Here is a 144,179-nt window from a genome sequence, read left to right on the forward strand (position 1 = left end):
CAAAACCTCGCCTGCTGGAGGGCACTCGGGTCACTGGACTGTTCCTCCACCACAGATACTTTTCTTTCCTTCGTGTACCTTTTTCTCTTTCTTCCCATTTTCTTCCTCCATAGCCACAGCCCCACAAAAGCAACTGCAGAATAAAGAGGCTGCCCGACCCCAGTCCCATGGAGAAGACTTGAGCTTGCTGAATTATGGACAGCAGGTGTCACTTTCACTCCAAGACTGGGCTCCCACCACCACTGAGAAATCCTCCCCAGAGACAGAAGAAAATACAAACCTCAAATACTGATATCTCTTTTATTTTCTTTCATCATTCAAGTTTGTTCAGAACATTACAAGAGGCATGAAAGAAAAAATAATTCCATTTTTAAAACTCTGTCTGTCCAAAGTATAACATATGAAACCATGCCATCCTCTTAGGAAACAAAAGCATTCAAAATTAACTTGGTATTAAAGTTCAAGATTCAGACTAACCTCAAAGTATGGCATGTGCAGTGTTTAAGTGCAAGAAGTATTTTCATTCCAATTATTTTACAGAGATGCTGGAGTGACGTGTGCAATTTGAAATATTCAAATCCTTTAAGGTTTCTGAACTAAGTGTTTAAACGAAAACTGAAATGCTGCATAGTTTCAGTGGCTTTCAATTTCCTGTTTGATCTCAGAAATATATGGATGATCTTTGCCGTGAGCTACTTCCATGATTGCAATGGCCTAGGAAAAAGCAAGACAAACAATGAGAGCCTAGAAGCCAATCTCCTCACACCTCCACCTGGGGTAACTTTAAGTTGGATCTCTCTGCTTTAAGGCACAGGATGCAAACTGGCCATTAGAGCCTATGTTCTCCACCAGGACCTGTTTTTTTTTTTATTTTATTTTTATTTTTTTAATTAATTTATTTATTTTGAGACGGAGTCTCGCTCTATCGCCCAGGCTGGAGTGCAGTGGTGCGATCTCCGCTCACTGCAAGCTCCAGATCCCGGGTTCACGCCATTCTCCTGCCTCAGCCTCCCGAGTAGCTGGCACCACAGGCGCCCACCACCATGCCTGGCTAATTTTTTGTATTTTTAATAGACACGGGGTTTCACTGTGTTGGCCAGGATGGTCTCGATCTCCTGACCTCGTGATCCGCCCGCCTTGGCCTCTCAAAGTGCTGGGATTACAGGCGTGAGCCACCGTGCCTGGCCTTGGTTTTTTTTTTAAAAAAGGAGACAAGACTATCTGGTAGCTAACTCATCCAGTGTCTACTGCTAGGTAAAACATTCTGCAAAAATATCCAGCTGGAGAAATGATGTCATGAAACTGATTTCATGACATTCTCTTGCCCCAAGATTCTAGATCTTTCAGTAAAACATGCTTTAAGGACTAATTTTTTTGATTATGTTCAACGCAGAAAATATAGGTGATGCTGGTAAAGTCCATAGTCAATTTTATATCAAAGCTATTTTGATTTTTAGTTGACATTACTAACCTGCAAGACGTAGTTAAACTATTTTTCCCTTTCGAAAAGCATACTCTTTCCTTTTAATACATATTCTAAAAACTTAAAAGAAAGGTAGCAGGTTTCATTGAGGGATGCTAGAGAATGTACTTAAGGTTTCTTTATAGTGAGGCAATGTAAAATGGTCAAGTTTCCAGTGGTTTAATCATTTCCTAGCTGTGTGGCCTTCGGTAATTTACTTAACCACTCTGTGCCTCATTTTCCTGAACTGTAAAACTGGAATAATACCTACCTCTCAGGGTTGTTAATTCGGATACAGTGTTTCGAACAGCGCCTGGCATACAGGAAGTTTATATCAAATGTCATCTCTAAGAATGTATTTGCTCTTTTGTATTCAGCCAAATTACTCAGAGAAAAAAGTACTCCCCCAGAGAATTTTTAATGGCCTGTGACTATGACAGCCATTACTATCTTTTATATATTCTCCTCCTAGATCTCAAGCCAAGAGGAGGCAGGCCAAGTAACAGTGCAAGCCTTCGGAAATCACCTGTTCCAGGTGCCGACTCTGCCCAGGCATTCATTTCAAGACTCATGTTCCTTGCTCAGATCTGCTCCAGACTTCATTGATCTATTACTTAATCACCTGACACACTTTGCAGTTGTGACCTAAATGGCTAATTCTCAGAAGACAAATTCCATGGTTTAAAACAGAAAATTTTGTTTTGTGCTCCCTTCCAGCCTGGCTGTGCCCTGACCCTTCTATTTGGGATGTGGGCCTTATTCCATCTTCGCAAATAGTCTATTGGGAAACTTTGGAGAAGGTGAAAGATTAGGCCTGCAGGCCCTGTCCATGGCCCCAGCATTTTATAAAGTTTCTTACAGGAGTAAATGGACTATCCCCTAAATTACACTGTATTGACTGTGAATTCCACATCACAAACAATGAGAATCAATACTCAGGATGATGACTCTGACCTCCCGTGATGTGAGGGTCGGGGCCTGGCTCCTGGGCAGCACAGGGCCGCCATCAAACCGAAGGCGAATGCTGCCCAGGGTTCTGGCTCCCCACCAGTTTCATCACAGCTTGAGTGGGAGGAGCTGAAGCTTTCAATTTAGACCCTCATTTGAATGAAGGCCCCACCATGCACCCTAGGCTACTACTCACTTAACCTGCTTGAACCTCACTTTCTTCATCAGGAAAGCCTCTCGTTTTTGTGAGAATTCAAAGGAAAAGCACACGAGGGTCTTGGTATGTAACTGGTCCTCAATGAACTGAGAGGATGATTAAGTGCATTTTAGAAACAGCAAATGCGCAATTCTAACATCCTAACCCTAACTCTCCATATCCTACCTCCTTGAATTCACCACAACTGGGGATCATCATTCTGAAAATCCCAAAGGTCAAACAAATGGAGAATTCCTCCAGGCACAGGCTGGGCCTGTGATCACGGCCAGCCCTCTGGATGTGGGCACCCATTCCCTTTGAGGGAGGCCTGGACACAAACACAGCAGAGGTGCACTCTCTCACTCCCCCATCACCTGCAGGACCCACCCCCGCTGCTCCCACAGCAAGAGGGTGGGTGAGAGCTGCTCACCCTCCACTGCTTCAGCCATTCAGCCTGGTGAGGCATGAAGGAGATGTGCTAAGGAGGCCGTCTGGCCACTGGGAATCCTAAGGCCGAGGTACAGACATACCTTCTTCAGGGCTTTCTCCCCTGCGGCTTTGTGTTCCAGGCCCATGTAGAGTCTCCCTAGCTTCAACCACATGGAGGCCACGTTGAGGGAGTACAAAGGATAGTGCTTACTAGAACAAGAGAAGAGACAACAGGCCACCATGTCAGCGGCTACTGAGCCGCCCCACAGGCTGGGTGCAGTAAGCCGGAGGCTGCCATGCTTAGGGCCAAACTCTGCCCACCAGTGGCCTCTCCAAATCCCACCAGGGTTTGGGTGGAGAGTGTGGATGCTGCCACCCTGCCGAATCATTGCAGATGTTGTTCATTATTTGTAGTTTGTGTGTTTCTGAAAAGCTACATAACAACTGCAGGAGAAATCCTATTCAAAAGCATTTGTAAACACAATCTTCAATCCCAGTCCAGATTTTTATATTTCAGACATACCCAGAGGAAGACCCTGGGAAAACAGCTTGTGAAGTAAATGTCCCATTTATGAAGGCAGCAATTAGGCCTATCACCTTAGGTACTCAGACATACAGCCACCCACCCAACCCCCACCCACCCCAATGTGTCTTAAGACCCCAGCTTTCTGTCACACTATGATATGGGTTGGTTTAGCAAAACAGTAAGTGCTCTGAAGTCAGAACACTTCCTGTGTCTTCTGGATGTTCTTTCCCCATTGTCCAGCAGGGGCTTTAGATACAGCAAGTGTTCTCTCCGGCTGTACCTGAAGACTGACTGATGGGGTCGGCCTGGGAAACAGCCATTTCCCTAAGAACAGGGCCCAGAGGCAGCTGGTGGGTGAGCCAGTGTGTGTGTTTACATGTGTGTAAGAGGTGTTTATTTAAAGGCTAGGCTGTTCCACCCTGTGTCTCCTGAAAGTCAGTCCAAAAAGACATGTTCTAGCTGTATTCCTGGGCAGGAGGTAGCCCTGGGACCCACGGCCCCACAGAACACCAGAGCTGGGCTTCCGGGAGGGGCTCACGCAGATAAAGATGGGTCTAGCAGAGCAAGGCCCTGCTGGGAGAACCACAGGGCTGGGATGCTGTCTGTCTGCTCCTCTCTCCCTACAGATCTCACACAGAGAACTGTACATGAGGCCAGTGCACTTCCTCACACACTCCAGGAGAAAAGGAAGGTTTGAGTTTATCCCCAATTTAACAAATTCTGTTTCCAAGAGCAGATTTTAAGAGCTGGCTTCCTTTGGGCTCCCCCTGCTGGCTAATCAGGGCACAGTGGGGTAAGTAGAGGGTGGAGTGGGCAGTGGACATTCAGACCAGACACAACCTTCACAGACCCTAATCTCAGAAGTGGAAGGAGACTGAGGGCTTCTCAAACTCCTGAGAAACACCTGGGATGCTTCCAGAACACAGATTTCTGGGTCTAATGCCCAGCGACCCTGATTCACTTGGCCCACTTGGTGTTGGACGTACCCTGTAAATGCATAATATCAGTGCCTTTAAAAAGAGCTCCAGTGATCCCATCTAGGCCACCTCAGCCCTGAAGTGTCTAGTCCGAGTCAGAGGACAAAGCCACAACTTCCGTCTGTCACCCACTTTTAGGTTTAGTAACCCTCTCAGGCAGGAAATCTCTCCAGGGCTAATATTCATTATTACTACAAATTAAAAAGCAATTTTTTTTTCTTTTTTCCAAACCTGGGGTGGGGAGATTAGATAACCACGGTCAACCCACTGGTCCCAGAGCTTCCCCATTTGCAAACTGGGGCTGTAACTTGAAAAAGCAAAAGAAGGGGATGGTGTGAGTAATGATGAAAAGCAGGGTTTCTGAGACCACCACTTAGTAATTAAACTTGGAAGCAGTGGGTGGGAAAAGAAGCAAACTAGTGGCTTCTCAAAACTAGCCTGAGTTAACTACTATGGATATGGCCCTGGATGGACCTGGGAGGGATCTTGCCCCAGTATCCGCTGCATAACCTCAACCTGTCTCCTTGGGATGGTGGTGAGAACAGGCCTGACTCGGGAGCAGTGCCCTGTACCAGCACCTCCAGATGTGGGTGCAGAGAAGAGGCAGCTGCGCTAGGCAAGTCTCAGCAATGGGCAGGAAGACGACACTATCGTATACATTCTAAACAACCAAATTCCACTCCGTGGATGATTAGAACAGCCTCTGCAATCACCTGTAGGGCTTAATGATTTTCTGTCCATATTGCAGGGCTCCTTCCCAGTCCTGCATGTACAAGCAGACACCCATGGCCTGGTACATCATGTGCAACATGTACACGTTACTGTCCTCAAACACAGAGCTCATCTTCTCCTGGCTGAGCTCGCAGATCTCCAGCAGCTCACTAGGGGGTGCTGTGGAGTCAAGGAAACGGCCACCGGGCCCAAGCTGCCTGGAGGCTTCCCCAGGCTGGGTTCAAGGAGTTCTTTCGTCCACTCCACTCTCACCCTTACCCCATGAAAAAGTAACTTACAGAAAGCCAAGCAAAAGTGAAAGGAATTACATTTCTGCAGAAAAAACAAATGAAGAAAACCTGAAGATCGGAACCGCTCAACTCAAGAATTTTAGCCGCAGGGTCCAGACCCCTAGTTCTGATGTAAACAATGTTGATTAAAATCATGATTCTAATCAAATTCAAATCCTCACCCAAGTTGGAACCCTGAGCACGACTCCCACTGTGGCAAAGTTCTTTCTTATGCTGAGAAACAATGTGCCTTTCTCTCATTTCCTCTCACTGGTTTTAAATTCTACCCTTTAGAGTACAAATCGAATCCCTTTTCAACTCCCAAGAAAATGCTACAATACAATGGTTAAGAATATGGATTCTGATAGAGCTGGGACAAAATCCTAGATCTATCACCATCAGCTGTGTCCTTTGGGCAAATTACTTAATATGCATCAGGCTGTTTCCTCATCTGCTGCATGGGAATGAGCAGAGTCCCTGCTCAGAGTGTGCCAGTGAGGAGAGCTGAAATAAGCAAGGCCCTTGGCACTGTGCCCTGCCCAAAGTAAAATACCCAAAGCACAAGGCCATCAAGGCTCTGTCCTTCACGGTCCTCCACCACATGGGGCTCCGAGCCAAACTAGCCAAAATAAGGGGAAATAAGATCATACAACTCCAACAGGATGGACACCACATTGTGGGTGGTCAGTACGCCTTTACACATTTACTAGGAGACATTCCTCCTTTGGTTTTCAGAATCTTAAATCCATCCTTCTCCTGCTCCCTCTTTCCAACTTCCCACCTTGCCTTGTTGGCGAGGGATAAGCTATCAGGGCAGTTGTAAAGGATATATTTATAGTGCTTGGCCCTCCGGAACTCTTCAATGACGTTGCGTGCATATCTGACCATGTCTCGGATGGCTTCTGCCTTTGGGGGATCGCTGAGCTTCCGGATTTCCACCTTGGCCTTATCCTGAAGGAAACGTCCACAAGGGCAAGGCGTTACCGCCCATGGAAACCACACTGATAGGGAAACCTCTCATATAATACACATTCCCACACAGCGGTCGACACTGGCCCATTCCAAGATTACAGAAGAATGAAAGGAAATCAGGCAATGCATCTGAAGAAATTCAGTACTCCATTACCTTTTTACAGAAACAAAACAAAAAGATTAATTTTCTAGATACTCCTTATCTAAAATGTGTTGGCTATGGGCAGATACATGTGTTTACACATCTACGAATCAAGAGACTAGAATAAGGAAGGATGGCATTGACGGAACAATTTGGAAAATGCCAGGGAAACTTCCACATATTCTGGTGAACAGGTTGGAAAGCCTAAAGATTATACTCATGTGCTTTTCCCCCCTCCTCCTTTGAGCAGTTGTTTCTTTTCAAGAAAGAGCAGTTCGGCAGACCTTTCTCCTGTTTGTACAGTGTAATGGAAATGTTTTCTTTAGCTACTAGGAGCAGGTCTGAACAGAGACCTGGTCTAACTAGATTCCCTTTGGCTGTCTTTGTAAGGAGGGTTTAAAGGGTCAAAAAGATCCTAGAGGAGATCCGCCAAGTCAGACAAGCTCTTCGGCAGAGACGTCCTGAGATCAGAGTGCAGTCAGCGCTCTTGCCCAATGAACAACCTTACCTTGTCCTTGGTGGTGCACTCCTGGCACTCACAGGTGAAGAAATAAGAATCTCTTAACCGGTCATTTCTATCTTCCGTTGGGTACAGGAGATCAATATAGCTGGTAAAAACCTACGGGGTCCAAAAAGATAAAGCTTCAGTCTGCTAAAGGTAAACTCAATCCTCGTCATTCCTGTGCCTTTGCAGTCACCTGCGGGGCCCATGCAGAGGATAAGGCAGGCTGCAGCGGAGGAATGCGCTGTTTACTTTAAGGCACCGAATTCCTGAACTGAGCAGCCACCTGACGTTGGCTTTCTCTGGAAGGTGTTCACTAATCCACAGCTGAACTGGGAGCTGAAGCCAAGGTGCAGGTTAGTGGAAAGAGTCTGTAGAATCAAGGAGTCCTTAAAACAGTGTCCTGGAGGGTTCAGAGGATCCCTGCCTCCCTCAGCTGCCTCTGCCTGGCCTTCATGTAGTTTCATGTTTCACCACCTGAGACGGCGCAAATGCTTCGTTGCCGTCATCACTGGATGCTGCGTGCAGGGGAGGGCATGAACACGCACACGCCACACACATGCAGCTAAGCTCCCCTTCTCCTCACATCAACTGGCAAGGGAGCAAGAGGCTCCACTCAGTGGGCTGGGACCCACAGCTCTGGGTGGCCAGCGGAGGGTGAACACATCTTCTAGGACACCAGAATGCTGCGGCCTGGCCCAGCGGGCAGCTCCTGATCCTGCAGGGCAGGGAGCTTGGAAAGTCCTCACCTTTGGTTCATGGGGCTCCACCGTCCTTGCCTTTTCCTAATGGGGTCTGTAACTAAGACTTGGAGCATATGGAGGAGACCAGCATTTAGATGTCCATTATCTACTCACTGGGACAGCACTGGCTACTCATCCCACACAATCAGGCAAATGTCTGACTGAACAGATGGATCTCATGAAGCCGCTAGCGTGCCAGTGACCGCGGGCACCACCAGGCAGGCAGGAGAGGACGCGCACAGGGCTGGGTGCTGCAGGGGCAGCTAAGCTCTCCCCAGCCCATGGGGAGGTACTGGACACGTTGCAGCTCACCCCGAAACCCTGGGGAATGGGGTTTCTCCTTCTCTGAAGGGTAAGTAATCCCCAAAGCACTGACTTCCCAAAAATGAGGTTACTGCAAAGGTTACAGATCCAGGAGAACATGAGGGCAAAAGGAAACCGCAGCCACCCCTGCCCTGCCTCACACCGCAAGAGCCTGCCAACAATCTCTGTAATGACTGACAGTGCAACGTACGGAAGCTTCCAGAAGATGGCGACAAAGGCCACTCCAGTACCACTGCTCACAGCCAGACTGAGCCAGCCTAGGTGACAACCTGCTCATCTCTGCAGTCAGCCCACAGGTGCACTGGAGCCTGGGTGACTGCACTCTGACTGGCTGCAATTATCTGTTTCAAGAAAGGCTTCAGAGCAGTCTCCATAAGACCTTTGGAAACTCAGACACCCCAGCCGAAAGGGGACACACCCTCATCGTAATGGATTTAGCTGAAGGTAGAAGGGCCAACCTGCCTGCATCTTGGGCTTCAGCTCCCAGTGCAGCTGTGGATTAGTGAGTGCCTTCCAGAGAAAGCAAAGCACTTCTCATTCAGCACACTGACAGTTACACTTTACACTTCAAATACCCAGGCATGCACCGCAAAATAGCATTACAAATTGCTAAACTGAAATTTAACCTAAGTGTGTGATTACAAGTTCCTAAAAACTCAAGTGTCTTGCTGGGAATTTACTTAAGAACACAGAGCATACTACAGCAATCCACCAGGCCAGCCCCTCCCCGGTGAGACATCTCATGAGGTAGTCAGGAATCACACATGGGAAGGGAACAGGGAATCGCTGAGCAGGTGATGGGAAGGCTGGTTCTCTCCACGTCCTGAAGCTGAGGAGGGAAACTAAGGTGCCCCTTGGCCACAGACTGCCTTGACTTCTCCTATTACTGCATATACCTGGACCTTTGATTTAGATTCCTAAAAAGTGAACTGCGACCTGAAGTTCGGATGTGGAATTGATAGAACACGAAATTCTGATGTGTCCCTTGGAGTGCCAGCTCTTTAGCTACTGCTGCGTCACTTGCTTTCTTTTGCTTTGGACCTTTGAGGGATGGTGGGGAACAAGCAAGAATTCACCAAATAAAATAAAATAAAATAAAGCTCAAGCTCAGTTGTTTGGCAATAGGGATACAGAGACTCTAAAGATAATCAAAAGTTTGACTGTGGTCATTTTGGTAGTAAATGTCTTCTTTCTCTGTAAATCTCTATAAAGCTTTGGGACAAATTTGACTCAAATTTATTACTTCCTGTTTTTCTTGACTAGAGATGGAAATGTATGTACCAAACAGAAGCCCCAAAGTGTGGGAATCTAAACTACAGGTTACAAATCTGATCACTGACTCCTGGAGAGCCTGAGGGCAGACTCAGCTAAAGTGCTGGAGGCAGTCACAGCTCATACTGTCAAGTGACACTGCACAGATCTGTCCACATTGCCTTTTAAAGAGCAGTCTCAAGCCCCCTGCTGCAGCCACCCATAGCCATGAACTCACCTCCTCTCCTGGCTTGATTTCCTGTACAGCTCTGACTTCTGCCAGGGTCCCTTTGTAGGTCACAATGACATTGGGGCAACAGCTATGATTCATCAATGCAACACTGTCAGTCAGAAGAGAAAACCCAGTTTTTAAAATGAGATAGGCAGACTGTTTAGCCTCCTTCACTACTTACTTGCTAAGTCAGAGGAACTGAATCTTTGCAAGACATTTTTTAAAAATCTAATAGTTGGCTATCACATTCTAAGAGGTTGTTCTGCATGCACTGATAATCCTATCTACCATCTCACACTTTCACCATATTAAAAACTGAAATCCACAATTCAAGTACTATCTAAGCCAAAACCAAAAAACACACAACAGCAAAAACAACAAATGCCACAAATATTCCTTCCTGATAGAATGCAGCTCTCAGAACCCAATACCCACAGCTAATTGCTACTTCACTATACACTGTCAAACACAGGTGCGTTGTCGCTTTCAAGCAGCTTTTTGTATTAGTGGATTATTTCTCACGTTTTTTTCAGATGTTGAGAAATGCCAGCTTCCTAAGGGAGGAAGGGTGTGTGATCCCCTGAGAGACCCGGAGACACCCGTCTGAGTTTCTCTGCACCTCAATTTCCTCATCTGGAAAATTGGGACATTATTGCTCCTGCTGCTCACTGTCTGCTTTTCAGGGACAGCGAGAAGGAGAGAGAGAGATTCGCCTATGCGAGGTGCTTTGAGCTTTCTGATTATATGAAGGTCAAAGTTCTGAGAACAGAAATTTCTAAACTACAGGGAAAAAGTGCTTGATCTCTGAAAATGCTGCCTTTGAAATCACAATGCCTATATGATTTCAGCCCAAAGGGATTTTTTCCCCCAATTAAAACTGCCCAGAAACTGGGGCTCATGCTCCTACGGGCACTCACAGCCATGTGTGTCATTGCTCTGGTGGCCAATGTCACCTCCCTGACCCTCCAGAGACCACAGCCCCTCTCCTGCTTGCTCCGAGAATACAAAAAGGGAAAGGGGTTTCGAAGCCTGATGAGGATGAACTGCCCCAGGCTGGCTATGGCCTATGGCCAAGTGCACTCCCCCACCTCCTGATTGCTAAAGGCCTGAGCAAAGTATGTGGTTGGCCTGGTGCCTGAGATAAACAGGTAGCAGCTTCCTGTCTTGACCTTGGGGAGGGCCACCTCTGCACTGCACCAAGGCCCACTTGGCTTCCTGGAAAGTGATGCCCAAGGAATCAGGTCCTAGGAAATCAAATAAACAAATGCATCGAAGGGTAGTTGTATTAAAATAAAAGCACATTTCTAAAACCATCTTGTGGAAGTATTAAATAGCTGAAGGCAGACTCGGGTATCTCTTTAATGAAGGTGGGGGAAATGCACTAAGTCAAAGACCCTAAAACAATGCATGTTCTTGGTGTCATAATTCTGTTGGCAACCACCGACAGGTGAGAATCCTCAAAGCACCTCACTCTTTTTTTTTTTTTTTTTTGAGATGGAGTCTCGGTTTGTTGTCCAGGCTGGAGTGCAGTGGCGCGATCTCAGCTCACTGCAAACCTCCACCTCCCGGGTTCAAGTGATTCTGCTGCCTCAGCCTCCTGAGTAGCTGGGATTACAGGTGTGCGCCACCATGCCCAGCTAATTTTTGTACTTTTAGTAGAGACGGGGTTTCACCATGTTGGTCAGGCTGGTCTCCAACTCCTGACCTCGTGATCTGCCCGCTTCGGCCTCCCAAAGTGCTGGGATTATAGGTGTGAGCCACCACGCCCGGCAGCACCTTACTCTTAATCTTTTAGTCTTTTAAGATATTAAGAACAGAGACATTCCATAGTTCATTTCAGTTATAAAGGTGTCAATACATGCCTTCTTCAGTGGGTCCAATGCCCTCTTTTTCTCCTGCCTTTTCCCAGGGGCCAAAGTTAAAAAAAAAAAAAAAAAGCTTCTTTCCTCACTTCCAGAATTCCAACTGCAGATGATGCCATTTTGGCCCCAAGGACAAATATTACATGAACAAACTTTTTAGTCTCTCTGGTTCAAGTAAACCTGTGACAGCTGCTCACGAGACACAGACTGTACGGATTCTTCTCTTTCTGACCTACACAACGCACAGCGTCTGGCAGAGACGCACATAGCTAAGGGCAGGCACATCACTCAGGGCAAATGCATGAGTATTAAGGGTTTCCTACCTATGTGGCAACCTACAGGCAAAGGCCCCTGCAGTATATGTTAAGCAACCTCCCTCTGGATAGAACTTATCTACAATGTGGATTAATTTGGAGGCTGGGGGGATGCATGATGAATTCCTTGGCTCTATCTGTGAAGCAAGGGTTTGATTTCAGGGACTGAAGCATTTTGGAAATACTCATTCCATGAGACAGACAAAGGCAAAATCATTCTTGGCAATCCATTAAAGTCAGATCTATAAACATCTCCATTTGTCAACTGGCTAGCCTTTGCTGAATTACTCAAGTATTCTTCAAATCCAGAGAAAATCCTATAGTTCTTTGAAATTTTTATCCGGCCCACTACTTCAGCATATTCTCCCTCCAAATTGTGCTGTTTCTGTACTGGTATTTATCAAAAAGGACAGATGGAGAAGAAGCTTATATAGTCTGTACTCAAGCTTGTGGCCAATTCTTGGTTGGCAATTAATGTTTCACTTTGAGCATAAGAAATGGAAAGATTTCCAGAACCACAGATAGGCAGAAAGCAAATTTCTCAGCAGGGCATGAGCTGTTCCTTCTATGCACGCTATAAAATATTCTTTAATAACAGCTCTCTGCCTAGCAGGACTTAACAAGCAACTGTTCTCTTAACTACTACCTTTGGATCCTTAAGTGTAGGGGAAATATTTTGAAATCTGGCAGATTAAAAAGCTGTTTTAATTCACTTTGAGTTTCATGTCTGCCACATGCAGTTAGGTGGGTTATTTAAAAATGAAAAAAAAATCAAATTAGTGTTAAGTAAGTAAAAAGGAAAGAAATGAAGTCAAACACAGCCTACTCAGGAAATATCGCTGATCCCAAATGAGAAAGTTCTTCATCTTCAATTGTGAAGCCATTACAGTTAACCTGCAGCAAGAAAAAGGGAGAAAGGAAAAAAATGAGCTGGAGCTTCTTTCTGGGTAGAGATCATTTTTTTAAATTTTGACTTTTAACAAATTAGGAAGATGTTTTGGTGTAGTGGTTTTAAAACCTTTCTTTTGCCCATGTTATCATTCAAACAAAATTTACTTATCAGTTCCATGCATAAACAAACAAGCAGAATTGTGATGCATCCCTTAGTGTAGCCTACCTACCATCTAAATACAGTGGTCCAGGCACGCCAAAGACCCCCAAGACTCTGAGGACTGACGTTTGCACACTTGCATGGGAGTTAAGATACCTGGAGTCTAATCTCAATTCTGCTACAGCTTTGTTGTATGATCTTAAGCCTATCACTGAATCACTGTGTCTTTAAAGAAAAGAATCAATTCGGCTGGGCGTGGTAGCTCACGCCTGTAATCTCAGCACTTTGGGAAGCTGAGGCGGGCGGATCACCTGAGGTCGGGAGTTCAAAACCAGCCTGACCAACATGGAGAAACCCCATCTCTACTAAAAAAAAATACAAATACAAAATTATCCAGGCGTGGTGGCGCATGCCTGTAATCCCAGCTACTTGGGAGGCTGAGGCAGGAGAATCATTTGAACCCAGGAGGCGGAGGCTGCAGTAAGCCGAGATTGTGCCATTGCACTCCAGCCTGGGCAACAACAGCGAAACTCTGTCTCAAAAAAAAGGAATCAATCCAATGCTCATCTCATAAGGTGAGGTGGTAAATATGAAGCCCTTATTCATCTAATCTAACTGCTATCCCTCTCTCTGTTAGGGAGGCAGAGGGATTGAGGGCTTAAAGCTAAGGCACTGAGACCTTGCCTTTCAAGTCTCAGCCAAATCACCTACAGGCCACCTTCTCACCCTTTAAAAGAAACGTTGTACGGGCCTGCTGGCTCACGCCTGTAATCCCAGCACTTTGGGAGTCCAAGGTGGGCAGATCACCTGAGGTCAGGAGTTCAAGACCAGTCTGGCCAACATGGTGAAACCCTGTCTCTACTAAAAATACAAAAATTAGCTGGATCTGGTGGCATGCACCTGTAATCCCAGCTGCTCCAACTACTCGGGAGGCTGAGGCAGGAAGATCACTTGAACCTGGGAGGTGGAGGTTGCAGTAAGCCGAGATTACACCACTGCACTCCAGCCTGGACGACAGTGTGAGACTCCATCTCAAAAAAAAAAAAAAAAAAAAAAAAGAAATGTTGCATAGAAAAATACCAAGGGCAACTTTCACCATTCTGGAAGCCTAACTTAGAACAAGCAGGCTGAAAATGAGGACTATACATGCCTAACTTATGTACTGTTCTATAAACTCATTCTTTCCACAGATATGTACTGGGAGCCCTTACATGCTGGGCACCGTGCACAGAAAAACAAACAGAAAGACAAACAGGCTGAAAATTTGTGGCCTCAAAGAAAATCAGACTATTAGGAGACAATTCGGTAGGTGATCTTCATGTCTCTAAAATTTCAGCACTGGAAGAAAACTAAGACTCTACTTTTTAGAGGACGAAACTGAAGTCAGAGAGGAACAATGATTTGTCCACAGTCACAAAGATACTTGGTGACAAAGGCTGAGACCCCTGCTTGTCCCACGCTGCTATGAAGTCTCTGTCCGTGAGGCACTCACACTGAACGATTCCACCCCACTCTCTTCTGCACTTGGAGACACAGCACTGTTACAATTCAGGCCAACAGATGGGCTTTGTAAAACTAGCATCCTCTGAGCACTCACTCTGGGCCAGGCACTGTGCTAGGTACTTCAGATTTACCATCCCATAAATCTGCAATATCACTATAGCATTACTACAGCAACTCATTTTACAGATGTGAAAATTGAGGCTCAGGAAGGTTCAATGATTAAGTGACTTGCTCAAGGATATGTAAATGATAAGTGGCAGAACAGGAGCCAGAATTCAGACTAGGCATTCTGAACAGCAACTCTGGTTTCTTCACACTATACCATGTTCCTTCTAAAATTGGTCAGATCTACTAAATGCTAATGTGGTTATTTTGCTTAACATTAAAGGGCCAAACGCAGGGGCTTGAAAATCTTGGTATACAAAGCAATAAGAGGTATATGATGGGTTTGACTTGCAGTATTTACAATTCAACACAAAAAGCAGAAAATGGGAGGGTACTGTGGATTAGTAAAATAATACACAGGCTTTGAAATCCTGAGGGGTTGGGCATGTGTAAGTAGAAGACTTGGCATATTATTTTTTGTGCCAACTCTAAGTACCCTGACCAATTCTGTCACACAGACATTGACTAACAACCATTAACCAATGACCATCAACCAACATTAGGTAAGAGTAAATTAAAGTTTTCATTCATTCAACAAAATTACCGGAGCATGACCTGTATCCGGTATTATACTGGGTTCTAAATGATCTATGTATCATCTCAGACTGAGTACTACCACGCCTCAGCAGTTTCTGGTACAAATGTTTTCAGAATGAAACAATGAATCAGAAAAATTTGCAACACTTTTCAAAACTGATCTAGGGACAGACAGCTTCTGACTACTTTGGGGATGAGATTCTTGTTTCTCTGCTTTTTCAGTCCCTCCTCTGCAGCAAGCCCACTTAGACCAGTCGATGACTCCAGATTCCTTCAGACTCGATCACTTTATGACCATCAGTCCCTTTATTCCCTTCCCGGCTCCTCTTACTGTGGAAGACTGCGTGTGTTTCTTCATGAGCTAAGGCTCCCATGAGCCTAAGAGTCATTACTGTTCCTTTTGTGATGGTGTTTAAGCCTACTTACATAGCAATTTTCCTGCCAGCTTTCCTTCCCTTCTGAAATATCCCTAGAGAAGAAAAGTGAACTTGCATGTTAAGAAACATGCATGGTCCATAGTCTTTTTTCTGAAGTCAAATCAGGCGTAAGAACCTTGCAAAAGCTATTCTCATAATTAGCATTTAGACTAGATGTAGGCTGCACACCAAAAATACACTTCCCAATCATGCATATGTTCCCAGTGATTAGAACACACCTCGATGCTGTCAAAGATGTGTGGTCACCTTCTGCTGCCAGCTGCTGCCAGGTCTCGAGGTAACCCACAACAGCCTCCCATGGACCAGACGGTGGAAAGGGCTCAGGGGCTGGAACAGCAGACACGTAGCTGCTGGCTGAGAGGTGGGACCGGTGGCATGTGGCTGCAGCAGCACTTTGCATTTCTGCTTTGGAGTTTTCTTTGGGGATAGTAAATGTCCCCTTTCAAATTTACATATGAAAAAATTATGTGTGTGTGTATTTGTGTGAACACAAATAATCTCAAAATGTATACTTATTTGTATTCACATGTAATCTCAAAATGTATACTTATTTGATAAAGTCAATAAAGGAATTAATTCTCTATAGTTACGTGTATGTGTGTATGCATATGTGTGTGTATATATATACATTTTTTAAGGTATATAAATGTTCTGAATTTTCTGAGTCAGTCCATATTTCAAAGAGTCAGTCACTTTCACCACAAATATACTTCTACTTGTGAGATGGAGTCACTTGATTTTTGGTTATGAAAATATGGTCCTGTAACTACGGCATCAACATTGAGAAATCCTATAAGCATGCATCACTGTGTTAGAGGAAAAGCTATCTTTTTCCATAGCCAGAAAAGTAGATACTTTATGTTTATTTCATCTCTCTGCTTTCTCATATATAAACTAATCCAGAAAAAATTATGTATTCATTTTTTCAGAAAATGTAAGAGAAGTCGATTCCTCACTTCCCATTGTCAGCCAAATCTATTGTCTCAGGATACTTAGGAAAGTACAATTTAAACCCAGGATAATATGAAAATTAGAAAGGTCTTTTATTCCTTCTACCTTAACACTCAAAACTTGAAGCCACCTTTTCACCTACAAGGAATCGCATATTTTTCTGATTATGACAGTCACATAACTGAAATATATCTAAATAAAGTTTATAAAAGAATTCAATAAATTGTTAATAGTTGTTCACAGTTGGGGAGAAGCTGAAGTGGGCAGAAGTGATGAATGACTCACTTTTTTTTTTCTTTATAGACAGGGTCTCTCTCTGTTGCCCAGGCTGAAGTGCAGTGGTGTGATCACAGCTCACTGCAGCCTCGAACTCTTGGGCTCAAGTGATCCTCCTACCTCAGCCTCCTGAGTAGCTGGGACTACAGACACACGCCATGGTGCCTGGCCACTTTCTTTATGTGTGTAATTTTTAAAGTGTGTGCTTTTTGCCTTTTTCTCCTTCTTAGCATGCTTTTTGTAAGTTATACATGCTCACTGTAGAAAATCCAGAAAGTCACCCAGTAAAAAGCCTAAATTTTTCCACAACTCGGAAGACAACTGTGAACTTCCACTTAATCTTTACGTTATGTATGTGTGTTTTCGTATTATACCCTTTTTTCATACTTTTCATACTGCTTTGATACTTAATGTTATGTCATCAGCATTTCCCAAGTTTAGACAGTCTGTGAAACATAACTTATAAAGGTTATGTAACCTTCCATCACATGGAGATGCCATAATTTATGTAACCAAACTCCCACTACTGGCCATTTATAGTATTTCCTTTTCCTCTTTCCTTTTCTTCTTCCCTTCCTCCCCTCCTTTCCTCCTTCCTTCTTTCTTTTCTGCCTTTGGCTTTTAAAAGAATCCTACAATAAACAATTTATACGTAAATCTCTGTCCATGATTTCTGATTATATCCTTAGGACAGATTCCTGCAAATAGAGTTACTGGGCAAAGGGTACATTAGGTAATGCTTATTCTATTCTAAGACAAAACCATGGAGGTGTCCACTTCATCTCTTTTACACATCCGGAGACTGATGTAGCTTCTTGCTCCCATGGAGCAGAATTCTAGTATTTCTCTATCTGGGAAGGTCACTTTCAACTAGATGCCCAGTTTGTAGAGGGCATCGCAAAGGCACATGAGAGAGAAATCCAATCTAGTAAGTCAGGCCAGGAAGAGCCACCCTCACGATAACAGGAAGGTTGTGTGTTCCCCGAGGCATGGCCGCTGCACCCTTTGTTCTCTCGTCCTAACAATGCCCAAGGCTTGCCTTGCCAGTGGCCTAGTTTCCAAAGCTGTAATCACTTTCAAATTGCTCTTGCTTAGAAGCCTAAGATTTCCTTAGATCTGATTTTGGTAAACCTAGACTTCTCTAAACAAGAGTTCTTAGCCACCGTCAGGAAAGACTTCCACATCTAGACCCACTTGGGCTCCTCTCGGCAGTGACTGTCCTTCCTTGGGCCATCACAAAGGGCCCTCCTATCAGTGCAGCCTTGGTTAGAGTGAAAAAACACTACAGATAGAACAGAAGGTTTAAGAGAGTAAAAGTAAAATTTAATGTAGGAACTTCAAATGGTCTTTTCTTTGCAAAGAGCTTAAAGTATGCCAGAGTACCAGGGCACTGACAACTCCTTTGTTTTCATGAACTCTTTGTGAGGCAGAGGCAGAGGCGAATTTCCTACACTCCACCCATCAATGAGGGCCAGCAGAGGGGACCTTGATCTGCTCAAGGTCACTGAGCAAGGCTATGGCAACACACGGTCCAATTGGCTCAGAGCTTCGTTGTCAGGAAGATGCCATCATTCTATTTGCATTCATCTTCACTGAGTGCTTGCTGGGGAGAGGGCCTTGGAGAGGGAAAGGCCAGACTGAGTGTTACCTGCTGCCAGCGTCCTTACCTGTGCAAAGACTACTACGAGGCTATCATTGTCAAGGAATTCGAGATGCTTGGAGTAAAAGTGATGGAGAGCAGCTATGTCACTCTGAATCAAATCCTTCTTCTCATTATCTAACTTATCCAGATCTGTGGATAAATAATCCATTATTCACCCAGTAGAAAGCGTGGGATTTCTAGCTACATCCTATTTTTGCTGTAAATGATACAGAGGAAAGGAATGGGCGGAAAAAAAAAACCCAAAACTAACATGTTGAACCCCCAGAGAACATTCTTCCCCATTACTTGCTTTAACTGACAAACCCTAAGGAAAGAAAGCAAGCCATTTCTTCCTTCTCTCCCTCTGATGACTAGAAGTCACTTGGGACATGAGATTTCGACTGACTGTTAGCAATGAGGTCAGGGATGGGTAGCAATGACTCATAACCAGCCTCAGCCTAGTCAAGGGCCCCCCAATTGGCCCGGGAATCTGGGCCGTGGTCAAACAACTGGACAATCCCTGATTTCACGGCTTTCAGTAAGAACATCAGCTATTTAGAGGACTGCAATTCAGCAAAGATCCAAAAATATTCAGCATGCCAAGAGGGCCAGCAGGAGGTAGCTCAGGGTGCAATAATTCATCTTGGGAGCTCCTACCTCCTTTAATTATTTCCTAACAATCCTGTCAACTCAGAAGAAAAAAGCTAAAAGTGCTTTTCGAAACAGCACAAGAGTCAAAATAAAAACTAGTAATCAAAGAAATCACTACTCCTCTGAGCACAAACTAGCCCGTCCTCGCTTCAATCCTGCCCAACCCATGTGAAATCTGTGGCTGAGAGAACTGCGCGGCTGGTCACAGAAAGACTTACGTGATTCAAACTCCTTCACAGCTAACAATTTTTCCGAAGGTGTTCTCTCTGGGTGGATTTTCTAGCAATTGGGGAAGAAATCACACAGATACAGATTTTTTAACAACCAGTGTAATAAAGTGGCACTTTCACTTTTACATCAACATAAAGAAAAAGTAACAATTCTTAAGGAAGTAAATAAAACAAGCTACTCAAGGACTCCACCACTAGGGCTCTCCACCAGCCAAATCCAAAGACTCTTCTAAAGCGCTTTTTAAAATGTCTACCGTGTACCTAACACCCTGATAATACTATGCACACAGTAGGCTCAGAAATGCCTGTTACAGGAAAGAACAGGGCCGGAAAACAACTTTTTAGGGTCCTTACTTAAAAGGACTGGGTCTACAGACAAACCATCCTATTTATTATTTCTCCTTCTAAAAAGGAACAAAATCAAACCCCCCATCCATTTTACACTTTCTTTAAGCATAGGCTAAAATGATCTCAAATTCTGTGTTTCAAAAAGAACACTTTTGGTTGTATCTGTGAGCCCAGATTCACTTTAAACGCGTTGCTGGCTTTGTTCTAGACACCCCAAGAGGAGCTAACAATAGTAAACCCGCTAGGCTTTGAGAACATGAATAAACTTGGTGTTGACAAGAGTTCAAAGGCAGAGCTCAGGAGCTGGCCCAAGGCCGTGTCTTTGTAATCTGGCTATTCAATTTGGGGATACAGGTGGTCTAGCAGGGCACGCTCACCTCCCTAGTTAACATGTTAAGCCTCCCCTTGGTAGTTTGGTAGCCTGTCTCCCCTAATCCTTTGCAAGCTACTAGAATACAAATGGTCTGTTTTTTTAATCATCAAGTCCTATAGAGATGAAAAGATGGGCAGGTAACTTTCATTTAATACACTATTAGTAGTAGTAGTAATTATAATAAAACTTGAATGAAGCTTGTATAAACTCATCTTTGCATTCAGACTACCCTCCTGGTGCCAAAATATTTCAATAGTTCTTTTTTGGAGCAGAAATCTTCCATTCACGGGATGCATTTTTATAAGATTTATAAGTCATCTCGCTTGGGAAAGCTTTTCATTCAGGAAAGTCTACCAGCCTCTTCTGAATTCTTAACATATCACTATAAATATCATCAATAATTCAGGGGAACAAAATAATAAAACACCAGCTTGGCCACCCAATCCTCCCAAGATGTGCGGAGATCCCATCTGATGACTTACTGACTCTGATACCTCATACCCAGTCATCCTATTCCCTCTGACTCATTCAGCCCAAATACTCTGCATAAATTTAAAAATAAGTGTTATTAAGGATCCGAAAGTTAACCTCCTGCAGGGGAACAATTCTGATGTTTTGGTCTCACTCTACAGGCAACCCATGAATGGCTTTTGTTACTCTCGGCTGGCGAGGTAGCATTTCAGCAAGCACCTGACCCAAGCTGAACATAGCTGAAGGATGACCTCAGAGTTTTGAAATGTTCTACTTCTGTTTACACAGCCCAGGATCCTAACTTGGTCTGGGGACAGATACATGCTAATCATTTCCATCACATTTGGCTTAGATTAAAAAATAGAAAAATTTTAAGGGTGGAGGAGGGCTGGTAGGTATACAGGAGAAGTGGATGAAATTTCAGTTTGTTTGTTTTTTTTTTTCATTTTTAGAGACAGAGTCTCATTTACTTTGTTGCTCAGGCTGGAGTATGGTGGCACAATCACAGCTCACTGCAGCCTTGAAGTTCCGGGTTCAAGTAATTCTCCTGCCTCAGCCTCCAGAATAGCTGGGACCACAGGTGTATACCACCACACCTGGGAAATTTTTTTAAATTTTTAAAATTTATTATACAGAATGGGTCTCACTTTGTTGCCAAGGCTGGTCTCGAACTCCTGGATTCAAACAATCCTTCTGCCTTGGCCTCCCAAAGTGCTAAGATTACAGGTACGAGCCACTATGCCCAGCCAAAATTTCAGCTTTAAAAGATTTATAGTCCAGAGGCCCTGCCACCAACTTCTCTGACAGCACTGAGGAGCAAGACCTCCACAGCCTGGACATATGCCGTCTAAGCCCCACACTGCCTATTTCATTGGATCACAAGGACAAGTTCTATGGCATTTTCCTGTCCTCTTTTTAGTTTGGCCCTTCGAAGATTAGGTGTCTAATTATTATGCAATCAGCAAGAATGAACCAGACCAGGCGGAGAACAGTCAGTACGGTGGCTAAAGCAATTTCATCTTGGATGCTGATATACCATGTTGATTTCTGGTTAACTCCTGCTCTGGGAATGCTTCTAAGATTTCTACTTTGTCTATGGCTACCTTAAATCCTGCCTTAGGTCAATACAATCTTGAGCACAAATCTTGCTCTCAGGCAGATTTGCATAGCATCCTTGCCTTTCCTTGTAACTGCTGTACAAATTTCTTCCCTATGGTATATAAGCCCTGGGTCTGGTGGGTAATGGTGCAGGGATCCACCATCTTGTCGTGCTGCCGCCCAAGACATAGACATGGCTTCAGTTCATAAGTCCTAGTAAATGTTTCTAATAAACTGGATTTGTCAGCTTCTTTCTTCTGTCTCTCAGCTTCCTCACTCTTTGAGCGTAAGTTTGCATAGTCCTGCCCACCACGGAATAGTCAGAGTTGGCATCACTTCTGGAGAAAGCCATTGATGACTATCATCTGTTTCCATCAAGGGCACCTCTTTCTTTCCTTCTTCTTCACTTTTTTTTTTTTTAACTCTCTTCCCCTCTCCCTTGCCTCTATTTCTACTTTTCCACTCTTTCTCTTCTTTGCACATGTCATAGTCAAGGCTGTTCCATCCAATTCTTTGCCTGCCTATGCACAGGCAAGAAAGGAGCCAAGAAAGAGCAGAATATTACACAGGAAAGGGGAACAGAGTACACTCTTTATGTCAGAATGGAAAGAGAGGAAAATCTCAAAGCTGCTCAGACCAATCTGGTTCCCTAGGAAGCTCTAATTATTTGAGGTCAGGCTTTTCATGTCATGTATTTCCACGTAAACCTGTCATGAAAACAGCTCAGAATTTCAGAGCTGTGGCTATGCTCCCGGTCTAGGGTAAGCAACATCCTAATTGCACAGGGCACACAACTAACTAGATTATGCCTGGAGTATTTTCCCCACCCTTGTCCATATGGATATGATAGGAAATGTAGTCTAAGGATGTTTAACGAGAGATGGTTACCAAAGGTCAGTTACTCATCTTTCTGACCTTTAAAAGAAAAACAAAATAAAATGCACTTGAACATTGTCCCATTTCCTCACCTGTTTGGCCAGAATCCTTGCTGTTAGTCTTACAGTCTCCGAGGGATTCCAGTTTTCCCCAAAAACAACCATGGGAGAACATTCCAGCTTGTGCATGGGCCAATCTTCTTTCTGGGAAGATTGAAAAAAACATTATTAAAAAATAGCACATACACTGGAATAAAGTGTGAGAGGAGAGGATGCAGTGAGTCCCCCTAGTTAAGGTCAAGTAAAATATGTTTCCTTTTGGAAAACACGAGGGTGCTCACAAAAGCTAGAGATAAAAACATCCTTTAAGATAGGCACGATTGTATGACCTTCACTCAGGCCTGGGTCAAGCTTGTTGGGATGAGAAGATCTACTTTGTGTTTTTTCCTCAAGCACCTCATGGCTTTCTGCAGCCCCTCAATATTCTAAACAACACATACATCTTTCCATCATCTGTGCAAGCTGTCAAATTGCAGAGGGAGCAATTTGAGTATCAGCCATTGATTTGGCTTTGTTGCCTCACAGTTCCGCTCTGGCTTTGTTCTCACGTCAGGGCAAATAATGGAGAGTTGACTTACACAGCAATGAGTCCCTTTTACAGGCGACTTTTTAAAAAGCACAAATGAGGGTTTCATGAAGGGCAACCACTGGAAAGATTTAGGAATAGTTAGGATTTCCCAAAGATGCACTGGATAAAACAGTAGTATTCTTTCTTTCCTTTTTTTTTTGAGACAGTGTCTCGCTCTGTTGCCAGGCTGCAGTGCAGTGGCGCGATCTCGACTCACTGCAACCTCTGCCTCCCGGGTTCAAGTGATTCTCCTGCCTCAGCCTCCTGAGTAGCTGAGATTACAGGTGTGTGCCACTACGCCGGCTAATTTTTGTATTTTTAGTAGAGATGGGGTTTCACGATGTCGGCCAGGATAGTCTTGATCTCTTAACCTCATGATCCACCTGCTTCGGCCTCCCAAAGTGCAGGGATTACAGGCGTGAGCCACCATGCCTGGCCTAACAGTAGTATTCTTTCTATCATACGCCCTGAAGTTTCCCTGCCCCGGGTAGAGGGATGAAGGATATTTGCTGCTGGAAGGGTGGAGGTGCCATCACTTGAGATGGGGAAGGCATTGAGAGAAGGACACCATGGTCTTTTGGAGGCTGAGGGAAGCAAGTACTTTGAGGACTAGCGAGTAAATGATGATGCCAGTGCTGGAGATAGGCTTAGTGTGAGAGGACGGAGAATGTGATTTGGAATCATGGAAGCTTGATGATTTTCATAAAAACCAGTTTTGGTGGGATGATGGGGTAAGAAATGACTGGGAGCAGATTCAAGAAAGAATGAAAGGAGACACAGCTTAGAGTAGTGAAAAGTTGTGGGGGATTTTTTTTTTTTTTAGATGGGAAATATCAGAGCACGTTGTATACTGATGGAAGCCCTTACACACTGTCTCCTTCACGATGGAATTGGGTACTGTCCTGCTCTGTCCTTGGCCTTTCCTAGCCAGAAAATGGCCATAAATGCTCAGGGCAGGGAGGCTGACGTGGGCGGATCACCCGAGGTCAGGAGTTTATGACTGGCCTGGCCAACGTGATAAAACCCCATCTCTACTAAAAATAAAAAAATTAGCCAAGTGTGGTGGCGTGTGCCTGCAGTCCCAGCTACTCAGGAGGCTGAGGCAGGAGAATCGCTTGAACCCAGGAGGCAGAGGTTGCAGTGAGCCGAGAGTGCACCGCTACACTCCAGCCTGGGCAACAGTGTGAGATTCTGTCTCAAAAATAAAAATAAATGCTCAGGCCAGAAAGCTAGAGTCATCCTTGACGCTGCTCTCTCATTCACACTCCACATTCAGTCAGTTCTGGCAAATCCTCTGTCTCTGCCTGGAATCTGATCACTTCTTAGCTCCCCAACCTTTCTACACGGCTGCAGCCCCAACATCTCTCATGACTAATGTCCTGCCACTGCCTTCTAACTGGATGCCCGCTTCTGTCCTTGCTCCCATGGACTAGGTTCCAGAGAGCAGCCTGAGGGATTCTGTTGACAAAATTCGGATCAGGCCAGTCCTCAGCTCAAAACCTAATGGCTTTTCTCATCCAGGCAAAAGGCCAAGCGCTAAAGGTGACCTAGGAGGCCACACGTGATGGGAGCGCCCCTGCACCACCCCAGCCCATCATCTCCCACCGTACTCTCGCCTGCCTCACTGCACTTAGCCACAGCAGTGTCCTGGCTGCGCCTGGAGCCATGTACCTGCCTCAAGGCCCTTCGCACTTGCTCTGTTTTGTGGCTAGCACTCTCCTCCCCTGGATATCCATGTGACTCCCTCCCTCCTCTCCAGCCGCTGCTGGAATGTCACCTTCTCAAGATACCTGCCACAATCACCCTGTCAGAAAGAGCACTTCCCCATCATTCTCCCTTTCCTTGCTTTCTGCTGCTTCTTAGTACTTCTCACCACCTGAGCATATTACATATTTATTAGTTGTTTGGTTTAGTATCTGTCTTTTACCCAGGAAAATAAAGAAACTTTGTTTTGTTCGTAGCTGTAACCCCAGAACTGACAACAGTGCCTGGCATTTACTAGGCACTCAATATAGTTGTTGAAGGAATGAAGATATCTCCCTACCCCCTTCCCTCCACACTGATCCCCCAAGAAGGAAGCACATAATGTCACTTAATGATTTAATGCAGTCTATGGTGCAGCCCCTTAGCTCAAGTTCTGGGCCAAGATGTTCTGCAGAGTTAAATAATGCCGCGCCAAATATAACTAAGAGCAGGGAGGAAAAGAAATGACAAGATATGCACAAGGGAGAAGAGAATCTGTTTTTAGCCAAAGCCTAAAATGAGAGCATGGTGATGAGGCGAAGAGGTGGGAACAGGTGGGTCTGGCTCCCTGCAGACTAATCGGCTCCCTCCTCAGCTGCAGGGCAAAGAGGAAAAGACAGAGATGACCCTCGGGATACCTGAGAGGATATGGGGACCTACCAGCTGGGGACAGATGGATCATTAACAACTATAGACAAATGCCCACTCTGACTCCAGTAACTCCAAGAAAACTCCAAGACATAATCTCTGTCCCTAATGGGCCTGCAAGCTGTTGTTTTCTGAACTGCAGGTGGTGCTTTGGTGTTTAGCAACTACACTGAATTCCTGGGAAGTTAAATATGAACATTTATTAATGTAATTGTTATTTATAAAATATAATCAATTTATTAATGTAGTTGATTTAAAATTAATGTTACTGTAAATATTACATAATGGTGACATTTATTGATATGAATGTCCTCAAAAGGAAGGGAATCAAACACAAGGAAAGCTCTGGGAGGAAAGCAGAGTGCTGTCAAGCAGGAGGGCTGCTGACCTGGGACTCAAGAAACCTGCATTTTATCCCCACTCGCAGCGAAGCAGCTGTGTGACAACGCAGATCTCTTAATCCCTTTGCGCCTGTCTCCCTGGCTGTAAATAACATGATCCCTAAGTTACTTAGCAAGTCCAGAATTCTGAGTCTGTGAGTTTACACCTTCCAACAGCGATAATCAGATATCAAGCTTGAAGACTACCAACAAAAGTGGACCAAATAGGGATCATCAGGCATTCATCAGGCACAAAGGATCCCATCAGCAGATCCACAAGAAGCACTCAGAACAGTGCCTGGCACAGGCTGCGCTCTGAAACATTGGTAATTGTTCATTCATTCATTCATTCATTCATTCAACAAGTGCTGCAACTGACCCTAGAGGCAGGGATGGGAGACGAAGTCTTTGACTTCAAGCAGTTTATGGCAATGTCAGAACCAAGATAAAAGTAAGAGCACCTACAGTTAGATACAGTCCCGCTCATAGCAGTTAAAATCAGGTAGCTGGATAAATTCAAGAAAATGCAGAATCAGGTTAAATTTCATCAAAGGAAATTTACCATAGTAATAACGTTTCACTTTCTTTTTTGAAGGTGGATTAACGGAGGAAGGGCAGAGATATAACACGATGGCACTGCACAGCTTTAATTCTTAAAAAAGGAAGATGTGATAGTATCTAGTAAAAATGTCAGGTTTTAAGCATATTTTGATACATTCTCTTCTATCATAGAGATGGTCCACATATTTTAAAGAACCTGACAGCAGCAACTACCCTAGTTTTGCCCATAAGAAATTACAAGCAACCAGACTGGACAAAATTGAAAAAAAAATTAGGCTAACCTGATGAATAGGAATGAATGTTATAAATTACCATATTTTTGAATACTGGCAGTACTGCTGTATACAGAGTGATTTTGCAACTCTTTATGCTTTTTAAAATGTTATCAATTTTTCTAAAACTTTTCCTACTATTCTTCAAAATTCGAGTTAGTGCTCCCGCCCTGACTGCAATACTTATAAAATTTTCTGTAAACTAGGATCTCATTTTCCAAAAAAAAAAAAAAATTAATAAAATACACATATAAGCACAGAAGGGATTCAGGAAGATATATACCAAAGTATTCTCTCAAGGAACAAGATTATGAATACTTGTTCTGTTCTTTTAGTCTGCACTTTCTGATTTTCCCATAATGAGGACAGACTGTATAACTTAAATCCATAAAAAAGGTGAGATATGGAATTTTTCATACGGATGGTCCTCTTTTAAAACTTCTAATTCATTTTCAACTAAGATAATAACTACTGTGCATGACTTTCACTTTCGTGCACAGTCAAAAATGCTTAAAGATGCATAAAGAGTTGCGAAATTGTCTCATGGTGCACCAGCATTTCCAGCACTGGAAGAAAAGAGTGATTATTATGGCATCCAGTTTTCTGCTGAGCAAATATGTTGCCTTCCTCGATAAGGAGACTGGATTTTCATCATGAAGTCCCTTTTCTGCCTCTAGCATTTGGTGTTTCTATTCTTCTAACAACAAACACAGCCTACCTGTACACATCCACATCTTATTTCTTAAAATGTGGAACAGGGAGAAAATGTCACAGGATTTCTGCTTTCCACTAGCATGATCCTTGAGAAGAAGTGTGCAAAAGCAATCAGGTGGACACCTGACCACCTTATACAAAGATGGCCCGTGCTGCTGAGCTACCATCACTAGGACATATGCTTTGCGTTTTCCCAATACAAGCGATGAGACATACTCAGTCATTCACACACATTTCTTCCTACTGGTGATGTTAAAGATTTAGAAAAAAAGAGTGGCCCAAATTTAAGATGCTTCCTATGGCTGACAGGAGTGAACTGAACCAGGATTGAACCTACGACTCTGGCCCCATTACACTAATCACCCATAACAGCAGCATTTATTAGACATGTTCTATACTTCAGTTATTTTCTAGTCAATGATAAGGGCCTACTATTTTCTCACATGCTCCTCATACACACTTTAAAAAATCCCTTCCTACTTTCAAAGCTTACTCATAACCCCCTCAGCAGCAAAACACAAAGGTTTTCTTCTTTACATTCATTAGAGTTAAGAAATATACCCTAGAAAGTCCTACTGCACAATGATTATTCTATATAACAACTTTCTAAAACTCTTCTCTTGAAAATATCCTGGTACAATTTATGGGTGAGTGGGTGAATGAGTAACATACTTTGCTTCCCAGGCGTATTTAGAAAAATAAATACAGTTCATTAAAACACACAGGTTACAAAATAACGCACCCAACTAAAAAGGAATTTCTGTTTCTTTTGTATTTCCTCCCATTACCCTTTCATGCATTAGCAATTAAAATCTTTCCTCTGGCACCATCACACTGAGTCAAGGGAACTAAGAGGAAAGTAACGGGACAAGATAGAACCAAATTGTATCAAATAAAGCAAAATCCGAAAGCACTGCAGACAGAAGAGGGCTTGGGGAGAACATACACCATGGCTAGGATCCCCTAAGAAGCCTTACTCCATGTAAAGAGGAAATCCCCAGGAAGCAATGTGAGCCTTTAGCACTCTTGGAGAGGTGTCTGGCCAAGGCAACAATGGACGCAGCTCTCCCCTTTCACATCCACTGAAGGCCACTTCTCTTTCTCTGACATTCCCACAGAACCTCCTTTCCTAGAGGGCCCTCACTTCTCCCAAGCACACTACTGTAAAGGGGTGAAAGCCCTCCCCAAGTAGTGTGTAAAGTCTCATCTCTGTTCTGCCACTGTTTGACCTTGGGTGATCTTGGGTCACCCAACCACTTGGGACTACGCTTTCTTATCTACTGACATATTGAACTCGATAACCTCCATCCCAACTCCACCATCTGCTGTGTGGCACTGACCACCTGATGACTCCAGGGGGGTAGGGCCTACCTTTGAGGAAGGACCAGTTAATTACTAGCAGCTGAAGGCCATGCTTTCTTAGGTGGAGAATCACTCAATTACCTTCCTCATCGCTGCTCTTGTTTTGTGCCACGTTTTATCCTTTAAGCAGAGCCTCTACTTTGATCCCATGCAAGCACTCCCTTAAGCCGAACCCTGAACACATTTATATCTGGAGCAAATGCCCCAGATTCCTCCCTAATGATTTCCTTTACGAAGCCCTTGTGCTACCCTTTATTTCTAGGCACTTACTTTTATTAAACCTTTATGCCTGCTCTATCTCTTTATAATACACTGCCCACACTTATTTAGTTCTTCAGTACTAAAGGATGAAAAACCTTAATGGTCATTAGCCTCTTCCTTCAGCAGTGGGAGACAGATGAAACAAAAATGAAACTTACAGGTCAGATCCAGCCTGCCACCTCTAGAAACAAGAGGCTTCAGGAGCTGCGGTACCACTCACCTCCTAGGAGGGTACTTTGGTCACCAGATACTTAACAGAAGCACAGGAAAGCAGAATTACAGAAGTAATCCCCAGTGCTCAGGGTGCCCCTGTCCGGGAACTGAGTGAGCAGCAGGGGAAACTCCATCATGAGGCTGGACACAGCAGGCTCTCTTGGCCTGCAACCTTGCAACAGTAGAATCCCGTAACTGTTTCCTCCATCCTGGGGTTCCTTGCTCCCCAAGTAATTGTCTCATTATGAAGCGGCCACCTGTACAGTTTTGTCTTCAAGGGCAGGAAATCTAGACTGTTCAACTTCTTGTTGTAGAGTAATAAACTGGCATTGTGGCACATACAGGTTGGGATATTGGTTAATGTGAGCCTCCCCCAAGGGAGGACACCCCTCATTGCACGCTTACAAATGAGGTCTCTGGGTCTGCGAATCTGGGATTCTAGGTCCTGGGGGCAGGGAAACCATAAAGGGCATCTCAAATCCCAATGTGGGCCATGACGATTCATCAAAATACTGCCACCTCATGAGGCCTAACAAGTTAGTTTAGCAGCGTGCTCAGAAGACTCAGACTCGGAGCTAACTCCACATGCCACACACTCTGATGGTACTCATTAATACACTGTTCACAGCTACTTAAAGGAGTTAAGACTCATTTTGTAATAAGCCTTATTCACACAATGTACACCATCAGCACCCTCAAGTTCTAAGAATCCAGTCATTCTCTCAGGCTGAAAAACCAAGCCCCTTAAATCAAAACTATGCTGTTTATTTCTTTGCATAAAGCTAAGCTTTAGTCTAGCCTGAATTACACAAATTCGATTTTCCTGTGGACTGTAATATGTTTATACTAACTCCTCACACCTGTATATAGGGTTACAGCTTATATAAAACTTTAATATCTATCACATCATGTAGTCCCTAACTCATCAAGGTGGGCACCATTGTGCTCAGTTCAGATTTAAAGAAACTGAGCCTCAGGGATGTTTTGTAACTTGCCAATTTCTTTCTTTCTTTTGAGACAGAATTTCACTCTTGTCGCCCAGGCTGGAGTGCAAAGGCACGATCTCGGCTCACTGCAACCTCCGCCTCCCAGGTTCAAGCGATTCTCCAGCCTCAGCCTCCAGAGTAGCTGGGATTACAGGCACCCGCCACCACGCCTGGCTAATTTTTTTCTATTTTTAGTAGAGACGGGGTTTCACCATGTTAGTTAGGCTGGTCTCAAACTCCTGACCTCAGGTGATCTGTCTGCCTTGGCCCCCCAAAGTACTGGGATTACAGGCATGAGCCACCGCGCCTGGCCATAACTTGCCAGTTTCATAGAGCTAGTAAGTAGCAGAGCCAGGACCTGCTCCTGGGACCATGGCCTCCTGCTACTCCATGCTGTATGATCTGAACTACATGTGACTCCCTATGCTTGCTTTGCTACAGAACGGAATGAGTTAATTTTTCTAGAAGTGTTTAACTTACATATAGAAACAGCTAACTCATCTGGCAGGCCTAGAATCAAACCATATATGTCGCAGGGCCTGCTGATCTCTACAATGCCGTTGCACTACTCTATCTACAATTGGTAGGAGCAAAGTATGATCTTTCCTCTTCAAAAGAAGGCACCCTCCCCGAAAACTCAACTACAAGCTCCATTTATATTCTCACTGCCACACAGGCTGACAGCCTCCGGGAGCCTGCTGTGGGAAACACAGGGAAGGGGACGGTGCATACGGTCTTCAGAGCTAAGGCAGAGTCTGAGCTTCCCAAGCCAAGGTCTCAGCCTGTGCTTCATTCTGGGGAGGGGCCGCTGTCCCTGGGGCGCTACAGTCAGATGAGACACCAGGGCTTAGCAATCTCTCCCACTGCTAAATAATGCTCTTTGAGGCCTTTCAGAAGCCAACAGTGTAGGGAGGTGAGAAAGAAAAAAAAATGAAATAGTGGGTAATCCAAAGTAGACCGGGGATGGGGCTGGAGGGTGGGGATGGGGGAAGGACAACACCAGGTATGGAACAACAAAAAGAGATGCAGCTATAGAGAAAATCTTCCCTGTCCCGTAGAGCCACCCTTTAACAGCATCACCATTTCCCAAGGTGTATTAATAGGTTCCCTTTAAAAATAAATGCCACGGGGTGTCCAGAGAGATCAAACAAGAAGGCTTAGAAATTCACAATGCCATACTAGTATATTAAAGACTATAACAGGTTCTGAAGTAAAGAGACTACATTCCCCTAAATTGTTTGAACATGAAATGCATTTTCTGTGGAATACCTACGAACATTTTGTGGAACAAGTGTTTACTATAACAGTTTGGGAAATACCACTCTTAGGCCCTCAAAGAGTCTACCAAGAATTCCTCCAACATCCTCCTTATTAACCTTCCCATCCCTACATTTCAGGATTCATTTGAGACTCATCCATGCTGAACCCCTCAGCCCTGGCTGCTCCTGAGGCACTGGCCCCAATTACGAGTTCAGAATAGCCCCCCTCTGGCTATACAGAGGCTGGACTAGGGGATCATCTGAGTCTCACTGCAAGCAGGTTAGGTTCAAACAGCCCAAGGGTAAGATGTAGCCTGCTATGGAGGGATTTATAAAAATACAACAATAAAAACGTTAAAAACTTAAAGATAGTATTTTAATATTGTTTATTTGTCAACTCTGCATTTTCCGTCTGTGGCTGCAGTCCTTGGGGCAGACTTGCTAGCACACCTGCCTGTATCTAACATGGTCTTCTTCTGCACCTCGATGTTGGTCCTGCATGCGGCCTCAAATGGTTACTGCCTATCACTGGCCGCCTGTGAGGTCGGGGTCAGCACACATCCAAGGATATCCAGCCACATCCTATGCTTTCCAACTCTGGCTCCAGGAGGGCGCTGAGGAATGCCATGACAAGGAAGAGGAGGACTTCAGAGGAAATTAGGCCCTCCCTGCCAATGGCCCAGCACCTACCTGACACTCCACATTGCAGTAAAATGCCTGCTTGCATCTTCCACATTTGGACAATCCTTCTTTCCTTAAAAACAGAAAGGGCACTGTAGTGGTGACAGACACAGAAACGTGAAGCTGTACATTTTATCATGCAATAACAAAAGCCACTTGGTTGGAAAGCAGAGCCAAGGTTCACCTTACCTTACTCTCCCACCGAGAAGGCGCATGTTCCTTAAGAGTTTGACCAGATTCAGCCCTTGAGGAGTGAGTGAGTCAAATAGCGCATGCACTCACATTTACTAAACCCACCAGTATGAAGAGCACTGTCCAAAGAGATGAGGGACAACAGCTCTGACTGACTGGTGACCTGGCCAAAGACACCAAGGCTATGAACATCATCTGCACAGAACTACTGTACAGGTCAGTAGCTCAGGGCAAGTTCAAGTTCTTATGTCCCGATTTTCTCATCTGCTAAAGAGGCACAGAAATAAAACCACATTGAAGGTTTGACCCCATGAAGATGGAGTGTTGGGGTGCACCTACTCTGGTGAAAATCCCATGTGAGTGACAACTCTCATTATTTAGAAATTGCAAGAAATGCAAAGATGGAATTTAGTATGCTAGGACTATTCGAATGTTGTCCAGAAAGCTAAGTTTAAAAGTGCAACCTAGCAAGTGGAGATAGATTCTTTTTTTTTTTTTTTTTTTTTTTGAGATAGGGTCTCACTCTGTCACTCAGGCTGGAGTGCAGTGGCATGATTCTGGCTCACTACAGCTTCGACTTCCCGGGCGTAGGCCGTTCTCCCACATCAGCTCCCAAGTAACTGGGACTATAGGGCATGTGCCACCATGCCTGGCTAATTTTCGTATTTTTTGTAGAGAAGGGGTTTCACCATGTTGCCCAGGCTGATCCCCAACTCCTGGGCTCAAGCCATCCACCTGCCTCAGCCTCCCAAAGTGCTGGTATTATAGGCATGAGCCGCCGTGCCCCCACCAAGAAATAGATTCTTGAATACGGTATTATGGGATCTGATTGCTATACATACCCATTTTGTCAGTGTACTATTTAGCTATTCTTCTGCCTCTTCATAATGGGGTCGATTCAACTTATTCATTGTTATATTATTTTTCCTGCTTCCCATAAAGGACAGGGACATTGTTGCTTCCCAACTGTTAGGTGCTCGCGTGTGTATTGTGTGAGATGAACCAAAGCTTTTTCAAAAGCTGAAAAGCCACTGAATTAAGCCACATACTACAAAACTCTTTACTTTTTTTCCGAAGTGGGGAACAATTACATTGTCTAAGTCAGAGCGCAATCGGTAAAACCTGCTGTCGAACTCTTGCCCACCCCGGTGAAGCCAGCTTCTGGACTTGAGGAGATACCAACACCACGAAGCGGCTACACTACCGCAGAGCCACCCTGTGCCACCTCGTCCCCCCTCCTCTGCAGCCCAGCAGAGCTGACGGGGGCGGGGGCGTGCGCGGTGGAGGCTGACATCTTATAATACGGATATACATATTGTCACGCTGCAGAATCCTCCGCGGCTTCTCGTCAGCAAGTGGTAGTCACCACACTCCTCCTACAGAATTAAGGAAGTCTTCCAAAAATTCTACTGTTGGAACTAAACAGACTGCCTTGCAGCTTTCATGACAGCACTTGGATTCCAAGAAGCAGACTGAAGAATGTGGGAGAAAAATGCGTCTTGGGGTTGAGGCATAAATAAATATTCCAAGTTTGCAGACCTCAATAGTTCAAAAAGGAACCCGCTAATTTAGCTGATGTATTCTCTGGCCTAAAATACTCCCCCTATCCCCTAGGGTATATCTGAAGGGACTGAACTCTGACTTTGCATTTTGGAATATAGAAGAAACAGGATGCACAGACCCTTGCTCTCTCGGGAAATGCACTAAAAAATCACGGTGAAGTGACTCGTCAGCAAGCACTGCGTGATGTGCACTGTGCAGAAATGCCCAGGGGAGGAAAAGCAAAGACAGCAGAGCCAGGGAGGAAGCTTGCAAACTTCTTTCCACAGAGAGGTGTGTCAGGAAATAGATAACGGTGGGAGATGCTACCCTTTAAAAATGTCTATCCAAAAAGTCATCTTTAATATTTGTTTTTATAGGGGGCAGGTTAGAGACCTCTGAGAGTTTGGCTGAAGCTTTTAACTTACTCTAATAACCCACCTTCTCCCCCAACCCTAATGAAACAAAAGAAGTCTGTAAAATTTCAAGGGCTTTGCTGAGCTGTTAAATGCTGAACAACAACAAAAAAAATTAAAGGCTCAGGGGCCACCTGAAAGCCCATATGTAGGACCAGCAAAGAGCCTCTGACACCAGCGTTAAGACCCCCTGATGTAAGAGATTAGAAAATTACCATGGTTAAAAAGACATTTATTAGCTCCACAACATACAAAAAAAGCAAGGATTAATACAGGTTTTCTTGCACAGAAACCAGTAGTAAAGTTAACCTGAAACCAACACTTGTTTGCAGTCTCCACGTAACATCCCAAGGAGAGAGTAGGCAACTAGGCTCTAGGGAACTAAGAAAGAACTCTAGTGAGATTTCATCAAAATAATACCTCTACCAAAGGCTGGCCTTCATTCGAACCAGCTCGTCACCAAGTCCACAGCCACAAATAATAAAGAGCAGGAAGTAAAGGCTAACTTTTCAGTTTTGACAATATGATATGTCATTTCTACTATCTATCTCAGTGATTCTCAAGAAGGTCTACAGACTGCTGGGGTCCCGGAGACCCTTTCAGGGAGTTGGTGAGAGACAGAATTCAGATTATTTGCTTTTTTCTCACTGTTTTAACATTTGCAATGCAGAAGGTGTAAGGCATAAGGCGTAAAGGTTCCTGAAGGGTAGTAAACCTTCAGATGCCTAAGCGTAAATCAAAGCCCAGGAAACACTGTATTCTTTTTTTTTTTTTTTTTTGAGATGGAGTCTTGCTCTGTTGCCCAGGCTTGAGTGCAATGGCACGATCTTAGCTCACTGCAGCCTCCACCTCCTGGGTTTAAGCAATTCTCCTCCCTCAGCCTCCTGAGTAGCTGGGATGACATGCATGCGTAATGACACCCAGCTAATTTTTGTATTAGTAGAGACAGGGTTTCACCATGTTGGCCAGGATGGTCTCGAACTCCTGACCTCAGGTGATCCACCAGCCTCAGCCTTCCAAAGTGCTGGGATTACAGGCGTGAGACACCGCGCCTGGCTGCAAACACTATATTCTTTACTGCCACACTGGCAGTAAGAGGGTGAAAGCCAGTCTCATGAATGTCCCTGACGACGCAGTAATGAATATTAACTTTACTAAATCTCGATTCTTAAGTATATATGTCTTTGGCATTGTATAGTGAAGTGGGAAGAATGCAAAAAGTATTTCTGCTTCATATTGAAGTCCAGTGGGTATCTCACGGAAGAGCACTGGTGTGATCACTGGCATTGTAAACTGAACTAGCCACTTTCTTCTTGGAAAAATTCCTGGCTTTTTTTTTTTTTTTTTTTTTTAACTTGAAAGAACAGTTTTAGATAAACTGTGGTTATTCAGACTTGAGCATTTGGCAGATATATTACTGAAATGAATGAAGTGAGCCTGTCACTTCCAGGAAAACAACACTTGTTGCCAATGATAAAATTTGAGTTTTCAAGCAAAAATTAGCATTTTGGAAAACATAGATCTGCCATCTTAAGCTTGACAGCTTCTCAATACTGAAGACTTATCTGATGAGACTAGTGGTAATATTAAGAATTATGATTTTTTGATATGGTTTGATAAAATGAGTCAATTTTCAGGAGATCTGTACAATCTAGGTAACTAATATTTTCCAAATGGCCAATGACACTGTTTTAAAAGTTATGCATGGCAAAAAAGTCATTCCAAGTGCAAGGTAAACCAATGGATTTTATGTCATTGAGTACATAAAGTTCACAATATGGCTTCTGATTGCACATCACAACTTTTAAGACAACATCAATTATCAAAGTTTACTGATTAATCAAATAAGAACATCCGCATTTAACTGAGAAGGGTATCGAAATACCCTTCTCTTACCAATTACATATCTATGTGGAACTTTATTTTTGCTACATAATCCAACTAAAACATAACATGACACACTGAATTCAGAAGCATATTTGAAAATCCAGTTGTCTTCTATAAATCCAGACATTAAAGAGACTTACAAAAATTTAAAACAAAAACACTATTCTCAGTAATTCTTTTGTTTTGGAAGATATTTCTCACAGAAAAATGTTAGCATAATAGTTGTCATTTTAAAATGAATAAACCTTCATAATTTTCTGTTTAACTTGACATATGATACATAATGATTGCTATAACTCATATAAACAAAAGCTCTCTGCGGTTCTCAATAATTTTTAAGAGTACAGAGGGACCCTGAAACCAGAAAGTTTGAAAACTGCTGATCTATTTTAGTAATCTCATCAGGTCTAAGAAGCTATTGTTATTCCTATTTTTCAAATGAAGATAATGAGGATCTTAGACGTGAAACAACTAATCTAACATGGTCATTCTGCAAGTAGGTGGCAGAATTGGAATTCACACATTTTGTTTCCATCACGCCGAAGCATCCTTCCTTGAGTGCTGTGACAATGGTTCAGGAGGGTAGACTCCACACAGCAAAAATAGTCTCTCTACATGAGTGGATAAGCTAATAGTAACAACAAAGCATAGGAGAGGCATGCTTTACTCTGGTCTGCATAATGCCCCGGCTCCAGTGGTATCCCATTAATGTCACTTTGCTTTAAAGATGCAATGGGGAGGGGATCCAGGATCATTTTTCAAAATGAGATATGGGGAGGGAACATCCGCACAGAAGAGCGTCTCTCAACCCATTGTGCTCCAGGAACCCATTTCACTTGAAACAGATTGTAAGAAAACAAGGATTGATGTATTTATTGTGTACATAGAAGGTCCCTCCTCTCATTCAGTATCGTGAGCCTACATGTTTCTCCAACAGATCCTGGGAGAGTCCAAGCTGGATCATGTGCTCTAGGAACCTGGTGAGAGAACACCGCACTCCTCACTAAAAACTGAAAAGCTTTGCCTGGCTCTAGGGAAGATTTTACTACATGTATGCTCAGTGAACCAAATACCTGGTTATATGTAAATTTTCTTTTAAAATAATAATTTCAACTTTTATTTTAGATTCAGGTTTGCTGCATAGGGATTTTGCATGATGCTAAGGTTTGGAATATAAATGATCCCATCACCCAGGTAGTGAGCATAGTGCCCAATACATAGTTTTTCAGCCCTTGCTCCCTCCCCTCTCTCCTTCCTAGTAATCCCAGGGTCTAATGTTGCCATCTTTACGTCCATGAATACCCAATGTTTAGCTCCCACTTCAAAGTGAGAACATGGCTGGGTGTGGTGGCTCACGCCTGTAATCCCAGCACTTTGGGAGGCCGAGGAGGGGAGATCACGAGGTCAGGAGATCAAGACCATCCTGGCTAACACGGTGAAACCCTGTCTCTACTAAAAACACAAAAAATTAGCTGGGCATGGTGGCAGGCGCCTGTAGTCCCAGCTACTTGGGAGGCTGAGGCAGGAGAATTACTTGAACTCGGGAGGCAGAGGTTGCAGTGAGCCGGGACAGCGCCACTGCACTCCAGCCTGGGCAACAGAGATTCTGTCTCAACAACAACAACAAAGAAGTGAGAACATGAGGTATTTGGTTTTCTGTTTCTGCATTTGCTTAGGATAAGGGCCTCCAGCTGCAACTATGTTGCTGCAAAAGACATAATTTCATTCTTTTTTATGACTGCATAGTATTCTATGGTATATATATATATATATATATATAGTTTTGTTTATCCAGTTCACTGTTGATGGGCACATAGGTTGATTCTGTGTCTTTGCTAGTGTGAACAGTGTTGCAATGAACATTTGAGTGCATCTGTCTTTTCAGTAGAACAATTTATTTTCCTTTGGGTATATACCCAGTAAAGGGATTGCTGGGTCGAATGGTAGTTCTAAGTCCTTTGAGAAATCTCCAAACTGCTTTCTACAGTGGCTGAACTAATTTATATTCCCACCAACAGTGTATAAGCGTTCCTTTTTCTCCACAGCCTCACCAGCATCTGTTATTTTTTAATTTTTCTGGAGACAGGGTCTCAATCTGTTGCCCAGGTTGGAGTGCAGTGGCATGATCATGGCTTGTAATTATGGCTGCAGCCTCAAACTCTTGTGCTCAAGCAATCCTCTCACCTCAGCCTCCCAAGTAGCTGGGACCACAGGGACACACTACCATGTCCGGCTAATTTGCTATTTTGTAGAGATGAGGGCCTCGCTATGTTGCCCAGGCTGGTCTCAAACTCCTAGTCTCAAGTGATCCTCCTGCCTCAGCCTCCCAAAGTGCTGGGATTACAGGTGTGAGCCAGTATGCACAGCCACATCTGTTATTTTTTGACTGTTTAATAATAGCCATTTTAACTGATGTGAGATGGTTTCTCATCGTGGTTTTGATGTGGATTTTTCTGATGATTAGTGATGTTGAACATTTTTTCATGTTTATTGGCCACTTGTATGTCTTCTTTGCCCAATTTTTAACGCGGTTACTTGTTTTTTGCTTGTTGAATTAACTTCTTCACAGGTTCTGGATATTAGACCTTTGTCAGATGCACAGTTTGTGAATATTTTCTTCTACTCTGTAGGGTGTCTGTTTGCTCTGTTGATAGTTTCTTTTGCTGTGCAGAAGCTCTTTAGCTTAATTAGGTCCCACTTTCAAGTATTGTTTCAACTGCTTTTGAAGACTTAGTCATAGTCCTTTGCCAAGGCCAATGTCCAGAATGGTATTTCCTAGGTGTTCTAGGATTTTTATAGTTTGAGGTCTTACATTTAAATATTTAATCCATCTTGAGTTAATTTTTGTATAAGGTAAAATGTAAGGGTCCAGTTTCATTCTTCTGCATATGGCTAGCCAGTCATCCCAGCACCATTTATTGAATAGGGAGTCCTTTCCCCATTGCTTATTTCTGTTGACTTTGTCAAAGATCAGATGACTGTAGGTGTGCAGCTTTACTTCTGGGTTCTCTATTCCGTTCTGCTGGTCTATGTCTCTGTTTTGTAACCATACCATGCTGTTTTGGTTACCATAGCCTTACAGTATTATTTGAAGTTGGGTAATGTGATGCCTCTGGCTTTGTTCTTTTTGCTTAGGATTGCTTTGGCTATTTGGGGTCTCTTTTGGTTCCACATGAATTTTAGAAAAGTTTTTTTCTTATTCTGTGAAAAATGACTTTGGTAGTTTGGTAGGAATAGTGTTGAAATCTGTAGATTGCTTTGGGCAGTATGGACATATTAACAATATTGGTTCTTCCAATCCATGAGAATGGAATGTTTTTCCATTTGTTTGTGTCATCTCTAATTTCTTTCAGCAGTGTGAATTTTCTTAACATAGGTCTTCTTGGGCCAGCTTGCCTTCAGAGCAGAGAAGAAAAGCTAACAGTTTTTGATAGCTACTGTTACTGATAGTGAATAACATAAGAATCGCCTTTGATCTATTTTGGTTTAAGCAATTCTAGATGAGGTGGTGGGGTGGAGGCGGGGATGAAGCCCTGTTTAAATTATTCAGATATGTGCTGCAGTTCTTTCCAGAGCTAGCGAGAGATTTAAACTCTTCATAAGTCTCATGGCTGAAATTCAAACTAAAACTTGCTGAGCTGGTACCTGCACTGTGTATGTGCAGTATATGTGCTTGAGAGAGGAGAGAGATCCTATGAGTGTTCGACTATTGCTGACTGAGGAGTTACAGCCAGAGAGAAACTTCATATGGGCTATCCATTTTCGCTGTAGGACTATACAAAGCATTTGGAACAAACTCCGTTCCTACAAAAGACACAGTCGTAAATTTTTCATTTGCAATGTAATCTGATCTGAATTGTTCAGGAAGTCTGGGAAAAGACTGAGCAAAATAAAGAAAACAAAATTTCCCTAAAAAAAAAAAAAAAAAAACTGAAATAACCCCAAAGGAATGGAGCGAAGAGGAAAGTGTAGAGTGAATCACTAATAACCTCTCACAGTGGTTCTCAACCTTGGTTGTCTGGGGCAGGGATCATCAGTTCTCATTCAATTGGTATGTGTTGGGCCCAGGCACTAGGACTTTTAGAAAGCTCCCAGGAGATTCCAGTGTGCTTCTAGAATGCGGAGCCACAGGCCTATGGTAACACATTTGGGTGGAGTGGCTTTTTCGTGTGGAAATTGCTGTATACAGTTGAAGCACTCTGCAAGGCAGATTGTTTAGATTTTTCTGAGATTCTTAAGAATGAATCACAGGATGGATCAGGTTGTTTACCTTGATGATGAACATTTACATAAGAATAAAGTAGCTGACCCTGTCTTTTTCTAACCTAAGATCAAGTATCCTAGAAGCAGGTGCAAGTTTTAAGAAAGAAAACCTCAGCTTTCGTTCTGCTGCTTCTTGATTCCTGTCTCACAATTTAGGATGAATATGATGAGTTACTCTTCCCAATTCCCTCTCTCAAATCCTTTTTTCTTTCTGGTACTTGATGTACTATGTGATCTTGGGCAAGTTACTAGTCCTTTCTGAACCTCAGTTTCCTTCACTGTCAAATAAAGATATCGTTTCCACCTCATAGGTTTGCTATGAAAGTTAAATGAGAAAATGCAAGCAAAACATTTAATACATTGCTTAGAACACTGTAAACGTTCAATAAATGCTGGGTACTACTACACTTTTAATTAGTCTTTGTGCTTTTTTTTTTAAAGTGATGTCAACTGTTGAAATACCATCAGCACAGTCTCACTCAGACTCATAGCTAGAGGATCTATGTTTCTAAAGCCTTTGTTTTATGGGCAAATATCTACCCTACTGTGAACAGAAGGGCTCTCTGAACTTAAGAAATAGTTCTATCCACAAAGGAAGAAAAGAAATGTTACAGGAAAATGCAAGTATTTGATTATTACTGACTGGAACAGAACTTAGAAGACACGCTCCTGTCATTTCCTACTGGAGGAGACACACACAGTGATTAATTTCCTTGCTTTTAAAAATCGGAAACCATGAAGATCAACAAGTTAGAAATGTAATTAACAACTCCTGCTAGTTAATGCGTTGCCGCAGGTGCTGTTGGTCTAGATAAAAAGGATTTGATTCTGTAAGCTCCCTACTTTCTGCTACTGAAATGAATGCTTAGTGGGTTTCACCATGAAAGAAAATGATACTGGCATAGAGGGGGTTTGCAATAACAATTACTTTTAACTAATGGTGACAGAAGAAGTGACAAGTACGCTCTGTTGAACAGAGGCAGCCCCAGCCAAATGAAAAAGAGAATGGGAAAAAAGCCCCAGCAGTGCAATATAACTTCACCATAGGTTGAAATAAGACAATCAGAAACAAAGTTAGCCTCCCACCCAGCGAGGGTGGTTATACTAGCAAGGCCTCCAATCTTGTTTAAGAGAAATAAAAATTGGAGGAATTGTGGCAGAACCCTATTATAACCCTGGTCAGGACACAAGGATAATACTCAGGCTACAGGTTTTTGTGTAATAGTGAAAGGTGCTCCATACATCACTTTAATCCACAATGTAACAGTGAACGGGACCCACGTGCAGCGGGGGGCTTCTTCCCAGGGCTGTGCTGAACCTTCGCTCAGCACCAGGCTTTGTTCTGAGGCTTGTTAAAAGTTAGAGCCCGCATCCTCTTGGGGAGGCAGGAAATATTTAGGGCAGTAAGGTAGCAACTAATAGGTTTTCCCAACTATTGGAACTGGAGCTGTAATTTACAAGGAGGAGGCTGGGCTTGGTGGTCAGAGTAATGGCTGACCTAGTTATAAAATAACACAGATCTGTTTTCATGCAGGCTCTGGCCCAGACAAAATTTACCTTTGCCTTAGAAAGCAAAAAAAAAATTCATGAAGCTTATGAATATAGGAGAGAAATATTTAGCCTGTGAAACAGTGAACATTACATTTTCTTTTCAGCCCCTGGACAACACCTATATCCGAAGCTCCTCTTGTAGGCCCTGCACAATCTCTAACAGTTAAAGCTCGTCCAAAGAATGAATGTACGCACTTTTAAAATTTCATGTCTTCCTCTGGAAATGCTCTGTCTTAACTTTTGTGCAAGGTCAGAGTAACACTTCCTTGCTACTTTTATCTTTACTTCTCTAATGCCTTCTGATTGAAAAGTCAAAAGCAAAGAAACAACGAATGCCTTTCTAACTCAGTTCTCTCATAGAGGAACTGACAATAAAATAATATCCACCGCTTCTTCCAGTTAAATGACAGATGTTACTATTAGTACTTTGTAATGAATACCAATATTATTAGATTCCCCTATGCTTGCTGTTGCATAAAACTCACGTGATTAAAAATCAAAGAAAATGACAAAACCAAAGTAATATAAATAACTACTTGAAAACTTAAAATACTCCTAACAGTATTCCTCACTTCAACATTCTGTCCGTAAAACAGAAATAAACCATGGTAAAAATTCCTTTATAGTCTAATGCTAATTGTGAGTTCCCAGAACATGGTCAGGTCTGCTGCAGCAAAACATGTGTTAACTACCTGTCCAGACAGAACTGTTCTGAATCTTACTTACAGGAAAATGTGTGTTTTTTGTTTGTTTGTTTGAGAGAGGGTCTTGCTCTGTCACCTAGGCTGGAGTGCGGTGGCACAATCTTGGATCACTACAACCTCTGCCTCCCGGGTTCAAGAGATTCTCCTGCCTCAGCCTCCAAGTGGCTGGGATTAATTACAAACATGAACCACCACACCCAGCTAATTTTTGTATTTTTAGTAGAGACGGGGTTTCACCATGTTGGCCAGGCTGGGCTTGAACTCCTGTCCTCAAGCCATCCGCCCGTCTTGGCCTCCCAAAGTGCTGGGAATACAGGCGTAAGCCACCGCGCCTGGCCTGGAAAATGTTATCTTTTTAATTGCCTACAGAAGAATTTTAAGAGTTGAGATTCTCTCATCCCCTCAGTTTTATTTTCCTGCAAACAAAATATAAAAAACTGAATTACCAATTTGTTTAGGCGAATTACCCCGAATTGTGGACTTTACCTTGAAAACTTAAACTGATCAGATACCGTTTGAACAGATTTAGCAGACATTTTTCTTTCAATCCTTATTGATTCCATTTGTATTTCTCTGAATGGAGAACATTTTTAATACTATAAAACCTTGCACATGAGGCCGTAAGAAGACATGTTAATCTATCATAGCTAAATAATTTCTATTCAAAAGTGTTATTTTCTAGGTACAAAAGTACTGTGCTACAGCCATACTGGGAAATAATATTTTTGTTTAAAAAAAAAATGAGTGGCTGGGCACGGTGGCTCATGCCTGTAATCCCAGCACTTTGGGAGGCCGAGGCGGGTGGATCACCTAAGGTCAGGAGTTCAAGACCAGCCTGACCAACATGGAGAAACCCCGTCACTAGTAAAAATACAAAATTAGCTGGGCGTGGTGGCTGGCGCCTGTAATCCTAGCTACTCGGGAGGCGGAGGCAGGAGAAATGCTTGAACCTGGGAGGCGGAGGTTGCAGTGAGCTGAGATCACGCCACTGCACTCCAGCCTGGGCAACAAGAGCAAAACTCCATCTCAAAAAAAGAGCTATTTGGGGAAATCTGCCCTGCCTACATGAGAGTGGTAAATACAAATATCAGGCAAAATGATTCAGCATCCAAATGGCCCACATGACCTGGAATTGAGAGCAGAAAGCTACCCCTAGGACTGAGCTCTTTGAAGATACAGAAGTTAGGGAAATAGCACTTACTGAGCATGTTGTCTTATTCATCTCTGAAACTCCACAGTGAGAGCACAATGCTTGGAATAGTAGGATGTTCAAAAAATGTAAATATTAAATTATTGTAAAATAAATACAAACAAGTCGATAAATAAAATGAAAGCTGTGTGGGCTGAAGTAGTTAAGAAAAAGCTTTGGACCGGGTGCGGTGGCTCATGCCTATAATCCCAGCACTTTGGGAGGCCAAGGTGAGTAGATCACCTGAGGTCGGGAGTGCGAGACCAGCCTGGCCAACATGGTGAAACCCCATCTCTATGAAAAAATACAAAAATTAGCCAGACGTGGTGGCACGTGACTGTAATCCCAGCTACTCAGGAGACTGAAGCGGGAGAATCGCTTGGACCTGGGAGGCAGAGGTTGCAATGAGCAGAGATCGTGCTATTGCACTCCAGCCTGGGTGACAGAGAGAGACTCTGTCTCAAACACACACACACACACACACACACACACACACACACACACAAACAGAAAAAGATAAAGCTTTAGAAAGAGATGCAATTTGAGCTGGATCTTTCTTGAGTATAAACAAACTGAGGCTCTAAGGCCTTACCTAGGAAGGAGGCAGAGGATAAGGAAGGAAATATTACAGAGCAAAGTACTCTAGATGACAAATAGACAATAGGAAGAATGAAGAATGACATTCTTCAGCTTTGCAAAGACCACCCAAATTGAACTTGGAGTCTAAGTCAAAATGTAGTGAGGGATAATGCTGGATACGATGGGAGGGGCACTTAGTAGGGAACTTGTCCTGAAGAAAGCAGGGAGTCAATGAAGAGTTCTGAGAGTATTTACAAGAATTCATTTCCAAGAATGAACAGTTGCATATTAAGAGAGGTGACGAGGCCTATGCAAAGGGCCACTAGCAAGATAAGATGCAGAAATGAGACTAATATATTTCGCAAATATTTATTGCAGTAACAGAGGCTAGTCTTCTTGCTAAATGCTGGGGTTACAAAGATGAGTAAGACCTAGTTCATGCATTCAAGGAGCAAGTGTGATAAAGGAAGTTTGTATGAGGTGCTGTGGGAGCAAAGACGAAGGGAACTAATCCAGACTGCAGAAATCAGGACAGATTTCTCAGAACCAAAGGAGTGAGCCAGGCAAAGAGGGACATAGAGAGGAGAATCAGCAAGGTGCATATATGTGTGTGCATGTGTGTATATGTGTGCATTCATTACTATAAACAATTTAGGATGACCAGAGTGAAAATAACACAGCAGAGCAAGCTAGACTCAGATATGGCTCCTGAGGCTTGGCCTGAGGGTGTCCATCAGGAAGCCCCGACTCTACCATGGAGTTCTATCAGGGGCGTCCTCAGATTCACAGACAGAGAAGATCAAGAGAGGTGGGCTTCTCTCTCTCTCTCTACCTAGAAAATATTTAGTAGCTGAGTGCCTTGTAAAGCTGGAACATGTGCAGAAATCAATTAAATATTGGATGAAATAAATAGATTGTTCCTAAATCCCTACTTCCTTGTTAACCTGAATGTTTTAAAGTTAAAAAACAAACAAACAAACAAAAACCCTAAAGGTTTTTTTAGAGTGCTGTTTAAAATATTTACTCAGGTGTATGGGTAGGCCATATTTCATTAACTTCTAAAATATATCTACCCAGAGCTGCTGCTATTTTAACCAACTTAGGGATGTTGCCAATTCATTGGACCTAAGTATTATCTGATCAAAGCTCTCTCCTAGTTTGTGTCAGTCATGAGACAGGGTGTTGTAGTTGTAGGAGTGGAAAGATGTGATGTCTTTCCTCATCCATCATAAGGGTCGTGGCCAACACCCCTGGAAGAAAAGACATACTAGCAAGATAAAAACATAACAAATGTATTTAGTCAAAGTTTTTATGTAAAACAAGATCCTTCAAAATGAGAGCCCAATAACTCAAGAACTCAAGGAAAACTGCCTATTTTTATGCTTAGGTTCAATGAAGAATGGACAAAAGGGTATGAGCTAATAATGGTAATAGACTGAGGGGCAGGGAAGGTCACAGAGTCTTCGCTTCTGAGGCCCTTTCAACCCCTTTCAGTGGAAAGTGCTCTGTATGCCAAAGGGCCAAACTTCGGGGTATCATTTTCTGAGTCTCAACATGGTTAAACATTCTGGTTAACAGAATGTTCTTCATGACATCCCTGGATGACCAGAAGAAAGAAAAAGAACAAACCTTCCTGCCTTTTATACAGCATCTGCTGAAGCCTTACAAAATTCAAGGAACTGGAGGTAAAATAAAGATGAATAAAAGCTGGAAAATAAGCTCCGTGGTGGTAGGGATTTTTGTTCCTTTTCTTTGGAGTTGTTTTCCAGAACTATAGAACCCACTAAGTGTCCACAAATACAAATGTTTTTGATTGAGTTAAAAAGTAGAATTCCTACCCTTAGGGAGTATACTATTGGCTCATAATTAAATGTGTCTTATTGGTGAGGTTTTAAGAGCATATGAGGCTATCACTGTGAACAGCAACTGTCACTGTACCACGGATTCATGGAATTGACAGAGAAGAGATTTTTCAGGTGGCAAATGAGCAAATGTTTCCTATCCAAACATCACCAGAGTAAGAAAAATCCCCATCTCATCAAAAATATGAGCCAGTACCTACATCCCTGAAGAGTCTTTCTTGGTACCCAGATTAAAGAGAACACAGATTTCAACATAACTCCTTCCAAGTGCCAAGACATAAAATCCTTGAGATTTTTATTTGGCTCTAATAAGAACCTGTATCTTTTTGGACAGCCAGATTATCTTACCATGTCCCTCCCCCAAGATACATTCAGGTCTTCAAGCCCTGTGTGAATTTCACTTCTCTAGGGAGTTGTCCTTGTTTCTCCTCTCCTCCATGATGACTCCGCGTCCCCTGGGCACCAACACACCCTGAGCATCACAGTGCACTCACTAAGACACAACTGTGTCTTTGTTATTATAGCACGCATTCATTTTTATCTCTAGGGACTATAAACTTGCCAAAGATAAGCACTTATGAATTCTCAGATCCACTTTTTCTATAAAAGCTAACCCAATCCATTTTAATAACATACATACAATATTTCTACTTAGTCATCCGAAACCTTCCACTTCATGTACAAGAGTCGCTAGATTTTATGTTAATAAATTAACACAAGGAGTTCCATGCTATTTTTAAATTTTTGATTGAAAAAGAATCTGAGAGACACAGCTGGATTCTCAGCGAATGTATGGACTAGAAAGATAAGTTGTTTCCTGAACCTTCAAGACTTTTTTGTATTATTTTCCTGCTAAATTGCATATTTCTGTCCTTCAGAGAAGTCTTGAAGAGATCTGATTTCCTTCTGTTCTATTGTGTTGGTGTGAACGCCTTTGCAATTGAATAGGAAGCCGCGGAGGGTGGCAGGAACAAGTCAGCAGAAGTTACACAAAGTGAGGTGTGTGCTTTGTGACTGGTTAGAGCTCTAATGAGGCCAAGGTCATGGGTTCAACCCCTGAAAAGGCAGGTACTTCAGTTAATTCCCTGCCAAAGGACTGCACCCCTAAACTACTGCAGATTTCCTAGAAATCCAAAGAAGTGAAGGTTGGGGATGTGGGTGGGCTAACAATGCAAGTTCCTGAGAGGCAAAGGAGACCTCAAAATGCCCTGCCTCCCTCAAGTGTCAGAACAGGCCACTCATCAGGAGGAAGGGGCCAGTGCAGGGGCCCCTGCCCTGACACAGCTACAGAAAAACGCTGAGTGAGCAGGAGGATCAGAAGAGAGCTCAAGGTCTGAATCTGCCAAGTAAAATCAGGGTGCCTTGTTCTAGGTGTGTCTAGTTCCCTAGTGATCATCAGGACACACATACACATGTATTCAAAGATACGTAACCAAACCCATGGAGGAGCTGTCTGTGAGAAGAGCAGGAAATGAGAGGGAACATTCTGAAAAATCAAATTTGCCTTGCACATACCAGATAAAAGCATACCTTGAACTCAGAAGTATGATTACCTCAACTACATCTGAGGTCCAAAAAAAGATGTGTGTGGATGGGGGGAGTCAATTTAATTATTCATGACTCCAGGAAGATAAAGCATGCTTGTAATTATTGATTGCTTCCTTCGAGGACAGAAATAAAGTGGCATAAAACAGTAATTATTTCATATTTTTATACTGACAGGGAAAAGAGGAGGGAATATTAACCTAAGTTCAAAGCAGTAAGCCTAAAACACCCAAATAGTAGAAACTTCCTTTGCAATTCTCTCACTATACCAAATCCTAAAAGAGACAATTTTGCTGTCCTGAATTCTCACCAATTCTGAGTTCTCCCAAAGACCAGGTTCCTGCCGAACTATAGCAGTGAGCCCTGGATCTTCTCAAAGAAATTTAACATATTTTTACAAGAACCTTCTCACAGGTGGTGTGCAACTTGCCTGTTCTACAGGAATACCAACCAGGGGCCGCCTCCTATAGCTGCACCATAAATTCCATTTCCACAACTCAAGAGATTTAACTTCTGCAGAGAGAGATCCTGAAGAATGGATTTGCTTAAGGAAAAAAAAAAAAAAAAAAAGACTATGGGCTGATGCTGCCCTATCACACGGCACAGAAACAAACTCTTTATATGTAGGTATAAAGGCTGAGATGACTAACTCTGGTTTAGTCCTAGTGTAATATTAAAAATATTCCAAGCCTACAAAAGGACCAAAGCCTCATGTTCTTTTTATGTTTTATTACATAATAATTCATACATATAAAAGAATATGTGTAGCTCTTATGCAAATTTCAAAGCATTATAATAAAAACAACATGTCTAAGTCCATATCAGCATAAAATATAGATCTAAGATGGCTGAATCAAACATTTTTTAAAACTTTAAATAATTCTTTAAACAATGCATTCGTTTGTTAAATTGTTGGCCAATTATAAATTCTATTCAATCAAGGAGATATCAGAGACGGATTAAGCCCCCAGTCTCCAGGGAACCACACAGTAGTAAAGTAGGGTGAAGTCCCTGGGTGAACCACACAGTAGGTTCAGGCCAAAGGGGGCACAGAAAGATCACACGAGGAACAGGGAGATTTGGCTCCATCCTTGAAGGTCATGGAGTCTGGCCTTTAAGAGGCACTCAATAAATATTTGACAAAAAAGGTGTGAAATTCAGAGAAACCACTTAACTTCTCTAACACTCAGTTTCTTTCTATGTAAAATGGAATAAGGCCCTGTGTATACCAGCCATCCTTGGAAGGATCAAAATAAGAATGTATCTGGAAATGCTTTATGGGCTGCAAAGAGCAATATGATTTAAAGAAATGCCATTTTATACAGGTTCTTCGAATTTTTTTTGATTGAGAGGATTCTGTGCAATTGCTTTGGGAGGGAAAGGTGTTAGATGGTGGTTTTAACTCACCAGGGTTTGAATTTCACTTCAGGATATCCTGCTGTTATTCTGTCTCTTTCATCTGAAATCGGTTCCAAACGTGCAGCTTGGTCACTGAGCCCCTATAAGCTATAACAGAAATTATGTTCCCCGCATATGAAAAATAACGTGAGTTACTGGCACATTTGAAGTCTTAAAGGATGGCTCCTTGCTGCAGTTGAAACAATTGTGCTGAAAGTAAAAGGCAGAAAGGAGCCCTGATATCCTTGCAATGTGGAAAATTCTGTTTTCTTCCATTTCTCTCTATAAATATTTGTTTTTTCTTATTAAAAGAATATTAAAGTGCCTAAGACTTTGGAGTGAGAAAAGGCTCTTTTTTGAAGAAGGTTTACCTGTGTAGGTATATTATATTATTTCCATTAGGTTTTGAAAAATACTGAAAACTAATCCCAGACCCCATCATTAATTCTGGGGAACCCAAGGTTGAGAACTGCTGGTTGTGGCTATGGGTCAACAGGCCATCTTTTTTTTTTTTTTTTTTTGAGACATAGTCTAACTCTGTCTCCCAGGCTGGAGTACAGTGGCGCACTCTCAACTCGCCACAACCTCCACCTCCCGGGTTCAAGCGATTCTCCTGCCTCAGCCTCCCAAGTAGCTGGGATTACAGGCGCCCGCCACTATGCCCAGCTAATTTTTGAATTTTTAGTAGAGATGAGGTTTCACCATGTTGGTCAGGCTGGTCTCAAACTCCTGACCTCAGGTAATCCGCCCGCCTCGGCTTCCCAAAGTGCTGGGATTACAGGCATGAGCCACCACGCCCAGCCAATAGGCCAGCTTAATGGTGACTCCACTGGTCAACAATTTCCAGTATTTCCCTCCTAGTATTCACCCCTCCCCACAACTCCATAAAAACGCCCCTAAAATTATAATATTTTATCACACAATTTAATTAAGTTAGAAACATTTAGCCAGCAGAGTTAATCAAACAAGTATGAGATCAGGCCAGGTGTGGTGGCTCATACCTGTAATCCCAGCACTTTGGGAGGCCAAGGCAGGTGGATCACCTGAGGTCAGGAGTTCAAGACCAGCCTGGCCAACATGGTGAAACACTGTTTCTACTAAAAATACAAAAATTAGCCAGGCATGGTGGTGCATGCCTGTAATCCCAGCTACTCGCGAGGCTGAGGCAGAAGAATCACTTAAACAGCGGAGATCGTGCCATTGCACTCTAGCCTGGGTGACAGAGTGAGACTCCATCTCAAAAAAAAAAAAAGAAGAGAGATCAGAGTGATTTTGATGGCTCACTATGTGCTAGGGTTGTACTGACTTAGCTTGGTTGGTAGGGTGGGTATTCATACGCTTTTTTTTTTTTTTTTTTTTTTGAGATGGAGGCTAGAGTGCAGTGGCATGATCTCAGCTCACTGCAACCTCTGCCTCCTGGGTTCCTAGGTTCAAGCCATTCTCCTGCCTCAGCCTCCCAAGTAGTTGGGACTATACCACACCTGGCTAATTTTTGTATCTTCAGTGGAGACAGGGTTTCACTGTGTTGGCCAGGCTGGTCTCAAACTCCTGACCTCGAGTGATCCATCTGCCTCAGCCTCCCAGAGTGTTGGGATTACAGGTGTGAGCCACCATGCTCAGTCCGCACTTTTTTATTTTTTTTAAGAGACAGGGTCTCACTTTGTCTTCCAGGCTGGAGTAAGTGATATGGCTTCCTGCAGCATCAACCTCCTGACTCAAGGGATCTTCCCACCTCAGCCTACCCAAGTGTAGCTAGGACTACAGGCCCAGGCTACCACAGCTGGCTAAACTAAATAAAATTTTTTTTGTAGCGAATGGGGTCTTGCTATGTTGCCCAGGCAGGTCTCAAAATCTTGGCTTCAAGTGATCCTCCCACCTCAGCCTACCAAGTCCTGGGATTAACGGCACTGGCATTAGTACGCACATTTTACAGATAAGGGAACCTGGGAGTTCAGAGAGGTTAAGTGATAACTGGCCTAAAGACAAACCATCAGGAAAGAATGAAACCAGAATTCAAACCCAGTCCACCTGCCACAAAGTCCCTGCTTTGCGGTTTCTACTGAAATAAGGTCATGCACTAACAACATTTTAGTCAATGACAGACCACGTGAACAAAGGTGGTCATAAGACTGTGATACCATATTCTCACTGTGCCTTTTCTATGTTTAGATATGTTTGGATACACAAATACTTACCATTGTGTTACAACTGCCTACAGTATTCAGTACAATAACATGCTGTACAGGTTTGTAACCTAAGAGCAACAGGCTATACCATACAGCCTAGGTGAGTAGTAGACTCTCTCACGTAGCTTTGTGTAAGTACACTCTAGCATGCTGGCACAAGGATCAAACTGCTTTACTAAGGCAGTTCTTGGAACATATCCCTGTCATTAAGTTATGCATTAATGTACATGGAAACCTTGAAATACTGAAAGGTGGAAAGTGAAAACAGCCATTTCCTTACCTAACATACAGATAGCTGAATTTTGCATTCTTTAATGGCACTTTTTACAGGAAATCTGTTGTATGTATGTTTTAGTCTTACCACCTATTTTATAAAAATACATCTAAAAAGGAATGGGAACCCCTTTATTAGAGCATGTATTCAATTTTTTTATTCAGAAAACATGATTTAAATACAGCTGAAGCCATTTCTCCCCCAAAACAACTCTCAAAGCATTCTCAGGAGAGCCAGAGTCATAGCAGTCCTGGGGACAAGGTCCCCTTCTCATGCACAGCTTCAGGCAGCCAGAACCAGGGCTAGTTCAGAGAACTTCAGGAAAACAGCATCAGGATTTCATGGCCCTTAATACTGATTAAGATCAACTAAAAATTATTCTGCCGGTTTGATAAAACAAGAGGAAAGCTAAGATGAATACGCTAGAGAATAAATCTGGGGGACATGAGGAAAAAAGCCTTTATAACTGCTGAAATAGGACACCTTAATCACAGGGTTTGGCTCAGGCAAACAATTTAATTTTTAAAACAACTAATCTAAGTCAGACATGACCGAAATTCACTGAAACTGGGTTCTAACAGCTCTATTCCAAGGAGGCTAAATGGGCTTTCCTGGTTCCCCCTACACTTAGAACAAACAAAGAAATGTCAATAATCTCATCCTTAAATAACCCATGAGCCAAGAGAACTAAAGATCAAAAGGGAGACATCTGCCTACCTGAAGAATGGCACATAGAATGAATATTTAGATGGAACACTGGGTTAAAGCAGATTTCTCTCCTTCTGAGACAAATCACATTGGGGGTTAAAATATGTCCAGGCCAGGCACGGTGGCTCACGCCTGTAATCCCAGCACTTTGGGAGGCTGAGGCGGGTGGATCACTTGAGGTCAGGAGTTCGAGACCAGCCTGGCCAACATGATGAAACCCTGTCTCTACTAAAAATACAAAAATTAGCCGGAAATCGCTTGAACCCGGGAGGCGGAGGTTGCAGTGAGCCAAGATCGTGCCACTGCACTCCAGCCTGGGCAACAGAGTGAGACGAGACTGTTTCAAAAAAAAAAAAAAAGTCTAAAACTTAGTTTAAAATACAACATACTTGGCCGGGGGCAGTGGCTCTTGCCTGTAATCCCAGCACTTTGGGAGGCCAGGAGTTTGAGACCAGCCTGACCAACATGGAGAAACCCTGTCTCTACTAAAAATACAAAATTAGCCAGGTGTGGTGACGCATTCCTGTAATCCCAGCTACTCGGGAGGCTGAGGCAGAGGAATTGCTTGAACCGGGGAGGTGGAGGTTGCGGTGAGCTGAGATCACGCCACTGCACTCCAGCCTGGGCAACAAGAGCGAAACTCTGTCTCAAAAAAAAAAAAAAAAAAAAAAACACCAAAAAATGGTGATAAATGGCCAAAATGTATATATGTGCATTTATGTGTGTATGTGTGTATAAAGTGTATCTGAGAAGTCTGATAGGGACAGCTTCCAAGTGGAAAAACTTTATATAATATTATTAGGAGCTGCCTTCTAGCAGTTCAGGCAAGATACGCATGTTCTCCAGTGGCACCCACCAGACTGAGAAATGTGATACAAATTTAAAATTCCCCAAAGCAAACCTTTGTCTGAATTGCCCTGACCGTAAGAATCCCATTCTGTTGAGACTTAAGACATTTTCCATTATTTCTCAATTTATAGAATATACTTATTCCTACCTAAAGAAATCACTTTTCTTTCCTTCAAAAAAAGTTAGATCCTGATACAATTAGTATGACATGGAAATTCTTGGGTCGTTCATTTATCTTAAGCAATATTGTTTATGTTAAACTTCTGGCAAAAGAAAGGATAAGGGGTAGCTTTCTTTTGGGTATGTGGAGCTGGGGCAGGCAGCAGATTTTGACCTGTAAGTATGAACATTTCCAGAATTCTACTCCTATACTTTGAGGCCCTATGGAGGAAAATACACGTTCCCCTCATACATCTGGACAGACTGATTTGTCCTAAGTCATATACAAATTGCTGACAGAGGAACTGATGCTGAATCTATCAGATGACCTAACCACTAATACTAAATGATTCAGATTTAATAGAAATCATGAAGTAGGGTACAAGGATATTTCTAATTGCATAAGTATCATGGATATTATTTCTTTTGTATTATTTTAATTGACTTCAAATAATTCTTTGGGGAGAGAGAGGAAATAAACTACGGGTATTGACATAAGGTCAGGGAAATCAAACAGAGAAGTGGTTTGCAAGTTGTAATAACACCCCATTGCAAGTTGCAGCCCTGGTGAGGGACCCAAGGCAACAGTGAGTAACACTAATAAATGTCAATCAGAAAAATTTAACAACAAAAGAGGCAGCAAACTGTCACATATGGCAGAATAATCCAGGCTGAATGCTTTGTGAACTTGCATCTGACCATCCATTAATGTTCTAAGGTTGGGGGTATGCGTAGTAGATACAATTAGGAGACTTACAGCTAAAGAGAAGCATCTCTCAGTTCTTCTCATCCCTTCTAAATCCAGAGGGATTTGATCTTTCATTCACTGGGGGCCAGGGCTGGCAACTACCCATATAAAGTAAGCACCTACTATGTGCCTGGCATCCATGGTCTTAGGCGATGGCTTCCAGGAAATGCCAGGATCCCTGATGGAGGCTCCTTCTGTGCTGCCTGACCTGCTTTGCTCCTGCCACTGCAGACACCCACGCTGCTGCAGACTCCGAGCCACAGCAAGGCTCAGAAGATCAAGGGACCAGTCACAGCAGCCTTTTTAACTTTGGGAAAACCCAATGCTCACTTCACTCAAACGTTGCAAAGTGGTGCCATGACCCTTTAGCTCTTGGCTCACCAATTCAAAGAGCCACATCACATACAGCCCTTAAGCTGCCCACGGCATGATTCCGTGTCTAGTTCCTTTCCAGGTCCCCCCAAGCGGAAGACAGTTCTGGCAGGGAGTCTGGGCAAGATTACTACAATATTTAGCCTTTGTCCCTTCTTTTGCTACGTCTTATTGTAGAATGAGGCACACAGGTCTGACAGATTGAGTATGCTGGACTTGAGACCTGTACTCAAAAGGTCCCTGCAGGACCGCAGGTCAGCTTAATCCAGCCCAGGAATCTCCATTTCAAAGATGAAGAAACTGAGGTTCAAAGAAAGCAAATCATGGTCTCTACTCAGAGTACTGGAAGGCCTGATATAAACTTAATCCCAATGCCATGCCTCCTGCCTTAGTAAATTTACTGAGCACCTAACCAGTGAGAAATAGGCAGAAGTGAATAAGGCCAGATTTCACTCCCTTCACTACTGGTGTGAATGGATAAAGGTAACTCCACTTTCTCTCTGGGCTTTAGTTTTCTCATCCATTAAGTGAAAGACAAGACTGAATTGGTGATTTCTAATGTGCCTTTAAGCTCTGAAACTCTCATAAGAGTTGAGGATATAATTATGTGTTGGTGTGTGCAAATGTATATGCATCATATATACAAACACAGACACATATATACATATGGTATCTTACAATTAAATACCATTAGCAACCACACATCTTGCCCAATCCCTTCCTGCGACCATGTTTTCCTAATCCCAAACCGAAACTGGACACTGCAACTCATCGTCGCAGCTCCTCAGAATCAAGGGGGTGTGGTCAGTGCCCACTGGCGTCCCTCCAAACACCCATGTAAGCGTACTTTAACATGTAAGCGTACTTTACAAGACATATACTAAGTCATTAAATTCCTTGGAAGAAACGGCCAATCTGAGGCAGGGCTGGACTGTGGGTAACAGAACACACCGCAGGAAGCATAAGTTAAAGGTGACAGCCCGTGGCTGCCCAAATTTGGGGCTCCGCTGCCAATGCACCGGGAGGGCAGTGAGTGCCCAGGCTTGGAACAAGCCTGGCTCGGAGCCCACATTTGAGGGCAGGAACCTGCACTCCCGGGTTTGCGCATCCAGCGTGAGCAACTCTGAAAACGTGCAGTGCAGGGCGTGCAGCGCGGCACCGGTCCTGTTTCCTCTCGCACGTGGCGCCTGGCGTGGGGCTGCAGCGCGGGGCCTCCTCCCCTCCCCGCCCCCCACCCCGCCCCAAGGGCCGGCGCTAGGACCCCGCGAGCCGCACGCACTTCCTGGCGCCGCGGTCTAAGCCTCCCGCTCGGCGCCCCCGGCTCCCGCCCGCCGCCGCCGCCGCCGCCGCCCTACCTGGTGAAGCAGTACTCGCAGTGGTTGCCCCGCTCGTTGACCGTGAGCACGTAGGCATAGGCCGGGCAGGAGAACAGCAAGTCCCCCACCTGGAAGGGCTGCAGAGCCCGCAGCCCCCGGCCTTTGCCCGGGCTGCAGAAGCGCTCCAGGCCGCCGAGGCCCTCGGCCCTCATGGTGGCGGCGGGGCGCGGCCGCCGGCTGTGCCCGAGCTGCGGCTCCCGGCGAGCTGTTATTGGAGACGCGTCACCCAGAGCTGCGGGGGGCGGGGTGGGAGCCGCCCGGCGGACGCGGCGGCGGCTCCCCGCTCCCCGGAAGGGACGGCGGCCCCGCCCGGGCCTCGCGCGCCCCCGCGGGGAGGGGGACGGGCCCGGCGGCCCCGCCTAGCGCCGGGACCCTCGGCGGCCGCTCCGGGCCGTTTCCGGTGTGGCCGCGACAAAGAGCCGCAGCCCCTGTGGCTTCTGCGAGGAGGCGTGAGGCGTGTGCGCCTCCGCGGCGTCTTCACGGAGCGAGCGGGACGCGCCCTCCTCCTCGGTGGGAGGGAGGGGGGTCACCTGCGGGGAGCAGGTATCCGAGGGCCACCGCTAGACAGTCAGCCTGGCCCGAAGGATGACCAGCCCCCGGTAAATAGAAGGGGGCGAAGCCAGCTCCGAAACCTTACGTTCGCTGTCCCTTGTAAAGACCCTAGAGGCAGTGATCGGGGAACGCCAAGGAGAAAGCGGCAGAGGGGAAACCACAGTAGAGAAGTTTGGTGTGCAGAGGGTTGAAGTGTGCTTTTTCCAAGGTTAGAGGTTTTTAAACCTTGTGGCTTTAATGGGAACGTAGTTTGCCCTCTGCTCCTGTAGTGGAATTACATGGACGGAAGAGGAAATGCATTGGCCGGCCCAGCTCACCGAGTCTCTGAGGCACGCTGCGAACGATGCAGAGGAAGCCAGAGAGAACCTTGCCTTCAAGGAATTTAGGCTGTTGGGGGATAATGCGATGCTGTGGCCAGTGTCCAGGACACTGCGCTAGAGTTTGCAGTAGTTTTAATATGCTTGACCACCCACGAACTGTGATCTTAGAAAAGTCACTTGGGTTAGGAGTCAAAGGATTTAAAGCCCACAAAGCCTGAAACGTAAATCCTATACACATGCACGCTATTACTTTTCATATGAGAAAGGAAAATATAATCCGTGTTCCACATGGTTATGTAAAGACTGGAATTGATGTACATGCAGTAAAGACTAAAATTGTGACGAGATCATTTAGCAGAAACCACTACTTCAAACTAGGACCTCAAACAGTTAACCTGTGTAAGTTCAGGACTGGTTGAGCAAAGGGAAAGGATTAATATGATTGGAGATGTAAAATCAGTGAAATTTTTGGCATTTCAGTAAAATGTCTTTATCAGCTGGGTGTGGTGGCTCAGCCCTGTAATCCCAACACTGTGGGAGGCCAAGGTGGGAGGATCATTTGAGCCCAGGAATTGGAGAGTTGGAGACCAGCTTGGGCAACATAAGACCCCGTCTCTATGGGAAATTAACCACCTCTCAAGTGGTGCTGAGGTGGGAGGATAGCTTGAGCCTGGGAAGTCAAGGTTGCAGTGAGCTGTGGTGACTCCATTATACTCCAGCCTGGGTGACAGAGCAGGACCTTGTCTCAAAAGAAAACAAAAAAGCCCTTATTAGTGGCAAACTAAATAAGCCTCTAACCCGTCTTCAAGTAAAGGAAGTTATGATAGTATTTTCATTTATGCATTTTAAGAAACTTCGACTGACTATGGCCAGCAACTGGGATAGAAAGATGGACATCAGCCGGCTGTGGTGGCTCATGCCTGTAATCCCAGCACTTTGGGAGGCCGAGGTAGGCAGATCACCTGAGGTTGAGAGTTCAAGACCAGCCTGACCAACATGGAGAAACCTCATCTCTACTAAAAATACAAAATTAGCCAGGTGTGGTGGTGCATGCCTGTAATCCCAGCTACTCGGGAGGCTGAGGCAGGAGAATCGCTTGAACCTGGGAGGTGGAGGTTGCTGTGAGCCAAAATCGCACCATTGCACTCCAGCCTGGGCAAGAAAAGCGAAACTCTGTCTCAAAAAAAAAAAAAAAAAAAAAAAAAAGGACAAAATGTAGTCCTAGGTCCTTGCATTTGGCACTTTCAAGTTTGATAATACTCACCATTAGTTATTGAGTATTGTTGACCAGGTGCTCCATCATTAAACACATTATCTGGTTTATCTTTACAACAGGCTAATGAGTTAGGTATTATGCCCCTCATTGCCAAAATTAGAAAGGAAACTAAGACCCAGAAGGAATGATTTTCAAGGCCACACAATAAATTGCAGAATTTGGTTTCCAAGTTAGTCTGAATTCAAGGTCCATGTTCCTAACCACAGTGTTTTGCTGCAAACAAACACAGTTCACTGGGATAAGTGCAGTTGTGGTGGCTTGTACAAAATGTTTTGTGGTAGTACAGGCAGGGAGTGACAGATTTAGCCTGCTAAACAGTCAAGACAGGCATCACATTCAAGTAACATTAGAGCTGAGCCTGAAGGATGGACAGGATTTTGCAAGTGGAGGTGGGGAGAAGAGTTTTCTGGGCAGAGAGAACTGCATACAAAGACAGAAGACCCTGAAAGCACAGAGCTTGTAGTTGGGGGCCCCTGAGCATCTGGAAGAGAGGACAGGAAATGAGGCAGGAACAGCTGAAGAGCATCTTCTCCAGAGGTGAGTTCTGCCCCAGAGGCCATGGGAGAGCCAGTTAAAGCGTTTAAGTGAGGGGTGGCACATTGAGTCCAGTGTTTTAGACTGATCTGCCAGCAGCATTGTGGGTTGGCTGGGGTGCCAACATTCAGCACTTCATAACTGTTTACATGTATATAAACAGCCTTGGCATGTGAGACCACTGACAGTTTGCATTTGTCTGTGTGATGACCTGATTAGTGTTTACATCCTCCACCAGACTGTACAAGCTCCATGAGGGCAGGGAATGAGTCCGTTTTTGTTACCCTTACATCACCAGCTCTTATCACTACTCCTGGAACACAGAGAGAATGGAAAAAATATTTAAAGGTTGAATAAATGTCATGGAATCTCATTCTGATTTCTGGGGGCCCTAACCAGCAAAAAGATGAAAAGACTGACGTAGAAGTAAACAATTACAATACAGTAGACAGTTTACTGTTTCAATGATTAATTGTGCAAAGTAATCTACCTGTTTACTTTTTTTATTGCAAGTAACTTTTTCCACTTTAATTGGGAAAGATTTCCACAGCTGAGAAAAAAGCAATTACATAGCTACCGAATTGTCTTTCCAGATGAGTGCTGGCTTATTCTTGAGGGTGGAGGTGACTGTGATTTGAGAACACTGGAAAAGAAACCGCCTCATTTCAGAAAAATCCCTGTGATGAACTTAAATGACTCGAGATGGGGAAATGGTCACTGAAGCAGTAGCCATGAATTTAGGAGCTTAAATTACTAAGAAAACTGTGTTTAAAATAAACAGCCAAAGAATGGCAATAAACCAGCCCGGGGAGACTGATGACAGCGCTCTTCATGAAGCCCATACTTGTCACTCTGCCACTCTGTAATCTCACATTCCGTGAAGTCTTTGAGCAGCCAGGACCCATCCACTTTTCCTACGCCCTCTGCTCCATAACGTAGGAGGTATGGAATTTGAAAGGAGTGTTTTTGGTTACTTTGCCTCACTGAAACTCAGGAGAAGTGGTACAAGGATGAAAACTCCTTTGCTTAATTTCTCTAACCTAGAAGTTGATCTAATTTATAAGTAAAAGATCCTTCCAACCACAGATTAGCACATGAAAGAAATAGCTCTGGCCTAGGGAAATGAAGCCTTAGCAAAGAAGGTATCCCAGTGAACGTGAGCAAAGGGCCTAGATGCTGTATAGTTCTGCATCTATGTCTACATGTCACTTATTGAGGACATACTATGTGCTTACACTGTGATAGACCCTAGTCATACCAAGGTGTAAAGACCAACACACATGAAAACAGTTATGAAGTGCTGAATGTTGGCACTCATAGATATTAGGTTCCAATCCCTGGAATCTATAAATGGCTTCAAAGGGTCTTGCAAATGTGTTTTAAGGATCTTGAGAGAGTGAGAGTGTCCTGGAACATCCAGGTGGGTTCTCTGTGCAGTTGCAAGTTTTCTGATGAAAGAGACAGAAGGAAATTTGACACAGACAGGAGAGGAGGCAGCAGTGTGACTAGAGGCAGTGATGAGAGGGATACAGTGATGGGCTAAGGAATGCTGGCAGCCACCAGAGCTGGAAGAGGCAAGGAACACCTTTCCCCTAGAGCCTCGGGAGGGAGTGTGGCTTTGCCAATACCCTCATTTCAGCCTGTTAATCTAATTTCAGACTTCTGGCCTCTAGAACTATGAGAGAATAAATTTCTGTTGTTTTAAGACAACTGTTTTGTGGTAATTTGTCATAGCAGCCACAGGGAGCTAATAAAATAATCCAATAAAATTTTAATAGGGAGCTGAACAAAGTGCAGTAGGAAGGCTTCACAGAGAACCTGACATTTTAGCTTCTAGAAGGAAGAGGAAAGATTGACCAAGGGAAAGCAAAGCTCCCAAAATGGGCTTAAGACTAACAGTGCAGAGCTGGGCATGGTGGCTCATGCCTGTAATCCCAGCAGTTTAGGAGGCTGAGGTAGGTGGATCACTCGAGCCCAAGAGTTTGAGACCAACCTTGGCAATGTGATGAAACCCCATCTCTACAACAAAAGCAACACATTAGCTGGGCGTGGTGGCATGCACCTGTAGTCCCAGCTAATCAGGAGGCTGAGGAAGGAGGATCGCCTGAGCCCGAGAGGCAGAGGTTTCAGTGAGCTTTGATCATGCCACTGCACTCCAGCCTGGGCAATGGAGCTAAGCCTTGTCTCAAAAATAAAAAAAATAGGCTGGGAATGGTGGCTCACACCTGTAATCTCCGCACTTGGGGAGGCTGAGGCCGGTGGATCACAAGGTCAGGAGACTGAGACCATCCTGGCCAACACGGTGAAATCCCGTCACTACTAAAAATGCAAAAAATTAGCCAGGTGTGGTGGCGTGTGCCTGTAATCCCAGCCACTTGGGAGGCTGAGGCAGGAGAATACCTTGAAACCGGGAGGTGGAGGTTGCAGTGAGCCCAGATTGTGCTATTGCACCCCAGCCTAGCCACAGAGTGAGACTGTCTCAATAAATAAATAAATAATAAAGACCACAGTTGAAATTCACTGGGGTAGGAGAGACTTTGACAGTCCAATGGACAATTTTTCTTGGACTTAACAAATGTTTCCATAGCTCTCACTATGTACCAGGTGCACCTTTAAAATATATTCTCATATAATCCTTCTAATGACATTCCACAGAGGAGAATACCGAATTGAGAGGTGAAGCTAGCTGGACTTCCTGGGTCAAGTGGGGACTTGGAGAACTTTTCTGTCTAGCTAGAGGATTGTAAATGCACCAGTCAGGACTCTGTAAAAACACACCAATCAGTGCTCTGTGTCTAGCTAGAGGATTGTAAATGCACCAATCAGCACTCTGTAAAAACGCACCAGTCAGTGCTCTGTGTCTAGCTAAAGGATTGTAAATGCAACAATCAGCACTCTGTGTCTAGCTAAAGGATTGTAAATATACCAGTCAGCACTCTGTAAAATGGACCAATCAGCAGGATGTGGGCGGGGCCAAATAAGGGAATAAAAGCTGGCCACCCAGGCCAGCAGTGGCAACCCGCTCGGGTCCCCTTCCACACTGTGGAAGCTTTGTTCTTTTGCGCTTCACAATAAATCTTGCTGCTCCTCACTCTGGATGTGCACTACCTTTATGAGCTGTAACACTCACTGCAAGGGTCTGCGGCTTCATTCCTGAAGTCAGCGAGACCATGAACCCACCAGGAGGAACAAACAACTCCAGACGCGCCACCTTTAAGAGCTGTAACACTGACTGCGAAGGTCTGTGGCTTCACCCCTGAAGTCAGCGAGACCATGCACCTACCAGAAGGAAGAAACTCCAGACACATCTGAACATCTGAAGGAACAAACTCCGGACACACCATCTTTAAGAACTGTAACACTCATGGCGAGGGTCTGCAGCTTCATTCTTGAAGTCAGAGAGACCAAGAACCCACCGGAAGGAATAAATTCCAGACACAGAATCACAGAAGTGACATGTATGAACAAGCTGTCTAGCAGTGAGTCCAGGCTCAGAACCACTCGACCATGCTGCCTCTCTGTTCAGCCAGAGCTACAGCTTTCCTTAGAGTACTTGGGATGAAGGTGGATGGGCAGGAGTGGGCCCCATCATGAAACCCATGAGCCTAGGAGCTAGACAGCACTGTGTAGGCACGTGAGTCAGAAGAATTTTGGCTGACATGATCCGAGTTTTGCTGTAGAAAGTTCATTTTTTAGCTAAATAGAGAATACACTAGAAGGGGCTGAGGAGACAGAGGGAACTGAGGCGCCTGATGCAATAAAGGGTCCAGAGGAGAGATGTTACTGGAATGAACAAGGGCAGTGACGGTGGCAATGGGAAGGAGGGACATGGATTTGAAGAACTTTTAATTAACAGGACACGGTAATTGGGGCGAGTGAAGAGAAAGGAGAGGGAATATGAGCCATAAAAAATATGCCCAAGGACAACTGACATCATCACCTCCATCCAGTCCTTCCAGTTCATTCCCCCCTGCCCCCCACTTCAGCCTTGTGTTTATTCCCCAAACAAGATTTTGTTATTTCTTCATTCGCCATATCTCTTGTCTAATCTTTTATTTCCATTCTTAATGCCACTCAGCCCTTAAGTCTTTATGTCTGGTTTTGTGCAGTAGACTCTCAACAGCAGAGTGAGTTCAAATTTTGAGATATTAGCCTGGGATCATACATTCCAACTCTGTGTTTCCTCTTACCCCTTACCGTTAACTTCTCACTTAGTCAGTGGCATTGACTTAGAGAAGAAATGATATTGCAGAATAGGAGCAAAAAGTCCCCTGAATTTAGATTCAAAAGCCTAGGGTTTTGGATTGCAAAAGCCTAAGGACTTGGGGGACTCAGGGCTCCAGTCCTAGCAAATTCAGGATGATGCAGGAGCCACAACTCCCTCTGCCAGAAAAGATTCTCCAGACCTGTGATAAAGGAGAATTGGAAGGAAAGCCAGAGAGAAGTTGGGGGTACTTCTCTGAGAAAGAGGCATGCACCATAGTTTCCTTCCAGACTGAACCTTGGATGAGTGAGACAACATAACTAAACCCAACCCCGCCCATGGGTTTGAGGGGATTCAGAACAAGGCTGACCTATGTCCTAGTTTTACATTGACCCCCAGACTCCCTGTGTAATAGAAATTCAGTGTGTGGGAGAAATGACTGAAATACTTCATGGGAAATAGGAGAGTGATTTCCCATGCACCCAAGAGGAGCACTAGAGTAGACAAGTTAGCCGTCTGCTGTGATCTGAAATGTTTGTGCCACTCCCGCTCACCCCCTTTTCCCCACCAAATTCATATGTTGAAATCCTAACCTCCAACATGGTGATATTAAGAATCGGGGCCTTTGGGAGATGATTAGACCGTGAGGGCATGGGCCTCATGAATGGGATTAGGGCCCTTATAAAAACGGCCAAGGTGGCCGGGTGCGGTGGCTCACGCCTGTAATCCCAGCACTTTGGGAGGCCGAGACGGGTGGATCACGAGGTCAGGAGTTCAAGACCAGACTGGCCAACATGGTGAAACCCTGTCTCTACTAAAAATACAAAAATTAGCTGGGCGTGGTGGCAGGTGCTTGTAATTCCAGCTATTCAGGAGGCTGAGGCAGGAGAATTACTTGAAGCTGGGAGGCGGAGGTTGCAGTGAGCTGAGATCCCGCCACTGCACTCCAGCCTGCGTGACAGAGCAAGACTCCATCTCAAAAAAAATAAATAAAATAAAAATTAAAATGGCCAAGGGAGCTTGTTTGGCCTCTCACATTGTGAGGCAAAAAGGCAGTATGTATTAGGAATAGGCCCTCACCAGACACTGAATCTGCTGGTGCCTTGATCTCTCTTCCCCAAACTGTGAGAAATAGCTGTGGCATTTTGTTACAGCAACCAGAACGGACCAAGACACCATCCAAGAGCACCATTGTGATGACCCAGAGATCTGTGTGGATTGATGATCAAGGACCAGGTGTTCCAACCCCAGCCAAGCACTCACTGCCTTAGCATCACTGTGCCAGCCAAGTGCAAGAAGCAACCCCAGGAAACTGACCAAGATGACATCTCTACCACCCAGGGAAAATGAACACTCATAATGAAAATTATCACAGTTTCTTAAATACACAAGTTTACAGATGAGCGTCATCATTCAGGTCTCCCTATTCTATATGCCTTTGTTACTGCTGTCAAACACATTGCCTTAAAATAACTGCATTAATAGTGACATTTCGTTGAAAAACTCCCAGTTGCCCTTTATTAGATGCCTCATCAAGGCCAAGCTCTCTTTTTGGCTTTGAAAACCCAAACCTTAGCTGTCGTACACATCTTGAGTTCTATCTGTGTTGTGAAGCCTTCTCCAAACATTTCTTCCATAACAGTCCCTACTTCCTAAAGTAAGTCTTATCTGTACCTTGTTGGCTTATGATTATCAACCATAAACACACACACACACACACACACACACACACACACTTTTGTGTAGTCCCATGTAAGTTAAAAGGTCTTCAAAGGGAAATACTGTATATTGTATTTATTTCATAGTCTTCTTAGTGGAGAGCTTGATACTTGCTATGTGTTAAATTTGGAAATATTTTCTGAGTGATTGAGGTACTGAAATTGCTGATCAGGCTTTGATGGGAGGTGACACTGGATTTTAACAAGTATGTTACACGGGGCATGTTTTTGAACTTGTACCTAGACTTTATGACACCATATCCAAAGAATGAATACATAATTCTAGGTAGTGAATCTATGAAGTGTTTAAAGAGATCAGTAGCTTTATTCATCAGAATCTATTCTGAAGTAGTTAAAAAACAATTATATTAGTAGAAGTGATGAGAGTTTCCTAATCATGGAATTAGTGTTGTCTTCGGGTGCCTATGGATCCAGATGGCCAAAAGGCACCCACGTAATGCTCTGCCATCTCACTGGCAAGCAAAAGTTGTGGACTTGAACAGAAAAAAACCTTTGCTTCCAGGCTGAAGTGCAGCATAGCAAAATTCCCCTAACGCATAATTTACAGTCCTCACACCAGCATCTTAACTGCATTGCAGCATTTTTACTAGAGGCAGTTACCCCAGAAGAAGAAACTCTTTATCAGTGGGAGGAGTAAGAAAGCCAGAGAAATCATGCTTAAATTAACTATTTGAAGGTCAGATTTGATGAATTCTTAAACTACCAGCCATGCCTTGTATTTGAGGGGGGTTGGTGGGGAGAAAAGCTTAAGCTGACTTTGTATTCATGATTCTGGTAATGTAATAGCTCTGACCAGATACTAAAAATTCAATAAAAAGGCAAAAAAGAGCCCAGAAAATACTACATTATAACATGTTTGGTCCTGAACTAGACATGAAAGCTTTTAAAATGTTTATCTCTGGTAAGTCTAATTACACTTTTTTCCCCATCTCCCCACTCCACCCCCGCCCACCCCAAAAAGTACCAAAGGTAACAAATTTCAGAAGTCTTGCATGTTTCTGTCTTGTTGAGAACTGCTAACAACTTCGTTATTGGGGGGAGGCAGTGTCATCTAGTGGCTGAAGGAGGGGGCTGGGCACAGAACTTGACTTCACTGCCACAGGCTCTTTCAGCATCTCACATGAAGCCAGATTTTTCAGTGCTTCTGTGAAATTCCAACTGATTTTATGTGAGAGCAGGGAAATTCCACAAAAAGAAGAGAGAGGTGATATTTAAAACCTTATTCTACCTGTTTTATTGGTTTAATCTTGACATAGAGTTTGAGTATATCAGTCTAATTTTTCTTCTATATGAGGGAAGAAAAATACAGGAGGAAAAAAGTTCATAGCTTTGAGCTGAGGAAGCTGACGTGGTCACATGCTGTCATCTTATTTGGAAGGTATTGCAACACTGCAAAAAAAATTGGGGGGCTTAGTTTTTTTCCTAATAAGGGTTAAAATCAGTAACATTAAATGTTTGTTATTTGGGAAATTATTAAGATTAAAGGTAGATATAACATATTTTCTTAAACCAAAAAAAAAAAAAAAGACCCAGGATTTTTTCTTTTCTTGATAACAAATGAATTTATACAACTTTACAGCTAATTTAGTGCTCAGGTATTAATAATTATTTTAAATGTTTTGGAAAGTACATAGAAGTCAAGCAAATATCTGAATATATTTCAAATGCTACTTTTTATGAAGTTTTAAAAATTCAGGCTTTTGTTTCACTGGCTTGTATTTCTGAAATATAGCACTTTGAATACAGCAGATGACATTTTTATTTTTTTCTGGCATCAGTTGTTAGTTTCCCTTTACTAGAGGCTACGTCTCTGTCTTTTGTTATCTTCAACATTTCATAAATTGAAATCAGAAACATTGAATACTGATGAGAAAAATAGATTATGTGGAAAAACAAGAAAACGATTAGCAGAAAACTAAATGCCATATGTTCTCACTTGTCAGTGGGAGCTAAATGATAAGAACTTATGAACACAAAGAAGGAAATAATAGACACGGGGGTCTACTTGAGAATGGAGGGTAGGAGGAGGGAGAGGAGCAGAAAAGATCACTATTGGGCACTGGGCTTAATACATGGCTGATGAAATAATCTGCACAACAAACCCTCATGACACGAGTTTACCTATGTAACAAACCTTCACATGTACCCCTGAACCTAAAATAAAAGTTAAAAAAATGATTAATAAGTATAGCTTTCAGGGTCAAAGGATAAACCAATCGCAGAACTTTTGCATCCTTTCCTTATTTAGTCATTTATTGATTTAACTGCAGAATGCTTTCTTAGGTGCTGTGGAGGAGCCAAAATTAAATTGGAATCAGATCTTGTCCTCCAAGAATTTAGACTCTACAAGAAGAAACATGACATATACTTAGAAAGCTCTAAAAATCTACTAGAATGAAAACCCCATGAGGTCAAGGATGTTTGTCTATTTTGCACACTGCTATAGCCCCAGGCAGAGCCTGACACAAAGTAGGTGCTCAGTAAATATTTGTTAGATGAATGGATAATACAAGGCAGAGCATTGAGCCATGTTAAGAATTGAAAACAAATTAAAAAATCAGTGATAGGAGGGACAGGTAAGTTCCAGCATCTTTGAAGTTATAAGTGTAATTTATATATGATTAATCTGACAGTCGGGCCATAAACAAAATCTCCTGTGTTTTGCTATTGTTTTTGAAATCAATCAACTGCTCTGCCATCCTCTTCATGTAAGATCAGAAACACAATGCTTAATATGCTTAACACATTTCTTCATTGAAATGAGGAAGTTAGAGTAGATTTGTGTTTGTGGGGTCCTTTTAGGTGGCAGAGTGATTAAATGTGGACAGCTAGTTCACTAAACCCCTGATTTCATAGATGTTATTGCCTTGGAGGGAGACTTAAAGGAACTAAATAAATAATAATGGAGGTGTTATGCAAATATGCCAAAAATTGTGAAGATAAAACATGAATGACTGAAGTTTGGGAAGCCTGGGAAGGAAGATCATTAAGGTTATGTGAGTTTTAATGTTTTATTATTTAAATTAACTTCAACCAAAAAATTGCCTTTGTCTTGCCTAAATAATGTTAAATAAACCCAGCTTACTTTCTTATATTCTCTGAATTGTTTTTCAACAACTTTCTGAATGTTTGACTAAATACACACAGTGTCTGTTTGTCTTGGGGCATTTTCTTACAGAGACCTCTTTACTAGATAATTGTGCCTCCTAAGAGGCAGTGCCAGCGTCTGCTACGGTTTTTGCCTGTCTGCAGCAAAATGAGAAAAGCACGGTGTGCTACTTTTAAGGCTAAACTGACTAATTTTTAAGGACTTTAAAAAATATCTAAGATCAGGACATTTTCAAGATTAGAACATCTTTTCCTTTTGAACAACGGAGGCTGTAGATGGTATTCTTTTTATTTTTATTTTTTGAGACAGACTTTCGCTCTTGTTGCCCAGGCTGGAGTGCAGTGGTGCGATCTCTGCTCACTGCAACCTCTGCCTCCAGGGTTCAAGTGATTCTCCTGCCTCAGCCTCCTGAGTAGCTAGGATTGCAGGCATGTGCCACCATGCCTGGCTAAGTTTTCAATTTTTAGTAGAGATGGGGTTTCACCATGTTGGCCAGGCTGGTCTCCAACTCCTGATCTCAGGTGATCCACCTGCCTCTGCCTCCCAAACTGCTGGGATTACAGGCGTGAGCCACTGCGCCCGGCTGTATTCTTTTTAATGTTCTAGGCAAAATAAAATTTGTCAACACTCTGTAGATCCCATCTTCTTTTAAAAAATATTATACTAGTCTCTAAAGTGTAGAAGCACGAATGTTATGAATAGTATTACAGTGTCATTGCAGAGACTACTCTGGAATTATTTCTTAACCCAGATTGTTGCGTCTTCAAATAAATTTATGCTAAATGCTTAGAATCATGACACTTTGATTTATTTTAGGTCTTGGTCATGGACACTGGTACATGTCTACACCATTTAATATACAAGACTGCTGTGGATCAAGAAGCATAAGACCACATGTAATTGAATAGAAACTATCATTTATTTAAAGGCATTTTAAAAATTCATTTCTATCATCATCACAATTTCATTGTTTTTGGAAGACAGATTAAGCATCTTTGAGGCCAGTGTTATTAACACTACTATATTAAGCATTTACTGATATAGTTTTATTGAATCCTATTTTTTCTTTGACTATAAATGATTTGTTTATGTTACCCAGAGTACTTAGGAAACAAACTATGGAAAAATCACAAGGCCACTGATTTTATTGCTTTATGAGCATTCTATATTAATTATATAAAGTTTTGAAAACACAGATCAACCCAGTGATTACTAGTGTGAACTTTTTGTTATAGATCTTTTTATACATTTCTTTATGTACATATAAATATTTTATAACAAAAAGGGGATTATATTGTACATGCTGTTTTATAACCTGGTGGTAAATCTCTTTCCAGGACAGTAAATAGTTTTCAATATCATTTTAGTGGCTTTATATTGTGATGTTCTATAATATTCTGTCATCTACTTAACTAGTTCCTTGTTCAATACCGTTGATGTCCATTTTTTTCTATTATAATGTTGAAATCAGCATCTTTGTCAAGTAAAATCTTTATTTACATTCCTGAATAATTTGTTAGGCTAAATCCCAAAAGTAGAATTGCTGGGTAAAGTGTATACAAATTTATAAGACCTAGTACCTTATATGGAACTGATGTAAAATGTATATATTTATTTATTTGCATACTTATTGTAATGTTTACAGCCCACAGAGAGGATAGAAAAAATAATTTAACTCATTGAGTATCACTCCCTGCATTTCATTTAATTTCCAATAAATTCATCACAGCTTATATGAGACATTTTAGATGAAATCATCAAACTGTGGAGTAAGAGATTCTATTATCATTTAGCCCAAAAGCTTTACTAGAATCAAGGAAACTGAGGCTGAAGTCATTACATATCCTATTCACAGATATAGCTAAGAAGGATCAGTGCCAATCCAATCGTGGACTCTGGTGCTGTCTTTTTGCTCCAAGATGCTCAGGGAAGTTCAAGTTGTTCTTCTTTAGATATCCAAGTAACACTTGAGAATTAAATGCAAAGAAGTGAAATAGACTCTGATATATAAGTTTCACCAGTAATTTTGTGGTTGGTGTTATTAACAAGATAGAATATTTAAAAATCATTTTGTGATTAAAATGCTTAGCTCGGAAAAGCTTTCTAAAAAGTTGATTTATTATCTGTAGTTTTGTAGGAATGGCCACCAAATGCATAAGTCTAGTCAAGACTGCTCTTACCTATTTATTATCTATTTGTTTTTTGAGACAGTCTCGCTGTATTGCCCAGGCTCGAGGGCAGTGGCATGATCTCAGCTCACTGCAGCCTCTGCCTTCTGGGTTCAAGCAATTCTCCTGCCTCTGCCTCACAGGTAGCTGGAATTACAGGAGTCTGCCACCATGCCGGGCTCATTTTTGTATTTTTTAGTAGAGACAGGGTTTCACTATGTTGGCCAGGCTGGTCTCGAACTCCTGACCTCAGGTGATCCGCCTGCCTTGGCCTCCCAAAGTGCTGGGATTACAGGTGTGAGCCACTGCACCCAGCTTATTTATTTATTAAAAATAGAAATAGCTTTATTGCTTTTTCTAACTAAATAAGACATATTCATTGTGAGATCAATAATAAAAATATAAAATATAGAGTAAAAATGATATATAATCCCACCAACCAAAGATAATTACTATTAACTTTTTGTTTATATCCATGCCATCTTTTACATATATATTCTTTATGTGATCTATCTCTCTATATAGAGAGATAGCATACAGAATTTCATACTGTTCTATAATCTACTTTTTCTCAAATGTCATTGTCATTTCTTATTGTTAATAAATACTGACCTGGCGGGGCGGGGTGGCTCACGCCTGTAATCCCAGCACTTTGGAAGGCCGAAGTGGGTGGATCACGAGGTCAGGAGATCAAGACCATCTTGGCCAACATGGTGAAACCCCGTCTCTACTAAAAATACAAAAATTAGCTCGGCATGGTGGTGTGTGCCTGTAATCCCAGCTACTTGGGAGGTTGAGGCAGGGGAATCACTTGAACCAGGGAGTCGGAGGTTGCAGTGAGCCGAGATCGCACCATTACACTCCAGCCTGGTGACAGAGTGAGACTGTCTCAAAAATAAAATAAAATAAAATAAATATTGACCTATATCATAATGTAACGGCTACATGCTCTTTTATTGTACAGTAGTAGTTTCTTTAACCAACCCTCAGTTTATAGACATCAGTATTGTTGAAGGTTTTTAACTAGTTGAACAATACTGCAACAATCTTTTAAATAGTTGTTTAAATATCTTTAATAAATAAATTGCTTTTCTTTTGGGAAATGTTACAGGTAGTATTTTTTCCTGGATATTTACAATTCACATTCATGTCATAAGCAAATATTTACTAAATACCTACCAATTATGCTAGGTGCTGAGATTAATATTTTAATGGCTCTGAGAATTCTTTTTTTCTTTCTTTCTTTTAAAATAGAGACAGGGTCTCCCTATATTGCCAGGCTGTTCGCGAACTCCTGGGCTCAAGGGATCCTCCTGCCTCAGCCTCCCAAAGTGCTAGGATTACAGGTGAGAGCCACCATGCCTGGCCGCTCTGAGAATTCTTATAGTAAAGAAAACTTTTTAGTTTTATGTAATTTAAGGTTTCCCAACCTTTTTTTGATCGTGGAACCACCCCTTTAAAAAATAGAATATCTACTAATATTTCACTGGTCTTATCCGGAAAGAATTTGGAAAACACTAACCTAGTATCAATCTTGTTGAAAACTACTAACAGGTAGATAAGTACCTGTGTCTACCTGTTACTTTTCTATGAACTCTGAAAAAATCTTCAGAATTATTTGGAGGAAAGATATGCTTTAGGCATTTCAGAGGAATACATCTTTGATCTAAATTTCCAGATTAACTTCCAGAGTAAGTAGTATTTTGGTATGAATGTTTTGATGAGCACACTGGAGTTGTTTTTCTTTTTTAAAATGATATCCATATCATTAGAACAAAAGGGATACTTGAAAGTAAAAGGGGAATGTGGGATATAAAGTTTTTGGCTCATCGGTGGATTAGTTGGCGTGGGGGTAGAGTGCAGAGAAGTGAATTCCCGTGGGGAAACAGAATAGATTAGGAGGAGAAAGTCAGAGAGATAGGAAAGTATTAAGAGGAATTAAGGAGGGAGGTTATGAGGACTTTTACAGCAACATGTGAAATAACTTTTAAAAATCTGGTAGAAAATGAAGGATACAAAATCCTATTCATAGTGTATAAAAACCAATAAGAAAAAAATCAGAGGAAAAATACAATAAAATAATAGTGTTTGGATTGAGTCCTTTTTTCCCTCTTCTCTAATTACCGTTTTCATTTTTATTTTAAAAATATACAATAAAATTGTAAAGAAAAGAAATACTAAAGGATCAGACAAAATTAGGAGAAGAGAGGCTTATGGAGGAGGAGGAAGAGAGTGGTTGAGTCGAACAAAGGCAACAAATGGATTAAAGTGAATAAGGATAGAAGAGAGAACATTCAGTTTGGCTTGGAGGAGATCATTAATGGCTCAAGTGCTGTGAAGTGGACAAAAGCCAGTCTGTAGTGGGGTCAGATGAGAGAACCAGGGAAGAATAATTTTTTTAGCACCTAGGATCATAATAATTCACTTAGTGGTTCCCCCCCAGCCACTATTACTTTCGTTCTGGTTTTATCATGTTGGGATTTTGCCTGTATCAGTTTTTTTTTTTTTTCCCAGGCGCTGATAAATGAAAACCTTAAAAAAAGAAATCCTATGAGTAAGTTTCTTTGCCCTTATTTTTGAACTGAAAAATAAAGAAATAATAAATTCTTTTTCTGAGCTGTTCTATGTGCTAGAAATGCTCCCATATAGAAATCTTAATACTACACTGGGCATGCCATTTAAAAACAGAAGAACTTGATCGCCCAAGGTCATTTCACATGCCTTTTTTCCTAAGTGACTTGTGTATATTTTATCCATAAAAGACAAATTATTATGAAAGGATGTGAAATATAGGTTTAAGAAACTCAAAGAACAAAGTGCATTCTTTGCTCTTTGAATTTCTTAAAATTAAGTTCTTAAGACTCCTGCTGCTTACCTTCAAACAAGCAACCTTGAAACTGCTCTATGAAACCCGGTTAAAGGACGAACCAAAGAGTTTCACTTATTAAAAAAAAAAAAAAAAGGCACATGGGAGAGAGAACATTCAAGTCTTCCAGTATCCATACTTATTAACTCAATTGAATGCCTGTGGTGGGTCTCCTGGGAGCACACAGCAGCAGCCTCTTTGTATTACAACTCAGCCAGAAGCATGTATTCCCTTGTAATTAAGGCCAAGGGTGCAACCAGTGATGCGAAAGGAAGTAATTAGATGGATTGTTCAGTTCCCTCAACATTTCTCAAGAGTTTGTGTGTTTGTGGGTTTATGTTTGCTTGAAGTCCCTGTATAGCTCCCTCGGTTCTCCTTGATACTATAGGTCCAGCCGCAGATGATAACAATAACTAATATTGAAACAGCACTTACATGCCAGGTGCTGTTTTAGGGGCTTTAGATATATTAGAATCCATCGCTTGAAAACTGTATGAGGGCTAAGTGTTAAGCCCTAGGTTCCCAGGAGCAGACACTGAGAGGTTTAAATGCATGGGATGTATCCCTGAGGTGGTTCCAGGAGGGACCTGTAATGAATTGGGGAAGGTAAGACAGGGAAAGGAGGCTGCCAAGCAAGGCTCTGTCTCAGGCCAGGGTCCCTCAGAGGGTAGCTTCAGCCTGGTCCCATAGCATGACTCTAGGGTGCAGGCTAGGAAAGGGAAACTGGCGCTCATCCTGCTGCACAGTCATTGGTTGACAACCTCCAAGGATGGCACAGAAGGTGTATATGTGTGATCTGTGGAGGAATGTGTCAGGTGCACACCGAGAGGAGTGCAACAGAAACACCCACTTTATCTGCTACAGGTAGACACTATCGCTGCCCCACCATGTGACAGCCAGGCCACTGAGTCTTGCCCAAGATCTCAAAGCTTGCAAGTGGAAGAACTGGGATTTGAAAGCCTGCCGTTTGGTTCCAAAAGCCATGTGCTTAACCACTATGCTATTTTGGATAAGATCTGATCTTTACCATGTGCTATGGTATTATCAATAAATTTCTACAATTTTCTCAATGGACTATGTAACATAAACTATTTTGATTTTATTGGATTTTTAAAAACGCTGAAAGTATATCTGCGATGAAATCCATTAATACTTTGTTGAACTAAGCTTCAGATACCCAAGCCCCTAAGCCTAAGGTAAGTTCAGAGAACAGATAAAATATTAGACAATGGTATACTTTGAAAAATGTAGTACTCCCAACCCTCTCTGACAGAATGTGCCCAGTTCCTATAGAATTATGTAAAAAGTGATTCCATAAGTCTTTTTTAATGAGACATATTTATACAGAGCCTATTTTTACATTAAGATGACAGTTTAGAATGCCGCGTTGATTCTCTATATACGCATCATCCTCTTAAACCTCACCCCCACCGTTTTTTTAGTTTCGGTGTAATGCGATATCTGATTTCTGAAAGTTTTAAAAATTTCTTTGTTTTAACTTTAGAAGAGTTTGCTTTATTTTCACTAAAAGAATTCTCTTTATTTTTCTGTTCTAAAAACAGGAGTATGTATAATACTTGTCTATCGCTTTTGCTTGATAAAAAGAGGGAAGGTCTGTGCATAGCGGTGGGTGACTAATTTCGTAACCTCTTCCAGATTCTTAGATTGGCGGTGCTGGACAGCAAGTGACCAGAAGAGAAACAAGTGGTAACCCAACCTGCATGAAGAAAATTCAGTAGAACCTTGCTGGTGTAGAGAAGATGGCACAAAGAAGAGTGAGAACACTTTTATGAAAGGCTTAGGAAATGTTGAAGTTTTCCAGTTTTCTTCCTATGTGAAGGAACATAGTGAAGGGGGAAAGGCCCCTTTTTTGCACATACCTGTGGAGGGTAACGCTGTGTGGGTGCATTTAGCCCTAATCTCTGCCGTGGATCAGGATCGTTGGTTGTGGAGGAGGGAAGAAGAGAGGGAAAGGCTTGAATACTTACGAAAGATTTTGAGAGCCTAAATGATGAAAGCTAGCAGTTCTACAGTGTTTACTAAGTGCAAGAAACTGTTGTAAGAGTTTTGCATATATTAACTCCTTTGATTCGATTCTAATGACCCTATGAGGTAGGTGCTATTATTATCATCTCCATTTCACAGAGAAGGAAATTGAGACACAGAGAGATTAAATAACTTGACCAAGATCACACAGCTATAATAGTCAATTGTGGAGCTGGGATTCAAGCTCTGGTGTCTGCTTTCAGATTCATACCCTTACCCATTACCCTGTACTACCCATCTGGAATGTGGAGAACGTGCTGATAACATTGCTAATAATCATCTGTCGTTTATTTCTGACTACTCTCCAATTTTTTTAAGAGACCTGTATCTAACCTTTGGTGATAACTAAACTATAGGAGAAAACTTGAGTTCTGATAGTAAGAAACATTTACAAAATGGTCTGAAAGTTGATATGAAGTCGAAAACCCTTATATGTGTTTGTAAATTCTAGAGAAGAAGTGGCAGCCAGGCAGATGAGCTCTCTGTTCTGTGCAGAGCTGATGGTACTCCCTGCCCTGGGGAGCCGGCACTGGCAGCGATTACATCACTAAGTCACCCTCCATACTCAGCTGCTTGCTAAGAATTAAATTGCTGGCACCAGATCTGGTGAGCCTCATGTTACCATGGCTTGTTTGTGGAGAGCACATTAGTGTGATATGTTCAGTCTTCAGAAACAGTTAAAGATCAGCTTTATTACCAAAAAGATAGTGTATGCTGATATTACTCCTGGTTATTTGGTTCAGCTCCTCAAGTGAACAGTCCCACACCTCTTTAGCCCATTGAGTCAAGCTGACCTCCTTTCCCGGTTACGGGTTTGTGGACAGGAGTGACAGGCGGGTTCACTTGCAAGGGAGCCAGAGAGCCGCTCGTGCCTCTGCTGCCCTCTAGAGGCGTGTCAGGCCAAGGCCGCTCATCTCTGAGCCTTGCAGGCGGATTGCACCACCAGTCCACCTTTTGTCTCCCTTTTGAATCTCCACTGAACACCATTTGTCAAAAGGGTTGAGGCAAAACCACTCTTAGCTTCCAAAACAATAATAAGACTTAATTAGAATTCCAAGCTAAGCCATTGAGAGTTGCTGTTTATATTGGGGAAGATGTAACACTTCAGTCCTGTGTTTTTCAGCCCCTACATCTCAACCATCAAAGGGAAATGAGTCAAGGTTGTTTTAAAACTATAAATAGACCTAACACTTACAAAGCATTTGCCACATGCCAGGTACTATTCTAAGCGCCTCGCATATGATGACCTATTTAATGAGGTGGGTGGTATGAGCATCTCTATCTTATAAATAGGGGAACTGAGGCAAGGGACTGCTAAGTATTTCTCACAGTTCATGGGTGGTGGAACTGGCTTTGAAGCCCGGTAGTTCTGGCTCCATGAACTTGGCTTATAATCACTTTACTGTACGGCCTCTTTTATAGCTATCGAGGCATGCATTGCAAGTCCAATTTTTAGGTAAAAGTTTTGTTAAAAATCTTTAACCTTAATCTTGTAATGAGGAAACAATTGGCCCAGACCCTTTAAAAATGTCAATGATGTAATAAATAAAGAAGGAGAAGGAGGAGGAAGGGGAGAAGTATTTTAGAGCTATGACAACTAAATATAATTCATTGTCCATGGTTAGACCCTGGATATAAAGAGACAAAACTACAAACAATATTATTGGGAAATTAGGAAAATATGAATATGGGCTATATTTTGGATAATCATATTAATGTTGCATTTCTTGAGTATGATCTCTTATTGCTGTTATATAGCAGTATGTCCTTGTTCTTAAGTGATACTTGAACTATTTAGGGGTAAAATATCATGATATCAGCAAATTACTATCAAACAATTCAGGAAAAAAATATACCTGAGAAAGAAAGAGAAAGCAAATGTGGCAAAATGTAAAATAATTAGGAAACTATGTAAAGGGTATATGGTGTTCATTATGCTATTTTTAAAACTTTTTTCTAGGTTTGACATTTTTAGCATAAAAAGTAGAGGCAAAATAATTACTTATTTCAAAATAAGAGGTAGCCATGGCTACACCCAAGGTATCTGCCTGGACACCACAAGTGGTACAAATAAGCAAAGTGTGTTAGTTGGGAATCCACAGGCAAGCTTTGAAATCTGTAGACATATGTTATATGAAAGTGTATGAGATATTACATCTTATTTATTCATGTTTTTCCATTAGTACTAGGAACTACATGCATCATTATGTATTTTCAAAAAAGATCAAGTTTCCATCCAATAGAAAATAAATAATGCAAATTATAAAGTCTTGTATGAAACTAAATAAGGTCTAATTGTAGTCTTGGGATTATTCTGTTTTTATCATCAACAAATAAGGCATTTGTAGGAGAGTGCCTGCCCTATTTATTCAGCACTGTGTTCCAGGTACTGATTTAGTGCTGGGGATACACCAGTGAGCAAACCAAGATCTCTGAACTCATGGTGCTCGCCTTCTGATGGGACAGAGAGACAAACATTATAGCTCAGTAAACTGCAGAGAATGTTAGAAAGTGATTATTGCCAAAGAAAAGTAGAAAAATAGAGCAGCATAGTGGGAAATTGGGACAGGCAGTTGCAGAGAAGAGGGTTTCGGTTTTAAAGAGGATCCCCAGGGTAGGTTTCATCAAATATGACCTCATGGCACCTGGAAGGAAAGTAGAAGAGAACAGAGAAGAACAACCCTAAGGTGACAGCATGCCCAGAGTATGGCTAGAGCTGAGTGAGCAAGGGGGAAAGAGGAGAAGGATATGAAGTCAGAGAGGAAATAGAGGATGAGTTCACAAAGGTCACCATGAAGGCTTTGGTTTTCATGCTGAGTAAAATAGGAAGCCACTGGATGATTTTGAGCAGAGGAGTGAGGTGATCTGACTTAACACTTAAAAGGATCAATCTCGTAGGGGGACAAAGGTGGAAGCAACATCTCCCGTTAGGAGCCTATTGCAACAATCCAAGCAAGAGAGGAGAGTGACTCATCACAGGCTGGTAGAACTGGTGGTGGAGAGATGTGATCAGATTCTGGATATTTTGTTGGTAGAGCCAACAGGAAGGATTTGCTGATAAATTAGATGTGATGTTTGAGAGAAAAAGACAAGGGTGACTCGATATTTTTGTCCAGAGCAACTGGAAAAATGAAGCTGTCATTCCCACAGATAGGGAAGACTAGGTAGAGCAGATTTTGAGGGAGAAGATTAAGAGTTCAGTTTTGGACATGCTGAGTTACAGCTGTCTATCAGACATCCAGATGGAGATGTCATAAAGGTAGTTGGATATAGAAATTTTGAGATTGTAGAGAGGTCAGGGCTAGAGATTTAAAACTGGTCACAATTGGTGTACTGATGGTATTCATAGCCATGAGCCTGGATAGGATGACCAAGACAGTGAGTGTGGATAGAGAAGAGAAGAGTATTAAGGAATGTGCCCTTGAATTCTTCTGTTTTATTGTTTATTTATAGTTGTTATGTTTCTCATTTTGTTTGGAAAATTATTACGCTGTGTAAAATAAAAAGGAGAGTTGACAATTATTTAAATTACTGAAGATAGTCAATCAAATAATTAAATTTGCAAAGTATATTAATTTTCCTTAATTACCTGGTCTGATTTTCTACAAATGTCTGTATTATTCAGATACTATGACATCTACATTTTGAGCTGTTAGTGTTATTTAATCAATAACATACCCATCTTTAGGACAGTAATGTTCAAAAATGCTTTCAAGCAATTCTCTGGGTGGAGCAATAGTCTGCATCTGTGTTTATTTTCTTAAATTAAGTGTGCTTTGTTGGAATATGAGAATTCTTTCCTCTTTTTCTGATGGTTATGACTTGACAGTCCTCATTTTGGTGATATAGTAAATGGCTTTTAAAGGTTATGCCTAAGCATAGCTACTATTAGCAAGGACAGAGAGGAAAGGAAATGCTGTCTCTGGGGGGTTGGGGGGGATACACACACACACACACACACACACATATATTTGTTATTTTCATAAAATAAAAATAACTGGTGAAAATGAGGAGTTTACTCAACTGCAAATAAGTCCCTGTGGTGAATGTGTTAGTAAGTTTTGAATTTTAGTGTCAGACCCATTTTAACACTCTTATAACTGGGTAACTGTTATAACTGGTTAACTGAATAACTGGTTAACTGGGTAAATGTAGGTAAGCTCCAGAACATATTTTCCCACCACAATACACTGTATAATGGTAGTAGACAAGCTAGATAATACAGACATATGATGAGGTTTATCAGTAGAGGAAAAACCCAATTTAATCTAACTTTGGAAACACAGCAGCTTATTGAGTCATATGTTGAAAAATACAGAGGTAGACCAGGCTTCTGTATTTTTGATCAAGAATCTAGTTGTTTTATTTCTTTCTTTGTTTTTTTTTCTTGCTTCTCTGCTCTGCCATCCAAATTGTTGTCTTCCACCCAGTGCTGGCTTTCTTCGCAGGTCTAGAGAGGCTGCCAAAAGTAAGCTGGGCTGTTTGCTTTCTTGAAAATGCCCAAGGAGAAGAAATGCCTTTCTTCAATTTATCAGGGAAGTGATTTGAGTTTAGTGCCAATTCTTGTGGCCGGTATAATGCCATGTGTTGGCAGTCTTATGGCCTCAGTCACCTGAGCCCTGTGACAAGTTCAAAGGGATTCCCTTGACTTGCATTTTTGGAGATGTTGGTGGCGCCAATGCCCTTCGAAGCACGGGGCTGCTGTGCAGCAGGGGTCGGGGGTCATGGCTGTTGGGGAGATGAGCATCATGGCACTCCACGTGGCCTAATCACCCACATAATCCAAACTCAATTAATATTACCTTTGGATTTATTGTGGAGACTCAGGTTCCTAACTTTGGTTGATATTTCTCTCTCTCGGGGGCTTTCTCCATTTGGTAGTGATAGAAAACCAGCTATATCTAGTTATGAAAAAATCTGAACTAAAACTCAGTAGACATGGACAAAAGGAAGATACTTCACTTTTTCCTTAGCTACTAGTCAATATAAACAAATGCCTTTTTACCTCTATGGAGAATATCTTTTTTTCCTGTTACTTAGAGCAGATTTAGAACAACATATACATAAATATCATTTTTATGTGAACACTTATCTGTCACTGATGTTGTTTGAATGAATTTTTATGATAGAAGCTTATTTCCAACACTTTCAAATTCCATTATATGGATGACTCCAAGAAAGACATTATATTTACGTCACAGTTTAATGGGGGCTTTTCAACTAAAGTTGATGAATTGAACATATATGATTACCACAGCTTCCTCACTGACACCATACTAAAATGAAAGTAAAGGTGTTTTTAAGGGCATACATTCTCAAGGACAAAGAGAATTTGAGGGGAGACAACAACAACAAAATGTTGGAAGTTGAAAGGTAATGGACAAATTCCAGATCATGAAAACTGAAAGCTTACAGTGGAAAAAGTACAGAAGAAATCCAGTTTGAGCCTCTAAACCACCAAGGGCTCAGGAACTGGCAATATGAGGTAACTTTGAAAGTGAAGGTGTATACAGGGTGGAAACAGAATTGTTGATGAGATTGTTAAAGAATCAGATAAGCCCCACATCGGTATTCTCCTGCTGCTTTGAAGGTGGGCAATTGCTCCCCTTCTCAGTCCTCCACTCCATAATATAAAGAGAGGAGACCTATTTTCTGGAGAGGTGAACCAGAGGATCTCTGGATGGGGGGACACCAGCACAGCTGAGGGTAGAGGATATAACTGGGTAATCAGGTGGAACTCTATACAATAAGAGGGGTGAAGGCCAATTTCATTGCCTCTCCAGACTCCCAAAATTCCAGGAGCCATGCAGAAGATTGAAAAGTCCCTTCTTTGAGGAATCCAACTAACCCAAGAGCATGGACCTAAAAGTATTGAAAGCCAAAGATCCAGTAATAAGAAGACCAAGCAAGGCTGGGTGCGGTGGCTCATGCCTGTAATCCCAGCAATTTGGGAGGCTGAGGTGGGTGGATCAGCTGAGGTCAGGAGTTCAAGACCAGCCTGGCCAACATAGTGAAACCTCATCTCTACTAAAAATACAAAAAATTAGCTGGGCATGGTGGCCGGCACCTGTAATCCCAGCTACTCAGGAAGCTGAGGCAGGAGAATCGCTTGAACCCCGGAGGCGGAGGTCGCAGTGAGCTGAGATCGTGCCATTGCACTCCAGCCCAGGTGACAGTGTGAGACTCCATCTCAAAAAAAAAAAAAAAAGAAATAAAAGACCAAGCAAAATCACCTTAGAGTGAAGTCCATTAGTCATGAAGCCTCAGTCCCTCACAACTTCCAATCAGCTCTTTAGTTCTCCACTTTAAAATATGAACAGGGCTGGGTGCAGTGGCTCATGCCTGTAATTGCAGCACTTTGGGAGGACAAGGCAGGCAGATCATGAGGTCAGGAGATCGATACCATCCTGGCTAACATGGTGAAACCTTGTCTCTACTAAAAATACAAAAAAATTAGCCGGGTGTGGTGGCACGCACCTGTAATTCCTGCTACTTGGGAGGCTGAGGCAGGAGAATCGCTTGAACCCGGGAGGTGGAGGTTACAGTGAGCTGAGATCACACCACTGCACTCCAGCCTGGGCAACAGAGCGAGACTCCATCTCAATAAAATAAAATAAGAACAGATTACCATACATTTGAGGGAAGCCTCTATCAGGAAAGACAGAGACCAAACAACAGAAAATGAAATTTGGAGAAAATAGAGACCAGGTGGAGAGAAAACTTTTTGTGAGGGAAAAACTAGCCTGAGAAATATAAGAAAAGTCATTATATCTATGAAACAAGAACATGATGCTGTAAAAAAAGTACAGTCACAGAATATTAAAGAACCCTTGAAACTAAAACTATGATTGCCCCATACCGGGCAACATAGTGAGACCCCATCTCTACAAAACATTAAAAAATTAGCTGAGCATGGTGGCATGCACCTGTAGACCCAGTTATTTGGGAGGCTGAGATAGGAGGATCGCTTGAGCCTGGGAGGTCAAGGCTGAAGTGAGCGTGATTGTACCACTGGACTCCAGCCTGGGCAACAGAGTGAGACCCTCATCTCAAAAAATATATATGATTGCAGAAATGAAAACACAAAGGAGGAAGAAGAAATGGTGGAAATTTCCAATAAAGTAGAACAATTTGACAAGAATAGAAGATAGAAAAGATTAAAAATTGTAGAGGATCAGTCCAGGATTTCACATATTTAAATAATAGGAGTTCCTGAAAAAGAAAATAGACCAACAGAGGAGGTGGAAATAATCAGAGAAACAATTTATGAAATTTCTCATTACTTATTGAATGAGCCCACCAAGAGCCTAGCATAATGGATGAAAATAGATACACATTACAAGATATCACCATAGAATTTTAGCATACTGGAGAGAAAGAGAAAATCATGAAGTTTCCAGAGGGAGCAGGGAGTGGGTACTAAGTCACATACATAGAATATCAGAATGGCATTTGAGTTAGCCACAACAACACTGGAAGTTAGAAGACAATGGAATAATGGCTTAAAAATTCTGAAGGTAAATGACTTCCAACTTGGAATTTTATATCCTTCAAAAGTATTATTCAGAGTAAATGTATTTTCTGACATACAAGTTCTCGAAAAATATGACATCTGTGGCTCCTTTTCCCAGAACCAACTAGGGAATGTGGTATAGCAAACAAGGAAACAAGTCAAGGTGAATAACATGGTATCTCGGATGCATATGATTGGGAGAAAAAAGTATCCTGGGATGCTAGTGAAGGAAGAACCTAGGACATCAGTTGTACAGCCGAACTGCAGAGCTCCCAGTGCAGATTGGGACTAATCAGATAAAAGGGGGAATATTCCTGGTCTTGCCTTCTTTCAGAAGATATTTGTACTTTTAGAGAAAAATTTGTGGATGAGTTTGATAAGCATTTAGAAAACAACACAAATGAAAAATATAAAATAATAGCTCTAGGAAAACAAAATGTCTGAAACAATAAATATAATCATAGTATATTATATTCCATGGTTTCTCGGCCTTTTGGCTAAGATCAATTGTGTTATATTCCATATTTTGTTGACTCTAAGATGCCATCAATTATATATGCACCAATGTTTCATGTACTACTAAGAAAGAAAAATCTCTGCAATCAAATAATGACAGAATGACAATGTTAGTTCTGTGTAATGTATTAATCAGTCACATCTGTCTCTGCTGCTTTGAAATTTATTGCACCTATACTGAGGGTTTTGGTGTATTTTCCTGTCTTTAGTTGCATTTGCTATAATAGGGAATCTTTTCATATTCTCATTAACTAACATAATATAGTTTCATCTATTTGTGGATATCTTCTTGTTTTAGATTTTTTAAAGTACTCGATTATGCTTTGCAAGAAAATGTGCTGCTGTCATTCCTCCAATATAAAACATTTATTACTAGTAAATTTATGCTCTATTATTCTTTTTGTTGTCTTTCCATGTACACAATAACTTTTTGTTTTAATGCCAATTCTTCTTGAGGATATTTTATGTGGTAGTTAAACTCAGTTGATGTGTAATGCCAACCATGCACCAACTCACCTGAAGTAATGACATTATCAGTAGCTTTGACCAAACTTTTACATATGCAATGACAACTGTATTACGATGACTCTCTGGCCAAAAGCAGTTTGAAAGACACACCCACACACCCAGTTTTCAGAGTTGATATAATATAGGGGGGAAAAAATCTTCGAATCAACTTAATAAAGTTGCTCATCTATTATTAGGATAAACATAGTAATAATACTATAAACACTGAATATGAAAGTTAAGATGTAATTATATTGGGAGGATAGAGGGAAAGAAAATATACATATATATGATGGTGATGAGCTCAGCAAGTATATGTATGATTATACACACACACTAGTCTCGGTGTCTGCAGGGGATTGGTTCCAGGATTCCTGTGAATACAAAAATCCACGAAGTCCGTTATATAAAATGGTGTAGTATTTGCATATAACCGAGCCACATCCTCCTGTACAATTTAAATAATCTCTAAATTACTTATAATCCCTAATGCAATGTAAATGCTATGTAAATAGTTGTTATATTGTATTTTTAAAAATTTGTATCATTTTTATTCTTGTTTTGTTATTTTTTAGTTGTTTTTTTTTGAATATTTCCAATCCATGGTTGGTTGAATCCACAGATGCAGAGGGCCAGTTATATGCAAAAATCATATATATATATATCGTGATGATGAGTACAGTGGTGGTGAAGAAAAGCTAAATCTTTAATTTCTAAGGTGAGGAAGTCCATTGTTCATGCCTAATTTTGAATACTCATACAAGTAATCATGTTATTGAAAGATAATATTAACAAATTAAATAGCTAAAATAATTGAGAGAGATTGTCTCTGGACAGTATTTTTGGGGTCAGAGATTTTTTTTTAAAATAAGCCTTTGAATTGCTTGAAACTTTAGACTATCCATATATAACATGGATAGATACAATATTTAAATTTAAAATAAAGCAGTGGCAACACAAAGATTGCTAGCATAATTTTCTGTTCCTAGTAAGCTATATTGAAATTTACTAGTCTTAGTTGACATTCAAAACATTTCTGGAATAATTTTCTTATGGCAAACATAATACACAAAATGTGATCTAAGTGTGGCATTATAGGTCTCTTGCTCTTATGGAGTTATATTGAACTGAGCAAGATAGCTCCTGCGTTGTTACTGAAGGTAAATTTTTGTGTTTTGGTTCAGATTTAATCTTAACTGAGATATATAGAAACGAAAAACGTTCTCTCTTTGAGTATCTTATTAATGAAGGCATTTATAGCTAAAATGATTCTTATGTTTTTGCATGTTAGTAATCATGACTGGCTGGGCTTCTAACCAGCCCCAAAGAAGGAGCCCCCACACTCCTCTATATAGTGTACAGATAAACCTCCTTCCCTTGCAATTTATTACATTTTTGTGGCTTCTCTTTCCTCTGCTCACATCTTAGGTTGGTTGTAAGCTGGTGGGTCAGATTTCTTCGTCAAGAATCAGTATCTCCTGTTGTTTAATTAATCTGAACCCTGCTAATTAGTGACTACCAGGGCAGCGTGATTTAAGGAGAAAAGTACTGGACCATGAGTCAGGAAACTTGATTTTTATCCCAGCTGGGCCATCTGTATCTCACCTCTTTGTGCCTTAGTTTTCTTACTTGTTAATGAAAGGTTTAGTATAAGAGCTCTCCAAGGCATTTTACAGTTACAATATTGTATGAAAGCATATGCATTTATTTAGATGCTTTATTACTAGATTACATCACAGTGTAAGTTTATTGAGACCTTTTGATAAAGCTCTGGATATTGGTATGTGCAATAGGTTGACAAATAACAGAAGGAACTACATAGACTTAAGTTACTGGGCAAAAAAATAAATCTAGGTAGAGCACAAACAATTTTTTAAGTTTAAGAAACATTATTAATGTTGCATTCTATGCTAGTAACTTATGTATAGCATGATATTCTAGGGATAAATGCTTCTTAACTGGTTGCAGCACATTTGTAAGGAAATGGGACATATTTTTTCTAAATGTTGCTTCTAAGCAAATTAACTACCTTAAATATTAATCCATTATATTTTATGCTCCTGCAACTATCATTTCTTGTTTTATGCATCCTGTGATGTTGCCAACCAAGGCAGAAGCTGACTTTGCAAAATCAGATGAATATCTACATTGAAGATATAAGTCATCTGTACTTAGTTCGTTAAAGAATTAGAAACCATCCTAAAAAATGTCAGATTCTAACATAAAAATGCTCAGTAGGTATACATCATGTACCATCTAAGAAAAAATATCTTCAATTTAGTTATGGTACTTAATGAAAACAGTAATAAACAAACACTGCCTTTAATAATAATAATTATGCGAAACCCAGGCAGGCTACAGTGTGCTCATTTTGTGACTGATAAGTACAGGCAGTATAGTCTTTCTGTTGCTAGGGGAGTGTTGGCCTACAGTTCGAAGACAATTAGCTTTTCTTTCTCAGTTCTACCCCCTCTGGCAAATGCCGTGCCATAAAGGGGAGCCAAGTAAACAACACAGATTCATTCTTGTTACTAGAAGAGGGAGTACAGAATGACAAGTCTTTGTTCAAATAATCATTTATTACTTGTTATTTAAAGCCCTTAAATATGAGCCAAGTCACTATTTCAATGGTTTTCAACTTGTGATACATACTAGAACTATCTGAGAATTTTTATTTTTTTCAAATTCAAGTGCTTAGACCCTCAATATTTTGCTCAATCTATCTATAATCTAATTTTTTTGAAAAACTGCAGTAAATGCCAATTCAAATATCAACCAAAGGTTGAAAAAGATTGTTCTGTATGACAGCTAACCCTGCAATGAGACAGATGTATCTGACACAATCCATTTCTCCTATAATTCATTTGAATTCTAGACCATAACTTCAGATTTGAACTTTGGGTGGGAAATGTTAGTGATAAGTCCTCTTAGCTTACCATGTTATGGCCTATTTGTTTTGACAATATTTTATTGCTCAAATGGAAATAATTAGTTGTATTCTGCCTTGTCTTTACTTTTCTTCCTTTTACAAGGTTTTACTGAATTATTTATTCTATATTTCTCAAAGCCTGGGGAGCAGGGAGACCTGTACATCTTAGGACATGGCATATGAAAAAAGTAGGTAGAAAATTATGTTACCACCACTTTTCAATATCTCCTTTCCCCCTTCAGTTTTCCCTTGTTTGTATATAGGATCAATACCCATGACATGTGACCATTTTCTGATAATGTATAATTTCAGAACCTCTCATTGTTGGTAGGTTCTTATCTTTCTCGATCCCCTCAACTCATTTCCTCTCTGGTTCTTATCTAGTACAGTAGGTAAAGAAAAGTCCAAAGGAAACACAAGTTACAGGCAGAGTTCTCCTTTGCCCACCCCACCCCACCTCAATTTTGTTTCCTATTATTCATGACTAGATAAATAGGGTTATGAGTGATGTGAGTGGGGGCAAGGGAGAAAAGATTGGAAAATTTTGACATACCTTGTTCTGTAGGAAATTAATTTCTTTAATGAAATCTTCTCCTCAGTAGATCTTGGTAAATTGCATGTTTTGACATGGATAGGAGGCTACAAGATCAAACTAGTTCCACATGCAGCAAGGAGGTGCGGTGTGCCTTTAAAATGTGGCTGGGCTGACTTGGTACCTGTTGCCTTCATGGTGGAGCTACTCAGCGGGACCCTCCATGGCCTTCTGATTGGGAACCTGAAAGTCCTCTTTCTGTTTTCACTTCTGGGCATGGACAAAGCCCTAGAGTCCCAGGCCCAAACCACCTTCACAGGTTTTAGAAACCAAAGTCTTGGGCTAGATTTTATCCCATCTTTTCCTAGATATATTCTTTAATTCACACACACATGCACATACTTTACTTTCCAATGAACATGATGAAGGGGAGAGAAAGAAAGGTGAAGGATCCAAGAGAACAGACAGATCCTGTCTTTTATCTCAAGTCTCTTTGCTTCTATGGTTCATGGGACTTTGGTTTTGGAGTCTCAGCCCAATTTTAACGTTCAAGCTGCCTATTACTGGTGGAAAAGGGGGGGAAAAAAGAGCCGCTTCCCTGTCTCTTTGCCTTCATCTGCTGTTCACGTGGAAGTGTGTGCGGCTGACCCAAACCTCGCTGACATGTCAGCGTGCAGCCGCAGGACGAGGGGTGTTTGATTTATAAATGGAATGTATAATAGGCACGATGCCTTCTGAGCCGAACGTTCATGGAAAATCACATGCCGCTCACATGAGGGACCAAGATCTTTTTTTTTATTATTTTAATGAATTGAGTTTTTTCAGTGCACCAGGGAGATAAGAAGATACCTGCCAATAACCCTCTGATTGTGTCCTCGGCCAATTGGTGGGCTTGAACATGGGTACTCCTCTCGTCAATTGAGTTTGTGTGTTCAGTCAAGGTTTAGCTTTGGATTTGAAGCTCTCGCTCAAACAAAGCCACAGACGCTCCGACAGTGGAAACCATCACATAATTCTCCTCTTTGTTTCTTTAAAGAGGACGAGGTTGGTAAAAAAATCCATTTTGGGAAGATTCAGTCTGAAGATAATGATAGTGAAGATGAGAAAAGACAGCAGGTTGTAAGTTCTGGTCTAAGTTCGGAAAGAGGAGGGAAAAAAAAGGTTGAAAAGGCAATAAACTACAGCAAGGCCAACAGATCAACCAACATGAGAAAAACCAACAGGTAACAAGGGACCTCTGGAGCTTCTGAAGAATAGAGATCAGTAGGAAAGCATTTTGAATGAGAAATAAAATGCTCCTTCCTGTCAGGGAGGAAGGGAGGTGTATGGTGCTTGAGAAATGGGAAAAAAAATGCAATTAAAAGCCAGATATGAATAAAGATCAGGTGAGAGAGGATGTCACCCTGTGGCCTTTGGAACTGTGTTTCTGCTGCCTCCAATTTTTTTTTTTCCTGGAACAAAGGAACAATGTTGTGGAAAAGGGGGTGCCAGATACTTTAGGAAAATGAGACACAGTGAAGCGGATAAAGGAGACAAAGACAATTGCAGTCATATGCAGTAAACTGGAGGCAGCTGAGGCCTGAGACAAAAGGTGAAAATTTGGAGCCAGCAAGATGACTGAACCATGGGAAGGAAGGAGGGAAAGATGATTCACAATAACATTTGAAAGACATTGGCTTGAATATTTATTAGCGTGTTGCACACTGCTTGGCCTTGGGGAACTGCCTTTGTTCAGTGAACCATTTCCCAGTTTTAAGGCAATCAACAGGAAAAGAGCTTGAAAGATGGCCACAGATGCATGATACATAGTGTTTGAGAGCAAACCTGAGATAAGACTTTGGCTCTGAGAAAGTGGTGGGTTGGAGGCTTTGTCACCCAGGGGGATCATCTCCCTCCAGAATTAGACTCCAAGAGGAAATGCATGATTGAAGTGCCACGAAGGGATTCCTTTTCATGAGACTAAAGTCTCCAGCACATTCTAGTCTAGGGTAATTTCATTTAATTCATCCTGGATATAGATGAGAATAAAGAAATGAGTAAGGCCAACTGTAGAATAACTAACATTATAAACCTATGAGTAATTCTCCTTCGGGGACATCAAGCCTATATACACATCTGTGTTCTTTCTTAAAAACAATCACATCAGAGGCCATTTGAAGTGAGACTTATGATCCACCCATCTCAGGATTTTTTTCCAGAAAATAGGACGGAAGGATAATTTGTAGAAAAGGTGATCATCATCCTTTAGGATGCTGTTCTCAAAAAGTTACTGATGCACTCAAAAATATAATATCCTTAACCCTTTCTTATTGGCATTATGGCTCTGTCCACAAAGAATTTCCCTTCTATTATTTGTTCTTAACAGTAAAATACATTTTTATTAAGCCAGTCAAGGACTACTTATATAACTAGTTAGCTGGTGTTTAGTCTGGTAATGAAAACCTACTCATAATTGTGGAGTTGCTGTTTAAGCATTTATTAGTAAGATTCTGCCCAAAATGGGAGACAAGAGAATCTGAATATAAACGAAAAGAATCCCAAAGTTAGTTTTCTACGGAGTTGAAATACTGGGTCAAATGGCACAAGAAAAGACATAGAAGAATGAAAAGCAAACTTGGAAAACAGAATTGTCTGAGGCATCAGTAAGCCCGAGTCGGCTCACAGTGTTTGTGTGCAGTTAGCGGAAAATGAATGCCGTTGCTAATCTTCTAGAGCACTCTATCAGGGAGTAAATGCACCGGTGCTAGCTAAGGGAATGGAAAAGGAATTAAGTCCTGTCCAGCTCAATACCCACAGTGCCATATGTTTTCACTGTTGGGTTTGCAGAGGGGTGTCTGCATCACAGCAGACACAAGGGTTAGTAGAAGTGAGGCCATCGAGAGAATAGCACTCAGCAAAGACATTGACTTGTTGTTGGAAATGAAATAGATGTTCAGAATCTCAATACCCCCAAAATAATTGTTGTCATCTTATGTCTTCTGCAAAGGGGGAGCAGAACAATCTGGAAAAGTCCAGAGGCTCTTACTTTGCCCTTTTCTCATATTGATGATTGTGTAGATATACATGAGAGTATGTGGGTATATATGCATGGGTCAGTTGAGCTAGGGCCATGGGGGTTTCTGGTTGGTTGGTTCAGCTAAAATAACACGGAAGTTATTTTTCAGTCTTCCCAAATTAATGATGTGGAATCCTTGAGTTGCTCCATCATATATCAAAACATTTACCACTATTTCCTGAGAAGAAAAAAAATGCAGAAGTATTTACTTCACATAAAATTCCAGGTTTTAAATGTAAGAAGCAATAATTACACGTAATATAAAACTAACATTTTATAGTTTGCAAGTGCTTTTAATATGCATTAACTCATTTAATAATTTGATGATTATTTGCCTTGACTAGATAATTGAGGACAAACTGTTTGTCTTATTTATCTTTATATTATCATTGCCTAATATAGATTACAGCACATAGTAGGCATGTGATAGAGATTGCTGAATAATAAAAAAAATTATTTTTATTTCAAAAGAGACTTAAGTGACTCTTTAATAATTCACTTAGTCTCTGTGGTCTCTAGTTTCTCCTGTAAAAAACAAGATGTTTGGACTAAATTTGCCCATATTGGACAGCAGGACAACTCTGGGGCTCCTTAAATGAATACATTCCCAGATTCCATCCCAGCCTACACAATCAGAATCTCTAGTTGTGGATCCAGTGAAACCACATTTAAGAACCAATGCAATAGATAAGCTCTGAAGTCCCTTTCCCCTTTAAGATTCTCTGAAATAAAGAAGGTTCCATAACGCTTTTAAGTGTTTGTTTCTCATTAACTCCTTGACAGATAAATAAAGGGGGGTAGTTTTGATTCAGGCCTTTGTCTATTAGAAATGAAGATGATACATCTTGAAATTATCACATAAGGGAAAAGAAAAAGAAAAAGAAAAGAAAAAAAAGAAAAAGGGAAGAAAAGCATGCTTGTGATGTTTAATACTGAGTGTCAACTTAATTGGATTGAACGATGCAAAGTATTGATCCTGGTTGTGTCTGTGAGGGTGTTGCCAAAGGAGATTAACATCTGAGTCAGTGGGCTGGGGAAGGTAGACCCACCCTTAATCTGGTGGGCACAATCTAATCAGCTGCCAGCAAATATAAAGCAGGCAGAAAAATGTGCAAAGGAGAGAATGGTCTAGCCTCCCAGCCTACATCTTTCTCCTGTGCTGGATGCTTCCTGCCCTTGAACATCGGACTCCAAGTTCTTCGGTTTTGAAACTCGGACTGGCTCTCCTTGCTCCTCAAGCTTACAGACGACCTATTGTGGGAACTTGTGATTGTGTAAGTTAATACTTAATGAAATATATATTATCTATATATCTGTATATCTATCTATCTCCTATTAGTTCTGTCTCTCTAGGGAACCCTGACTAATACAATGCTTGATTTATAATGCTGTTTTATACACTTTCTAGAAGAAAACCATGACTATTGTTGTAGCCTCTTGTGTTTGTGTAGCATGTTGTCAACCACTTCATCTCATTATCTTGTGTGTTTATTCCACAATAATTTCCCCCCCATTATGTATGTGTCTCCGGAAACCCACACTGACAGGTCGGAGAGGAGAGGACAGAGAGAATAAAAGCACAGACAGCAAAGAACAAAAGGAGGCAGCATGCTTGACCCTTCTGGTCATTATGGGATGTTCACATTGTTAGTCAACTACCTAATTGCAATTTGGAAAGTCCTAGTTTTCTCACTTAACTATATGAGCTCCATTTACCCAGATGCTTTCTTGCCATGGCTGATAATTAGATGGTGACTTCTGTCCTTCTTAAATAGGCAAATTTGGAGCCACATTAGATTGTTTTCAGCAAAGGGACACTGCTGAGCCTTCTGGGCAGTTAGGACAGCTCTGGGGCAAGATTCAAAACAAGAGCTGGTAAAGCCCCCTGGGATGGAAGAACTGTTAATGAAGATTTAAAAAATACAGGCTAAAAATGTTTCTCTGCTGGTTTTTCTTCTCATCTTTAAGAAATGTAGCGTAGATCATTTTGAATTTAAAACCACATTAGGCCAGGTGCGGTGTCTCATGCCTGTACTCCCAGCACACTGGGAGGCCGAGGCGGGCAGATCACTTGAGGTCAGGAGTTCGAGACCAGCCTGGCCAAAATGGTGAAACCCCGTCTCTACTAAAAATACAAAAATTAGCCAGGCATGGTAGCACACACCATCTACTCTGGAGGCTGAGGCATGAGAATCGCTTGAATCCGGGAGGCAGAGGTTGCAGTGACCTGAGATTGCACCACTGCCCTCCAGCCTGGGAAACAGAGTGAGGCTGTGTCTCAGAAAACAAAAAACAAAAAAACACACATTAAATAAAAAAAAAGACTAGAAAGAGCCATAGCCAAGAAGATAGGAAACTTACTTTTCATGTCTCTGATGACAAAGTCAGATAAGAATGTTTCTGAGAAGAAGATAAAGATTTGGGGACACGCCCATAGACAATTAATTGGACTTTGTCTTAGACAACAGTAGGGGGTGTGTGTGTGTGTGTGTATGCATATGTGTGTGTGTGTTTGAGGGGCAAGAGGTGAGTTGAGGAGTGCGAGTTATCAGTCTTTCTTAAAACCCAAGTATCTTCAAAGGAAGAGGAAAGGGCTACAAAATCATTTTAGCTGAATTTACCCCAGAAAAATTCTCATTCAGACAGATCTAAGGCAACTGGAATAATTTCTTTCCTCTTCATTCCCTGGAGCTGTGGTTTTAATTGAGAAGCCTTGGGAAAGCCAGACTGTGGGCAGGAGGGCAGGAGCCGGTTGGAGGTCTGAAGGAGAGTAATGTTTTGCAGTGCTGGAGGTGGGAGAGGCGGCACGGAGAGGCAGCACAGAGCGGAGAGAGAAATGAAGGGTTGCCTGGAGCTCACGCAGAACATTTTTGGAGAACAAATTCAGATTCATGAAACGACTTTTGAGTTCGATTATAACAATGTGAAAACATCCATGTCTTTGCCAACAAAGATAAGGAGAACGTTTAGAATACTATTTTAAAAGTCAAATTTTCGGCTGGTCACGGTGGCTGAAGCCTGTAAGCCCAGTACTTCGGGAGGCCGATGGGGGCGCATCACGAGGTCAGGAGATGGAGACCGCCCTGGCCAACACGGTGAAACCCCGTCTTTACTAAAATACGAAAAATTAGCCGGACGTGGTTGTGCACTCCTGTAGTCCCAGCTACTTGGGCGGCTGAGGCAGGGGAATCGCTTGAACTCAGGAGGCGGAGGTTGCAGCGAGCCGAGATCGCTCCACTGCATTCCGGCCTGGCGACAGAGCGAGACTCCATCTCAAAAAAAAGTCGCATTTTCTTTTTTTGAGCAAAGATTTAAAAAGCTTAAATACTTTATGTTAAAAGAACATTAACAATCAATGTATCAGGACATTAATTCATTCAACAAATACTGATTAAGAACCTACTGTGCTCTAGGCATGTCTGAGCTTCTGGGAGACAGCAGTGGACCCGATCCCTCGTTCTTGGTTCACCTGGGTAGCAACCGCAGCTGCTTCTCAAAGGTAAGCCCTCAATCTTGACCACCAAAAAGCATCAAGGAGCTGAAGCCCAAGGAAATGCAGTCTGCTATGTCAGCAGCCTCCTCCCTGCACTATTCCTGAAAGCATACAGGAGTGAATCTGAATGAATTTAAAGAATACCAACAAGTTGATTTTATAGATACCTTTCTTTTTTCTGGGTGTCCTCAGAAAAACTCATCCTTTTAAATGACTATCAACTTGTTCACCTTCAGGAAATAGAAATAGAAATAGTCATGATGTCACTTTGAACTATCAACTAGTTCCATGCCCCAGCATTAGTACTTTAATTTCCCTCATATAGAGCCATCACTTCTGCAAGTGTACTTCTCATCCAGCAACACCAGGGTAGACAGAGACCAGTCAAATTATGTGGTCACAGGGGGCCCAAGTTCAAGGCCCTCTGAATAGTTATCCTCTATACCAATGTCTACAAACACACACACACACACACACACACACACACACACACACACACACTTTCCTTGAAATGATATGAGGCTTTAGTATTGATGGTAAAGATTCTTATTTCCTAGGGTTAATACTTGGAAAACCTAAAATGTGGCAAACATTAAAGAGATGGTATGACATTAAAAAAAAAAAAATACACTGGGCCTGTAATCCCAGCACTTCGGGAGGCTAGAGGGAGGGATCACTTGATGTCAGGAGTTCGAGAGCAGCCTGGCCAACATGGTGAAACCCCGTCTCTACTAAAAATACAAAAATTAGCTAGGTGAGGTAGCACACACCAGCTACTTGGGAGGCTGAGGCAGGAGAATCGCTTGAACCCCGGAGGCAGAGTTTGCAGTCAGTCGAGATCGCACCACTGTACTCCAGCCTGCATGACAGAGGGAGACTCCGTCTCAAAAACAAAACAAAACAAAACAAAACAGAAACCACTGGGTCTATCTCAGCAGTATTTCTGCTAGTGTTTAGACCACCTGCATTAAAATCACCTGGAAGGACTGATTAAAGTGCAGATTCCTGGACCTACTCCAGACCCGAGGAATCAGTAGCTGGGGGGAAGGGGAGATGAGAGGGTGGGAATTCCAAACAAAATTGTAAATATCAACAAGCAGCCTGGGAAATTCTGATACACACTGCATTTTGTGATCTAGCGCTTTACAGAAGGCAACAAGAATGCTCTGATACCTCTATTTCCAATGAGCAAGTGTAGTTTATCAGCCAAGAACCATGACATCTTCTGATGCTGCCTTTAAAACTGGCTGGCCCTTGACGTCAATGGTGTTGTCCTCTGGAAAACCACAGTTAACTTGATCTGTGAGGTGGTGGTGGGGCAAGGGTTGGCAGTGTCTCAAGGTCAAAGGCATCCTGACTCTTTGTGGGTGAATAAGACTAATGTTAACCTCAGGAAAGTCTTCATCCTGACAGTTTGTCTGTACCACTCTGTGCAGTCACCTGACTTAGGCTGGGAGGTGTATTAGTTTGTTCTCACACTAATATAAAGGAATATCTGAGACTGGGTAATTTATAAAGAAAACAGATTTAATTGGCTCACGGTTCTGAAGGCTGTACAGGAAACATGGCAGCATCTGCTTCTGGGGAGGCCTCAGGGAGCTTTTACTCATGGCGGAAGGCAAAGCAGGAGCAGGTGTCTTACACAGCAAGAGCAGGAGGAAGAAGGTGGGGGAGGAGCCATACACTTTTAAACAATCAGATCTCACAAGAACTCATTCACTATCACGAAAACAGCACCAAGGGGGAAATCTGCTCCCTTGATCCAATCACTTCCCACCAGGCCTTACCTCTAGCACTGGGGATTGCATTTCAGCATGAGATTTGGGTGGGGACACAGATCCAAGCTCTATCAGAGGTATGCGGCCTGACTGAACTGGTTAGCCATATCAACAATTCTTAACTAAATGGGCTTTTCATAACTGTGACTTAACTTTTACGAGCAGCAAATCAAAATCTCCAGACATTTTCTTATACAACTTTAAGTCCAGCTTCTATTTAAAATTATTTAAAAGTCTGTACGGAAGTGTTACAGGTCTAAAGTAAGATTTCTAAAGGTGTGGTGTTATCATTATGCCACAGAATTCTCATTTTGAATAAATCAATCAACACGGGGACTCACAGACTATAGGAAAGCCTGCAAGCTTACCTGTGTTACTTATGTCATCCACGTGTCTCCCCCAAGAAGCTGCTGATCAGTCTTTCCAGGGCAGGCTCTGTCCCAAATTCCCTTCTAGACCTTTCCTCTTTTCTTCTTCACCATCCCCCACTTTGTTCTTTCTTAGGATTCTCTTGTTCAAATGGACTGCATTCTGATTTGCAAATTTTTTTCTGTGTCTTTATATGTTTTCTCACCTTTCCCTCATCTTCCAGGCTTCTAACAGTTCTCAAAGGGGGAGCTTTAGAGGGTGTTTCTAAAATCCATGGAGAAAAGCCTGTGGAGCCATCTTCTTCCCCATGATCTTCTTCTCCCATGTCCTCCCTGAATGGAGGAACACAAATGAGTGAGACAGACATGAAGGTCACCTTGGAACAGTCCACCCAGGAGTTCCCAGATTATTATATTTGATTGATGAAAATGTTGATGACGATGATGGTGATGGTGCTAAACGTTAACTACCTCATTGTGCCCTAGCTAATGCAAAAGGAACTTCTCTTTAAATGTTATAGGTTGGATTTTGTTCTTTAGCACTGCTACTCTACTATCTGAAATGGTAGCAATGAGTCATCATTGGCTATTCCTTTCCCAACGTGCAGAACATTATTTTATTAGAGACGGGAGACAGGAAGTGATACAATAATGTAAGACAATATAGTCCTTGCTGATTTTAGGCTTATAATACAACTGGTAAGCAGGTACATACATATGAACGTATACTACACACATATTTAAATCGATGTATATTCATATATAAAATATATACTATAATTCAATACACATACTATATATATATACTTTAATACATATATATTTTAACACCTTATTTGCCCTTGCATTTTTGGACAGCATGATAGAAAACTAGAATATAAAAATGCTGAAGAGCATTTATGAATGAATGAGCATAAATGCAATCTTTAACAATGATGTGGAGGAAAAAACAAAAGAATGATTAACACCATTTAGATTTGAGAGATTAACCAAAATGAATAAATTAGCTATTAATATTGTAGCATCATAAAACAAAAAGTGCTCATTATGATGACTGACTGAAAAGTTTGGTTTTGTTTTCCTCATTAAAATGTGTGAATCAACAAAGTTAAAAATATATTGCTCTCCATGTGGGAAAGCTGTGATCACTGAAAATTAATCTGCTTCAAATATTTCCATGAGTTATCAGCTACCCTTTAAGGATTCAAGGGATTGTTGACATTAACCAGGATTTCCAGGAAATCAAGATTTGATTTAAATTGAGACATGTAAGATTTTATGAACCCAAAGATTTAAAAGGCATTAAAATAAATGTTGACTAATCCCTTAGGGAAATCAGTCTAGGATTAGATTATGTTGCTATAATAAATTAGAAATATTCAAGAAAATGGATAAAACACTATGCACACATTAAAATCTATGTTTTACTTGGAAAATATGAAGAATGATACATTTATGTTGATATTTTGCCTTTTAAATCTACTTGTAATTCTTGTTTGCAAAATTTACTCAATTTTATTTAAATATCATATCATAGAATAATGCCATGGACATGTTGGATATTTTGTTGCTTTTTCAGGGAGGAAATAATGCTTACATCTAAAAATATATAGTCATAGGATGACACGGCTACAAAGATCTTTATAAGGTGATAGCCTTTCCCTTCTCACGAGGGAAAAACAAGGCTCAGAGGGACACGATCTGCTCTAGGTCACACCCATAGTTCTCAAGAGAGACACGTCTAAGAGTGAGGTCCACAATTTATATCTTCTCCAGAATTGTCATCTTTGACAGATGGTTCCTCAAAAGAGAAGCAACCAGCCGAGCTGCCTCTTGAAATTTTTCCTGATTATTTTAAGTCACTCTGTGGCTAAAAATGTGGTAGAAGAGGAAGAATTAATTCCTTGCCAAAGAAAAAATCAACTGTTCCCTGAAATCTGAATGGAGTTTAGGGGGAAAAAAATGAGACCACATCAAGGGGTCTAGTTACCATTAAATAACAGTTAAAATGTGTTGAGTGTTTACTATGTCCCAAGGGTTGTGTGCTAAGAACTCAAAATGATTTTTATTTCATTCACTTTTGAGAAGCATTGTCTCATTTGATCTTCCCAATAACCCTATAATATAATTGTTATTAGTTGCATTATTATTAGGTTCAGAGAAGATAAGTATAATTTGCCTATGGTTTCATAGCTGGGAGGCTAGAATTTGAAACCAGTCTGACTGAATCCTTAACCAGGCTTGTAAGCTTTCTACTATGTCCCATAATGGAGGGATATTTCTATTGAACCTCAAGAGAATGTTGCAGGTGGGAGTGCTGATGTGGACAGTTTAGATGGACTTCTCCAGGATTCACATGAAATCTCCCTTAAAACTGGCTCTGGGAACCAACCTATCATTTCTCTCCAACCTTGAAATAAAGAATTCCCACCCCATAAAATACAATAAAAACCCTTGCTTTGTTTTATACTTTATCGACAAGGTTTCCTTTCTTTCTTTTTTTTGTGAGATGGAGTCTCGCTCTTGTTGCCCAGGCTGGAGTGCAGTGGTGTGATCTTGGCTCACTGCAACCTCTACCTCCAGGGTTCAAGCAATTCTCCTGCTTCAGCCTCTCAAGTAGCTGGGACTACAGGCACCCGCCACCATGCCAGGGTAATTTTTGTGTTTTTAATAGAGTTGGGGTTTCACCACATTGGCCGGCTGGTCTTGAACTCCTGACCTTGTGATCCGCCTGCCTTGGCCTCCCAAAGTGCTGGGATTACAGGAGTGAGCCACGTGCCCAGCCGGTTTTCTTTGTTCGATAAATGTATTTTACTGGGCTACTAGAAATCTGAGGTTGGAGTAGCATTGTTCTCCAGGATAATATAATGCTGTGTTTCTCAAACTCTGGTCTCAGGTCTGCATTACACACTCTTAAAAATTATTGAGGACTGGCTGGGCATGCTCATACCTGTAATCCCAGCACTTTGGGAGGCTGAGGCGGGAGATCACTTGAGGTCAGGAGAACAAGAATTACAAGTGGATTTAAAAGGCAAAATATCAACATAAATGTATCATTCTCCAGGAGTTCGAGACCAGCCCGGCCAATGTGGTAAAACCCCGTCTCTACCAAAAAATACCAAAATTAGCTGGGTGTGGTAGAGCGTGCCTGTAGTTTCAGCTACTTGGGAGACTGTAGTGGGAGAATCGCTTGAACTCGGGAGGCAGAGGTAGCGGTGAATCAACATTGCACCACTGGACTCCAGCCTGAGTGATGGAGTGAGACCCTATCTCAAAACAACAACAAAAAATTATTGAGGACTTCAAAAAACAAGACAAAACATTTGTTTATGTGGGTTATCTTTTTTTTTCCTTTTTTCTGTTTAAGAAATTTAATAAACTAGAGCTTATTTCCTTACACATTGATAAAGCAACAGAACACAGATGTGAGGAAGCACAGCATGACTCAGTGGGTTAGATCATGCTATTTTTATCTTCTTCATAGAGACATGGACAATTTAGATATATTTTAAGGAAAAGAAGACATTTTCCTTAGACTTTTTTTTTCCTCAACACAATTTTATTTTGCACATTTTTTTAAAGTTCTGGGTTACATGTGTAGAATGTGCAGGTTCGTTACATAGGTATACATGTTGCACATCTTTTTTAAAAAATCGGTGTGATGGTAAACTTAACAAAATATATTTTAACTTTTATTTTAGGTTCAGGGGTACAAGTGCAGGTTTGTTATATAGTAAACTTGTAACTCGAGGGTCTGGTGTACAGTTATTTCATCACCCAGTTACTAAACATAGTACCCGATAGGTTTTCTTTTTCTTTTTTTCTGAACTTCTGCCTTCTCCCACCCTCCACCCTTGAGTAGGCCCCAGTGCCTTTTGTTCCCCTCTTTCTGTCCATGTGTTCTCATCATTTAGCTCCCACTTATAAGTGAGAACATGCAGTATTTGGTTTTCTCTTCATGCATTAGATTGCTAAGGATAACGGCCTCCAGCTCCATCCATGTTCCTGCAAAAACATGATCTCATTCTTTTTTATGACTGCATAGTATTCTGTGGTGTATATGTACCACATTTTCTTTATCCAGTCTACCATTGATGGGCATTTAGGTTGATTCCATGTCTTTGCTATTGTGAATAGTGCTGCAATAAACATACACAGGCATGTATCTTTATGGTAGAATCATTTATATTCGTTTGGGTATATACCTAGTAGTGGGATTGCTGGGTCAAATGGTAGTTGTTTTTAGTTCTTTGAGGAATTGTCACAGTGATTTCCACAATGGTTGAACTAATTTGCACTCCCACCAGCAGTGAATAAGCGTTCCCTTTTCTCTGCAACCTTGCTGGCTTCTGTTATTTTTTGACTTTTTAATAATGGCCATTCTGACTGTTGTGAGATAGTATCTAATTGCGGTTTTCATTTGCATTTCTCTAATGATTAGTGATATTGAACATTTTTTCATATGCTTGTTGTTCACATGTATGTCTTCCCCAGACTGAAAACTAGACCCTTTCCTTACACAATATACAAAATCAACTCAAAATGGATTAAAGACCTAAATGTAAAACCTAAAACTATAAAAGTCCTGGAAAATCAGCTAGGAAATACCATTTTGGTCATAGAAACTGGCAAAGATTTCATGATGAAAACACCGAAAGCAATTGCAACAAAAGCAAAAATTGACAAACAAGACCTATAATAACTAAACTGAAGAGCTTCTGCACAGCAAAATAAACTATCATAGTAAACAGACAACCTACAGAATGGGAGAAAATATTTGCAAACTATGCATCTGACAAAGGTCTAATATCCAGAATCTACAAGGAACTTAAACAAATGTACAAGCAAAAAACAACTCAATTAAAAAGTGGGCAGATGATATGTGGGTAATTTCTAGAAATATTTACCATGATGGAAATGAAAATCGATAAATTTTTAAAATATGAGAATACATAAACCCACCTTCTATTAGCTGTCAGAGTGTTGCTGCGAGCCCACATCACGTAGCTTCTGGAAAATTCAAGTGTACACTCATGAAAAAACAAAAGTGAAAAAAGGCAAATAACTCAGTATTATAAAAATAGTTTTGGCCTTGGAGATGCCCATTTCTGTAATGAGAACCTCTGCTATAATTTAGGTTCAAATTCTGGCTCTGTCACTTACCAATTAGCCAAGTTGCATAATCTCACTAGGATTCAGTTTCCTCATCTTAAGTTGTGTATAGTAATGTCTCTTCATTCAATAAAATAATGTATATAAATACCATAGCTAGTTCCAGGTAAGCCCTCAATAAGAAGTAGCTGTTATTAATATGTGTTGTATATCTAACTGAGAAATTTTAGCCCACCAGCAGTATTAGGTAAGGGAGCAGGGATTGTCTGTACCCAGGCAGTATTATATCATCAATCCTAATGAGGTCTCACCCAGCCTGTTTCCCTCCGTTTCTGAGTAAAGTATATTAGTAAAACTGTATTTCTAAAATGAATATGACTGACAGAGAAAGAAAATAAAGTAATAGTTACTGAATACTTTTATAACTTCTGTGCATTTTGATCTATTAAAGAGGAACATTTATGTATTTTATTCACATCATTAAATTTTCGTTTAAAAACAAAATCTATTTTTACAGAATGATCTATTCTACAAAAATGGTATTTGTCCAAAGGAAAAAGGCAGTGAGGAGCTATCACAACAAATATTACTAAAGTTAGTATCTCTGATATCCAAAACAGATATTCTTTGATTTATTATCATTAGTTTTTTGAAACAGGGACTTTTCTATATTGCCCACGCTGGATTTCAACTCCTGGGCTCAACTGGTCCTCTCACTTCAGCCTCCCCAGCCTGAGTAGCTGGGATAACAGGCGCATGCTATCATGCCTGGCCAAATTTTCAAATATATGATAATAGCTTACTTATTTCAGGATCTCTTTTATATATAACATTGCAATGACATTGCAGAGTTGGGAATTTGCTGAGACCTGATTTGATTCGAATAATTTGTGAATAGCAATTGTTTATGGGGTAGGGTATTTTGTAGAAAAATGCTCTGAAAACATAATGGAAAAGAATGTATAGATATAAATTTCATCTTGGCTCCATGTATAATGAAGTAAATGAAATATAATTTTAAATAAAAATCCCTATGATCTTCTTTATCTTATTCTTGCTATCAATAAAGTGTCTGCTTAGTCACCAAAGAGCTAACACTTGGACAAGTTAGGATTGAAATGTCCGCAGAAATCTGTAGCTGAATTAGAGGGAAAAAATAAGGTTCACAAAAGTATCTAGAGTTTTCATTTTTGAGAAAGTAAAAAAATGAGAAAGTAAAAGATGTCTAAAATTTGTTCCCCAAAGCAACGTCTATTGGATGTCAGCTGAACTTCCTGCTTCTTCAGAAGTGCTCCACAGTAACTGAGGGTTAGCATCAGAGTCCTGTGACTCTGCAAGACTCAGGACCATTTTCTAGGTGAGGATGAAGAGGGCTGCCTCGGTTCAGAGGGCTTCAGGATCAAATGGATCCTACTTGATCCTATAGATCCTACTTGGTCACATAGAGGGACCTTGAGGATATCATGCTTAGTGAAACAACAGTCACAGATGAGTAAATATTGCATGATTCTACTTAGATGATATATCTAAAATAGACTCATAGAATCAAAGAGAGGAATGGTGGTTGTCAAGGGCTGGGCAGAGGAGGAAATGGGGAGTTACTAATCAATGGGCTTAAAAATGCAGTTAAGCAAAATGAACACATTCTAGAGATCTGCTGTACAACATTGTCCCTATAGTCAACAATACTGTATTATATACACTTAATTTGTTAACAGGGTAAATCTCATGGTAAGTGTTCTTACCACAATAAAACAATATTTTTTTTAAAAAAGCAAACTATTTTCTCTGAACATTCTGGGTTAATGTACTGTCTCATGAAAGTAAAAGGAAACCGACCTAGTCAGACCCAAGAAACACAGTTGCAAGGCTTTCTCTTCGACTTGTGATCAGGCACGAGTGACTCAGGCAGATTCTGACTATAGTTTCTCTGTGATGTGTTCTTCAAGTTAAGTGGTGTTTTGAGGAGCAGTCATGGCAAAAACTCCAATTAGTTGTGAAATTATTGAAATAGGATCTGCATGTGAGAGTTGAGAGGACATCTTGTGATCCTTAAAAGCAAATGGTAATGTTTGCTTTTATCCTATTTGTTTTTAGAGAAATCTGCAATGGCAGTAAAAACCAGATCATAGGCTAACAATGAAGAGTCAATAATGAGCCACTTCAGGCGAGAATCCTAAAATGACCCCTGCCAGGTGCTCCAGATGTTTCCTCTTGCCTTGCCTCATCTCTTCAATTTTATCTGTATTGCACTTTTGCCAATTTCTTCTACCTAATTGCACCCCCCCCACACTAACCAATACTCCCTTTAATGTCTTTAAATAAGCCACAGACTAAGAGTTGAGAAAGGACGTGTTGACAAGAGTGATCGTAATTCTCCAAGCAGTGTCTACTTATCCACAAGTGTAAAAACACATCCTTATCTCTTCTCAACTCACTGAATGATATTTCCATGCCATCTCCAGAAGGTGTTTGGGTACCTATGCCAACAGTTTTTCTGAAGCCATAGAGTGAAAAAAGAATTTTCCCCAGAGGACAGAAGATTATTTATGTTGGAGCTACCCAGATATTTTGCAGGATCCTGTACGATCATTTCAGCTGGTGATGAGCGGAAGTTAACTTCTTCTGACACGCAAAGAAGAAAAATGCAATGTTCTCCCTGTTCTGATGTCATCTCCGATTGTTATTTTTATTCTACTTCTGAATAATAGGATTTCTGACATAAAGATTTATCTCAGGATTCAGCACAGTAGTGTTCTGAGATCAGGGCCACTTGTGATGATGGATTTATTACCGGTTGTGATTCTCTGACTAATTTGCTTTGAATGAAATGAACACTTGGAAAAATCAAAACATCATTCCCAAGATTCTACCTCCTAACTAAAAATACAACAGGAACTGTAATGCAAAAATTTATTTATTTTTTTGCCATGGAATGACAAGATAAACTTTTTCACTTGTTATTTTAAGTAATTTAAAAAATAAATGCTGATAAACTCAGTGGGACTAATTTTTTCTTTACCCAAAAATTGGAAGACCCTGCAGTACCTTTTTCCCTTTTTGCTAATGTGAATGATTTTAAACACTTTCCATTTTGCTGGAAGTATTGATTGTTTTCATGGCTTCCCCTCCATGTTCCATAGATATGTATGCTCATGTTTTCACTTTCAACAACAGAGATGAGGAGGGGGTTCAGGTCATGGTAGGGGTCTGTATGAATCTGCTGGGGATACCATAACAGAATGCCACATACTGGGTGGCTTAAACAACTGAAATTTCTTTTCTCACAATCCTAGAGCCTAAAAGGCTAAGATCAAGGTGCTGGCAGGGTTGATTTCTGGTGAGGGCTCTCTTCTTGGCTTGCAGAAGGCCACCTTCTCGCTATGTCATCACATAGCCTTTCTTCTGTGTGCCTGTGGTCCTGGTATCTCTTCCTTTTCTTATGAAGACACAAGTCCTATTATGAAGACATAAATCCTATTGGATTAGGACCGTACCCTTATGACCTCCCTTAACCTTAATTACCTCCTTAATTAGCTCCAAATATAATATATAAATTCTGGGGAGACACAATTCAGTCCATAACAAGGTCTCTGATAGCATCTTATGATTATGCAAAAAAAGTTTGTAGTTCTTACATCGATGGAAAAAAAAAGGGAAAGAAAAATGATAGTTACATGTGGCTAAGAGCAAGTAGTTATTTGGAATTTTATGTATGAAAAACAGAAATTAAAGAACTGCTAATTCCCTTCTGCCGAAACAAGTGTCAGAGAGGACCAGTGTCCTCATGCAGTGAAATGGGGGCCTCCGGGGCCAGGCAGCCAGTCAAAGTCCTTGCAAATCAAAGCAGAAGCAAAAGCATTTACGCCCATCATCTGGTGTGTAAGAACTTCGGCTGAACCCAATCATCTTTTCTTTAAGACTTGGGGAGTGGGTGCTCATGGTGATCAGCCAATCTGTTTTAAGGCATCAGGGCATTAACTTGATTGTACTTTTCTGATATTATTATTCCCTTCTGGCTACTTGCATCAAATCTGAAGTATGTCAAAGGTTTATTTTAAATAAAAGTACACTATTTTATGGTTTGTGATCAATTTGATGAGGTGGAATAGGGGAGGTTTTATTTTTATTATTGGGAAAAATGTAATACAGGGTGATTTTTTCAAAAGCTTACTTAAAATGAAAGCAGTGGAAAGAATATGGATATTGGAATTACATCTCATCTAGTCACTTGCCAAGTTACCTGTGTGACTTGCTTAACTACCTCTGCTGAAAAATTAACATCTCTACTTTTTTTTTTTGAAACGGAGTCTCGCTCTGTCACCCAGGCTGGAGTGCAGTGGCACCATCTCGGCTCACTGCAACCTCTGCCTCCTGGGTTCAAGCGATTCTTCTGCCTCAGCCTCCTGAGTAGCTGGGATTACAGGCGCGTGCCACCATGCTCAGCTAATTTTTTGTATTTTTAGTAGAGATGGGGTTTCACTGTGTTAGCTAGGATGGTCTCCATCTCCTGACCTCATGATCCACCCGCCTGGTCCTCCTAAAGTTTTGGGATTACAGGCGTGAGCCACTGTGCCGGGCCAACATCTCTGCTTCTTGCAGTAGTTGTAACTGTGTGACAAAATGAATCTAGCTCTCAAGGAACACTTAATGAATGCATATTATCTACCAATATGTGCTAGGTAGTACCAAAAACATTTTTATTTTGTATTTTTACAATTACATAAAATAATGTGAATTTGTGGCCCTTAAAAAATTCATTTTTAAGTACTTTCAAATTACTAATCTCATTTTATCAATAACTGGAGTGGGAAAAGCTGTTATTTCTTTAAAATGAAAGAACGACTGCAAGTTATAAAATATAGGCCTTACATGATTCTTAGGGATGATCTGATCTAACTCTTCCCGTCTTAAATGAGGAAACTGAGACCTGAACGAGTCAAATGAATTGCTCAAGGTCACACAGTAAGTTGTGAGACTGGATTTATCTGTCAAACAGTTTCAGAGTTTTTACTCTTGGCAAGCATCTTGCTGGGTATTGAGCTTGCTCTTGGTGTGGAAGAGGAGTCAGCCAAGCACAGACCATGATGGTGCATTACTATGCATACTGAGATGAAGATGGTCTTAAGGTACAGTGAAAGCATGTAGGAGGCAGGCTGGGGTGGTACGGGAAGGCTTCCTGGAGGAGGAGTTACCTGATAGGAGTTTTGATGCCTGAGTACATTAATTAGGAGAAGGAGCAGGGCAAAGACCACGTCTGACAAAGGAAACAGTGTGTGCGAAGCTACAGTGGCTTGACAAGGCCTGGTATGTCTAGGGAACTACCAGTGGTTCAGGACGGCAGGAGCCCAGAGTGGTTATGATGTGCAAAAAAAGAGAGGCTGGAGAGGCAGGGTAGGGCCACATGGTGCCTTCCTAACCTGTGTGCCCTGCTGAACAGTATGGATTTTCACCAGAAGGTAGAGGGGAGTAGCTGAGGGATCTTAAGCAAGGATTGAGAGCTTGTCCTTGAGGGGAAATAGAACATCTCTTCCACTGGGTTGGGCAGAAAGGAAGTAAGAATTAGGTATTGGTGTGAAACTGAGAGACAATCCAGGCTTATCCCAGCACACTTCCTTCCACGGTATACTGTTTTAATTCTTGTTACTACATGTATGTTCTAAAGCACCATGTCTTGAAAAAAATTATGTAATTGGATCACATTCTAATTCAGAGTAATCAAGGCTAACATTTCTCCATAGATTTGTGGACAATGGGAAATGTATACCTGAAATGTTACCTTGGTACATGAAACAGTAAATATAAATCCAATTCTGCTCCAAGTTAGGAGAAAAAGCTAGGAATATGCAGCTTTGGAAAGTAAAGACACAGGATCTGGGAAAGAGCACTAGGTGAGGAGTCTGGAGAGTGGGTTTAGCCATAGCTCTGCCACCAGCTCCCTTGGTGAACCCTGAGAAACTGAGTTCGCACTAAGAGCAAACACTTGCATTGTGTATACAGTATGCCATGGCACGGTCCTAAACACTGCATAGGTTTTAATTCTTTTAAACTCTCATAATTGTCTCCTTAGGTAGGCTTAGTAGTATTATCCCCATTTGAAAACTAACACATTGTTGAGTTCACAACTTGCCCGAATTTCTACATCTGGAAAAGTTCGGATGATTGCGAAGGCTCACCTGGAGCTATGAGAATGGAAGGTTTTACTCACGTAGCTTCTGTAGCCCTTTCTCTTCCGATGTTTTTTGGAGCTTCTCTGCACATTTCCATTAAGAAGCCCAGAATAGACCCTTTGCTGAAAGGTGGTCACACAGATAAGGTCACCCAGGAAAAGCAGGTGAGGTGGAACAGATGAGGGGAGCTGCCATTCCCTGAATGCCTCCGGGTGCCTGGCCCTTTTCTCCCACACATCCTCCAAGGAGGATGCATGATCCCAACTTTGCAGACAGGAACACCTTGGCTTGCAGTGGGTCAATTGTACGTCTAATTTACAGAACCAGTTCGTGTGGGAACCTGGATGGGAATTTGCGTCCACCCAACTGCAGGAATCATTCACTGCATCTTGTATTTATGTCTAACTGGAGTGAGAGATGGTGTGGAATGTTCTGAGGGGTAGAAGTCAATGTTGGTATGGGCATTTGGATTACATTAAACAAAATGTTTTGGATGCTTTGGATGAGTTTCTGCAAGAAAATTATCTTTTTCTAACTCCTCAGACGGAAAAGTTCCTAAGATAGGCCCCGATTCTGGGAGCTTGCCCTCTGCCAGATCTTTCAGGGATGATCCTTCAGAGTCAAAGGTGGAGCCACTCCTGGAGTCTCCTGTGTTGTGAGAGGTGAAGGAGGTGGCCACTAGGTTGCTGCTGATTGAGACCCCCTGGTCTGTGCCTCACCCCTGCCACCAGGGCTGGCTGCCAACTTACACAGTGTCACCTCCATCCTTTTCCTCCCTTGGAGTGGTCCGTTTTTTCATTTAAGCCATTTTCTTATGTATCTGTGTGTTTCCGAAAAGGAAGAAAAAGATGCGATTAAAAAAAAAAAAATCTGGGTCACACACACCATGCAGCTTGCCTGATACACTCACGGGAATTTTATATGATTTTCAAGAACTTCATTAGATCCGTACTTGGAAACCACTTTTCACATACTCTTTCTCTTTAAGTGATATCATTTTTGTATGAATAAGTCACACAAACTCTGCAGGCCTCACAGTTAACTGAACTATGAAAAAAAGGGAGTTAAATAACATAATATTAAATGTATTTAAAATAAGGTTCTGCAAATCTCAACTGTGTGGTTATATATATATCTATTTTAAAGCAAGAATGTAGAAACAACTTGATTGTGTAGACCGTAAGCATAGACCATAAGCTCTTCAAGGGCAGGGACCACCTCTTTAATTTCTTTTGATTCCCCCTAATGCTTGGTGCTTAGCACTGAGCAGGTGTTTGTAAGTGCTTGTTGGCCGTCAAGCCAAGCGCTAAGATGCAGAAGCTTTATTTGTCTTCATGAATCTGTGCTGGGGCCATCCCTGCCAAAATAGGCCAGCGAATTAAATATTCTATAATTAGACATACAGTGTTCCACCAGGCACTCTGTGTTCCTGCTTGTCAATGTGTCTCCACAATGACGTAGTGACAGTTGCCAGTCTCTCTGAGGCCTGTGTTCAGCCGATGAGAATGTTAATTTCACTTTATTTTTATTCTTGGCAGAGGAGAAACTCATCATTCAAACCTATCACAGAAGGGCTGTTATTTTATAATTCAAGAAAGGGATTTTCTTTCCCTTGAATTGCAAGTAATGGGTTGGGGGTCTAAATTAGAAAATTGAAAAAAGGTCTGTCTGTAAAGTCAAACAAATGTAGTGTGAGTTGTCTGAAAAGGGAAATACATACACAATTTACTCCCATTTATTGAGAACTTCTTATGTGTCAGGAATTTTGTGTATAATATGTTATTATCCCACTTTATCTTGACAGAAACTCCCTGGCAAAGCTCTTATATTATTTCCCCATTTTACAGATGAGGGGATGGGTTCAGAGAGATAAAAAAGCTTTCTCAAGGTCACATAAATGGTGTTAAATACAATTTGTAGGAGGCTACTGATTTGGCTAAGCCCCATGCACTAGGCTCTAATAAACCAAACCAAAATGGAATCACTTGTGCTAAAGTTTCATGTCACCTAAGTGGTTTATCTAACCTTCCGAGAAATCAGGAGAAAGGGATAATAGCCAAATATCCAAAGAGGTCAGTTTTAGCAGGCATGATAAGTAAGTCCCTCTGCTTTAACCCTTACCAGGAAAGTAACTTTGAAATGACAGATCCACTTGGTGTTCTTTGTTTCTGCTCTCTTCAGCCTTTTCCTGCCTGTGAGTACTCAATGCCCACAGTTTGGAGTAGAGTTCTCTGAACCTCTTCTGGTCCTGAGTGCTGCCTCTTCGTGAATCGCTCTTTGATCAAATAAAATTTAACAAATACACTTTGTTAAACTGATTTTGACTAAAGTTTTCATTTTGTCATTGGAGACTGGTGAAGGGGGTCTCCAGCATGTCTCTCAGATCTCAAACTGCTGTGCTTAATCACTTCCTCTCCTCTCCCCTACCTCCTCTTCCTCTCTTGCTCTCTCCACTCCTGCTTGGTAGTTAGCCAGGGAGCAGGCACTGGTGTGTGTTTGCAGTGGCCCTTCTTCCTTCTCCCTATCTATAGTCTGGGTTAAACAATAAATGTATAGTTTTCTTGAAAATCTTCTAGAATTGTTCTGTTTGTAGGCATTTCTCTGTTGGGCTCTAGCAACTGTATATATTTCACAATTTTTTTTTCATGTGCATTCTTTTTCCATTTCTATTACTTTAGCCAAAGAAAGAATAGAAGCTAGGATTAGGAACCATAGCCACCATAAACACACCAGTGTTTGGCACTGAGGTATCGTTTTACTTGATCCTCACAACAAATCCTGGGGAGGCATGGAGGGCAATATTGCGAATCCTCAATTTTTGCTCGAGGAAGAGGAACCTCACATTATAAGTGCTCAAGGTCACTCAGATGGTGAATAAGACACCACACTGGAATCCAGGTCATTGACTCTAAATGTGGGATTCTTGAAAATACAGTGGAGTGTGATTTAAATGCTCAATTCCCAAAGGTTTCTCAGGGATTTGAGGCAGATGGCAACCTGACTCCATCCCACTCCCCCTCCATTCCCAGCTCTAAACTTGTTGTCTGTCCTGAGCCCAGCAGTTGGGGGGCTGGCAGGCAGCTCAGAGCAATTAAAAACTTGGGCTCCATGGCGATTCTAACAACTGGGTGAGGCCCCTAAAAGCAGGCAAGTAACAATAACAACACATACAAGAACACCCTTCGGCCAAGTAAGTGAAGATCAAAGAGAACAATCTGAATAAAGTGGAGCAGCCTGGGAGATATTTGTCAACTTTAATTAAGGAAAATAAGGTGACTTAAGGGAATTCAAGGATAGTTCAAAGAAGACTTTGCAATTAAAGGCTATGATTTGAGAAATTCAAGTTAATAATTTGGAAGACCAAGTAGAAAAAAATACTCTTAAAGGAAAAAGAAAAAGTCAACCAACCAACCAAAGGGAGGAAAATAGTGGGGAAAAGAAAAAAGCATTAGTGAATAAATCCTGGATGGCTAACATGAGACTGTGAGGAGTACAAGAGGAAACAATGGAAGAGATGGAGGAGAAGCAATAACAAAACGAAGAAAAGGAGAAAAATTTCCTGAGTTGAGGCTATTAAAGAAAACTAAGAGGGGAATGGCGTAGTGGGTAGCTCCTCTAGCCCATGGGATTCAGACTTTGCCTGTTCAGCAATGAGAGGTTATTAATTTGTACACATGGTCCTTGACTTACCATGGTTCAACTTACAATTTTTCAACTTTGCAGTGGTGCAAAAGCCATATGCAATCTTGGCTTAATGATGGGGTTACGTCTGGATAAATCCATTGTAAATTGAAAATATAAATTGAAAAAGCACTTTTGACTTACGAGATTTTCAACCTATGATGGGTTTATCAGGATGTAACTGCATTGTAAGTTGAGGAGCAGCTTTACTTGTTTCTATGAATTGAGCATTATGTGTATGTATATGTATAAGATTTTATAGTCTAAGGGTTGAAGAGACACATATGGGGAGAATAGATATATAAAATTTGTATTGCTATATATGGGTGTATACGCATAACGTATGAAGGTATTGCTTGCAAACCCCGCCCCCCCAACTATGTGTGTGTCTCTTTGTACCTTAGATTGTTAAGTTTTTTTTTGAGAGACAGGGTCTCACTCTGTCACCCAGGCTAGAGTGTAGTGGTATAGTCATGGCTCACTGTGGCCTTGAACTTCTAGGCTCAAGAAATCTTCCTGCCTCAGCCTCCCAAGTAGTTGGGACTGCAGGTACATGCAACTATGCCCAGCTAATGTTTTAATTTTTGGTAGAGACAGGATCTCATTATGTTGCCCAGGCTGGTCTTGAACTCCTGGGCTCAAGCGATCCTCCTACCTTAGCCTCCCAAAGTACTGGGACTACAGGTGTGAGTCACCATGCCTGGCCCTAAACTATAAGTTTTTAAAGACAAGACCTGTATGTTTGTGTTCTTTGTAGGTCTCTGTGGCGGCTTGTATTCTGAACCTAGAAGGTATTTAAGATTGGTGACCAATTGACTTTTATCTTTATGTTCTACTTCTTTCTGTTTGTACCCTGGCCAGAACTTTAGGCTTTTTTATTTTGTTTTGTTTTTGTTTGTTTAGATGGAGTTTCACTCTTGTTGCCCGGGCTGGAATGCAATGGCACCATCTTGGCTCACTGCAACTTCTGCCTCCTGGGTTCAAGCCATTCTCCTGCCTCAGCCTCCTGAGTAGCTGGGATTACAGGCATGCACCACCACGCCCAGCTAATTTTGTATTTTTAGTAGACCATGTTGGTCAGGCTGGTCTCGAACTCCCGACCTCAGGTGACCCGCCCGCCTCGGCCTCCCAAAGTGCTGGGATTACAGGCGTGAGCCACCCCACCTGGCCTATGCTCTTGATAAATATTTGTTGAATATTGGCTGCTTAGGGTGGGAAAGAAACCAGGATAAACGATCTTGGGAGGGGAAGGTGGCTAACATTTTTTTTTCCTTAAAATCACAGCTGCTCCTAGGCAAAGTTGGGAAGAGGTATGTGGTTCCTCACCCACTCACCCCAGCCTGAGAACTCTCTGTCTCAGTCTTGCTGTCAGCTATCTGTCCCCAATTCAAATGGGTACTAATAATCATTGCTTTAGTATGCAAAACCTCTCAAAGTTGTTTGTGATTCTTCCTTTGGTTCGACCCTGAAAAAACCTATAGGAACAACTTCTAAAGAGCTGAAATATTAGATATTAACAGGCCATGAAAGAAAGTGGGGGCAGGAGAGCCTTTCATGAGCCCCGGAAATGGCAGGGATTGGCCCCTAGAAGAATCGTCGAATAAGAAACACTAACAAGTGTGTGGGGCAGAATCATTCCGCCCAAGTGACGAAGAGGCTGAGCCAATGCTCTGCAGTTTCAAGCGGGCGGCGACCGGATGGGAAAACAGGCAGGTTTCCATACAATCTTCTTCCCTACTCACCGTCTGAATTACCCCGCTCTAGAATGGCAAACCGTGTGTAAGATACTCAGGCTTCTTTTAAAGTGGATCCAAGAAAGGGCTGACAGATCAGTGCGCAGCACGGACTGGGGAATATTCAGCTGGGAGAAACTGAGCAGAAAGAAAAGTAAGCAAACAGCTGAGAGGGCTTCCCATTAGTATTAATTTAGGCATCAAAGAGAAACCTGACAACACAATGAAAGCAGCAGTCAAAGACCTTGGTTGTAGGAACAGAGGATAATAAGGCAGAATTAAAGAGCTGTAAAACACTCAGTGCCAGCGCCTCCCCAGAGCCAGGCGTCGCAGCTCCTAACTAACGAGGAGGGTGAGGAGGAGGGAGGAAGAAACGGGAGAACTGGAGAGATGAATTTTGCTCCATATCAGTGTGGGAAACCAGGAAGGATGGAGGAAGGGAAGAGCCTGCAGCATTGCGCCACGTGGCCAGCTTGGGCCAAGCCGCTGTCCCTTTCTCTCACCTCCCATATGATGCAGTGCCTGGCCCAAGGAGGGTGCTTGGTGAATGTGGAATGCCATTTGCTTGTATGAAGTTGGGTCCATGTTTAGTTGAGACTTGGCTGACGGTAACTTCTCTGCTTCCTTATTCTTGAGACGGAGTCTGAAGCTGGGAAGACAGCACCAGTTATCTTTTAATAATCTGCAGAGAAAGCAAAAGCAAATTAACTAAACCCCACAAATCCCTAGAAGTGAAAGCCTAACATTCACATCTAAGGGCATGTTTTACTCATCAGGGTACTGTAAATTCCGTTTCTCTCTTTCCTCCTTCCTTTTTTTTTCTTTGTGGGCGGCTGGGGGGATAATTAGTAAATGCAAAATTGGAAGAAGCCACACTTCTGAAGACGTGTTTAGGCCTTCATTACTTCTCTCTTAGACCAATGCTTTCCAAATTTTGATGTGCATTCAGATCTCATAGAGATCTTGTTAAATGCAGAGTTTGATGCAGTAGGTCTGGGGTGGGGCCCTAGATTCTACATTTGTTTCTTTTTTTCTTTTTCTTCCTTTTTTTTTTTTTTTTTGAGATGGAGTCTTGCTTTGTCGCCCAGGCTGGAGTGCAGTGGCGCAATCTGGGCCCACTGCGGCCTCTGCCTCCCAGGATCGAACGATCATCCTGCCTCAGCCTCCCAAGTAGCTGGGATTACAGATGCCCGCCATCACACTGGGCTAATTTTTATATTTTTAGTAGAGACAGGTTCACCGTGTTGGTCAGGCTGATCTTGAACTCCTGACCTCAAGTGATCCACCCACCTCAGCCTCCCAAAGTGCTGGGATTATAGGCATGAGCTATGGTGCCCAGCCCTCCATTTCTAACAAGCTCCCAGGTGATGTCAGTGCTTCTTGGATCATGGTTCTTGGTTCCCCTTGAATCTCCTGGGGAGGTTTAAAAATTCTGATGATGGCTGCCTGATGTGGTGGCTCATGCCGGTAATCCCAGCACTTTGGGAAGCAGAAGTGGGAGGGTCGCTTGAGCTTAGGAGTTTGAGACCAGCCTGGGCAACATAGTGAGACCCCATGCCTACAAAAAAATAGGAAAATTAGCCTGGCATGATGGCGCACTCCTGTAGTCCCAGATACTCAAGATATTGAGGCAGGAGGATTGATTGAGCCTGGAGGTCAAGGCAGCAGTGAGCCGTGATTGTGCCACTGCACTCCTGAGCGACACAGCGAGACCTTGTCTCAAAAACAAAAACAAAAACTAAACTGAAGTCAGTGTCCCACTCCAAAGATTCTGATCTTTAACTCTGGGTGCGAGAGTTTTCCAAGCCCTCCAGATGACTTACATGTGTAAGTCAGGGTTGAGAACAGCTGACATGGAGAGTGGAAGGAGGGTGGAATGGTGGTGTGGAAGCACATGGGCTGGCAGCAGATTCACCCTGGTTTGAATCCGGCTCTGCCCTTGACTGGCCAAGTAACCTTGGGTGTGCAGTCCACTATATAAGCCTCAGTTTTCTCATCCATAAGAACAGGGGATAATACTGCCTGCCTCCTAGGATCGTGAGGCTTAGCCCATTTATGCCTGAGGTTGCCCTTTTTTGAATTTTTGCAATCAAACCTTGGCAATGACCTTCAGCAGTAGGATATCAATAACTCCCACATGCTTAGCACTCCAATAATGGAACACTAGGTATAAATGCGTTTTAAACACATATGTTCAGTTCCTAACACAGGGCAGGGTATACACGATCAATCCATATGAATATTTCTTGCCTTCCCTCATGTTACTTTCTAGTCTAGAAACACCTGGAGCAAGATTAAAACTCACGGTTTGTGATTCAAGTTTGGTCAGTAAATGAGTTTTAATGGACTTGGATAGTATTTAAAAATTTTAAAAATCTACTGTTTAAATATCCGAGGGTTACATACAAGTCTAGATTTTGGTTTCTTTGGAAGCATATCAAGATTTGGTAATAATGGGCAACATTTGGCCTGTCTGGAGCTGAGTAGCTCTTTCCCCCTTTAGAAAGGGCATTGCCTTTCCATTTGCTGAGCATCCTGTCAGTGTCTCCATCACATCCTCAATGTCTACATGTGCACCTACATTACCCTTCCAGCTTTTGCATTTACAGTGCCTTCCTGCACCTCATCAACATTTGAGCTTGCCACTTCTGGTCTACAAACTCACGTTGCAATTCTTCATCTTCCAGGATCTGGTTACAAACCACTGGGCATGGCACTTCTTGCCATTTGTTACACAGACTCCAAATTTTCACACAATAATGCTTAAAGTTTTCTCCCTGCTTCCTGGAGTGAAATGACTTTCCTTCTTCATATGTTGCTTGTCTCAGTTGTGTGGGGAAAAAACAGGTGTTATGGAATTTTATCTTCTTCCCAATTCACGTGTTGAAGCCCTTTGCTAAGGAATATTTATATCCTTTTTTTTTTTGAGATGGAGTTTTGCTCTTGTTGCCCAGGCTGGAGTGCAATGGCGTGATCTTGGCTCACCACAATCTCCGCCTCCCAGGTTCAAGTGATTCTCCTGCCTCAGCCTCCTGAGTAGCTGGGATTACAGGTGTGTGCCACCACACCTGGCTAATTTTTGTATTTTTAGTAGAGACAGGGTTTTGCCATGTTGGCCAAGCTGGTCTCGAACTCCTGGTTTCAAGTGATCTGCCCACTTTGGCCTCTCAAAGTACAGGGATTACAGGTGTGAGGAGATGTTTCAATAGATAAATAAATTAGTACAAGATTCAAGGAATCAAATCATTTAGTTATACTTTGGGGAAAAGCCCCTGGATTATTTGATTCAGCCCAAAACATCCAGAGGACATTTGTCTAACATCTGTTGGGGTACGCATCAGCCCTTGGCTCATCCAGAAGTCCCTCAGTGGCACCAGTCTGATGCCCACTTTCCCTGGAATTGCTCATCTTCCCAATATGTTGACCGCATCACAACTGGCTCTGACAGCCAGAGATGGTATGTCAGAACAGGCTTGCTCAGCAGTGAGATGAGTCTACCTTTGATGGGCCAGGAAAAGATTAAGTGGCTAGGGGAGAAGCAGTACTGGAGGAAATCCTAATAGCAGTAGATAAGAAGTACAAGGCCAAGCGCGGTGGCTCACGCCTGTAATCCCAGCACTTTGGGAGGGTGAGACAGGTGGATCATGAGGTCAGGAGATCGAGACCATCCTGGCTAACACGGTGAAACCCCATCTCTACTAAAAATACTAAAAATTAGCTGGGCATGGTGGTGGGCGCCTGTAGTTCCAGGTACTTGGGAGGCTGGGGCAGGAGAATCGCTTGAACCTAGGAGGTGGAGGTTGCAGTGAGCTGAGATGGTGCCACTGAACTCCAGCCTGGGCGACAGAATGAGACTCTGTCTCAAAAAAAAAAAAAAAAAAAAAAAAGTATGGCCAGAAGTACGACCAGGAGGGAAATGCAGTCTCCTTGTGGTAGCCACGTGCCCAGCTAAAACCTGGAATTCAAATGCTAAGGAATGAAAGTCACATTTTCATTCCTTAGTATGAAAGCCTCTGCCCCAGTTACTCAGTCTTTGAGTTCAGGGTTCATTGGGTTTCCTCTTCCTATGGTTGAACTAGTTCTAGAATATCCAGAGACGCTTGGGGCACGCATTCATTCATTCTACAAATATTTACAAGTGAGCCCTTTCTATGTGTCAGACAACATGCTAGCTGCTGAATTACGAAGGGTAACAGGCAGACAGATTCACAGCTTGGGCTATATCTATTTCTCTTAACCTGATCTGTTCTATTGATTTACATGCTTACCTGTTGATGGCAATAATAATATCTAACATTTATTGCTTTTTATATGCTTGTTATAATTTTATCTTTATCATACCAGATAAGATAGGTGCTATTATTACTACTATCCTCATTTTACAGATGAAAAAATTGTGGCTCAGAAATATTAAGTAACTTGCCTAAAGTCATAATTAGTGGATGGCAGCTCCAGGATTTGAGCCCAGATATGTCTGACTCAAAGCTCATGCTTTAACTGCTACTTTATATGGTCTTTCTAAAAACATAACAGTGGTTCTGGGCCATGAAAGATGGAAACTTCTTAGAAGATGATGGGTCTTTACATTAAAAAAATTTAACAAAGATATATATGCACATAGTTTAAAAGTCAAGTGGTTCTGCAATGCTTATAACAAAAACCACCAATGCCTTGCCTACTTATATCTCCATTTGCCATTCCCTAGCAACAAACATTTCCAACTAGTCTGGCTTTTCTGCTCTCATTTCTTAATTTTTCAGTTTTAGGGATTATCCAATGAATTCTCACCATGGAAGACAAAGGTTTATCTCTCTTTAACTGTCCACCTCCACTGTAACACACATATTGCTTTCTGCCCACCCACCTGCATCCTCACAGTATGGTTAAATCATACTTTCACTTAGTTCTGAACCCAGCATTTACATGATTTTGCCTATATGAATGCTAATCGCATGTGAGCCATGTAGTACATCGTGATTATGTCTCTTTTCTTGTGCAACTGTTTGTTTTCCTGGAGTTAATAATTATCTCATGCTTTGCTTTGCTTAGCTTTTCTATGTACTCATCACTAATTCATCCTCCAACCCCTCTCCCCATTGTCTAAATCTCCCTCACACACAGCAGGAATTCTGTCCATTTCTTCTCCTGGGAGACAGCTGTCCGAGAGCCTCCTGACCTGCTCCATTCTGGGCTGCAACAGAATGGTCATCCTGGATTTTTTTTCTTCAACATGTTGGGGATTCCCTTTGTGTCCCTCTTGAGTTAGAGCCTCCTTTTCATGGATCCATTTTCTTCTTTTTCCTTGATCTAGAAATTTCCTGAGAAAGGTGCAGAAAAGGAATATTTTGAAACTTCGAATGTCTAAATATATCTTTACCTTCATGTGTCTTTGATAGTTTTGCTGGGTGGAGAATTCTGTGTTGGAAATATTTTTCTCCTCAGTATTTCAATGCATTACAACTTGTCCTACAATGCTAAACTGATTCCTGATGCTTTTAAAGGGACATGCTTTCCCCCACCCCTAGAAGAGTTAAGGATCTTCTCTTAGTCCCCAGTGTTCTGAAATTTTACCAGGATGTGCTTTGTGTTGTTTTATTTTCTTCCACTGTTCTGAGCACCCTATAGGCTCTTCATCTGGAAAACTCAGGGAAACTCAATATGGGAAATTTTCTAAATTGTTTCCTTGATGTTATCCTCTGAGGAAGAATGTTTCTTAGAACAATGGGCTGGGATTTCTTAGTTCCCACAGGGGAAAAAAACTTTATATATATATATATATTTTAAAAATTTATCTTTACATTATTTAGCAATAGCACTGGGCACTTGGTGCTCAACAATTGTAAAACTCAACAGAATTGAGGTAAGCTTCTTGCAAAGTTGAAGTTTTAGGATTTAAATTTATGACTGTATTTGTCATATTTCTCAACAAAGGCATAAGATGCTCAGAGTGCTGAGTGACTGGCTCTGCTGGTGGCCCCTCATTCCATCTGAGGGTTCAGTCCAGCCAGATTTCAGAATGACTACCTGTTAATATGGTGCTCCCAAACTTCCCATAACTTTTCCCTGAATTATTCCTCCATAGCCAGCTCATCACTGTCTATCTCTTGCCACAATGATGCTGGATTTTCCGTGGCTAGGGTGGGTTGTGAGGGCAGGGAATAGTGGTCAAAGAAGGAAGGAGGAGACGTATCCACCAGTTTCCTGCTGAGTTGATGGAAGTGTTTCCTGCTTGACCTGCCTTTAGAAAGAACTGCCTGCTAAGGCGTATACTGATGGCTGGGAGAGTCGGGGGCTGAGGGTAGGGCTGGAAAAGATGTGCAAACCTTTTGGGAAAATCCAAAGGAATGAAGGTTAAGTGTAAAAATTGTTGAATTTAAGTGGAAATCCTTTGGAATACTTTTTAGGGATAGTTTATCTTTTAACTCAAGATTTATATTTGAAAGGTTTATGGTTATAGAGAAGAGGAATACTCAAATATCTTCTTTAAAAAACGAACAAAAGTGTCATTCTCACCTCCAAAACACTGCACTTAATTTTAGATTAGTAATAAGTAAGACATCTGGATGGAACTGAACAGAAGTGTTTTGAAGAATTTTGGGAGCTGGGCAGGCTTTTCTGCAAATGAACAGCAGGCTCTGTTTTAAAAATATATTTTTTAATGTCTAAAGAGACAGCTAAGGATGGGTTTCCCATTATTTTCTCCCTGGGTTACCTTCACCAACCACAAAAATTTTACAGAGTGTCTTTGGGGCCAACTCCTTATAACAGGTGATGTAGACTTGGCTTATTACTTATTACTTAGGAAGGGGAGACTGGGTGCTGGTGGCTTATGCCTGTAATCCCAGAACTTTAGAAGGCTGAGGCAGGAGGATGGTTTGAGACCAGGAGTTCAAGACAAGCCTGGGCAACATAGTGAAACTCTGTCTCTGCAAAAAATAAAAAATGTAAAAAGGAGGCAAAAGATTGAAAACAAAGCCAACTTTTTATGAGATCTGGTTTAGTTTAAACCAAATATAAAAAGGATACCCCATAAGGAGTAGCAGCCGATAGGATTAGATTAGTGAGGAAGGATCGTTGAAAAGGGGCAACCCAGGCTTTGTTTTGTTTGGTTTTTTTCCTTTCTGTCTATCTCCTGCTTCTATAGAAGCCATGCCAGAACTGTGGGATGGCCTTCAATCTGGTTTTGCTCTGTTCCCTTCCACAAATATTGATAACACAGTCAGCCTTGCTGTCCCTGTGTCCTCTGTTCAATGCCCTGCTTGACCACAAGGTAATGCGGAGGAAATATAACATAGAGCTCTAATAATGTTTCCTGTAGTTCAAGAAGTTAAATAGATAGTGTGAAGTCCACTTGTTTTGTCCCCAATATGTACAGGTGGCTTTGAGAGCATCTACTCTGGGCGAGGCACTGGATTGTTCCTCATGAGAGGAGTACAAAAGAGAAATGGTGGCGACTTTCAAAAAATTCTTGTGAAATGAATGGATGAAAGGCCAGCACAACAAACCCATATAAACAGATTCTCAAATGTGTATGATTTCTGCTGTGGATGGAGCTCTTGCAGGAAGAGTCCTCCAAGCTTGGAGCAAGGAATCTGCTCTGGGAGATGATGTTGAAAGCGTATCCCAATCCGCCTTCTCTCCTTCATGTCTCATCCCTTGGCTGTTGCATGGGGCGTGTGTCCCTCTTCAAGTAGATCCTAGGTCAAGAAGGGCCCATGGAACTTTGACTCTTGTACATAGGTGTAACGGCTTGAGTTTTTATTTTACTTGTAAGAGAATCCTCTCCTTAGGTAATGGGCTACTTTTCACCAAACATGTGGACTTTTCTCCTTGTAGTCGTCATCCCTGCTACATAAAGGGTGGAATACAACTCCTGCTATTGTAGTGTGTTGTTTCATTAGCATTGCACTTTTGGAATACTGCTATTTGGGAACTACTTTCTTGCCATTTCATTGCTCAAGAAAGATCCTGGTTAAATTTCCAAATTTAGAGATAGTCCTTATGCTTTCATCGCTTTGTAGTTTAATTCTAGACAGAAAACCCACAGCTCTGAAGATAAGCATGCTACCTGAATAACCAGGCTGCCTGAAATCCTGCCTAACCCTGGAAGCATTGCAGTTGCATGAATACAAAAGGAGGGAATTCCCCTGAAGGCAAAAATGAAGTCTGTCTGGTCCTGCTGAATACCTATGTCTGGCCCAGCATCTGGCACATAGTGCATGCTCAATAAATATTTGTTCAGTGAAGGAGAACAAACAGCAAATGCAATTTAATAACTCTCCCCAGTCCTTGAAAATATTCCTGTCTGCATCAGATTCTGACACAGCTGGTATCTAATGGACAGCCATTAGGTACAAGGGCTCCATGTTTCACATTTGCCAATTCATTGAATCCTTCTAGCCATCCTGTGGTCTTGCTTAAAAAATCAAATCTAACAATTACAGTTTTCTCACCAGACTTGAGTAGAATATGCTTGCTAAACTTGTCCCAAACTTTTCCTGTAGTGTCAGGTTTTACCTATAAAAATTCAAGGCAGGTTGGGGCAAAATTTCTTTAGCAGCCTGGAAGCTCAACACATTTCCCTGTTACAGCCTAACAACAGAGTAGTTCTCTGGGGCGTTATCTGCTTTTAAAGTTAAAAAATACTGTAAAAGTATCAATATGCTTTGCCAAACATTCAAACCATACAGAAGCATATTTAAGCAAATACGTTACATGCCTGGTCTCTTCTCTCTTCCCCAGACCTTTCTCTGTGAACTTCATTCACCATAGGTGGCTACCACAGCCACCCATCATCTTCAGATGCTTCCCTGAACTCTTTCTGGGCCTTTCCCTAAGAGCATAGTATTCACATTGCTTTGCAACCTTGGTTTTTTAATTTAACCATACGTTGTGGACATCTCCCAGGTCAGTACATTTGATTTCACTCATTCTTTTTATCGGCTGCCAAGCAGTGACGAGCTGCCAGTACCTAACATTTGTTGAGTGTGTCTATGTACCAAGTACCAGGTGTCATTTTTATTTTATTCTCACAAAAACCATATGAGGTAGGTACTTTTTTCTATCCTATTTTTATATGAGGAAACTGAGGGTTTTAAAAAATTATAATCCACTTAACTAGTCCCTATTAAGGCATAGTTAATTGAATATATATTTATACACACATACACACATCTGTAGGGTAAGTCCTGGATCCATTCATCCCACACTGATTTTTGAGAGCCCACTATGTGCCAAGAAGTGTGGTAGGCACTAGGAATGCTGTGTTGAAGACAATATAGATCCTGCTTCAGTGGCGCTTATACACTAGTGCCTAGACAGACAAGAGTCATGATATCAGGTGGTGACGTAAGCTAAGAATGATAAGACAGTGGAGGGAATGGAGAGTGACAGTTACTATTCCAGAGTGTGTGGTCAGGAAAGACTTCTCTGGTGAGAGACCTGAATGAAGCAAGGGAGAGAACATTCTGGAACAGGAAATCAAAGATGGAAATGTGGCAGGTTCAAGGACAGAAGAACATATCAAGGATAACTCCAGGGTTCCAGAACTTCACTAATACGCTGAGTGGCAGGGCCATTTACTAAGAGGGGATGGGGAGCAGGGGCAGTTTTGAGAAGGTAGGGGAAAGGAAAAAGAATTCCATCGTGGACTGATGTTTGCTGTGTTTATTACACATCCAAAGGGAGGTGTTCAGAAAGGAGCCTGGGGTGCAGAGGAGAGGTCAGGGCTGGAGACTTAATTTGGCCACTGTCAGTCTATGGGACATGTTGAAAGATACAGGACTGACTGAGTGCACCTGAGTAAGGGAGGCAGAGAAGACTAGAATTTCTAAGTCAAGGAAATGCAAACATATTCCTAAATGTTGTCAAATTGTTCTTGAAAAAGTTTTGCCAACTTATACTTACCGATACCCCAGGAGAAAGCTGACTCCATACCCTGGGGTGAAAAATAAACTATTGTTTCCATTTAAATTTGTATTTATTTACTATGAATTAAATTGAGCACATTTCCAATGTTTCATTGGCCCTTTGCTCCATTTTATCCTGTGATATGCCTCTTCATGACATTTGCCCATCTGATCAATTGATAAGAATATTGATTTACAGGATTTATTGATCTATACATTTATTGATTTATAAGAGCTTTTAGAATATTTATATTTAAGAACATTAATTCTTTGTCATATGTTTTACAGCTTTTTATTTTTTCTTCTGATTTTCAAAGTGCTTTTTGAAGTTCAGATGATTAAAAGTTTTATGTAGTCAAGTCTAATAATACCTTTTCCTTTTAAAGCTTCTGAGTTTAATACTTAGAGCGGTCTTTTATAATCTAAGATGGCAATAGGATTCCCCAGGTTTTCTTGTAATTAAAAGTTTCCAGTGTGTCTGATTTCTCTTATTTTCACTGCAGAATTACTCAGCAAAGGAATCCATGGAACTAATTTCTTTTTAGGCTCATTTGGCAACAGTTTGCTGCTGGTGAAGCAGGAGGAGGTTAAATAGCAGCTGCCAAGCTTTTGGTTGTGCCCAGAGCCCAGCACACGATAGGTGCTTAACATATCTTTACTGAAGGAATGCTTTGCTGGCTTTTGTTTTAACTTGGGTAAAACTCTTCATAGTTGCCAAGTACTTCCCTGATGTTATCTCTTCCGAAGCTCCAGCCTTTCCTGCAGTAGAAAGAGGGGCCGGGGAGGAGGCCAGGGTGACTTGGTCAGCACTGACCAGAGCTAGGGACGACAGCTTTATAGAGGAAACACCTCGCAGACGCCACTGGGGCAGTTCCTCTTCACCTTTCTTGGATTTGGTGACTGGAGAATTTCAAATACACGATTGCAGTTTCTACTCTGGAGCTCGCTTTGAGGAAGGAGAAAGTGTTTGCTACTCAAACTATATTGTAGGCAAAATGCATTTTGTTTTGCAAGCAGGGAGCTAGTGTGTGTGTGTGTGTGTGTGTGTGTGTGTGTGTGTGTGTGTGTGGTTGGGGGGGGTCCCAGTTTCCAGTCCTTTTCTTGTCACTTTCTGCCATCTACTGGCCATAGCACAAAATACTCTGGAATGACTTCGATGATGCCTATGAGGAAAGAGGCTTTATTCCTGTACGTTCTCAACCTGAAATGTAATTTCCCAGATAAATTTTGCCATAATTCACCAGGATCCAACATTTATTTTTTTCAAAATAACAGTTCTGTGAAGGAACTGAATCATTTGAGCAATGACTTTATTATTTTTGTTCCTTTGTCTGAGAAGCAGTATTTGAACTCTGACCACCTGAGTTTCAATATTGGCTGTATAATTTATTGTCTGTGTGACCTTGAGCAAGAAACTCAACCTCTCAGTGCCTTATTCTCCTCATTTGCAATGTGGATTTGATACTAGATCTTGCCTCTTAGGGTTTTGCTTAGATTACGTTGAGTTCTCAAATATAAAGCATATAGTATCTTGCACTGCAAGAGTACTCCATAAATGTTATCTGTTATTTGCTTGAAATCTATGTGAGTTTAGGTAGGCATTACTCTGGGACATAGAGAATTCCATAAATTAGATATAACCTATGCCCAATATTTGTGTACCAATTTTGTTTCCAAACTGCTTGCATTTTAACTCTGGAAATTCAGCCCAAAAACAGCAGCCTCTGTTCTGGAGCCCTCTTTATTACCTCCTGCTGGAATAATCCATATTCCCTCTGAGGTCCCATAGCCCAGTATCTGGTCCTCTCTTGGACTGACGATTTCACCTTGGAATGTGAACTTGTCTCGCCTTGTACATTGCCTGGGTCCCTGAGGGTAAGATGCAGTCTGATTCATCATTATCTCTCACAGTCTCCCTTACACTATGTTATTCAGCAACTACTCAACAAATATTTGTTGAAAAGCCGAATGAATAATCTCATTTGATTCTCCCAGGAATCCTGAGTCAGGTACAGCAGATATGAATTGTGCACACTGAATAGATGAGGAATTGTGAGACTTGCCCCAGATGAGATGGAATGGGGCTAGAATTCAAGGCTGGGGAGAGTCTGTGACATGCCAAGAATGTGCATGAAAGAGAATCAAGGGAGCAACATAGAGGAGAAGGCTCATCCCCAGCCCGTATGCAATGGAGCTACACACTGAAGAATAATTTTGGTGGGGCTAGGAGGAAGGGTTTCGTGTCTGAAGCTGATCTTCTGGCTGTCATGCCTCATCCAAGTCCCACGGAACCGCATTTTCGTAGTCCAGTGCCAACTTCCACATTTCCACTGTCTCATCAATGATTGTCAGTCTCATGACTAATGCTTTGGGACTAGATGTCAAAATATTTATTTCTCAAAATCACTTATGATTGTCAAGGGGCCACAGAACCCCTTCAGAACATCCCTGTTACTTATGATTAGGTACAAAGATCCTAGCTTTACTGGGAGTCAGGGACCATGAAGATGTCTCTATTCTATTATTCTCTTATTACATTTTCATCCTTTGCTTCCACAGATGAAGGCCAAGTGAGTCTCTCCTGACGATGTTCAACCTTCATTCAACAAGCTGAATAATTACAACAAGCCATAATTACTGTTGTACATGTGTACAACAAGTGCCTATGGAGCACCTGCTAGGGGCCATGCTGTGCTGGGTGCACAGGGAAGATGTGGTCCTTGTCCTCTTGCTTACAACCAGGCGGAAAGCCAATTGCACATATGAGCCATTGATATCAGTCAGCCTGAAGAGTTTGATTTTAACTGGATAACTCAATCTAAACATTTTTTTTTAAGTAGAACCCTTTGGGTGATTTCAGACACACAGAGGCTGACTGGCCAAGGAATCTATTCCTCTTTCTAGTATTAGAAAGGAATATATTCTTAGGAATCTATTCTTCTATCTAATATTTATTGTCTTTAGGCTCACTTTTGCATTCTTTCATAAAAGGTGGCCAAGTATCAAGAAAAGGCAACCCTTTCCCACACCTGCAGCTACTAGCTGGTCATCACCCCAAAGAGAAGGCCTCTAGCTGAGAATAAAAGTGGTACATCTTTACAGTCTAACAGATACCCTTCCCTTGTGTCAGAAACCATATCTCAGATTTGTAGGGAGGTGAGACTACATAGCTAGGAGATATTATGGATCCTAGTGAAACATTCTAACCCCAGAAGTAGGGGTAGCACATGACAGCGTTAGGACCTGATGAGACATTATTGTTCCTCTGGAACCTGGGGCTGCTGGAGAAATTGGCCTGTATCCCCCAAGGACACCATAGCTGTGGAGGTTACATGGGGTTCTCAGCTCAGCCAACAGACACTGTACATGTCAGCAGTGGTGTGATGCCAGCTCTTGGGTGTGGCAGATGGGACAAAGAAAGTGGAGGGTTTTCTCCTCTGTCCAGCTCTCTTAAGTAACTAAACTTTGGCCCCCAATTCCCCGACCCCCACTGCTGATTTTCTGTAGCCCATCCAAGCAAATGAGATCAGAGAACCAAACCAGACCAGAAATGTGATATCTTTTTCCTCCCTATTCCTCATCTACCAGAGCTCTATGATTTTCACCAGTCTAGCCAGGAGAGAGAGCTCTGAATGAAGAGTAACTGAGACAATAATATGCAAGTATCCTAGACCATGCTAAATCTCTAGAGCTGGGTAATGTAAGTGTTTGGCTTTCAGTAGAGCAAAGTGGAAAAATGTGAGGCAGACAGAAGGTGTTTGAATCTCCCACTGTTAGCTTGGTAGCCACAGGCAAGTCATTCACCTTTGCATTTGTTTCCTCATTCGAAAAATGGAAATGTTAATATATCCCTTTCAGATCCATTATAAGGATTAAAAATGTATAAAGCATGGAGCATAATACAGCATCTATTATTATTGTGAAGAATATGTTGTCTTGCCCTCAAGAGACTTGTAGTGTAGTTTGGAGAACTAAGACCATCACAATAACAATCACAAGAATGTGGTCTGTAACAAACAAATGGCTGCGTAAGTCAGATAGAAATTGAAAGTAGGGAGAAAATTATCCCACCAATTCCACTACACCTGCTCAGTTTTGTCCAAATACATTTATTAAACATCTACCATGTAGCAGGCTATATTGTCATAGTTGTGTAATTTACAGGTTCAGGAGTAGTGCAATTTACAGGTTCAGAAAGACCTGGCTTTGAATCCTGTCTCTACCATTTACCAGAGGTATGACTTTGGCCATTACTTAAACTCTCTGGCTTTGGCCATTACTTAAACTCTGAGTTTATTACCGAGTGTCCTCATCTGTAGGATAGGGTTGTTAATAGTACCTGGCTCACAGGTTGCTGTGAGTAATAAATGAATTAATGTATATAATATATATTATATGTATATACTGTAAGTAAATATATAAGTATATATAATACTGAGTTATAAATGAATTAATATATGTAAAGGAAACAGCAAAGTCCCTGACACATTGTAAGTGCTCAATGAACAGTTGCTGCTATCATCATCATCATCATCTTCATCATCATCATCACCACTACCACCACCAGCACCACCAGTCCCTATGCTTAATGTCAGGGATTTTAAAAATGAATGATACATTTTCTGCCTTCAAGCACTTCACAGTTCAGTAGGTCCTGGTATTCCATTGAATCCCAGAAGCCTTTGGTAAGTGATCCAGGTGAACATAACCTATTTTTCTAGAACAGAAACAAATTTTGCTTAGGAAATTTGCAATATTTTGACCTAGAGCAGGGCATTGGCTTTTACCCAACGACGTCTGCTTTGGGAATGTGCTTCCCTAGAGCTCCCTGTGAAACTGAGATAGAGATTTGAGTCTTTCCTAGGCCTATTGGTTTTTACAAAAGTGAAATTTATCCTGTTCAGTCCTCATAATTATGCAAGTGAACAGACTTATTTATAGATCAGGAGTCTCAACTTACTGTATCCTTTTACATATATATATATATATTTATGCATAGCTGTGGCTTATATATTCCAGGGTATTCTAGAGTTCCCAAAAAATATGATTGAGCTGCAATTGTACTACATAAGATTAGGAAAGATTGTACTACATTTAATTAGGAAAGTAGCATTTTAGAATTAAAATGCATAAAAGTCATAAAGTGTGCTGCAGAAAAAGGATTTCCTAGTATCTGAATTCAGAATTGAGGATTTCACTCCTGGTTTATGGGGTTAGAGTGGTAGAATGACGAGAGCTTATTAAAGTCATTTAATCTAAGAATATTGAATGGTTACGTGTAACTCTGCTCAGAGGTGGGGGCTAGACCAATTGGTTTTAAAGTTTTTTTTGCTTTGCAGTGTTTAGCTCAGCTGATGGAAAGATGAAAAGAACACAGAACAGTTAAGTGGGAACTCCCACCAATCACAGGCTACATGGAATTCTCATAAGTTTTTCAAAGCTGTCCCCAAACTATCTATAACAAGTTAGCATCCACTAAGGAGAAGGACATCTGTGTATTTTTAGACAGAAAAGTGCTGTCTCCTTGTCACTTTGTAGAAAACCCTTTTCTCTCTGCTTCCTCTCATTAGGCCTTCTGATATCTCAGAAGGGAAAGGAGCTACCTGGTAAATAAAGATAAGCTGTGCTTATTAGCAGAGATTTGCAAGGAAAGTGGCTGTTTAAAAAGGGATAAGGAGGTCATTGTGTTCCTCTGGCTCTAAAGCAGGGACTCATTTTCCCCAGCCAGGGCAGAGCAGCCACGAGGAGCTGAGCGAGTTGCTGGCCACCCCAGGGTGACCTATCGTTCACATGGAGGAAGCTGCACTCCCTTCGTCGCAGGAATCCTTAGGCCTTTGAAGCTGCCCGGTTGTCCTGACAGTAGGTGCCTTCCATGAAGGACTGATGCTCTGCCAGGAAAGCAAAACCTAGTGATATTTAGAGGGCCCTTTGGAATAAAAGACGCAGCTGTGCCGTGCAGCCCTGGTGCCAGGCTCACATCCGATGGAGCTGCCATTGTTGAGTCACCTCCCTTGGCCCTTGGCTCCTCACTGAGTGAGGACCGGGACACTTTAGGGCTCTTCTGTAAGTTGTTGGGAGGACCAGGTAAACAGTTGGCTACGGAAATGGTGGGTGGTGGGACAGGCCGTGTCTTGGGATGCCTAACCTCCGGATCTAAACTGAGTTCAGTCAGCTCTCCGGATGTTTCTACATGCACAGATGTTTGCCAACAGGAAGACAAAGCAATCTCTTGACCGCATGTTGCTGTTTCCATCTGATCTTTCTGGAGAGACTGGTCTGTGCTATCAGGTTTGCGTTTGGGCCTGACGAAGTGATCTAAGCCAAAAGACAAAGGCACCCAAGTTTCTCTACTTAATGTTCATCTCTGGCATATTCCACTTCCCTGCCATCCGCATCACGAGCTGTGTGAAGCAAGCAGAGATCTCTATGCTGAGGCAATGAGTCTGCTCTTTGTCCACACATGAACTCAGCTTATCCCGATTGTGCTGACTCTGTGGGATTCCCAGAAAATAAAAGCCAGCGACAAAGCACCAGGAAAATGACCTGGTCCCCTTGAGCCTGGCCTCTTTCCCAAATGCCCGCTGTCTGTGTGTAGACGGGAAGGCGTGCTTCGAAAGGTTATGCTGAGAAATGTGGCTACCTCTGCAGGCCCCACGTCCTCTTCTCAGGCTAACTTAGGAGGTAGAGCGGGCGTGTGTGTATCTGATGCCTCAGACGGTGTTTCGACGCAGAACACAAAGACTGTTCCCTGGTATTAGCTGCAGATCAGTTGTCATCCCCTACCCCCACCTCCTGTGAGTTTTTTGCTTAAGACATTTCAAATATCGTCTGGATATTTGGTTCCTTCTGAGGAATAAAGAATAGCTGTGCACTGAATGGTATTGGAACATCCATTTACAACTGTGATTTTAATTCCTTGGAAATGTGGAAATTCAGTTTTTAAATGTCCTGACTCCATTTCTTCCTAGCAGTGTCTCTTTAGGCTTCCTTTGCAAAAATAGAAAGACCCCCAGATACTTCCGGACTAAACCTGCAATTTAAGAATACCCTCAGTTAGAGGTGTGTTTACCATGAATGAATAAAACTTAAGCTGCAGGGCTTCTCAATTTCACAGGTTGCTTTCAAAGACCTGAGAAGGGGTCTGGTGATGTGGTCACATGGTCCCATGTTTTTGTTAAATCTGTGAAAATAAGACTTTTAAATACAGTTTTCCTTAAAACTTTTTCCCTTAAATACCCCAATTGTGTAAGCTTTAGGCCCCTGAGCAATATCTTAGAGCATGTGAGTAATTTCTTATTGCTGCCAGTATCCATCTTAATCAGGGAATATAAATTAGGCTAACAGAATAATTTAGGAGAGAATTTCTTTCTTTCTTTCTTTTTTTTTGCAATTGCCATTATCCTCTCAATATGCAAAACACCATTTATTATACTTGGATTTGTCTTGAGAAAAATTGCTGCAGATGATTGAAGAGTTTCTGGAGGGTTTCACAATGCTGAATAATGGGGAAGAAAATAATACCTCATATTTCATGACAGAAAGGGCTGCCTCCTTGTTATTTGGTGAAACATGAGCTATTGACAAAAGAACTGCAAGGCACATCCTCTGGGCCCTTTCTCTAGGACTGGGAAAATGAGAGGAATGTTTGAAATGACACAGGGGCCTTCAGATTTCCTTTGCTCCTTTCATCTATCAATTTTTTGGGTGGCAAGGCTTCGGCCTATGCATTTACTGTGTTTGGCCTTGGTGAATCCAGTGGTTCCAGAGAAGCAGGGAGCCAAGAAGATCCCTAGGGCAGTGTGTGGGCTTGGGAGGGGGCCCGAGTTTCTTGAGGATCTGTGTTGAGTTTCTTGAGGCTCAGTGAGTTTCTGGAGGGTTTGTGTTGGCTGGACCCCAACTCTGCTTCTTATAACTACACCATCATGAGGGAAGCTTGCTGAATCAGAGGCAGGACATATGAATATCATGTTCCCCAGGATTTAGTTAGTATGGGCCAGGCCTCAGTGTGTTAATGTACCCTCTCTCTTTCCTTCTTGCTTTCCTTGTGTGTTTTAAATTAATTCAATAACTCAAGTGATCAGAGCATTTTGACTTGCTCTGTGAGCCTTTCTGTTCTGTGACCTCTGAGGTAGCCTGCCTGGTAGTATCCTTGCAGGCTACCTCTGAATCAAGGTGAGTTCCTACATGACCTCATTAATCAGGGTTATTTAACTCTGGTAATAATAACTGTTAAATTTAACAAGTTTAACAAACTTTGGGTTTTTTGCTCAACAACGATTTAATGTGGATATTTGTTTTCAGGCAGCTTTTCAGAGCAGGTCTCCTTAAAGCTCTGATTTGGGGACATGGAAACCTTCCATCTTTTGGCTGCACCTCCTTTAATCATTAGAATTCTCTCCATTAAATGGGCAGATGGGGAGGATTCCATGTGGGAGGATTTTATGGGCCAGAACTGGTACACATTACTCCCACCCACATTCTATTGGCCCAAACTAGGACACATGTCTGTGCCCAGGTGAAAGGGAGGCTGGAAAATGTAGCCTAACCATGTGACCAGAAGCAAAAGGGAAACTGGGTTGTCAATACTCAACCAGTGTGACAACACACCTGTACCAACTATGAAGGAAGCATGTGGAATCTTCATCCTCAAAATTAGTGTAGCAAGATTATTCTAATTATTTTCCTTGAGGCAGGGCAGTTGAAGATAGTGCCTTCTTAAGCCAATTAAAAATGGCACAAATAGGCTGGGCATGGTGGCTCAAGCTTCTAATCCCAGCAGTTTGGGAGGCAAAGATGAGAGGATTGCTTGAGGCCAGGAGTTTGAGATCATCCTGGGCAACGTATAGCAAGATCCCATCTCTACAAAAAACAATTCAAAAAAATTAGCTGGATATGGTAGCATGTGCCTGTAGTCCCAGCTACTTGGGAGGAAAGCTGAAGCAGGAGAATCACTTGAGCTCAGGAGGTTGAGGCTACAGTGAGCTATCAATGTGCCACTGCACTCCAGCCTGGGTGACAGAGCAAGACCTTGTCTAAAAAAAAAAAAAAAAAAAAAGACAAATAATCAATGCCATTTCGGTAAAATGAATAAACACAGATTTAGGCAGCTACTTGTTATACATTTTCATCAATGTTGTAATATATTGGTACAATTCTGCTGGCTGGTAAGGCGTGTGCAGCATGATCTTTTAAGATTATATTGAATCACAGAATAATTTAAGCAAATAACTAAGTTGAATAATATAATTTTAGAATTAGAAGAAACCTTAGAAATCACTTAATCCAAAGTTTTAATGGATGATGAAACTAACTGAAAGTAAAGCAAAGGGAAGGTAAATTTCTTGATCCTCTATGATGCTCTGAGGTTGATGTTCTCTGCATTCCATAGAGAAGCATACTGACTTGACTTACCCAAAGTCACACAGCTAGTGAGAGAAGTGAGACTGGGACCCCATGCTTCAAACTGGAAGTCAATGTGCTCTTTGCATATATTTAATTAATACCTCCCTCTGTATATACACACATACATTCATGCCCCTCTTCCTACCCATTCACGTGAGCTTAATTTACAGTCCGCTGACATGGAAGGCAGAAATGATTAATGTGCATCATTCTCAAAATATGAGGCTAGCAGGTCTGTGGTGTTACAACTATAATAGCATCATTTTCACGGCTTGTATGCTGTTTTGCAAATAGCCCGAACGTATTTTGTGTGGTGGTCACCAATTTCCAAGAGAAATGAGATATTCTTTTCACTGGTCTGGAAAAGAGCAAGTTGCAGTGGCTGACTTTAGAATGACCCATTGTTCCAAGCCTAACAGGTGCAGGTTTCGACACTAAGGGTCGGATCCCATTACCACTCAAGTTGCATGGATCACTGATTTCGAAAGGGGTCTGCACACACATCAGTGTGGGATCTGTCCTTTACGAGCCACGGCCACTAATCTGAATGGCTATTTAGGGTGTGAATGGCATTTAGCTGGCGTCCCTCCATTCTTCCATGCTCATTGAAGAATCTCAGTCCTTCTCCTCCTGCTCATTAGAACTGACACTTCCCAGGCCAGAGGGATGACCAGTGTGAGTCAGAGAGATGAGATCTTCATCGTGAAAGACAGGGTACAGTTTGGGGCCAGCTGGGAGTGAAAGAAGGCACGTTAGGCTATTGGGACTTGGAGCTTATGATTGTGCCTCCATCACAACAAACACACAGTGACATGGAATATCTCAAAGATGCTTTGGCTTAAAAGTTGGTTGATCCAATCAAGTCATTTTATAATAGCCTGTTAAAAAAAGAACGAATCTTTTACCTCTCCTGGGTATACCACCCTTGCCCACTCCTGATTTCTCAAATAATCAGGCATTTTCTCTCTGAAGCTGGTTTAATTTTTTTCTGTTTTCATTTTATTTCCCTTGTTTAGTGTGTAGTTTGCTTTTGTGTACATGGAGGTCATATTTATCACTTTGACTAATTTCTGGATATTAAAACATGAGAAATGGTTCTACAAATGTTTTAGGAATCCAACTGAATTTTGAGGGCCTGTGGCCACTGCATGGCAATTTCATGGAGCAAATTTGTTTGCTACTGGGTGCAAATGAGATATTTGCCACTCTCAAATCCCACAGTTATTGTCAGTTGCTTAACTAATTCTCTACTGATTGATTGAAGGCAGTAAATAGCATTACATAGAAGTATCAAAATAACTTTTGTTTAGAGACGCCAGGGTTTTGATTATCTAGCTAGTCCATCTATTTTAATTGAAGTAGATGCAGTCTACAGTTGTGGATGTGAATACAAGGAATGATGGCAACATGGGGAATGATCGCTTCCTTTATATACTTTGAGGATATCATGAGTGATCTTTTCAAAAAAACAACACTTTGAAAATTTTCAATTATTTTGAAAAGTATCACTGTGGCTTACACGTGATAGTTATTTATCATATTAATTAATGCTTTCATTCATTCATTTAGCAAACAATTGAATACTTCCTATGTGCAAGGTGTCAGAATACAAAGATCAGTGTGACATGGTCCTGGCCTTCTTCAAGGGGCTCACAATCTAGTGGAGGAGACAGACGAACTCCTATCACATGATGTGCTAAGGGTTTTGATGGCTGATATCGCTTGGCTGTGGCCCCACCGAAATCTCATCTTGAATTATAGCTCTCATTATCCCCACGTGTTGTGGGAGGGACCTGGTGGGAAGTAATTGAATCATGGGGCTGGGTTTTTCCTGTGCTGTTCTCGTGATAGTGAATAAGTCTCACGAGACCAGATGGTTTTATAAAAGGCAGTTCCCCTACACACACAATCTTGCCTGCTGCCATGTAAGATGTGATTTTGTTCCTCCTTTGCCTTCGGCCATGATTGTGAGGCCTCCCCAGCCGTGTGGAATGGTGAGTCCATGAAACCTCTTTTTCTTTATAAATTACCCGGTCTCGAGTATTTCTTCATAGCAGTATGAAAATGGACTAATACAGCGGCCATACATGCAAACTTATGTATTTGTAGGCATTTATACACTCATGCTCCTCTTCCTAGCCATTTATGTAAGCTTCATTTATAGCTGTCTGGAGGACTAGGGCAGTTCTCTAAGGGGCATGTGGAGGAAGGATAATGAGTTTTTCCAAGGAAAGTCAGAGAGGGTATCAGGGAGAAAACGTGGGGGGCTTTGCCTGAAAGGGTGGGAGAGGGCATTCTAAAGACAAGTTATGTGGCCCTAAAACTCATAAACATGGAAGAGTAATGAGGGCAGTGGAAATCTAAGTCCACATGCTCAGGTGCAAGGGGCATGTACCTTCACTTATTCTTCTATTGATCAACCTATTTTTTAAAGCGCTCATCCTGCCGCGTGAAGAAAACTTAATCTCCATCTATTCTGGAATCCTCTCTTCTTTTCCTCAGTTTTCCCTGGGTTCCAAGGCTTTAAATAGATATCAATGGGAGTGGAGAATGGTCAGGTGACTGCTATCCTGCCTGACTCTTGGTCGTCAGCTCTTGATGGCTGCTGCTAGGTCATTCTGGGAAGGCTGCCGAGCTGCTCCCAGGGTCCCAGGAGGCAGCCTCAGGCTCTGAGGCTCTCTGACACTAAGATCTGCTTTGCTTAATCACACTGCATTCACTTCTCTGAGCTCCAGTTGCCTATTTGGGGCTCTATTTGGGAAGTAAGGCACAAGACCTTCTGATTTTGGATCCACAGACTTATCAAGAAGGATTTTGTCTCCCTTCTCCCCTCCACCCCAGGAAGACAGAGTACAAGCCCTCCATTTCTCAGAGGCGACAAGCTTCCAAGCGCTGTCCTTACCTCCTTTTCGACTCTTTTCCCAACCAGGGTTAGCTTTTGTCATTTTCAGGGTGTGGATTTAGGATGTAGAAATGGTGGTGGTCATGATGGAGAATCTTTGGTCTTATCCATTATGCATTTTACAAAATTTTTGTTTAGGTCCTGTGTTCTGTTCATTTCTTTTGAAAGCTAGGCTTTTGACACTCAAAAGCTGACAACAGACCCCTTTTGTCCTGATTCCTACCTTGTAATTTCTTTCCTGAGCGATCTAGAAAAGTCTAGCTCAGAGTCCTCCACCACAGATGCATGTTACTATCACTCTGAGCCATAACATTGAATACAGATGCAGAAGTCTACTGGCTGAGGCTCTGATTTGATTGGTCTGAGGTGGGGCACAGATATTGGTATTGTTCTGAAAGCTCCTCCCCAGTAGGTTCTAACTATAGTCAGGTTCAAGAACTGCTAGTCTAGCTGAATTGTTAAGGAAAGGTCCAAAGTATTAAAGAAAATGATGCAGGGAAAACATTGGCTAATATTGCAAAGCATTATCCAGGCCAGTAGGTCAGGGTTGCATTTGGAAGAATTGTGAATGCCCTCTTATGGAATTTTGACTTTATCAGGTTTAGAATACAAAACTTCAAAAGAAAAAGTTAATTAATGTTAACTTGCTTACCCTAGGTTAAGTGCTATGCTTTATATATCTATCTATTTTAAAAATGTTATTGTAAATTGACAAATTATAGTTGTATTATTTATGGGGTACAAAGCGGTGTTATGGTCTGTGAATACAACGTGGAATAATGAAATCAAGCCAATGAACGTATCCATCACTTCAAATGTTTATCATTTTTTTGTGAGAACATTTGAAATTTATTCTCTTAGAGATTTTGAACTGTATAATAATTAATTAATATACTTAATAATAATGTATATTGGCAATAGACCTAAAAAACCTTATTCTTCCTGTCTTACCAAGGCTTTGTATCCTTTGACTATCATCTCATTTCTTCCATTCCCTACCCTTTGGTAACGACCATTATACTCTCTGCTTCTATGAGTCCAGTTGTTTTAGATTCCATATATAAATCAGAACATGCAGTATTTGTCTTTCCATGTCTGGCTTACTTTGCTTTTTGTTATGGCAAATGACAGAATTTCTTTATTTTTTTAATGCTAAATAGTATTCCCTGTGTATATGTAGCATATTTTCTTTATTCATTCATCAGCTGATGAATACACAGGTTGATTCCATAACTTGGCTATTGTGAATAGTGCTTCAATGACCATGGGAGTGCAGACATCTCTTTGACGTGCTGATTTCAAATCTTTTTGGTAAATACTCAGAAGTGGAATTGCTGGATCATATGGTAATTCTATTTTCAGTTTTTTGAGGAACCTCCATACAGTTTTCCATAATGGCTATACTAATTAACATTCCCACCAACTGTGTACAAGGGTTCCCATTTCTCCACATCCTCGCCAACACTAGTTACCTTTTATTTAGATGGTAGCCATTCACATAGGTGTGCGGTACTATCTCATTGTGAGTTTCATTTTCATTTCCTTAATGATTAGTGATGATGAGCATTGTTTTCATAAATCCATTGGCAATTTGTATGTCTTCTTTTGAGACATGTGTATTCATGTCCCTTGCCCATTGCTATGTCTTACCTATTTATCCAATATTAGCTTGAGATGAATCCTATAAGGTAGGTCTTATTGCCCTTGATTTTGCAGATAGGGAAATCTAGCTTAGTGAGATTATAGGAATGCCTCACAGTCACTGGGCATGAAAATAGCAGGTTGCTGATTAGAGTCCAGTCTGTCTGCTTCAAAACTCAGGCTGTTTTGAAATGCTGTTGCCTCCCAAAATGAAATAATAAGATAGTGTATTAATTGAACAAATCAGTGAATAGTTCTGTCAACAAAATAGCTGGAGTTCAAAAAATTAGCCCTAAGGAAATGACTTAGCTTATTGGCTGTGGTTGTCTTCTCTTTCGGGTGCTTGTGGTTATCTCTTGAATTGTTACTATTGCTTAGGTCCTAAACTTCCATTCAACATGTATAATACAGGTGGAGTATCCCTTATCCAAAATGCTTTGGACCAGAAGTGTTTTGAATTTTGAATTTTTTCAGATTTGGAATATTTATATTCTATACTAACCAACTGAGCATTCCTGATCTGGAGATCCAAAATCCAAAATGCCCCAGTGAACATTGCTTTTGAGCATCATGATGGTGCTCAAAAAGTTTCTGATTTTCTGGTTTGGAGCATTTCAGATTTTGAATTTTCAGATTAGGGATACTCAACCTGTGTAGAGAACCAGAATTCAACACACAAGTTAATACACTTGCTCGTACTTGCTCTACAAAAATATAATTCTTTAGTAAGTAATCAGTTTCATAATTAATTTTAGCATTACTTTGCACAAGTGGAATATAACATTACAGTGAGAGCAAAGATAAAAAAGCTTTGCTTTTCTTACATACTTTGGAGGAAGACCCTTATCTTATTTTCACCTGTGAGTTATTTCAATCACTTTTCATGACAGTTACCAGCGTTATTCAGATAAAAGTTGCTAATTGTTTTCTTACCTGTGAAAATTACTTTTCTCACTTTCTGTTCATTATTATTTAGGGTAGGCACATGACTATCCATGCTTACTACCTCCATTTCTCCTTCTTAAGATGAGGGTGGGCAAAGCTTCTTCAAAACTTGTTGCTGAATAAGGTACTTTCTCAGAGATTGTCCTCTGTTTTTTAAAGTAGTTTCTTATAGATGATACCAGAAAATCAGAATATATGCAAAACATGGTTTTGCCCCCACTGGTTATCGTATATTTACCTTTCCCAGTAATCCAGGCCCTCGCAGAGTACCTGGCACAGCTCAATAAATGTTAATTCTAATGGGATCTTCATGTGCTAAAGCAGTGTGGGATAAGCCAGGTACATTTAATCATCCATTGTTGAAATGCAGATGTCCTTGTTATGCATCAGGTGTCCAGAGGTATCTATACAATTCTGATTTGAGAGGAATGCCTAATGAATCTTCCTTCTTCTGATGTTTAGGTCATTAATGCACAACCCTTTCCTCCTCGACCTAATAGTGAGCTTTCCTTTGATGTCCTGCATTCTCCATATTTGTTTCATTTCCTCTTCTGGACTCACACACTTACTTATTCTCCCTGTGCATGTTTTGGGGACATATCTGCTTAGTGAAAGAACACTTTCAGTGACCCTTTCTGCTTTTATTATGTTTCTATTAGCTATGCCCTTCTATTACACAAATTGACCTGGGCCCCATCAAAGAAGGAAGGGGCTTTCCACTTACATGATCTGGGTAAGAGAGAAGAGAGACACATAATGGTGGAAGCAAAATTTAGTACTGAAGGTCGGGGCATGTAGAAAGATGGAGAAATCATGGCTAGAAGTAAGGTGACTGGGTGGTGGGGTGGAGAAGCTGTGCCTCTGGAGGAATGGAAGCAGCTACTAAGTGACTAGTTGGCGCGTAGCATGGATATGATGGACGAAGGGAGGATTCACATCTTGGGTGGAACAGAGTGGAAAGGTGTGAGATTTTGTCATAGTACTCAGAACAGAACACAATTTAAGACATAAGTTGTTAATTCTGGAATTTTTTATTTAATATTTTTGAGCTGCACTTGACTGTGGGTCACTGCAGATAAGAGAGGGACTACTGTAAAGGGAACATTTTATTTTATTTATTTATCTTTTAGAGACAGGCTCTCACTTTGTCACTCATGCTGGAGTACAGTGGCTCCATCATGGCTCACTGTAACCTCAATCTCCTGGGTTTAAGTGAACTTCCTGCCTCAGCCTCCTGAGTAGCTGGGACTACGGGCATGCACCACCATGCTGGCTAATTTTTTTATTTTATTTAATTTTTTTTTTAGAGACGGGGTCTCGCTATGTTGCTCAGGCTGATCTCCAACTCCTGGGCTCAAGTGATCCTCTGCTATGGCCTCCCAATGTAAAAGGAACATTTGTATTGTAGAGTATACGGAAGATGAAAAGACCAGGAAGAAGGAATGGAGAAATTGAAAGGAGACACTCTGCAATGTTTTAAAATAGTTATAAACCTGATGCTTTCTTCAGGGAAGTTGCTGCCCTGAATTTGTCTGTTGCTGGCATTCTTGGAGTTCTCTAAAGTGGTTCAGCATTGGTTTTAGATGATGTTTCTTCTTCCGTTTTGTCCTGTCCAACTAACTTCCCATTTTGGTGAATGAGATCTGGATCAGTTGTAGTAAACAATTGCAACGGCATATAGAAAAATAAGATGCAAGCAAATAATAACAAAATTGTGCTTTGAAAATGGTTTCCTGCAGATTGTAGGTAAACATACACAAACAATGCCACCCTACTCTCCCAAATTTTACGTGCAATTCTGTCTTAGCTCAATTAATTTATATTTTATGAAGACTTTTTTATGTCTCCAGCAATGTTTGTTATTCCCCTTCCTTGCCCTATGAAAAAATGTTTAGCTTTGTCTTATTCCTTTGTAGACAGAGTTAATGCCTTAATTTCTTAAAACTTGCATTTAGCAAATGTCTAGTAAATATTTTTGAATGAAATATAGGTTGAAATGCATGGAAAATATTAAAGATTCTTTATAAACTGAATTGGCATGCTCTATTTTCAGTTTGTAATAATTGCATAGCTATATCTATACACACACGTGCATTAACCTTTACCTGTGTACGTGCGTGTTTGAAGGCAGTGGTGGGCAGAGATTTGGCATTCAAGCTCTGGAGCTGCCTACCTTGGCTTTCTTTTTGTTTTTGTTTTTTGAGACAGGGTCTTGCTCTGTTGCCCAGGCTGCGGTGCAATGGTACAATCAGGGCTCACTGCAGCCTCGACTTCCCAGGCTCAAGCAATCCTCCTGCCTCAGCCCTCCAGGTAGCTGGGGCTCTGGGCATGTACCCCCACGCCTGGCTAATTTTTTTGAATTTTCGTAGAGACAAAGTCTCACTGTGTTGCCCAAGTTGATGTCAAACTCCTGAGCTCAAGTGAACCTCCTGCCTCAGCCTCCCAAAGTGTTGGGATTACAGGCATACCCAGCAACCCCGGTTTTGGCTTTGAATCCTGAGTTTATTCAGGTGGGTGATCTTCGGCAAGGTCTTCAACCTATTTTATTTAAGTGTTCTCTTGTATAACTGGGGATGATACTAGTATCTGTCTTGTAAGACAGTCGTCAAATAATACATGTACGGCTCTTAGAACAATGCCCTTCATTAGTAAATATGTGATCAAGATTAGCTATCAATATTATTATTATTATTATTACTGTCTTGCTTACAAATTCTTTCATCTATGTAAGTCTCATGCCTGATTTCAGGTTACAAACTTCTTTTGGGTAGAGACTGTTTCTTTCTTTTCTATATTCCCTAGCTCAATCCTAAGCATACCCTTTTAATAATTACATATTTCTTATTTGTTGGAATTAAAGTGATACACCAGAGCCCAGAGAACTCATGGTGCCTCACAACATTTCCCTGAAGCATTCCAGGCAGTAAAAGTGTGAAGGTAAATGATAGTTCTGAACCCAGAGAATCCCATATTTGGCTGGAAAAACCAGGGGCCTCTGGAACTTTCTGAGCTGGCCATAAGAAATATTTATAGCTATAGGCAAACTCTTTTTCAACAAATAACATCAAAAAGAAACTATATACATTCCAAGCTCTAAGAAGGCCCATGTTTTAGGGTTGCTGGATTCTAGCACATCTGATGAATTTGGAGTATTTTTCTTTTTCTTTTCTTTTTTTTTTTTTTTTTTTGAGATGGAGTCTCGCTCTGTCTCGCCCAGGCTGGAGTGCAGTGGTGCAATCTCGGCTCACTGCAAGCTCCGCCTCCCATGTTCACGCCATTCTCCTGCCTCAGCCTCCCAAGTAACTGGGACTACAGGCTCCCACCACCATGCCCGGCTAATTTTTTTGTATTTTTAGTAGAGACGGGGTTCCACCGTGTTAGCCAGGATGGTCTTGATCTCCTGACCTTGTGATCCACCCACTTCGGCCTCCCAAAGTGCTGGGATTACAGGCGTGAGCCACCGCGCCCGGCCTATTTTTTCTTATTGTTTTATTTTAACAGTAAGATTTGAACTTAAGCTCTGCTTCATTTCCGTGTCCTGAATTAAGCTTATCTAGGACAGCGTTGGTTTCTAGTTGGTACAAAATGAGCCTGGGAATATTTTAGTGCAACTTTGAAGACTCTATTCAAGGAGGTAAAGGAATACAGGACCTAGCAAGACTATGGAATTGTAAAGATAGCTTCATCTCTTTTTTAAACATTTTGGGATGAGTGAGACCTCACATGCATATTACTAAATAAATGCCTCCTTTACCACAAAAGCATCAAATATTTCAAGAGAAATGAAATCCTTCAGACCCCGATTCTTTTACGCTTGACTCATCAGGATCTTCTTTTGTAAGAGGAATTTGATAGTTAAGAACGCCTGAGAGCCTTTATTCTTGAAGTAGGTGGTCACATTTTTGCCAGTACTCATTGCAACTTGAACTGAGGGAAGCTCAAGTTCAAATTTGGAACCCACAACCTTGAGTGAGTTATAATGCTGGTAAAATCTATTCTCCCTGTAAACTCATTCAGAGGCAATGCTTGGGACTGTATGGACATCACAGAAAAAATATGTGTTCTAGGGGAGGAAGGAATTGTTAGGCTAGTCAAGATGTGTCCAGTGGGTCAGGTCATGGGCAGAACTCAGTCCCTGCTGTGACATTCTGGGAAAGATGAGAAGCGGAATTCCAAGGTAGTGAACCCCATGTGCCAACTAGGGAAAGGGGTAAAACATCAGTGGTTGTGGACAAGGTGAATGAGTTTTGTGGACTGAGCTGTCAATGAATTCTCCACAGTGAACACTCACTATATGTATTTGTTCAATAAGCAGACACAGTGAACAAAGATTGCACAAATACTGGAAATATGGTAGTAAGCAAGGCAGAAGGGTCTCTCCTGTCAAAGATAAGCAAAGCTGGGCACTGGTTAAAGTGGTAAGGACAGATTTTAATCAGTAATAACTATCGTGATAGGGAAAAAATAGTACAGCATGAACTGAACTGAACTTCAATTTGTACATTGGCAATTGGGAGTCTTAAAGGTATAATGAGGGAAAGGGAGAGGGGTGAGCAAGGGCTTAGTACAATCAGGGAAATGGAAAAATACAAAAAGTGGGAAGGAAGGGTTGGTCCATGAAAAACCCATCTGGTTTTTTGCTAACTTGTGCTGAATGAAGTTAAGCTCCCACCTTCCCACAGAAACTGGAAGACAGCACTTTATCTTCATGTGTTAGCTGGAACCAACAGTGAATTCTTTCGGCAGCCTTAAGTTTTCTCAAGCTGGCACTTTCAAGGGGACTAGGGTCATCCCAGGGTTATGTCCTTGAGCTGTTAGAAACTGTGTTAGTGCATGATCATAGTCTTTATCAGCCAAGGTTGAGCCTCGTCAATAAGAGGGCTCAGATCATGGGCAAATCTATTCTGGAGGGCTGGAGTTTGGTCAAGAAGAGAGACTTTCTCATTTCCCTTGTGAAACATCATTCTCTCCAGAAATTACAGGGTAACACTATTTTTTTTTTTTTTTGAGACAGGGTCTCACTCTGTTGTTCATGCTGGAGTGCAGTGGCACAATCTAAGCTCACTGCAGCCTCAACCTCCCAGTTCAAGTGATCCTCCTACCTCAGCCTCCTGAGTTGCTGGGACCACAGGCATGGCCACCACCATGTCCTGTGGCTAATTTTTATATTTTTTGTAGAGACAGAGTTTTGACATGTTGCACAGGCTGGTCTTGAACTTGTGGGTTCAAGCGATCTAGCTGCCTTGGCCTTCCAAAGTGCTGGATTACAGGTGTGCACCACCAGGCCTAGCTGAGAGTTATGCTTTAATGAAATGTCTGATGAAATCTTTTTGTATTTCTTTATGGTGGAGTGCTCGTTTTGTACTTTAGATGTTCCTAGCAGGATTGGTAAAGAGGAAACTTGTCAACTTTCCATGAAATTAGTTAATGTGGGAAATTCATGCAAGAACCACACTGAGTCAGGTGTAACATGTAAATGAGATCCTCCCATTTTGGGCACGCTTGTTTCACTGTGCTCAAAACGTCTGCTAAGATTCTCAATAGTCCACTTTTCACTGGGCATCCCAGAATGATCTATGTAGGTCATGTTCCTGATGTATGTCGTATTCTGAAGGTCTGAACTCTTCAAAATCAATGATTCAGATAAGTCATTTCAAACACATGCACACATTTCCCCCCAGATTTTAATTTTGACAAGATGACTTGAATAGTTTCAGAACCAACTGCGGCCCTATCTAGAGATAATTTCTGACTTCAGTCTCCAAGCACTACCTTCCTACCATTTTTGTATTTTCAAAGTGGGAAACTTGTAATGTCAGGACACAATAAAATATGAGCAAAAGTGGAACCTGAGTTCTGATTTCATCTCAGTCACACTTTCTCTAAGATACAGGACAAGTCAACCCTTTGGGGTATTAATTTCCTACTCTCAATTCAGTGGTACGAGTGCAATGAGATGTTCCCAGATGGAAGGGCACTGTGAAGACCAGAACATGCTATGCACCTGCTAGTTTCCATGGACTTCGTAAGCGTGCATTGAGCCTGAAGGACACAGCACTGGATTAGGTACTGTGGGTGACGCAAACTATGTAGAAGACTTGATTCCTATCCTTAAGATACTGACAATCAATTTGAGTTGATGATATAAAGAATTAAAAGTGAAAAAGAGTGATACTACAATTTTTGTTGTTGTTTTGTGTTTATTTTAGGGGAAGGAGTTGAAAGGAGCATTAATACTCTTTTTTTTTTCTTTTGTCATAAGCCCTATATCAGAGTGGCTAGAAAACATACTTATATTTAATATGCATTATGATTGATTAGTACACAGGATGCAAAGTTAGGTAGTGATCTGACCACATACACAAGGAGATCCAGACATATCCTTCTCTGCTGCAGTGTGTGATGATGATCAGGGGGCCATGTGGTGTCTGTCTCCACGGGGCCTTTTGCCCGGAATGATGATGACTGATAGGCTCTCACTGGGGAATGTTACCATTCAGAAGGGCCTTTTCTTCTTCTAAGAGAGGCATTAGATACTCAAAGTGGATCAAAATCTCATTTCTTCCTCATCTTCGGCTAAAAGGTTCACTTATTTGTCAATTTAAAAGCAACTGAGGTTCAAAGTCCTGTTAGTTCACAGTCCTTGACTTCTTGTCTGTTCTGGCCCCTTATCAATACTCTTCAGAGGGGGCTGTGGCAATACAAAAGGAGCAAAGAGCTATTGTGTGCATCTTACAGAGGTCCTTGGCATTCCACACCGGGCATACCAGGTCGTCTCCTTTCCACCCCGTTGCCCTCACATGAAGCAGTGGTTGAGGACTGAGTCTGCAGCGAGTGCAAAGCAGTGAAGCAGTCGGGACACAGTGTTCCTGCGGTCTGCTTTCCTCTAGTGTGAAAATTACGCTGCATCCCTCTGGGAGAAGCATTTGCAGCCTAGGAGGGGTGTGGTGCTCATAATAAAAACTCGCTGAAAAGCCAAAATCCTAGGCCTGACTTTCCTTTGGTTTGAAATGCATACTGTTGCAAGGGCAAGTGACCTTCTGTTATTGACGAAATACCTTGAACATTTCTTTCACAGTCTGTTGCTGCCATGCCTGACCGAGCAAATACTGCTTACTTCCTCTGCTCCCTAGAGGAATGCCTCAGGACCACACTGGAAAAAGTGAATGATCGATTAATGATGAAA

General features: G+C 41.7%; 1 protein-coding gene across 3 annotated transcripts; it reads right to left on the reverse strand.

Moving 5' to 3' along the window:
- Window positions 1-286: 286 nt before the first annotated feature.
- SMYD2 (SET and MYND domain containing 2) lies at window positions 287-56,319 on the reverse strand. 3 transcript variants are annotated; one of them, XM_034946796.3, is made up of 12 exons: window positions 55,974-56,317; window positions 32,207-32,270; window positions 22,583-22,693; window positions 19,313-19,373; window positions 18,469-18,593; window positions 12,708-12,775; window positions 9,712-9,814; window positions 7,162-7,272; window positions 6,370-6,490; window positions 5,252-5,426; window positions 3,137-3,245; window positions 287-714 (listed from the first exon to the last, which is right to left on the reverse strand). In XM_034946796.3, the coding sequence occupies exons 1-12, from the start codon at window positions 56,144-56,146 to the stop codon at window positions 634-636; spliced, it is 1,302 nt and encodes a 433-aa protein (XP_034802687.1). In that variant the 5' UTR covers window positions 56,147-56,317; the 3' UTR covers window positions 287-633. The 3 variants fall into 3 exon arrangements, with proteins under 3 accessions (XP_034802687.1, XP_054964159.1, XP_034802693.1); XM_055108184.2 differs by lacking the exon at window positions 32,207-32,270 and having other exon boundaries at window positions 55,974-56,315; XM_034946802.3 differs by lacking the exons at window positions 18,469-18,593; window positions 19,313-19,373 and having other exon boundaries at window positions 55,974-56,319.
- Between the last annotated feature and the right edge of the window lie 87,860 nt (window positions 56,320-144,179).

Source organism: Pan paniscus, chromosome 1 (assembly GCF_029289425.2).
Source record: "Pan paniscus chromosome 1, NHGRI_mPanPan1-v2.0_pri, whole genome shotgun sequence".
NCBI lineage: Eukaryota > Metazoa > Chordata > Mammalia > Primates > Hominidae > Pan > Pan paniscus.

Coding starts and splice junctions, on each gene's coding strand:
- SMYD2 (XM_034946796.3), bottom strand. CDS start 56,146: ATGAGGGCCGAGGGCCTCGGCGGCCTGGAGCGCTTCTGCAGCCCGGGC. Junction 18,594..19,312: donor TGTGAAGGAGTTTGAATCAC/GTAAGTCTTTCT, acceptor ATTTATCCACAG/ATCTGGATAAGTTAGATAAT. Junction 3,246..5,251: donor AAAATCATTAAGCCCTACAG/GTGATTGCAGAG, acceptor CTCTTGTTCTAG/TAAGCACTATCCTTTGTACT.